This window comes from Embiotoca jacksoni, unplaced genomic scaffold (genome assembly GCF_022577435.1).
Source record: "Embiotoca jacksoni isolate LCO1_2020_lvr unplaced genomic scaffold, fEmbJac1.0.p SCAF_23, whole genome shotgun sequence".
In the NCBI taxonomy this organism is placed as follows: Eukaryota; Metazoa; Chordata; class Actinopteri; family Embiotocidae; genus Embiotoca; species Embiotoca jacksoni.
In genome coordinates, this window is record NW_027185374.1 from 3111528 (window position 1) to 3253630 (window position 142103).

Here is a 142103-nt window from a genome sequence, read left to right on the forward strand (position 1 = left end):
GTAATTCTTGAAACAGAAAAATACCAAACATTCTCTGGTTACCCTTTCTTTTTCTTATCATCCTATATGGTAATACATTATGTACTGGCCTGATGGTTGTACAAAACCAGCAATTGATGAGGGCTTTAGTAAATTGTGCTTATGAGCAAACTTGTTCTGTCGGATACTTCCAACCATCTCTCTTTATCTGAGTATTTTTTTTTAAATCAACTAACACTGTAAGCAAACCAAATTAGGACTTGGCGTGATCACTCTGCCTTTAAGACACCAGTTGTCCTGTCATTGGGCACATAGTTCCATGATACAGGGCAGGTATCAAACATCTTGAATAACTTACCACAGCTCATTTAACCCCAGAGTGACTCCGTGACGTTGAGATCAGGGCTCTGTGGAGGCCAGACCACGTGTTCCACCACTGCTGGCTCTTCTTGTCTGTGAAGATAATTCATTATGACACCGGATGTTTGTGGTCATTGACAGCCTGCACAATAAATTTGCAAATCAGTGATGTAGCATTCTATGTAGGCTTAATCTAGCTAGTTACAAGAAGGTCAAATGTATGGATTAAAAAAAAAAAAACAGAAAAAAAAGAAGTATTTCTGTTGTTCTACGGCAGGATACAGAAGCACTTTGAACTTTTGCCCTGTTGGGGAAATTTCTGTTAAAGCAGTTTCCGACTGTCTCTCTTTGAAGGCTGCTGGTCTATTTTTGCTTCATCTATCCCAAAGCCGGTAAATGTTTTCTCTGCCGATGTGTATTCCATTAAACTCCCTTTAAACAGACGCGCGTCCGCTCCACCGTTCCAGGTGTGATGCCTTCACACCTCCGCTGGCCTGCAGACGTCTGAAGTTGCTGCGCGGCTGCTACAGTGCCAGTCGGCGCTGATGGTTGCTCTATTCACACATTCATACAACATTAGCTTTGATCGCGGGAGGATTTAAATGCAACGAGCACTCGGGTCGCGTACTCAGTAAATCGCTGGAGGTAAAACGTGGAGGATCATGTCTTCAGTTCATGGGAATGTGCGCGTCGGGGAATTGAATCACTTCCAAATGTATCACGAAGGGCCCATGCAGATGAACGCCGCGGTGAATACAGGTTCGTGGTCGGAAGCCTCATCTCAAAACTAACCTTTTTTTTTTTTTTTTTTTTACGACTTGCCTGCAAAGCAACTGGTTCTCTGCGTAATTTACGCACCAGGTTAGTGGCATGTTTCTACTACAATATCCTCTCCGCCCTTTGTTTTCAGATTATGGCACTTCAGATGTTTCAAACTACTTCAACTCAACTAACTCTGGTCAGAGGGCGGACAAATGCGTAGCAATACTGACCCACAGGAGAAAGAGGACCAATTTCACGCAGCAGCAGATTGAGCTGCTGGAGAAAGTTTACTCGGACACTAAATATCCTGACATCTACCTACGAGAGAGAGTGGAGGCTCTAACGGGGCTACCGGAGTCCAGGATACAGGTAATGTCAGCTTCAAAGGACACGTTTTCACTGATTAGTTCGGAAGTGGTAAATGTTAAGAGGATGGACACAGTCACCTGAAAAACAAATAACCAGATTTATGGAGCAGAATGTGACCAAATTGACGTTCAGGTGTTCCCACGGTTTCCTTGCTTTATGAATTTCAGGTGTGGTTTCAGAACCGAAGGGCCAAGTCTCGTCGCCAAGTTGGCTCATCGGTGTCTATGAAGGTACCCAGCACGTCGGCAGCTGTTCCTTTTAGCCAACCCCAGGGCATGATGGGAGCCAAGAAAGGTAATTAATCATCCTGCTTACTTTGTGTCCACACTTTTCTCAGTGTTTCTTGCGTTTCAGAACTAACTGCTTCTTTGCTCTTTTTGCTTTTTTCTTCCAGTTTATGACAACAGCCACTGCAGTGCAGAGGTACATAGGATAGGAGGTTATGCACCACAGGGCAGTTTCCAGCCTACGATGCAGCAAAGCACAGAGGATGCCCACAGGACCAGCCATCCCACCAAACCCAGTGGATACGACCACACGTCCGTCTCTTGCATCTACGAAAAGGAAGGAGCCAGCGTGAAGCCTGAGCAGATGCAGCGACCCAAGCTGCGTGTTACCATCCCGAGCTGTAGCGTCCAGCTCTATGCCCAGGAGAACGAGCAGCATCCGAATATGGAGGCCAACATCGCTGGCAACGAGGCTGCAAAAAGTCTGATGGAGTATGACAATTTCCCGCCAAACAAAACCATTGGACCGGAGATGAAAGTTGCGATTCCTCCCATCCCGACTGAGAATAATTTCAACAGCTCATCGCCCAAGGATAATGGATGCCAAGTACAGTATCCACAAGTGAGGGCCGGACAGGACGGGTTCAGTCCCTTCTCCCTGATCCATACGGCGGAGGCACAGGACTTTACCGACTCCGACTCCGAGTGGGAGAAGGAGGCCATGGCCAACTTTGGTGGCTTTATGTGACGTGTTATAACAGCTAATGTTAAGCAGCTAAATGTATCATAAGAAGTGGGAAAATGTGTACTTACTGGAATAATAGTAATTAAACTGTTGTATGGAAAACAAAAAAATAAAAAAAAATGGTATGTGTGGACTGTCTTCATTAATAAAAAATGTAAAAAGACTTGACAAACACTGCTTTGCAATATTGTTTAATATAAAAAGACAGAACAATTTATATACAATTGCCCTGAGGCACTCTCATATACAACTTTACAAAACTGAAAAAGGAGATTCTCTAGGAAAGAACTGTTTTTTTTTCAGGGTTACGTCCGGGATGCAGGCTTAGTGTGGGGTTGCAGCAACAGCCATGCCAAATGTGGAAATGCTAAGATCTTAGGGAGTAAAAGGCATCAAAACCCCAGAGTTCTCCTTTATAAAAATACCAAAATCTCTTTTCAGTGCACACAAAATTACAAAAGCCATTTCTGAATACAGAGCAGAAATGTTGACAATAGTCCTAATAATCAGAGATATTGTACAATTATCTACAATAAACAATTTTATAAAACATTCTTTAGCTTCCCCTGTGCTTACCATCAGTGGAGCAACAGAACACAACACTAACAAGGGGAAAATAGCAAAATATTGTTCCAGAACCATACACACCTACTCAAAAATTTATAAATATGGACTATAAAAACTGTTAGAATCAATGTTTGGCACATGAAACCAATAAATAACAATTTGAGAGTTTGGAGATGGGGACTGTGGCGATAGCTAAAGACTCTTTCAGGCTTGTGTTCAGTTGGGTGCACAAACATTTTCATACAATAAAATGGGTGGGTAAAATATCTGACATCACTCCTTCCCCTCCTCCCCTCCCTCCCCCTCTTCAGATCAAACCTTCAGGAACTCGGAACAGTTTCATCGGGACATCCAAATACAGATTGTATGATGGCGAGCCACAACATCAACATGAGCCTTTTTTTTTTTCTTTCTTTCTTTCCCTTCTTTTTTTTTTTTTTTTTTTTTTGTCTTTTCACAGTTCAGGTGAAAGCACCATTTCCAAAGACAACATCGACGTACCACGCTTCTGTATGTGTGCATGCACCCGTGTGTGGTGGGGACGATGCAGGTGCTCAGACTGCATTGGTGTTGTTGGCAGCGAATGCATGCAGGTTGCCCAGCTGACTAAGGCCACTCTGGATGTGTGCCACATGGATCTCAACGTTATTCTGGAAGCAGCTGGAAAACCAGAGGAGAAAAATAACAAGTCATAATAAATAATGGACAATAAAAAGGAAATAATATTGCTCATTTAAAAAAAAAAAAAAAAAAAAATACACACAAAACTATGAAAAAGTCACTCTCTTGGTTCGGCTAGAGTAGAGCAGGACTGCAGAGGATCAGATGGAAACACTTCGGGGTCAATTACCTGAGGTTGGAGGGATCAATCGATGCCTTGATGTCATTAAGAGAGTCTGTTAGCGATTTAAACTCAAATGAATTTAAATCTCCACCATCTGCCAGACACTGAAACAAGCCAGGAGAACAAATAAATAACAGCTAATCAAATCATGAATGCATTATACACTGTAAAGTTGTGTGTAAATAAAAAGGTGCGTCGTAAACACTGACAATAACACACTATTGCTGCCAACCTCTTTAAACGTGTGCCTCACGTTGCACTGGGGATGGACCCGATTAGACGTGATTTTATAATTGCCATAAAAATAGAGAATTAATTCACCTACAAGAAGCCGACAGCAGCCGAGTGTTTCTATATCTTCTAACCTTGATCTGTAGGAGCAGAGCGGTGAGTCGGGAGATGAGGTGTGTGAGGCCGGGGTTCGTCACACTCTGCTGTCCGTCCTTCAGCGAGTTGCTCAGCTGCACCATCTGCTGGGCCTCTTCTTCGCAGCGCCGCCTCAGCTCTGTGGGATGGTCAGCAGGAACCATGCCCTGATCCGGAGCGAGCTGGACAGATGGACGTCAGTGATTTGACGACCTCGTACTTTTTTGTTGTTGTTGCTCGTGAGGCCATAAAATGTTGCAGGTATAAAGTGTGCACGTGTACTCGGCTGTACAATCAGGGACAACAATTACGAACGGGCCTGAAGTGCGTCTTTTGACTTACATCACAGCAGAACTGCTGAACTTCATGAAGCACCTTGTTCAGATCTTTATTGAGCTGCTCCAGCTCAAGCACCGTGGTAGCATATCTCTTCTGGAAGTCGAGGTCAATCGGCATCGAGTACGACTTCTGAACACAAACACGCAAACGAAGGGAAGTTAGGCTTTATGTTTGCAACCCGGAGGCTTTTCATGTGTTTTGAAGCACTGATGTGATGACTGTACCAGTTTCTCAGCCTCTGTGTTCATTTCTTTTAAGTGCTTGATGTGCTCTTTCTTGATCATGAGGATTTTGGACAGTCTTGTCTGGTAATGAAAGAAAAGAAGAAAAAAAAACAGGACAGAGAATTTGGTAGAGTGAAGTTTTATGATGTCACCTTCTACATTTTCATTTGACAGGAAGTACTTACTACTTGGACCAGGAATTTAACAGGAAATCCTCCCAGTGTATCTCCCTCAGCACCAGGCAGTTTGTTCCTCCATGGTGACTGGTTGATAAGAGGGTCATTGTCCTGGTATTTCCAACAAAGAGCAGTGGAATCAATTATCTTCATGTAGAAGAAGAGATATGCAACTTTTCTCATCACTTTTTGTTTTGTAGTTGTAGTATGATGCTCCCTATTGAAACACTGACAGTTTGTCATTTGATTAATTTCGTAACAGAAGCTCAAACCAATCCAGTTGTTTTTAGTTTTTTCTTAATGAGTATTTTTTTAGTCCTTATTAAGACAGCACAGTAAAGACAGACAGAATACATATACATGTAGAAAAGGGAGCACGGAAATGACATGCAGCAAAGGTCATGTCAGCTGTTCGATCTCTTCTTCGGGTATTATAGCCTGTGTGGTATGCACCCAAATTACTCATCCATCGGGCGGCCCCCCAATTCAGTTGTTAATACCAGAAGTTTATACTCCCCCTTAAAAGGCAAAATCCAGTTTGCTGTCATGTTTGAAAGACTTCTATTGTAGAAAAACTCTCTCTGTGATGATCCCAACCACAACGTTGTCTATACTTTTTCATACCTGCATTTATAATTTGCTTCATCTGTAAACTGTATAACATGTTGAACAAAACCATCTCTGCCAAAGCAGCTGTTTGAGTAAATAAACCAAAAAGCAGATTTGAACCAACACTGAGAATTATTTACAAGTGTCAGACCCCGGTTCGTAAGGCGGTAAATGTGATGCACGTCTGTCATTAGACGTGGGTTCACCATACCATGTGGACAGGAGTTGTAGTGGACGGGTAGGGCGCTCTGGGCGGAGTCATGAGGTTCTGCATGTAGCGTGTCGACCGATGCTTCTGAGCGAAGGCTGAAATGGGCATGGTCTCATTGGGTTCGTTGCTCTGGAAAACACAATTATAATCACATGTTAAAGAGTGTGATCTGAAATTCCTTTAGTACAGCAACTGTCAGGTTTTTTGGGTTTTTTTGTGTGCGTGAAGGAGGCAAAAACACACAGACAGTGAAACGTTTTCATTACATGCACACAGCAAGTAAACGTGAAGCTCACCAGGACTTCGTAATCAGGCACAGTGTGTGTTCCCAGGCCACTGCGGTCAAAGGTGACACGATAGGTGGCAGCACTGGTGTCCACTGCATCAATCTGCCCCGTGAAAAGCCCGTCATGCACGCCTCTGAGTCGAGCTGTCAAACAAAGACAAGATACTTCTTCACTTTTCCTCAAATTACTAGATAGAAAAAAAAACAAAAATTCTTCAGGCCTGGATCCGGTGTTATACAGCCATCTTGAAATTTGAGAATAAATTCTGACTTGCATTGAAGTCATCTCTTCAGTGGGACATCCCTACTTTCTCCTTTCAGGTTCTTTATCTGTTAGTCTTGCTAATGAATAACGTGCAGTCACAGTTTAGGTCTTTCAGTACAACTTTGTTAACTGCTGAGGACATTGTCCAGACAGTATTTGTTTCCAAGCGCTGCACTCGTTGCCTTCGGTTGCTTGTAGTTTTGTCATCAACCCAGAAATGAAAATTTGTCAAATGATTTAACTATTATGACAACAAACACCCGACAAGGAGCAATTAAAACAGTGTGTCATCTTACCGGTGACTTTGGTTCCTATGATGAGAGGCAGAGGGATTTCATCAGGAAGGTCTTTGCAGTTTGACACGTCAGACAGTTTTCTTTGCTGCAGCAGGCGCATTTTCTGCCGCTTCTGTCTCAGCGCTGTTCGCTCCTCAGAAAAGAATGCTGATGAACACCTGGAAGGAGCAACGGAGCACAGCACTGTAATACCAGCTCTTCCCCGTGTTCCTACACTTTAAGTCTCTAAGGAAACAATTATGAAAACCATTTCAAGTACTTAAAAAAAACAAAAAAAAACCAAGATGAATAAAAAGGGTGGGTAGCCCTAAAGTGTAAAGATCACAACGTACCGTCGAGGTTTCCCCATCAGCCTCCTGATTGTTCCCCACTCCACTCTTGTCAGCTTTCTGGTTTTCAGGTTGGGGAAAGACTCCTTGAGACACAGGCAGAACTCATTGTCACCCTCAAAAAGAGGTCTGGAAGAAAATAAAAGGGAAAATTGGTTTAGAGAGAACCGCATTTTTCATTTTAAATAACTCAATTGCAGCTCGTGAGAACGTTTATTAAGCTTCTGGAAGTCCAGGCACGTCAAACATCATCAAAGTGACCTTGAGTCACTGTAGTAATGGTCAAACTTGTACTATGTAAAAGTACAAACATGTTACTGGGGTTTAAAAAGCTTTGTTATAGACAGAAGTTAAAGTGAATGATGATGTATCAGCTTTGAGTCGAACTCTCGGCACTGACTGTACCAGATGTAATGATGAGCTCAGACCACGTATGTGCAAGTAGCTTTATGTTTTGTCTCTTTAATTTGGGTGAACCTATTGAAAATTATTTTCTGCTGAAGCTGAAAGTGGGACTTTACCTGTCAATGTTGGAATAGAACCATTCATAGATGCACCATTTGTGAGCTTTGGGTAGCTTCAGGAGGTTTCTTAATCTCAGCCCGATTTTCTGGGATGCCTTCTTATCTGGTGTCACCACATTAGAAAACTTCTGGAAAAGAAAACCATGAAAACAAACGTCATTCCACATACGGATACACGTGTTTGTGAACACAACAAATGCAAAATTATTCTTCCACTATGTAGGGCAGCTTGAAAAAAACTTTGGAGGTTTCGTCATGTTGGCGACGTTCACATTTAATTTGTGAGCACAGGACAGACAGCATTATGTCGTTCAGTTTTACTCCATAATTGAACAATTTAGCAGCCTCACTGCTAAAGTGAGTCACTGAGTGACTCGGATTTGAAGCGTTTCAGAGTTGTTTTTTCTTCTGCTCATGAAAATATAACATCTGTAACACTGGAAGACTCTGACCACAACCTTCTAGTAAATAAAGCAACATGTCAGCATCACAATATGGCTTTAGTTCGTTTGAGAGACAGAGAGGATTTTCCTTGCATAAGCTTGACATTATAACTAGTTCACGTCAGAAAAATCCGACAAAACAGTGCCAACATAATAATAAATGACCAAATTATTGTAGCAAGACATCCTCTTCAGCACGTAGAGCATCAGGTCACCCTGAAGTTACAAGAACTTGAAACCACAGATTTACAGATAAACCCTCAAAAGCTTTCACATCATAAAACTCATCCGAATAAAAAAAACATAAACTCCCCTTTCAAGCTTGGGTCTCTCTCTCTCTCTCTCTCTCTCTGTCTGTCTGTCTGTCAATCTCCCTCTCTCCCTCTCTCCCTCTCTGCTACATTATGTTCCAGCATCTATCAAATGTAATGCAGGTGGTAGACTCAGTGACAAGTTCATCTTCACTGTTGAACGCCTCCTTGAAAACACTCACACCCGTTACAGCTCACGATTTCTGGGGCCAAAACAAGCTCCATGAGGTGACGCTGTACTGTATGTCAAACATGACCTCTGCAAACCATCTTCAGAAGCAACGTGAGAGGAGGAAAACACCAATTATGATCTCTTTTCCTGATATAACACTTTCATGGTGTGTCGGCTTCACCTGTGGGGTTGTGGTGACCCGCTGGCTCCTCCGAGGTGATCTGGAAGAGAGACGCTGTTGAGGCGACTCATCTTCATCCCGAAACAAACGGCTCCTCTTTGAACTCCGTGTGGGCTGGAACAACAAATGTAGTTTCTAAATCGTAGCAATAATTCATACCAGGCCTCAGTAATAACAGGGGGCCATTATGGTATGGTCATAACAGAAAAAGAACAGATGAAACAATTATGATTAATGATTTGATTAGGACACCGGGGCCTTTCCTGTTATGGCACACCAAAATATCTACTGAGAAAAGGTCTATTTAATGGAGTGCAAAGACATTAGTGCAGAGGACAACAATTAAAACCACATTAGTTGCCTTCTGCATTCAGAACAAAATTTCTAATCAATACAATGCTGCAGATACACACCAGATTCAAGCAATGTAAATGAAGTATTCTAAGGACATAATCAGAAAAATATGCGCAAATAACATTTTTTACATTCGGGATAGTTTATGTCACGTTTAGATGAGCACCACAGACGCAGTGGAGAATGACATTACCCATTAGTATTTTCTGTGGAGATGAAAATATCAACTCAAGCACATCGCCACATGTTCCTCTGGAACATTTTGTACACTGCGTGCTTAAGTGGGACATGTGGAAGCACCGTAATCCCAAACTGTGCCACAAAAAGTTAATTTCAGTGAAAAAAATTCATACAAAAACACAGATTTGCACTCGACACAGTACAAAAACAAGGTGCTTGCGAAATGCACTTCCGTTAAAATCCATATTTCCACATCACACTGGTTTAAAACAACTTAATAAAGTCATAAATAAAACTATTTAGCTGAAAAGTAAAATTGAAAAGAAAGCTCTTATTAAACTGTGTTGATAAGGTAAGCACTGAGAAGTGACCGTACGGTCAACATCAATAACACGTCCATATTAGACAATAATCACAACCGAGTAAATGAACAGTGACCTTAAATTATTCACATCTATGAAGAATGAAGCAGTTTTAAATACTCTCTCCGTTATATTTATAAAAGGTTGTTGTTTTTTTCTCGTGTGCTTTGTGAACATTCGACAATTGCGCTTCTTAAACACATCATCGCCAACTTCTTATCGAACTCGTGCATTTAAGATTTAAAACGTGACGTTGCCCGACGTCTCTTACCGTGTCCATCGTGACAGAGGTATGCCGTCCCCTGGTGTTGTGGGCTCTCGGGAAGCTGTTTTTTTCATTCAGCGTGTTGGACAAACTGCCCTCTGTAAAACGACAACGTGCACAATAACGTAAACAAACACCAGACACCGAGACCCCAGTTCTTTTGAATTTGACCACCGAAGCCCCGGACAGGATATTTTCCTTTCCTTGAACGACCAATAAACACAAACGATTATTTCCACTGTGACTGCATTAGTCACAAATTCACAGTGAACCAACACACACACATCAGGATCATCCTGATCACAACAGTATTTCAGTACAAACCAGATCCACAGCTCACGTACCTTTCAGACTGACAAGTGCCTCTGCCGAGGAGCCTGAAGGGGGGACAAAAGGGACAAGTTGGGCTGCATCAAGAAAAGAGTATAAAACTACACACAACGCTGTTAAAAAAAAAAAGTCTATTCAGCGCCGTCACTCGGGTCAGAAAGGTAAACAGGCCCGTGTTGTTCAGCCTATCGGATCATCTCCGAGACGGTCCTTTAACAACAAGCCGGGTGGGTTCACCGGTTCGCCGGTTCACCGGGGGTTAGACGCGGCTAGGCTTGGGCCTTTTTTTTTTTTTTTTTTTTTTTACCCCCCCCTCCTCTCCCGGTAAACCGAGCTGTCAAAAAAAAGCACGGGTGTAACCTCAGCTGAACTGATCCGTGTCCTCCTCCTCCTCCTCCAAAAAACAACAAACAAACAAACAACAGCTAAACACAAGCTAACGTAAACAAAGCGTCACGACCCCGGACGTAACCGTACAACGTTAAACCGGGGCGCTAACGGACGTTTAAAAAAATAAAAAAATAATAAGTGGGGGGGGGGGAAGGAAAAAAAAAAAAAAGTGTCACGGAAAACTATACAAAACTACGTCCCCGCAAAACGGATAGCTAGCTGGGAGCTAGCGACGTTACACGCCGGGGCTTCTTTTTTTTTTTGTTGTTGTCGTTGCTAAGGTTAGCCGCCGTTAGCTCGCAGCTAAGCTAACGTGGTTTGTTTACCCGGTTGGGCTGAAGTTACTCGTCCAACTCCGTTAGCTTCAGGTTAGCTCCGCCGTGCTAACACCGGTGTGTCTCTTTCTCTCGAGCCGCAAATGGCTTCGCGAGTTCGGACCCGAAACTTACAAAAATACCCGCGACACATTTTGGACGGAGATACTAGTTCCATCTCCGGTTATTTCTTTTTTTTTTTAATCGCTTTTTGTTGTTGTCTGCGGGTTTTTTGTTTACGATGCCCTCCTCCTCCTCCTCCTCTCCCACACACACACAAAAAAACAACTCCTCGGATTCGTGTTGTTACTCACTCTCGTCTAACAGCTGGTCCATCTCCGCCATCTTGAATTAGCCGCGCCGCTTTTTCAAAGACCTTGTCAAAATGCATTCTGGGTCGGGACGCTCGTCTGGAGGGCGATTTGAGAAATAAAATAAATAATAATAATAATAATAAAAAAATTAAAAAAAAATCGTATAATTTAACAAAGGGAGGGCCGGAGAATCGCTTTGTGTAATTTACTCGTATACACAAATGCTATAAATTCAACTTTACTCTTTTAGGTAAAAACCCTTTCAAAATAAAAAAATAAATAAATAAAAAAAAACGTCCATTGTTTCAGAGGGCACTTATTTCACATATTTCATTTTTCTTCAGTTTTACTCATCGTTCAATATTTTCTTTTAGAAGCAGATTGTTTTACCTGCAATTATATACATCTTGCGGGTGAAATAATTTATCGTGAGCACTGAAGCATCAGTGTGTCAGCAGCGTATTACTGTTGTAGTACTTTATATCCAGTTTTAAAGGGACACCAGTTTAACCTGAGGGGGGAAAAAAAAAATAAAGATGATCCACAAAACTGTTTTCAGTTTTTGACTTTTTCTCAGATTTTTACTGGATAAGTAAAGTACAAGTACCTCAACATTGTACTAAGTGCTTGAGTAAATATACAGTGTGTAGTTACTTTCCACCATTGCTTAAAAGGTCCAACTTCAGATCAAAGGCTGATGTCTTCAGCAGAACTGTTGTAGCCCACCAGCTCCTGGATCTGCAGCTATCTCTGACCTTTGACCTTACCACCAATGCTAAAGAAAGAGAAAGCCTTCAAAGAAATAAATCAATCATTTACTCAGTATGAAAAACTTGTCATGCAGATTGACATTTAAAATAGATGTGCAGCACATGAGAATAAAATGACTGACAGATGTTTAGGGATGCCTTTTATTTATTTATTTTTTTTCGGGATATTTTATTTTGTTTGAGGTAAGCAAGAAAAAGACTAGGAAAAGTTGTAACGCATAGCATGGCAGTTGTCTTTTACAGAATACTTCGCATAAACAGTTACCACATTATTTTTTTTTCCAGCAAGAAGACTGCTTGAGACACAAACAACAAAACAAATATATACATGTCAAACCTTGTACAGTATCTTCATACCCAACATTCTACAAAATGTGCATCGATGTGCATCGTATCCGAGCAAAAATAGAAACACTGGTTAGTTTGTCTGCAGATTGGTTATTCACAACTTAAAAGTCCTTTAAACTTGCAGTACTACACCTCATTAACTACAGGTTTATTAAAGAATGACAGAAAAAGATCCTTTACATATTTAAGATCAACATTTGAGACAGAACTAAAATTCTCTGAACCTTTCTATGCCCTGTAATATGAAACGCTTCAACTACTGCACTGAGTTGTGACTTTCCAGTCTTATGAGCAAGTCAGAAGTAGGTAAGTAAGTAGACCTGATGCATTACTAAGGAAGACTACCTGCTAATAAACCTGATGAAAAATCAGTAAAGTGACTTGAGATTTCCAATGACCGTTGTAAAGCATGTTTTAGCATCACTCCTTTGCCAAACATGTTCTGTTGCAGAGACCGAAGGCCTGGAGGCAATAGTGGTCTTGTCTTTTCACACTGAAGAGGGTTTCGGACACGGCTCCTCTCACCACAGGGATGTCTGGTAGTTAAACTTGATCTTCAGCAGGTACTTCATGTTTATCTGCGCTACATCGTACACAATGTACCTGGAGGAGCAGTGGTTAAGGGAAACAAAAGGATAATATGAAAGAAGCGATCTGAGGTTAGAGATTATTATTTTGATAATATCAATGTTGTGTGTGTTGTGAAGAAATCTGGTCCTGACAATTTGAATTCACCACCACTGTACACCAAACCTTCAACTACTGGTCTTCTTTACCTCGTCATTAGCTACCAGTCTAAACTGGGTTGGTGGTTCAATCCCCAGCTCCTCCTGTCCATATGACTAAGTGTCCTTGGGCAAGACACTGAATCCCAAAATGCTATGACCGCTTACCATTGGGGTGTGAATAAATTCCTGCAGCTCACATGGTAACTCAGCCTCATTAGTGAGTGAATATGTGCGCGAATGGAAAAACAGTGTAAAAACGCTTTGAGACCGCTAAGGTGATAACGTGCTATACAAGTGCAGAACATTTACTGTTTATGTCAGGTATGAAACATCGGGCTGCCCTGGATATTTAATGATCACATGGTCAGAAAACAACCTTCCTATGACAGGATGAGTTTTCTGAATATTAGCACAGATGTCCACATCCCAGACACTGAACCCCAAGTTGGCCTCGATGGCAGGTGAACATGGCAGCTCTGACACCATTGGTGTATGAATGGTTGACGAATACGCCAACATTTGTAAAGCAAAACCTGAAAAGGTAAAAATGAGCTAGATAAGAGCAGTGCGTTTACCTTGTAATAGCAACATCAGGCCTAAATTCTGACTATATACCAGAACTTGGCAGGAAATTGCCAATGGCAGTAGTTAAATTATACTTAAATCATTCACTTTTTGACTGTACATATTTATAAACCACGACTAAATAATTAATGATATTGCCAACCAGTAAAAATGTGGGGCCATTAAGCAAAATTATCATCATATTCATAAAGAAGGAGATTAATATGAAAGGATACTCGTTGTACAGTAGACTTGTGTCATCAATGTTAGTGTGGGTTCCTTTTCCCAGAGGCACTTGCACGCCGTCTAAAGTGACAGCAGCGTTTGGATCGGGAGCAGTTCTGCCCAAACCTGGAAAGAAAAAAAGAAAACATTTTATTCAACCAAAATTTGAAGAAGAGCACGAACAAAACCTGCATACAAATCAGAAACACCTGAAATGCCAAATATCCTGCCATAACAATGACATACCTATTATATACATGTATGTTTTTTCATGAAAGTACTTTCTTTCATCTTTCATCATTCGCATTTATGTAGCAGAGCACAATCAAATATAAATCAAAACAAAAGACAGGGACACACAAGATATAGTACTGTTGGAATAGAAAACGTATCACTATCTAAAATATTCAACCCAAATTCAATTCTAATTTTCTCACCTTTAACACTGTGCTTGCCCTTCGGTACTTTTGTAATGTGGGAGGCTTTCTTCAGTTCATGCCTGCATTAAAGAAAAAAAAAAAAAAGAGTACCATGCATAATCTCATACAATCACAACAACATTTTCAAGTTTGACACTTTTCTTTCAAATTCAGATTGTCACTCACATGTTGCCCAGGGCAACCTCGGCCAGCAGTAAGAGGCCTACGGGGTCAGACTGCGAGGTGTGACAGTAGTTTGCACTCTTGGACACCATGTCGGCAAAGTACACACCTTTGCCGAACATGTAACCAGTCTGGAAGGAGAGAAGGAAAACATTTACGTAATCCAGGACTCGACAGGACAAAAGGTGGGTATTTATTGAAGAGGTGGTGTTCCTCTGTTATATAAAACAAATAGAGGTGAAGCTTTTAGTTCAATCAGCTTGAACTCAACCTGGTAAAGGACACTCACCACTGGGGCCTCTGGAGGGGCGATACGGAGACCCTGAGACAGAATACCAGCGTAGTTGGTGGTGCGGGAGCCGTGCCACAACAGCTGCCGATTGTGCAGCTCCTCAAAGGGACGGAACCGCTGGTGCTCTCCCTCTCTGACAATTTTAAAGATCTAAAAGACAGAAAACATATCAGCAGACACAGTGAGAGCACAATCAAAGCAGGACAACAAAGATAAGTTATTATGAATTAAGATTTCTGCAAACTCATCATTCGAAACGTAATTTAATGACGCAGTTGTCCCCCTGAAACTGTTTTCCCGAACAAAGACTTACCTCTTGCACTTCCAGTGTGTAGGTGTTGTGTGTAGCAGCGTGGGTGTTCTTAACGTATTGCGTGATGACCTCGGCCTCATTTGTCGTCTTGTCAACAACCTGTGAGATAACAAACTTATCAAATGCTCCTTTTTATACAATGACAAAACATTACTTGAAACGTTAGTTAAGGCGCTAAACTCTTTACCTCGATCTTGGTTTTGAGTTTCTCGTAGTTGATGTCGATGGGGTCACTTTCATTGTCCTGGGCTCCTCCTCTCAGCAAGCTGTACGCCACTTCAATGTCCAGCAGGTTGTCCAACATCTGAACTTTAGCCTGGGCAGTGACGAACGTGATGTATTTAACTAGTTAATAAGTTAATCAAAAAAAACGGCACAGCAGTGAGAAGATTTTTTTAATTTTTATTTTTTTAACCTGAATGTAGTCGAGGGTGTTGAGTAGTGGAGGTTTCTTCATGCCAAAGTCGTGAGGTATCAGGGTGTAGAAGCGGTTGGAGAGGTCCAGTATCCGCGCTTCAGGCACACGATCTGACACAGCCTGCAATAAAAACATGACAGATGCAGACAAAGCGTTGAATATTGAATGTTGAATATAGGGTAGAACGTAAGCCGGTCCAACCACCGGTACAGAAGAACCACCGGTTATCATGTCAGAATTTCATCGCGAGCCAAATGTGTTTGTTGAAATAAATACACCAGAGTCCTATGAAGAGGAATCTCAACAGACAGATGAACACAGAGACAACCCTCTGAGTGCTTGTTGATAACCGACCTGCTGTACATCAGTGAGGAGAGAGTAGGCACTCTGGATCTGCCTCTTACTCAGCTTGCCGAGAGGCATCTTCTGAAGGTCGATCTGAAGACAGACAGGGGAAATGAGCTTGTCAGTATAAAAATAATGTCCGCTTATTTTAACACTATTTCTCATTTGCAGAAAAAAGCTAATTATTGTGCTGTTAAAATAAAATGGTAGGACTCGCAATGTATTTTCTTTTCAAAACAAAAGATTTTCTACTGAAGCGGTGATGACACGTGGGCTTTCCCTTTAAATTGGTTAGTTTAATATACTTTGGGAAATTCATTTTGTGTCTGTGCAGTTGTCAGACAAATTCACCAACAGCAGAAGACTTTATAATCAAAAACAAGCAGTGCTCCACAGTATTATACATCATTTTCCAAAACGACATCAACCAACTACCAGGTACAGCAAAATGTGAGTGATACAACTGTCATATCACAACAATTTGTTGATGGAACCAATACTTGATAAACCCAACAAAACCTTCGCAGAGGGGTAAAAAAATAAATAATAATTCTGCCTCCTGATTCTTCATTGTAATTGAGTGACTTAAAATATGGTCTCCAGAATTTCAATTTCAAAAAAGTATCCCAATAATTATTTTATTACATTGTATGTATTTATGAAAGCTCACCAACAACAGTTCTGTACATCTCCAAAAGAAGTGACATGACCTGTTGCTATTTGTTCCTCTTTCAGAAAACCAATTTAAAAAAAAAAAAAAAAAAAAAAGATTCAAGGAAGCAGAGAAAAATTGCAAACTATGATAAACAGAAGAAACCAAACCCGGCCTGGAAATTTGTGTTCTTTGAACAATTAACCACAGTCTCACCTCAAACTCTACCATGGCCTTCTTCATGCTCTCCACATCAAAGATAATTTTGATTAGTTCCTGCACAGGTTTGGCCAGCTTGGACTTTGCGCCAGCGGTGGCTGTCAGCCTCTTCACTGCCTCCTCGTCCTGCCCCAAAACAGCAAAATTACAACTGAAATCAAAACCCAAAATGTACTGTGGGAGTTCTGCTTCCGAGTTTAGTGCAGGTTGGTGTGTACCTGTCCGTAGTCGATCTCCAGCGGGTAGAACTTATTGGGATATTTGGTGAAGTTGGACGAGCTCCAGTCGTTGCCCGTCTTCTCCTTGTACACAACCAGGAAATTATCCACGGCAGAGTTCTTGTCATGGCATTTGTCCAGCTTGTTGCCTCCGATGGTGGTACCAACTCTGCCCCATGACCGGAACACCCAGTACCTACAAGTAAATGACAGATGAGCAGTGGAGGACATACGCGAGTCAGACTGGGGACAGAGATAATATTTCAACAAACAGTACAACTGAGAGAGTTGGTATCAAAAAGAAGTGTGAATACCGTTTCTGTACGTCATCCTCCAGCAGCTGCAGTTTATAGTAGGAGTTAGTTCCTCTGACGATGTCCACGAGACCCAGGGTCGCGCTGTACATCTTCCCACTCTGCTCCAGGACGTGGGCACTGTTCTCCAGGCCTGTGAGTATCAAAGCCGATCACAGTCAGCAGGGGGAAACAATGACGGACATGACGTTCTCAGTTCACTGTACTCATGACTACCTGAGTCTGGATCCACAGCAGCTCCACCTTTGACTGTGAGTTTCATCTTCTTGGCTTTGCTACTACCTGTGACGGCAAAGATGCAATTTTTTTTATGATGTTGTACTCCATAAATACATAAACCTAGATCACCTTTCTAAAACCTGGTATTCAAATAGGTATTAATAAACGCCATCGCAACATTCGGTGCCTTCGTAACTGCTAACCACAGTGAGAAGTGGACCTCACCTTCCTCCTCCTTCACCCTCCCTGTGCTCTTAGCTGCCAGCGCTCCAGACTTGGAGGCCACAGACGGAGCCTGAGCTTCGACCTTCACCTCGGCACCCCAAGGTGAGATGGCGTGCAGGGAGACCAGTTCCTGGAGGGCTTTGCCTGAAGACTTGATGTCCGTGAGGAAATCCTCAGAGACCACACGCACGCCAGCCTCCCTCACTTCCTCCATCTTCTTGCTCATCTTCTCTACCTCCTCTGTGAAAACAAGGTGACAAAGATTGGGTTGGAAGTTGGAAATGTCACATTATATTCTCCAGTGTTGAGAGATTAAGTTCTTCAATGTAACCGTTACCGTCCCCTGCTTTAATTCCTGCTTAACTGAGTGGGTACTCACTCTTGGTGCTGATGCAGAAAGAGGCCTTATTGGCTGTGCTTGTAACTTTTCCACCCATCTCCTCTACAGCAGCCTTCAGGTCGTCTTTGTTCTTACTCAGCTTCCCCACAGCCAACAGCTTCATACCAGTGAGAGGTTTATCTATAAAACAAAATATACAGACATAAGACCAAGTTGTTTTTCAGTAACAACACTCAATGGAAACTTTTCGTTATTTATTGTTCACATTGCACTGACAACGTTGTGTTCATTAAAAAAATATTTCGCCATTAAGTATTTTAATTGTTCCAATATTCAGATGTGATTGTATATTTAATGCATTCGTTGAATCAACTCACAAGATCGGCATATAGGGAGGACATAAAATACACAGTGGACATAAATGTACTGTAATATTTGCAGGATATTAACCCACCTGAAGGTGCTCCCTCTGGCAGCAGTTCAGTCGGCGCGCTGGATGCACTCGCCAAAGGTTCGACTTTGGCTGTTGTCGGGGTTTGGGTGGGAGCCACTTTGGGGTAAACCCTGTCCTGTCGCTTGAACTTGAATTTTTTCAGGAAGGGGACTTCATGGAATTCCTGAAATGACAAGTCGTGAAAGTTAGTGCTGACCGGTAAATCCTATTGGCTTTGCGATATCAATACATGTAATGAAGACAGCCTGAAACACAATATACAAGAAACATCATTATGTACACCTGCCACGCCACGCTCAGCATGTGAACATTGGGACTTTTCAGATAAAATGAAAAGTCAAATAGAGCATCATAGTAATATTACATATATGTTATCGTACATTGCAGATTTTTTATCTTGCAGGCTTAATTCAAATTTAAAGCACAGTGTCAGCTGCAACTCAAAGCAGACAGTCGTTTTCATATAAATAGCCGAATCCTCCTTCCTGCTCATTGAAGATGACTTCCACGTAAAGAGTTTTCTAAAAGGAGCCTGGTGAAATGAGGTGACCCACCTTGGGGATGACCCAGTCTTTGCGTATCGGGGTTGCGGTTTTGAACACACACTTAGTCCAGGCTGAGATGTCCCCTGTACAGTAGTAAGCATCGCCCTTAAACACCAGCTGGCCCTTGCACTCCTTACAGGCCTCAAGGGCACCGAAGGCCATGCCGTCAGCCAGACTGTCGACGAGCTGTCAGTAAAACAACACGTCATTAAACAGAAAAACTGGAACACGCTGCATTGTTATCTTTGAGTTTCATAAAAAGACTCAATTCATGTGCAGCAATACAAATAATTTGCTTTCATATATTGTGAAATCATATTGCACACATTCATCTGAATTAGCAATAATACATTAAGACACACAATCCTCTTTTACAGCCCTAATATGAATATATACAGACGTGACCTCAGACAACCCGATTCTTCAAATCATACACAGAAAATATACCAGAAAACTCCAGCTTAACGTGTCTGGGTCTTAATCATTTAGATAACAGAGGATATTCAGATCAATAAATTATGAAATGAGCTTCTCTTGCATTGGACTCTCCGGACGGAACTTCCTGTCCATTTGCAATCAGCAGCTCCTTCATATCGTTGGTTGAACAATATTTCCTCAGCTTGTCCTTGAGCCCCCAAATCAGCTGACTTTGACTCTGCAGATACAACGCAAACCAACGTATTACCAAACGTAATATTATGTTTTTATTCCAAAATGTGAAACGAAACAGAATAAAAGTACCTTCAGCTGCTCTTCCAGCTTTTTCTTCTCATCCTCTTGTTCTTTCTTCTGTTTCTTCGATACTCCATCAACCTCATCGGGTTTACGTTTCCTGTAAGCGTAAAATACAAGTTCAGAAAAGGTCTCCTCCAAACTTCAGCTGTTTTTCTTTTAGTAATTCAGCAGGGGCAAAAAAAACCATCCAAATTAACTTCCTAAATGAGGCGCGAAGGGACACGGGACGACAGTTAAGATGAGCAGCAAACAAGCCGGAATCTGACACCTTTATTCATTAAGCAAAATCATCCGGGTCCCATCAGTTAATGGGCAGACACGAACACAAGCCGGTACATGTCTGCACAATCCCAGGTGTCAGTGACGGCGTCACACACTCTGCCCTGACAGGAAAAATGTATTGGTGCCCCCCCGTGAGACTGGACACTGGACACACACATGTGAGCTAATGACCATCCAGAGCACTCAGTCGCTCTCTGAGCCGTTTCTGTGCTAAAAAAAATAAATAAATACAAACAAGACAAACATCTCTCATCAGACAGCAGCTGATGGAAGGGAAGAAGGGGGAAGATATAAAACAGCCTCCTACAGGGTTGTCCAAACAAGAGTGATTTTCTGTGTTAGGACGACACCGGTTGACTTTCTTAGCTGATTGAATGAGAACACTTTTATTAATGGAAGTAGACTGGTGAGAAATGTACTGCTGGAATACGTTTCATCTTCAGACAGAGTAATTCAGCTCGACTTCTAACTGGAATCTGATTTCTCTCCTTAGGACAACGATGGCGAAGATGTCTCTACACCTCTACAGTTTCAACTCCTCCCGTCGGTTTTCCACTTCCCGACAACTTTTCCAGAACTTTTCAACACCTCTTTCCTCCAATGTCTTCTCCTCTTCACTTTCCCCGTCACCTCCACCTACCGACTTGGTGATTCCCCTCAACGTGGCGTACATGGCGGCCGAGCTCGTCATCGCCTTTCTCTCTACTGCTGGCAATTTACTGGTGTGCGCCGCTGTGGGCCTCAACCGCAAACTACGCACCGTCACCAACTACTTCCTGGTGTCGCTCGCGGCCGCCGACATCTGCGTGGGCGCGATCGCCATTCCCTGCGCCATCCTGACGGACATCGGCTTACCGCGTCACAATCTCTACCTGTGTCTGCTCATGCTCAGCGTCTTGATCATGTTCACCCAGAGCTCCATCTTCAGCCTGCTGGCAGTGGCTGTGGAGCGCTACGTTGCCATCTTCAAGCCCTTCCGTTACCAGGTCCTGATGACGCCTCGCAACGCCGCGCTGGTGATCCTCGCCACATGGCTGCTGGCCTTCCTCATCGGGCTTGTGCCTTTGATGGGCTGGCACAAGACGCCGCCCGATTCAGGCTACTGTTTCTTTGTCCTGGTGGTGGACATGGCCTACATGGTCTACTTCAACTTCTTTGCCTGCGTGCTCGCACCCCTGGTGATCATGTTCCTCATCTACGCCCGGATCTTTGTGGCGGTCAAGCGGCAGGTGCGCCGCATTGCGTCGGAGCAGAGCGGCAGAGGGGAGGGACGGACGAGGGCCGCAGCCAGCATGCGGAGGGAGATGAAGACGGCCACGTCTCTCTTTCTGGTTCTTTTCCTTTTCACCATCTGCTGGATCCCGCTTCACGCAATCAACTGCTTCATGCTGCTCTGTCCACACTGCCCTGTGCCACTGGAGCTGCTGCTCGCCGCCATCATCCTGTCGCATGCAAACTCTGCTGTCAACCCCTTCCTATATGCATATACCATGACAGCTTTCAGGGACACGTTCAAGGCCATTTTCTTGTGCAGCGGGACGGTGGGAGACAGAGAGGCTTCAAACGGGGCCAACGGTGGTGATGACCGACGTGAACATCCGACCAGACCACGCCTGTGATCCCTGAACAACATTCAAAAACCAACATTATCCCTTCTTCTTTGTCTCACCCTTCAGATTTGACGGTAGGAAGTCTCTTCTTCAGCTCGTCCTTGTCTTCGGCCCGCAGTGCGTTGAACCCCTTCAGCTGGGCGGCGCTGTATTCAGGCTTGAAGACCAGCTCCTCCCTGCGGCTCACGAAACACGCTGTGTGGTACCAGCGGTCGATCAGACCCAGCTGGGGCTTCTCAGGGTCCACAGTTTTCTTGGACACACGAATCTGGTCCTGAAGGAGAATCCAGAGGGTCACAGACGTTAAATATTTATCGCTAAATGTATAGTATTTTACACAGGTTACTCTTAAATATGAACAACAGTTTTTCTGTGTGACACTAAAAGTGGCTGCAAACCTTTTCTATTTTCTGCTCACAGCCTTTGCATGTGCTGCGGTTGGACTTGGCATATTCCACTGCAAAGTCATTCAGCGTCTTCTCGCCTTTAGCTCCACTCTTCTGGTCCCCTTTTCCTGCCAGAGAGGTGTGCAATTTTAAAAGTCGACTGATTGAACTTGATCCAGCAATAAAAAAATATGCTACATAAGTCTGGAAATGCAACCAAGATGATGTTGAACATTTTGTCTGACAAGTCAAAACCCTGTTTTCTAACCAACGGGGTGATATGAAAAACAACAACAACAAAAAAAAACTTCACCACCGAGAAGCTAAAACGAAGGAATGTTTAGCCATTTTGCTTGAAGAATGACTTACATGATAAGTTGACAGATATTTATCTTTAAGCTCAGTGACAGATTCAACTCTGTCTAAATAAGTCTAATAATAAGACCGTGATACAGCTGCACCTACAGTGAGATCACCAGGAAGCTTTTTTTTTTTTTTTTAATCATATATGACCGTGAGACATTATAGTGTGCAGAGATGTTTGTTTTCTATGATTCATGTTTGTTTTTCCACTGATAAAAGAAAGTCAATAACCCCTGTAAATGTAGACAAGACAAGTGAGCAGGAAATAATAATTCTCATATCATAAAGATATTCCCAATTATGGGAGAACTGACTTTATGATTGTCAACTGCTGCTGCAGTATACGTTTGGATGGTGATGTGCATCTCTACGTCTGTTTGCGGAATCAATATTTACCCAATCGCTAAATAAGAAGACACCATTGAGTTGACAGTGCCTCTAATTATGAATGTGAAATGTCATAAGTCATGTTTGCTTATAATAACTGAGGGTCAACAAGCTTGAGCTGACATTAAATTAATTCATTGGATATGAGAGAGCCTAACATGAGTCAAATCTGTGAGGTTGAGGCACTGACCTCCTGCAGCTCCACCGCTTTCAATGGCCTTTTTGACCTTCTCCTGGTCGTCCCAGCGCAGGTCGGAGTAGCCGGCAATGTCAGCGGTGGACTGAGCTGCAGCTCGCTGCCAGAAGCAGGAGAAGTGGTGCCAGTGGGGGACCTTCCCATCGAACATGGGCGACTGGAGGACAAACAACAAACAAAGCAGACTCAAAGTGAACAGTATGTTTGGAGTGATGCAGTGGTGACGCAAGAACCTTATCCGCTAATATATTTCTGCTGATATGACCAGCCAATAAAATAACACCTTAATTATAACGAAATGCAAGAGCATGAAAGTAAGTGCAACAATATGTCTGCTGTGTGGAGTTTTTATTTTTTTTATTTTAAATGTCTGTAGTGGACAACGAAGTTGCTCGTTGCAATGACCGCTCAGTGTTGTTCATGCAAAGAGAAGCCAGATCACAGTCCTTCAACACTAGAAATTGATCTTTTGCAATATCATGTTATTTGTAAAAAAAAAAAAAGTTCTGTCTGACAAAATAAAGTCCAACGTGTGACGGGTCCTTGCGTGACACAATAAATAACTAATGAAAAAAGAATGAAACATACTTCGAGATGTCAAATACAGGTTCTCAATACATATTAAAACATTTCCTTTTGTAACGGGGTCATTGATAAAATGCTTATAATCAATAAAGTGATTAAACTGTCCTTTACCCCCCCCCCCCCCCTGCTGACTCCAGCTCCGTCCATTAGAGGGAACAGTGATTGGAAATCTGGAGCTCCTCCACAGGCCATGAATAAGGAGTCTGACTGCGCAGACACATAAAACAGGTTCCTCACGGATGACTTCCAGCAGCAGCTTTTACGCACGGTTGTGATTTCGCCTCCTGAGGTCGATGATCAGCTGGAGCCTCCACGCAATAAATGCATTGAATAATTAATCGATACGAATCATTTTGGGGAGACTCAAAAGGCAGGATTGTAAGACTGGGGGGGTCAATCAGAGACGGGCTCGGCGGCTCTTTGTGAACAAGATTCAATGAGCAACGGTCAGCCATTGAAATGCTAACTAGGGCCTAACTTAGCGCAACAGAAACCACACTGTTCACGACATTTTCCGTGTTCTCCACTCGGGTGCTAAACATTTACTAAATCTGCTCATACGGCCACGTGATCCGGAGGAAGAAAACTCTGGCAGTAAGCCGGCGGACACAGCAGGTTTCCTCGGATGGACAGGCTCCAGACGTCGCTGCGTTATACCTGCACCATGATGGCCATCCTCAGCGAGTCTTTGGCGATGTTTTCTTTGCATTTCTTGCACGAGGCGCGGCCGCTCTTGGCGTATTCCGCCTTGTACAGCTTGTCCTCCTGAGAATCTGCCATAGTTCTTTTGATGTTAAAGCCAAACGAAATGAGCAGCTGACAGCGAGGAGAACTTTTTGCGGATGAGAAGGAGCCACAACAATCAGCGCACGCACAGGCTGAGAAGCGAAGCCCCGCGTGCGTCCGCGGCACCAAAGAGAAGACGACGCGGTGAAGAGGTCTCACTCGGTTGCTGTTTTCCAGACACCAACACGACAGGAAAAGCATCAGCAGTTTCACAAATTAGGAAATGCCATTCAAGATTTGAGGTAAATCTGTGCTAATGTCTTTGTTTACAGTCGTCAATACTGTCAGCAAACGGTAACGTTTAATCTATGTTGTCAATTATTCCATGGGGTTTGAGCAGCAGATGTGGGTCAACTGCTTGGTATTATATCTTTGTTGACAGAGGTTCCCAGATGTGGACTGATTTGCTTCCACAGTAGCTGACTTAGACCTGACTTCACTTGAACTGTAGAAACTTTCAACACTTAAATTTGAACCTTAAAGATTCAAAAACAATGAAGATGAGACAGCAGCAGGCGAGTTCTCCATTATGTTAAACAGTAACACAGCCTTGAACACAGATTTTTGGTAAATCAGAGACCATTAGATGCCAGATTTGTTGATTTCTGTGGTGATAATATTATTCTTCTGAATCTGCCCCAGGAAAAAAAAAAAAAAAGGTACAGGTTAATGCCCAGGTACACAAACTGAACTACCGAGTGAGCTATCTTTCATCATAGAGGATCTCTGAGCAGGACCAGAATACATCCACAGATTACCCGCGCGAGCATCAGCCAGAACTAATGGAGTCAAGAGAAATCGTCGAGTTTATCAAAGGAAGGAAAATAATTTGATCCTAAATCAATATTGGAACAAAAACTCACGATTTTCTCAATTATTCTCACTGATGCGTGTAGTTTGTTCTCATAACCAAAGAAGGTTGTGTTCTGTTTAATTCACAACAATGAACATCACATCATCAATCATAGGCACAATTAAAATTAAATAAAACCACAGCTTTATGGTCATTACTGTTTTTTATTGGCAGAAATGAACTGTTAATGTGAAAATTATTAAAAAAAACAAACAGTAATACAGTAATATGCCTAGGAAAAGAACACCAAACTTTTAGAAAACACAGCCTAATCTAAAAAGGCCCAAACCTGCATTTGTTTCATCATATAAATCTTGCGTTTATTACATATTGATGTAAATTGTAGACTTTAAGCAATTTTCTTTACATTTTGATCATATATTAACAATTATATATGTTAACTTGATATTTTTTTGGAAAGGTAAATGTACACAATAATCACAAAAAGTCCCACAGAGGAACTTGTCATCCTTAAAGTTAAGACAAAGAAACACATGCCAGATTTGCAAGATTATCATATGATGGAGTCAGTTTGCATCAGACCTGCAATATAAAAGCAACCTTCTTTGTCCTTTGGTTTAAGTAAGAATGACGTGGTAGGTGTTTTTGGCATTAAAGTTGATTCAGCAGCTATGTTGGAAATAGACCTGTGGTCAAAAAAAAATTGGGTAAAAGTCAGGCAAATCTGAATCATGTTCAGATGTTTTAAAAAAACAAAAACAAAACATAAATCCAGAGTGACATTGACAGTGACACAAAAGCAAATACCACCTCAGTTGGAGCTGTACATAGGTGAAAAGCATTTACAATATGAAACCAAGCAGCAGCCAGTTCATAAATAATGGGACTTCTGTTTTGTGTATTATGTATACAGAATGAAACACAGTGAATAAAGTCATTTTAACACACATTTAGAAATGAATGAATAATAGTTGCCAAGTACAAATAATGCTTCTTCTCTCGATATGAAATGTATTCTGAAAATGTGTAAAAATTATGTATGACAGTAAAAAAAACACATTTGTCAGAACTTTATAGGCCATTGGTATAGAGGTGGAGCTGGTTGCTTTGAGGTATTCTGGGTTTTTGGCTTTGAGGTGTGACATCTGTTTCATCCCAGCAAGAAAAAAAAAAAGACATGTTGGCTTTTGTTTTGTACAAAATGAACTTAAAAGCTGAAATCAGTGCTCACGGTGTGTAGATATGGCATTAAAAACAGAGCACAGTGCTCTCAAGATGCTTATTAAAGTTTAAAGAGGCCAGTAGGACACTTCACCCTTGTCTAAGTAAAGTTCAGAACACGCCACTCTATCGTGCATACAATAATTGAAGCTCAGTTCTAGAACCCAAGAAATCTGACCAAGGATGATGTCCCCTGCAAGCTGTCCAAAAGATTTAATTTTTTTTTTTGAGACGACAAGGAAGATGAAGAGGACACAGTCATGGACGTAACCAGAACAAAGGCTTTTCTAGGATTGGCTCATACTTCAGTTATACCAGCGTCTCTTAGCTAATTTAATTATGGCAAAGAATGAAACATCAAAAGTAAACCAGTAGGAACAATATGGCTGGACTGTGTCCCCCTCTACGTGCAGTCATCTCACCCTAACAATGCGCTTAACACTGCTGTTTGCAGGGATTCAGACTGAACCCCCCATTGGTCTCTCTTATCTTCTCCTTGTGTCTGGCCTGGACGAGACCAAACACCAATCCTGCCAGCGTCATGCGTCCACTCGGCCGCCCGCCCAGGCGGCCATCTGCTTCAAGACTGGCCCCCTTTCTGCGCTTGTTGCTGATGAAATAGGTGCGGATTTTCCCCTGGAGCTCACTTACCTACAACAAGAGTGGTATTGTTAAGATCTTTTAACACAACAGTTACAGTGGATTCAAATCGACACAATATTTCAGGCTGTAATGTCTACTTCCTGAACAAAACTGTTTTTATTTCCTTTTTATTAGTGTAGACATTTGAAGCAGCTAAATGAAACTCGGCCATCACCATCAGTTGATTACACTTTATAGAGAATTGTGGAATCATTAGTATAGGCTATCACTCTTTAACCCTCACCGGCTACAGGACGTACAGAATCAGTTTCCACTCACCCCCTTGACAAATATTTCTCCCCGTAGCTCCAGGACGAAGCCCCACTCTGTCAGGATCGTGTGGGTGGCCTCTGTTACCTGGATACGTCCACTTACACCTGTGGTGTCCATGCGGCTGGCCAGGTTCACTGTTAATCCCCAGATATCGTACTGTGGTTTGGTGGCACCGATAACCCCTGCGACCACTGGCCCGTGGGCAATGCCTGTATGAGTCCAACCCCGGGAAATGATTTCAGTTATTTAGGAGTCGGGCCGAGACACTAGAAATCCTTAGATAATTCTTATACAATGCATTGCTGATGTATGTGTGTGTGTGTGTGTGTGTGTGTGTGTGTGTGTTTGTATGCGTGCAAGTAGGTCAACCACTTGGCCACTTACCCACACGCAGCTCAAAGTTTTGGGCAGTGTGCCTGTTCATCTCTTTCAAAGTCTCTTGCATTGCCAACGCAAACAAAACCAGCTCACTTAGGTGATTCCATTCATCCACTGATGCCTGAGGGAGACAAAGATAGATGGAGAGTTTGTTACAGAGAGAGGGCATCAATGCAAGTGCCAGTGAAAGAAGCAAATGTTGTTGAAAAAAAATAATGCGGACCACGCACAAGATCTCCCACCTCTTTGTCTGGAGCTAAACCTGATGCCGCCATGTAGCAGCTCCCAATCGTCTTGATCTTCTCCACAAAGTGAAAGTACGATTCTTCCAGCAGCTAGTGAGATGATAAAGAGATCAAATTAGACATTAAGCATCAACAATCGATCAGCAGCCGTCCCTTTTGTCAGCAGTAAGCCAACTCCACCATGTTTCTTTTTAAAAAAAAAAAAAAAAAATTTTTTTATCAGATAAAGAAATACTTGAACAGGGAGGATACCACGTAAATATACTACAGATATAAGTCAATTTTCAGTCCCCTACTCACCTCATCAAAGCCAGCAATGATCTCATTCAGCAGTCTAAGGCAGTCCACTCCTTCATGTTTGATCTCTTTCTGCTCAAAGTACTCGTTGAACCCGGCGATAGAGGCAAACATAACACCCACTTCATCATAGGACTGGGAGTAAAGCTCCTAAAGCGAGAATTGTGTCACACACATTAATCATGACAGGGGGGTTCTTAAAAACTTTTTTTGTTTGACCCAAATATGGACTGATTTATAAAGTTATGATAAAGTAGGAGGTCAACTGACATTCTCAAATGTAGGTAATATGACACTTTAACCTACATTTCACCTATTGTCCTTAGAGTAGAACATGATGTTGATTTTGGGTCTTATTTTATGTTATTTAATTATATACTGTATTTTTTTTTTTTTACTTTTTCATTCTTAATTTTTTTTAAGGAAAATTAAAAAATAAAAATTATTTTATGTATTTCAAGTCCAATCAGTATTATTAAACGCATTAAAGGCTCTACTCTCTGAGACAAAATTCAGCACAGGAAGTGCTGTGGACTTGATTGTGTGAGTCATAGGTGGTGAGGTCAAAGGTTTTAACGTGTTTTTGGTACCTCATCATTCTTGCTCCTGTCCAGGAAATGTCGTGCCACATGCATCGGCAGGATGTTGTGTAACAAACACTCATTATGTTCCCGTAACTCCCTCATGTCCTCCACCTCCTGCTGGGCCTGCAGACGCCACAGGAAGTCCAGTCTGGCAGTGGCCTCCCACTGGAAAGTAAAGGATACAGCATCACCTGCCTGTGACACACTACTTTACCTGTCCGCTCAGCAGTCAAGAGTTTTGGTCTTGTACTGCAGGTCAGGAAAAATATAGCCAAGAAGACTAAAACTAATATTCAAACTTCAATTTATGATACTTCAAGCAAACTGTACTAAAAACAGGGACAACCTCAGAGTTTATCAGTACCTGCCGACCATTGTAGAAGACAGCAACAATAAACATGGACATGAGCAGGATGGAAATTCCTTTTCTCCTGAGATACTGAGACCTGTAAGGAAGTAAATTAAGAAAGCTGATGTATAGAGATTATGTATAGGTGCAGGATTAGTACAGTAACCACTGCTGTGGTAAGAATATTTAAAGATATAAAGAAAATCTCATATTTATGACAATTATCTATACTTTAACAAACCTTACCACTAACACAATCATAAGAACAGCAGCCACTTAATTAATAAGATTTGAATGTTAACGAATGAAGTCATTAACAAACTATAAAGTATTGAAACTACAGCGTTCCTACAGTTTGCATCCTGCACACCACACACTGACCTGTGCAGCATATCATGGCATGTGAGCGTGAGGAAGGCCAGGTGGATGAGGTAGGAGTAGACAGACACTGCCAGCAGCAGCACCGCCAGCTTCAGCAGAGAGTTCAGACGCAGAAACACGGCACAGGTCACCATGGCGATCACGCCACTCAACACAAAGATCTGAAGGGACAAACAGGTACAGTCGAGGTTAAGAGAAATTAAAGAGGAATATGTTTTAATGACATCACTTTATCAGAGTTGAGATAACTTTTAGTACAGAAGATGTGACATATTTGTTTAATACGAGACTGATATTTAGATGGACCAACAAGAAATCTCTTTAAAATTTAAACTACTCATGTCCTCACATCAGGGTAAGTGCAGACGGAGAGCGAACCAGAGCCTGTGTTGGTCTTATTCATGATGTCAGCCTCTCCTGTATTTGTGAGTGTGCACCACACCTGCAAGCAGCACACATAAAAAAATCACATGTAAATCTTGACAGTTAATAAAAGACTGAAATAGGACATATCACAATGAAATGGATGCACCTTTCCTCTTAAGACATATCAAAGATTTTAGTTGTTTTTTTGTGTATTATGTTCCATATTTATTATTTCTGGATTAAAGTGGCAGCTCTCCTGATATAGATTAGGTTTCTCTACTCTGAGTTACATATTTAGACCATCTTTAGAATCCAATATAAATGCAAACAAAGCAAAGACTATCATTTTTAGTAAGTTAAATACATCTTTAAGCACCCACAACTAAGAGGCCTGTGACTCATGGCTAAAAATAAACCTGCAACACCTTTTTTGGTTTTTAATCTTTTGGCACTTGGTGGCAGCAGAAACAAGTTGAGGGTAAAACATTGACTTACCATCACATTTCCAATTGATATGGCAACATTATATGTAATTTGTGTGTTCATTTCTGAAACGTTTTTGGTGTTTGTAGTCTTGTTTTCTATTAAACAGGCTTGGCAGCGCAGTTTGCCATCTGAGGTGCAAGTATAAACAGGGAAGTGAAACACTCTTCTATATATATTTCCAGTGAGGATAATACAAATAACTGCTAATTTGTAAGGGTTATGTACATGTGGAAAGTTGAACTGGTGCAACAGTGCATATGTACAAAAATAAAAGTTGTGTAAAGAAGAAGATTTAACTTTTTCTGTTAATGAATCTCCCCCTGTGTCTCACCATGTCAGTAGAGGCCAACCCAAAGTTGATGACAATAGCTGTGAGGGTGAGGAGGTTGCGGGCACTGTTGTTTTCATGGATCCAGCAGCAGAAGTGCTGCAGTGCTGCAGGAGTCCACTTGAACTCCTCAGCGAGGGCAATCAGTAGCAGCAGCATGTAGGCAAGCAGAAAGATGGAAAACTGGAGGACGGCTGGGAACAGTCTGCAGGTGAGGAAGAAGGATGTGATGAAAATGTTAATCTCACATGGAAGTGCGGAAAAATAAAAATTGGTGATTTAAGGTGATGTAGCGTGAATAAAATGGGCCTTAAAAAAAACAGTGCCTGTAACCTTATGATAGCAGCATGCAGTGCATTCTTGATACCACCTCCAGATGGCACTGAGGTTTAAGAATAATTTGATACAACAGATAGTTGCAGTATAATCAAAGACCTTGTTTTTAGAGTTAAACCAATTTCCTGTCAGAAATTGGTCAATGACCAGGTTTGAATTTCAATAAAAAGACATGAATCAGCCAAAATAAATGAAATAATGCTGAGATTCATGGACAACTGGTTTCTCCCTACCTCGGTGCAGGGATGAGGATCTGGGCAGCCATGAGAAAGAGGAGCATGATGAAGGAGCAGACCAGGTTGGTGTTGAACATTTCATCTCTCATCTGGGAGAACTGGACCAATCAAAAGAGATGTGACTTGCACTTGTCCAACAATAGCTTTGGAAATGTTCCATTTGTTTTTCCAAAATTACTTTCAATTTTTCTGACCAACATCTATACCTGCGTACCATGTACTCGATGTGTGTGTCCTTGAACACCAGGGTCAGCGGAGTGATGTGCTCCTTGTGCATACGCTCACTGCTTCGAACCGCAATAGCATGTTTAATGCGTTTGTTAATCTCTTTGTGGGTGGACTGCCATATGTTGGGCATTGAGCCATTTGTAAATGAGGCCAGGATCTGCAAAGAACGAATATGAATGATGGATCAGGTCAATCCAGATGGACTTATACTTTAACTCATTTGATAACTGACCTCAAATATGACTTGTGCTGTATGTTTTAGAACTGAAATCCTTCACTACTTAACATAAACGCAACACCATTTTGTATCCCTGCACTTACACTATTCATGTCCATGCTGATCCCAAAAGGCATCCCCGGGATACACGTTCGAATAGTTTTCTGGACTTTGGGGGGCTCGCTATGGTCAACTTTGTTCCTGTCCTCCTGATGGCAGATGAGGAAGGTTTCGATGTTGTGTTTTTGTAAAAACTCATTCCTGTCACGGCCATGACCATCCTCTGTCTTGTAGGTGCCCTCTAGACAATCCAGAGTCGCCCTTGAGATGTGGATTCGTCTGGTTTAGGGAAATAAAAAACATTGATGTATAAAGAAAAGGCTATTTGGTTTACTGATCCAAAGGCAAACTTCCCCTAATGAAGGTCTAAGGATCAAAACATTATTGTAGTGAGCACAAGTGATGGAACCTGCATGTTAATCTTTGTTTTCTGTCCAAGTCAGGAGTTTTTGATCCTGTACACCTGTCTCGGTTATGGTAATGCAAGAATTTTGTTGAAATTCTGAAAACACATCGAGGCACAGTTTTGTGTCACATCAAGTCCTACTCTGCTATTTGCTGGTGCTCACAGAGATCACACTCACCCTGGTATGCCCCCAGCTTCCAGCATGTTGGCGATGCCCACATCCCACGACCAGACATCAAACTGCCATTTCTGCAAGCCCAGCACCCCACAGAGGACAGAGCCAGAGTGGATCCCAATCCTCATGTCAATGTCAAAGTTCAGCTGCTTCCGTACGTACCTGGTGTTGGCGGGCGATAAAGTAACCACGTTAGACATATATTAGCTCCCATCTTACATAATTGTATTGATGTCTAGTGGTATATGTAATATGTAATAGTTCTGGTAAGAATTAAGCCACCCAAAGTCTTATCAGTGTCTTGATTCCTGAGCACAAACAGAAATACAAAAATTCTACTTTTGTCTGTTCAGCAGAGTTTGTGTTTTTAAATATGATTTGCTTAAGTGTTTAAGTTTTATATCGTTCTCTTGCTGACGTTGCTTTAAATGCTAAGTCAAGGCTGACCGTATGGTGTTGATCATAGCCAGGCCCATCTCAACGCAGTAGCGGGCATGACCACGCTGTGGCTCCGGGACCCCTGACACACAATAGTAACAGTCTCCCAGTATCTTTATCCGCAAGCAGTGGTGCTCCTGCGATGAAACAAGACACCAGTGAAAATAGTGTGGCATAAGAATGGAAGTGTCCAAAATATATAATCTGTTATATATTATCAATAAATATATATAAAATAAATACTATAAAGTGTGCAGGTTCTCACCTCTGCCAGTCGGTCAAAGCGTCCAAAGAGCTCATTGAGGGTCCGAACCAGATCCTGAGCTGACATGTTCATAGACAACAGAGTGAAGCCCTTGATGTCTGCAAAAAGGATGCTACAGAGGGTAGAGAAAGAGATGTAAAAGAAAACATTTTTATTTGATGTTCCGGTAAACACAGAAAGGAATCTGCCATTTGAAAAAGATGACATGGTCATCCTCCAATACAACCGTCCTACAAATGTGTTATATTTTCTATTTTAAAAAATGTGAGGGGTGGCTGGTGATTCAGTGGCCTGGAGCCAAACAGGCTACAAATATTATCCTTGGCACACATGTCTGTGTGTGTGTGTACCTGACATCTTTGTACTGGTGGATATAGATCTTGTGAAACTCCTGAGGGTTGAGTTCATCTTCCAAACAGCTCATGTCACCAATCATCTCCAAGGCAACAAAGCGAGGCAGGATCGACAGCACCAGGCGCTCCTGTGAGGTAACACAATAATGTGACAGTCAAGAAATCATCGAGTGGTACTCATTGATCTCTGTAGCATCCTGTGTCCAGGATGATGCTAATTTACATTAAGAGTCTAGGAAACAATTTATATATTTAAGATTATTAGAATGAGTTATTACCACTTAAAAGGTCAAAGACAAATAATAGCAATTTTTGGTTTCTCTTTCTTTGTGCGTGTTTTTTTTTTTTAAACAGGCTGATAGTCAGTGATTATGGTCACATTAGGTCACCATAAATTCCTCCAGCTCTACACTAAAGGGTAATAGCAGCCTTCATTGTACCTGTCTTTGGTTCTCTTGCTCTAGTTTGAGGCGTCCCTCAATGCAGCGTCGCGTCTCCAGGAAAACCTGTCGCTGGGCATAGTCTGTCAGGTAGTGGATGAACAAGCCAGCTGTGTTCATACCCAGGTACAGCAGGCCTTTGGCAAACACCTGCATCCAAAGAGTTTACGCAATACATTATTAACTCTAATTCAACCAGGAAAACCCAGAAAACTTGGGTAGGAAAAGAGATCTTGGAAAATGAAATCAGGTGAGGTTCAAAACCAGAGGGTCAGAGGGAAATTTCATATGTATGGTATTAAAAGGCCTTTAGCTACTGTAATATCTGGACTTAGCAGGCAGAGGATAGGGAGATAAAGAGGTACATTTTAGTTCAAGCTAAGATTATTTGTACAGCCAAAGCCAAATCCTCAAGAACCTTATCTTCATCAGCATAATGAATAGGGTCATTCAAACTGCTGAGAGTTTGAAATATTTAAGAGTTTGATAAATAGGAAATGCAAAGAAAGAGAAAGGCCAAAAGTGAGCATAGACTTGATGGGTATTTATAGTTAGGGACTTATAAAGCCTTCTAAAGTAGCATGCATTTAAGGCTTGCCAGATGATTTTCTCACCTTTTGCAAGAGCACAGCATCACCGTAGTAGTGCACTATCTCCACCAGAAGGTGCAGTATTGAGGTGAGGGAACCGGCGCACATGGCCCACAGCAGAGGTAACGGCAACAGTGTGTATGTTGCGAACAGTGTGAACAAAACGTACCACGATGGATCATTTTCCAGACCATAAACCAGTCCAATCAGCACCTGTGTGGTCTGAGACAACCAGCTGGCAAGGCCAGCGTAGTGAAGCCACTGTGGGGACATTGAGTCTTTGCAGGTTAACACTACCATACAGAGAGCTATAGCTAGCGCCATGAAAAGGCCTGTCAGGAAGCCGCGCACAGTATCTGTGACAGGCTCTGGGGCCAGTGCCAGGTACAGAACCAGCACATGTAGCTTGGCCACCGCATCGATCACATTGGTTATGGCCAGAGAGTTGCGTCTTTGGTGAGAGGAGTGTTGCTGGTAGAGTTTTTCCAGGTCACGGGACTTGAAGGTGTGTCTTAGCATCGGTATGTAGACACCATGTACAGTGCGACCCCGGTGCACAAAGAAATCGGCGTCGCTGACGTAGTCGTGACAAGAACCTCTGACACTGCTCTGTGTGCTGGTGGAGCCATGGGGCGTGGAGGGCTGGACTCTGAAGGTGGAGGAGCGTCGTTTTGCGACCCCACGAGAGGCCTTGGTGCGGATTTGACCATTGATCTCCTCTATGTAGGTGTCTGTCGCAAAGATTTTGCGTGCTGGTTTCAAACCCACCTGTAAATACAAGGCAGAAAATCAGATGTGTACATCTGACACAACTGTTCTGTCCCCATTTTGTCTGCTAAATGGCATGATAGTTTTTTAACAAGTGACCAGTAGGTTATAAGGGTCCAGTAAGGGCTTCATAGTTGGAAGAAACTACTTTTTCTCAATTGGAAAGAATGTGTTTTTAACTCTGTGGTACACAGTTCTTAATAATCATCACTGAAATGTACTAATATATCCAGAGGCCGAACCACAGAGACACATCAAGCATAAATTTCAGTTTAGTCCAGTTATCTTTCAGGGCATACGAGGTCTGTTCCGGTACACACTGTCCTGATAATATTGTAGGAGAATATGAACAAAACAATAGCAGACAAAACAGTTGAAAATCACCTAGACACAAAAAAATCCAATACTGAAGACTAGATCAATCAGTCACCTGGGCGTTAAGTTCCTGCTGGATAATGATGTGTTTGACTGCGTTCTGCCACAACTTCTTTTTCCGCCGCAGCCCGGGGGACAGGGTGGTGGTAAGACAGGCTGGCTCACGCAGCTCCATCGGGGAGACCTGCGTCGTCTCAGCAAAGGTCACCATGGTAATGACCTTAGCTGACCTTAGCTGTTAGTGTCAGATCAGGGGACGGTAACAGCCTGAAACATGAAGGGGACGTGAGAGGAGAGGAAAAGGTGGCAGTCAGTACAGGACATGCTTAAGTGATAGATATTTAAAAAACAGTTAAGTTTCCGTTTAAATCCCTGTCTGTCAAGACTCGTATAACAAAAGTAATGAAGACTTTGCAGAAATTTGGCCAATAAAGCAGATTCTGATACGCCAAGTTGTAGCCATGAGAGTAGACAATGCTATAAAGAAGGATATTGCTGCAAAGAAACAACAAATTGGAAAAGGTGGATGCCTCTCACACATCTTCAACTCGACAGCACAGAAGACCTGTGCAATCACCACAGTTTCAAGGTGGACACCCAAGGTTAGTGTGACCAATTCAGTATCCGACCAAAGTGAAATATGGTCACAATCTCCTCCTGTTGCCGAGATATGACAAGAGAGGTGTTATTGCAGAACACTATGATATCACAGTGAAGTTGACCATTTGGATACAAAATGTCATAACTCTTTTGTTGTTTTCATATTAGAAAAATAGTAATAATTACCATATGAATTATTGAGTTATGGCCACAAACGTGTTAGCTGTGGTTATAATAGCCTTGACCATTGACCCTCATCCTTGAGTCCAAGTGAACATTTGTGAAAAATGTAAAGATATTTCCTCAAGACGTTCCTGATATCATGTTCACGAGAATGGGATGGACTGCCGGCCCATCCAGGTGGCAAAAAAAATCATCACTAACAGATCACCAATAGGTTTTAGATCCAATTCAGCCATTTTATATGCTAAAAACTTGTCTCCAAAAAGAGCCAAGTAAGATCAACACATCAAAATGGAAAAATTCATTAGTTTCAGCTTAACTGTGAATATTTTATAAAAAGCAACATGTTTTAAGATGTCACCAAAGGTTTGGGTGATGATGGATGGTATTGGTGATGGGCATGTTTAGCTATTGGCTGACATTCTATAGATCTAAGACCTAGACCTAATGAATAACTGACTATCAGAAAAGTAACTGGTGATCAGTCACATCTTAAGATTAACATCAACATCAAAGATTAATGTATTAGCTAAACATGGGTCATCCTAGGTATTAAGCCGACTACAACTTTACTTCGACCTTTAGTACACTTTTAGCCGTCAGGTTCACTGACCACACCACAGCATTAATGGATTTTTAGCAGTGATATAATTTATGCATAATGAAAAGTGCCCAATATCTGTGGCACAACATTTTGAGTGAAAAAGGTAATTTTAACAGAAAATTGCTTTTTGATCATTGCTTCCTTTCTGTTCAACACTGCTCAGAAGTCTCAATCTATCAGCCTCATTTACAGGCACAGCATCGTCACTGTCTCAATACTATAGCCACTTTTGTATCTACTGATTTTGAATCTTGAATCTCAGAGACCTCTGTTATTTTGTTGATGTGAACACTTCATGTGATAGATTCAATAGTCATTGCAACTTAGTATAAGATATACAAACTGGGCAACACTGGACATTTATCCAAAGAAATGTGGCTATCTTTTTAAAAATTTGTATTTAGATCCTTCTGAGATCCTGATTCATGCAGACAGAACTGGTGATGCTGCACATAGAAAGAAATTTCCCCTCGGGGATTAATAAAGTGTATAAAATCACAAAAAAAAAAAAAAAAAAAAAAAAATCAAATCAAATATTCAGCATGCAGGAAAGAGACTCTTGGTTGACTCCATGTGTTGACAGTGGGTGCCAGAAGGCAGCTATCCAACAAATTATGTGGTGGCCATATTTAGACCTGAGCTCGTTAATGCCCTGAGTTAAACTTCTCCAGGTCCTTCTGGCTCCAAATGCTGCTGTCCCACCCATTTACAGTCCACTATCACCAGTCTTATCGATATCACATATCCACACAGCACAGACTCTTGACTATGATAAAATACTTAATATTTAATCTGTTATTACAGCAGCTAAAATTATTCACTGTGAGTCAATGCTATACAATGATGGCATCTTTATTGATTTTTTTAATTACACAGCAAACATTAGAGTTTCACCGAAAGGCTCTCCGTCATCCCTCTGTGCCTGCATACTGCCAGTTTTAACTCTCAGGAATAAACAATATGCCATTTTTGAATTTAGGCTCTTCATATAATACACTTTACACCTTTTCTGAGCAAAATGTTTTTGTCGTGTACCGTTACAAAACTGACCTGTATTGTTTCACATATTGTGCATCCACTCTTCATATCCATCCCATCCCATAGGACATCCGCAGCCAGCTCATCATAATCCACTTTTGCTGATTCCATCGCACAGCAATCGTATACGGATCTGAAAATTATGACATAACTCATGAAAGGAAAGAATAAACTTGAAGTAGTCGCCACTGTGATGCAGCATCCAACACCAACGTTTAAAGCAAGCTGTACCTCCTCTGAAGATGTGCGGAGTTGTTCGGGCAGGATAGTAGGTCACCCCACCCGGACTTTTTTGAAATGAAGGCAATGACTGCCACAAAGCAGAGCTGCAGGAGTGAAGAGTGCAAAGAAGATTAATTAGTCAGCAGCCACTCACACTGGCCTGTAAAGCTGAGGTTACTGGCACCAAGAGAAGGCCAAGATAACGTCCACCATAATTTTCAAAGCGGTGTAAACACTTCAACCAAATAGTATTAGGATAAATGCTTATTCACATTTCTCTTTTATACTATCAACATTTCGTTTTTTATTTTCTCCCATTCTGACGTAATCTTCAAAATAACAATACAGAGGCGTTGTTGCTTCATTGCCTTGGTGCTCCTGGTTACTTCAATATGCGCCTGTGCAGTTAGAGACACAGGGGAGACAGGTTCCTTTCAGGCTGTGCACAGTTAAAAACACATTGCCTAAAGAGCACACCAAACCAGGCTGAGTTGCTGAAAGAGCAGAAGCTGAATCATCTCCCACCTGGTAACAAGACCCTGAGGTGATTCAACAGCAAACAGGCATTGAAACTGCTTTTACTGAGCATTTAAATTCATGCGTCTCTGCGTAGGTGTGACAGGCCATTAAATATCAACATTTTGAAGAAACTGAGTTATTGAGGAAATAAATAGGCATTTTTGTATGTTTTATTGTTTCATATGCTTCTGTGTGAGCTTCAGGATAACATTACACGAGTGGTAAGTTACAGTAATTTGTTAAAGATCGCCAAAGTTATTCATTTAGATCAAAAGAATAGGCTCATTGGTTTTCAATCCAAAATCATCAAACATACACTCAACAAAAATATAAACACAACACTTTTGTTTTTGCTCCAAAAACAGTTGAAGTAAAATACCTATGACTTCTTTTATGCACACAACATGTTTATTTCTATCAATTTGTTTTTTACAAGTTTGTTATAATTCATGTTATTGCGCTCTTTACCTGTGCAAAGATCAACCATCTCCCTGACAGGTGTGGTACTTCAAGATGTGAAAAGAAAAGGCCACTATTTGAGCAAAAGCAAAAGTGTTGCATGCTGTTCGCTGTAGTTTTACATAAATTCTACATGCCCAAGACTATTCTAACTTTTCTAAGACTGCCTCTCGGCTGGGCCTTCATGTGGTCCAATGGGGCAATTAATCCCCATTTAAAATACATGTTAAACCTCAGTCTTGAAAACATGAAACGTGTTTGAGATTTTCCGACACGGCTTTTGGTCTTAATTTACTGACATTACTTCTTTCATCAACTCAGAATAAAACACTTAATGCAATATTCTCACTTTGAAATTCTTAGCGAATCTTCTCATCTTTTTCTTCCCTGTGAAGAGATTTCTCAAGGCTAGACTCTTAAAATGACTGACTGATTAATAGATTAACACATTTAATACAGGGATATACATTTCTATCTGTATCCAATGCACAAATGTCCTGATAATTTGGGTATTGTTGGATATTGTTGTCTTGTACTTTATCACCAATAGATGTCACACAGTTTACAGTCAGTGGTGCATCCTAATGTAGTTGTCACAAGTTTAATTCTTTAATAGGTTGAAATTTCAGATTAACCCGCTAGAGTCAAGAATTTACCTGTTGACAGTATTATTGTATTGTTTCAAACAGGACTGGATCCCAACATTAAGACAAATTGTACGATACAATTATTAACTGTGCATATTAACTACATTGAAGAAACAAGAAAGGATGTCTTGAGGGGGGAATGAGAGACCAAATCAAATAAATGAAAACATCATCAAGAGCAGCATGTTTTCTTGCTGGTCGGGTGGCTCCAGCAGATCTGTAGTCCCTATGGTTTTAAACTGGTTAAAGTGTTTTAGACTTGCTTAGCTAATTGTGTCCAGGCTGACCTAATGAGTTCTCATCTGTCCTACCATGACGACATGGCTCAGACCTTTCTTGCTGATTACTGTACATGTAAAAATAGCCGCCAGGGTCAAAGCAATTAGTTCTACTCTGACTGCTGCCACATCAGTGCCTGACACTTGGGAAACATGGCAATGGAACAAAGCACTTTTGTAAGTGTTAAATGAAATGTCCCTCCTACTACAAACAATGAGAGAGAGAGGGATCAACCCAGTGAATACAGTAACGTAGCCTATTAATTATATGCCTGTGATTGTCTGTCTGCTTTACACATTCAACCTGTAATTTTGCTTAGTGGCTGTGATTGGAGTGCCAGTGTACTTGTGTCCACCTGAGGGAGGAGTTAGTCCACTGTGGGGCAATCTAATCAGTATTAAGGCTAACTGCTTTGGCTGTCCACTAATCAGCTGATTCCCATATGCAGTGAAGCCGAACCAGCAACAGAACTGACCCCCCCCCCCCCCCCCCCCCCCCCCAGGCCTACGTGATTGCAAACATCTCATTTATACTGGAGACAGGGATTTATTTGTATCTGTGGGTGTGTGTATCACTAATGAGCTGCGGTAGCATGACTGGGAGGCGAAAGACAGTAAACAGCAGTTTGACAGTGCTAGCTTTTGTTGGCTGTCGGACAAAGCCCTTTTAAGTAAAGATGTGTCAGGTTGGCACGGGTCAAAGCAAAACAAAGATGCATACTAAAGTAGAGACATCCGTAATGACACTCCACCATTTACCCAACACTCAAAACAGTTGGATTTTGCAGCTTGTCTAACCACAATAATATTACAGACGATCTGGCTTAAGGGCAGCCAGACCTTTGAGCCTGAAGGCCTTGACCACAGTCTACCCTGTCCCCTTGCACAACAATACATATACTATATATACATGAAATCTCCTAAACCACTTTGTTTTTAGCTTTAGCCTAAGCATATCTTAGTGGTAGGTCTATTATCCCATTGAAATGGGCGACACCAATGGGGTCTGAGCACATAAAGACGTCCCAGCAGAACGAGGCACAGAAGGTCAAAAATACTGCCACATAAAGGAATCTGGCGGCTTAGTGTAGTTACAGGACCCTGTGAAGTAAATGCTTGTCCCCTGACAAACGGCAGTAAATGTCATGTGGTTTAGGTTGTGTTAAACTTACAATTAAACAAATTTCAGGAAAGATAATAATCTATTGAACTTTATGGCTTAAAAAGTAGTTTCCTTCTGACTCACTGCTTCCACCAACTGGGAGAAGAGGACAACCGCAGGATGTCCCATCATCATCTATAGAGCAACGGACGTTTCTAGATTACACTTAACTCTGTTATAACCTAATGATGATAATTATTTTTGTTGTTGTTTCACTAACCAATAATTTACATTAATTTGCGCATCACTGAACAAATCAGATGTGGGCGGCACTTCATAAATCTCTGTTATTCTTCTTCATAAATTAGGATTGTATAAATGAAAAGGAAATCGCAAACTCATAGCAAGTAAGTTACCTGAATAATAGGAAACCAGGTCCTCCCGACATTACTTCTTTCATCAACGCAGAATAAAACACTTCATGCAATCTCCTCACTTTTAAATTCTTAGTAAATCTTCTCATCTTCTTCTTCACTGTGAAGAGATTTCTCAAGGCTAGACTCTTAAAACGACTGACTGATTAATAGATTAAAAAAAAAGTAATATAGGGATATCAATTTGTATAGTGGAAGTCCTTGCATGTAGTGTCTGACCAGGTGGTAATGACATCTAGGTTAGGTAGTTACTTTATTAATCCCCAAGGGGAAATTTTTTTCTCTACAGCAGCATACAGGAAGCAATAGATAATAATAGAATAATAGAAAGCAATAAAATAGCAGTAAAAATATAAAATATAAATTGCACAGTATATACAGTACAGTATGTTATTGTTGTGTGATGGATTTTGCCAGAGGTGAGTTATTGTACAGTATCTAACCATTGCTTTGGCAACAGCATAACTATCCACTATAAAAAAAACAAAACTGAAGGCCATTTTATGACACATACATTTATTATTAGTGTCCTCATGCCTGTTATAACCACGGTTGCCTCTTTATCAGCAGCACTCACTACAATTCAGCTCAATGAACCACTCCTTTTTTTTTTTAATTATTATTTTTTTTTACAATGCTGTAATATTTATTCGTTCAAACATCCGTATCTGTGATATTGAGTTGATCTTTCCATTACTCATCTCAGAAACGTGACCGCAGGTTCAGCGGTGAGCTGTCAACATCATCAACAGCTGGTAACGACAACAGAAGTAACGCAGGCTTCACTACATCAGTAGTTGTCCAATGCCACACACGTTTTCTTGGAGGATTTTTTTTAATTTAATTTAATTTCGATCACTTCATGGTAAGAAATGAGCGCTGACTCGGACCCACGTTGCGCCGGTGAAGGAAAGCCTCGGAGGGGAAGTCAAACGGGGAGCTACCGTACACGTTAGCATGCGTAACTTATTAGCGCAGACGAACGTGTAATAAATACACTGGCGTCGATATATATATATATATATATATATTTTTTTAATAATAAGTTAAGATTTGCAACCGTGAATTCACAACTAATCCGCAGGAGACGTCACAAGGAAAACTATCGAAACACTTGGTGTGGTGAAAACGTGTGTGATAGCTTAGCGTTGCTAACGTTTGTTTAATTTACCGGACGAGTGTGATCATTTAAAACATTTCTCTCTCTAACGGTAGATTTCACCGTTTCCCGGCGACTCGTCGGTGAAGTGATGGCGCTTGATATGCCGGTGTTTTGAAAAGAAGCTTGTTGAGATATCAGCCTCGGCTTAATTTGGGAACCACTAACTTTCAGCAGGCCGAAGACCATCCGGGGGCTTGCCTGATTTTCGAAGCGCCGGTGGAGACTCCGTTCGCGGCTGAAGAGCCACCCATCTCCCCCCCCTCCCTCCCTCCCTCCGTCTCTTTGACCCTGGAAGAAGCAACGCCTCCTTGTGACTGACATCCAACATGACAGGTGAGTACCGTATTTCACACCTGCCCCCCCCCCCCCCCCCCCCCACCATCATCACCTGCCCAGAGGAATGATTTCATGTCCTGACAGAAGAAGAAGAAGAAAAAAGAAGTTACAGCTGAGGAAGTTTCCTCAAGTTATATTACGACTCCATGAAAGCTTTGTATTCGTGATCCAGGTGTACGAGTGTCATGCATCCGGTCCTGCAGCCCAGTGAGTGTATGTGTGAACTTGCACAGAAATCCCTCAGTGGACACTTTTGTCTGACATCCACATTCCTTGAACTTCAAGCCCACTGACTGAATAGCTGTCCCATAGTGCCCCTCTCTCCCTCTCTTTCTCTCTCTTGCCCGGAGAGAGAGACTTTCGGGTGGATAGTGAGGTCCATTGTGTCAGTGAGATGTTTATTAATGAGAGAGGGACACACAGAGAGCAGAGCTGCTATTGAAGGGACTAATCGCTAATCTCTTGGTTAATGCGGACAGCCTGCCTATGTACTAACATAAATTGCGAAGAAGCCCAAACACACAACACGGGGGACATATGAGTTTGGTGTTCAGCAGGGACTCTGGTGAATTTGTGAGTTTTTTTTTTCTGTTTTAAAACTTCATGCAGAAGTTTGCTCTGTTGAGGCTTGACTGGGGGAAAAGTGCATGTGTGTAGTTTTTTTTGCAGCCAAACAGCATTTGTGTCAGTCGGTAGGCTTAGTTTTTTTGGAAGTTTTTTTCGACAACAAATAGTTATCGATTTTTTTTTATTTTTTTTTTTAGTCTGCTGGTTGTAGTGTTACATGCATGTTTTTGGCTTTGGTTAGGAAGGTTTCTGTGTCTATGAACGGAGTAGTGTGTGTCTGAGTGTGTGCGTGGTCGTTGCCTGCCATGCCGTTGCCTGCGCCTGATGTCCCAGCCTCTCAGAGGCTGGCACTGGACTGCCGTACCCTTCTGGACCATCGCGTTGGCAAGGGTAAGTGGCAGCACCGCCTAATCTGTTTTCTCCCTGGCTCTTCTGTCTTTCTAAGTCACATGAACAGAGAATTCTTTGATTGAAAAGTTGCTCTCTTTCATATGGCTCGATCACGCCTGATAAAAAGTAAGTCAGGCTGCAAATGGAAACAACTATCTGAGGTTTGAGTTGCTATTTTTTTTAATTTTTTTTTCTTCCAGTTGATTTAGTTAATTTCATAGGATATTTCATGGGATAAGTTGCGCGCTTGTGTAGGCCGACGCTGGAAGGACCACTGGCTGTGACTGGTACTTTGCACAAGTTGCTGTTGAACAGTCTCGCATAATTAGAGGGAAATCAGATTTATTTTCAGTTTGGGTCATTTATTTGCTTTCAGCTTTAATTTTGACTGACTCATAAAATTTTGCATTGATGAAATGCTGTGTTGTATTTTGTTAAAGACGTGTCTGTTGGCTCATCAGAAAGCGACGCACGTACTCTACAGGGAGTATCAGTCTGAAATATTGGCATGCACGAACAGGAAAACAAAGCTTGACTGTACTTGTTGGTTTATGCTTTTAGAAAACTGATACCGTACGAGTCACCAAAAACAAATTCACAGTAAGCGTAAAGATACATTTCTCCTCAAGAACTTTAATAAGGTATCTCAGCTAAACTGGATCCAAGCTGTAATTAAATGCAGTGTTTTTCTGGACAAGGATGCAGCCAGAAAACGCTTTTGTTTATATTAGTTGTCCAACTGAGATCAATTCACCACCACCTTCAATTCATTGAACCGTCCCTGATATCGCCCACTCTCTCTTCCTTGGCAGCTGAGCACTTTTGGTAATTGCAAAGCGAAGGTTTATGATGGGTCTTACACCCCTGAGCTGGTACTATCTTAGATGTTACCAATACAGATTGTTTTATGTCTTTTGAAGTGCTGTTAGTCAGTTTCGAAAATTCATACAAAGCCCTAAAATCTACGGTTGGAATATTGGAAAAAAAAAAAAGACTGAGTGGAAATAAATTATATTTTGTGGCACTCAGTCAGGCTTTCACAAGGACACTGCAGCATTACGAGGTTTTTTGATTCCACTGCAAATTTGTGCATTAGAGCCAATTACATGACAGCCACAGTTATTGCTTTGTGGTGATACAGATAAAAGCACGGTTTGATTTGAAAGTTCTGCCTGTGTGGTGCAGACATGAAGCTCTGCCATTCAGGAGATGTGAGCCTGCTGCTGAGCGGTGCCTTATTTAGCACCATGGTTTTAGAAAATGAAATCTGAAAGCGAGCGAGTGAACTCTGACTCCTTCAAAAGCAGAGTCCTTGGATTTATTTTGCAGTAGTAGAGTTTTAATAATAATAAAAAAAAATGCATATACTGTATCAGCACACATGGTTATATGAGCTCATTTTCTAATATGTACCTGCATTAAAAAAAAAAGAGAAGTGGCTTAATAAAATGAATGGCTGGTATATTTGACGTATATAGCAGGCAAACATTAGAGTCAAAGTTATTTCTGGGGATACATGATAACATCAGCATTTCATTGGTATTGGCCGATAAATTAAATTAAATATGGCCATTAACATAAAATTAACATTTATGCTGATGTGACAGGCCATACAAAATACAATTATATTCTGTCTAAATGCCCGGTGCTTGACTAAATGCTAGACATTATGCCTCCAGTATGAGGGTGTGCTTGCAGCACAACGTCATCATGTCTCAGGTGTGAAAGAGGATGCAACAATATGTGCTGCAGATGTTTTTTTTCAGTGTCTAAAACGGATAGCAAGGTTACTGTTTGCAATGATTGTCTCATGGAAATCATCATCCAAGCCTGTTTGAATAGGATGAAAGAAAATGTTGCATGAAAATAAACATGTCATGCTTTACATAACCTAAGTTAGAGTAGTTTTCTTCTTTTTCCCAGTGACTCTGACTGTGCATTTTTAAAAGCGTTATGTCTGCGTCTGCCATCACAATAAGAGGAGGCTTAATAATATGTTAATTCTACTACTGGAGGTACTTTATGTTCTCTGAAATTAGGCAGAGAAATATATGTGCATATATCAGCACTAGCAATCATCCAAAAGAGTTGGAAAATATAGTGTCATAGGGTATCAGCAAAAAACACAATATCGTGCATCCGTATTTATGTCCAACCTTTGAAAATGAAGAAAGAATTAACGACAGACATTTTGACTGTAAGCTAGAAAATGGAAGAAAATCCAGCAGAAACTGCTGAAGGAAAAACTGAAACTAAGTAAAGCGGGACGGATGATAAGATTAATGATGGAGAGGAGGGAAAGAGTGATGCTGGCAGGGGGTGGAGTGAGGGAGAGGAGGAGGTTGCGTGAGTGGGAGGTCTTCTCCCTCTCTGTCCCTGTGGTTCACATTTCTCCCTCATTCTCTGTTTTTTTGGTTTTTTTTTTTTCCCCCCTCGTGCAACTGAGAGATTGATTAGAAGCTGGGTGGGCGCGTTTGTATGTGCGCCTGCATGTGAAATCTGCACCACCCCCTTGAGAAGGAGCGCTGTTGCAGAGGACCGGGAAAATCCAAGGTCATCACGGCACGCTTCCCTCTGACGTCGCGCTTCAGCCCCCTTTTGTGCGCAAGTGTGTAAATGCCTGTGCGCGTCTGCATGGCAGGGAGTGTGTGTAATTCATAGCATCGAGGCAGGCTCTGCACCAATCACGGTGCACATTCATATGGCTTTTTAGCTCCACGCACACGTGCAGACGTTTATCCCAGAGTGAGCGGTGTGTGTGTGTGTGTGTGTGTGTGTGTGTGTGTGTGTGTGTGTGTGTGCGCGTGCGCGTTTGTGTGCATTCTCAGTGCCTCCAGGCACGGCAGTGTGTCTGTATGAGGAACTGAAGCCGCATTAGGGAAACATAAGCGTCTGTAGTGAGAGGCTCCCACATCACGATCGATGTACGGTAAGAATAACAACAATCTTTCCATTGTGTGCTGCTGGCGTGTTCTCGGCCGTGTGAGCATGTCCGTAATGTCAGGCATCCTGCTCTCTGCCAGTTTTCCTGCATTCTGCAAACACGTTTCCTCCTTAGCTTTCTTGCGATAGACTGCAGCTGTCACTTGAGTGTTAAACACGTTATGGGAACTTGGACTTTTATGAGGATAGTCTTCATTACATTACAGTATTACATTACAGGGAGAACCCGGCGTGGAGATGTTTATTTTCGGTAATGGACACTTATTGCTCTAACTCTTTTTATTCGTATTGTTTCCTTCTGTTATTTTAGGTGGTGACTGTGTTCCATGCAAATGGGAAATACATTTTGCCTAGCTCTGGCTAACTTCAGTTAACTGTGGGATAGACTGAGATGTTGTCAAGTTCGTTGTATAGATGTTACATTTTCTTGTCATTCTTGAATGATTTCCATAAACTGTCCATATTTAGGTCGTGTCTAACAAATGTAATGGTTTCCATGCGACAGGAGAAGTATCGTATGTGGTGTTAAATATTCAAATTTGAGAAAAGTGTGTCACATGACAAAATGCCCTTGGTTAAATGTTATGAATTTTGCTGTAGCTCTGTTGTCACGGGCATGTTGATATACAGTTCATTGATTTGTGCTAATTAAAAATGCAGCCTGCTTTGCTTTGAGTTTGCAGACTATTGATGGGAAACGACTTTAGTTTGTAGGCTGATGAGTTGTCAACAGAGACGGTGCATACTGGAGAGACCGGCTCAGTTTGGCTTTCCTGTGCAGTAAATGTGACGAAGTGCAGCTCTGTTCTTGAGTCGCTCACAGCTTCCGTGCCTGCTTGACAGTGATTCATAGTGTGTCGGATTGGCCTTGTGTCATGAGGATTTGTTGGCAGCTGGGCCTGGACATCAGTGTGTTGGTCGCATTATACCAGCCATGTTTGCTGCCACCCGCACTGGATCCAATGTGGGCTTTGAATCTGACTCTGTGTATGCGGATCGTTGGGCTGAAAGAAGATGTGCATGCAGCACATATGCCGCTGCGAAGTGTGTGCACAGGGATACATGTGTGTCAAGATATCTTTTTAATAGGCAGGGCTCGTTGTGACGGAAAAAAGGTGGTTTTATATATATATATAAAACCACCTTTTTTGCTGCTGTTCTCTGCTTCCCTTAGTGACAAAAAAAATAAATGACATTTCTTACTCAATGTCACGCTTTACCCAATGCTATCCCAATAGCGTCTTCTCCATGATACTCACTCTTCCCCTCGTCTGCTGTGCAGCTTTCTCAAACTCCCTGATCGACAGCTTATGTGCACATTGGCTGACTGTTGAATCATTAATAATTATTTGCTTACACCCTCCTCGCCTCTTCTCTCGTTCTCTCAGTTTGTAGATTCTGCTGTGTGCATAATTTCACCGTGAGCATCTACTGTTTAAAGATGTTTGCTGATGTAAAAATAGAAGGACTTTGCTTCCCCTCCTCCTCCCCCGTCTCCCTTCTCCTCCCCCTCTTATGTAATGACACCCCTGAAGGCCAACATGCTTTGTAACCAGTGTGAGAAGTGCCTTGTATGTATCCTGGACAGGTGAATGTATTTACAGCGTGGTGTGATGACTACACCATTTGCCTCTGGATGTTTGTGTCTGTGTTGTGAGTTTTAGCTGTAAAACCACTGCTTTGCATGACCCCAGGTGAAGGTGAGGTCTAAACGTGTACTGACAGTCCCTTCTCTTTCTCGCAGAGAAACACACACACACACACACACACACACACACAGTCATAATGAGTTTAATATGATCTTTGCCGGGTGTTAGGACTATATCTACTCTCTCTTGTCCGCCATGTGACTTTGGGCACAACAGAGCAGCTTTGGGACAGCAGGTGCGGAGTTGAACCTGCAAGATGGTCCTGAATTCCTATTAGTTTCAGTCAGACTCATTTTGTAGTGAGGTTGATCTTTTTGATTTGTGGTGGGCTATTGTCCACAGCGGATATATATGCAACCCACGGTACAGTCGTCCCATGAACACTTGACGGTGTTTGTGTATGTGGGTGGAGGATTTTTTTTTCTTTCATTATCAGGCACAAACACGTCTTCCATAGCTATGTATTTTTTGTTTGCCTTTATTCTTCTCACTTCTAGCGTGCAGTTTCCCCCCCCCCTCTTACCCTAATGTGGAAATGTTAAGCTGACATCCTGGGGGAAATGGAGAGTGTAATCTGTTAATGTACCAGCCCATTATTACGAAGATAAAAATAGATTTGTGATTGGCTGGCTCCTTGCTGTGGTGAGTTTAGGGGTGGAGACCCCTCACATGTGTACACGGAAGCATATCCTGCACAAATGTGTCACTTAGCATCCAATCAGTGAAACAAGTATGAGCATGAACACATGAGTATGACCACAGGCCACAGTTCTTCAGAAGACCTGAAAGAGAGGTCTTGTTGTACCAACCATTAACCAGTGGTTCATTTCCCCTGTTTTCTTGCTACTCAAAGTGTGTGTGACCATACTTGTGCAGGTTTGTGAGTTTGTATGTGACGTGTTGTCAGCTCGCCATGCAGAGTGGGTGGATGTCGTGAGACCCCCTGCTATGTGTGCTTTTCACCTCATCCACCCACCTTGTTGCGCTCTCTTCGTTTTTTTTTTTTTTTTTTTTTTTTTCTTCCTCATACCAACATATCATTAGAAGAAACACGACAGGAGTCTCCATAATTTCTTCTCACACACTGAACTCTGAAACTACACAGCATTCCCTGTGCCAGTAAACCCGATAGAGTAATTTCCAGCAGAGACATGGTGTCGCAGCACATTTTGAAGTTGCAGGCACGCTGGAAGCAGAATATGTGAGTACTTTAAGTGGGGGCGGTTATACTCCCATGTTACAGTGACCTGTAGGTGTAATGTGCCACCTCGAGCTACATTCAGGACTGCTTTCATATGGTTGCGTGAGTTATAGAAATTACTTTTCTGCTGAGTATTGAATTGGCTTTCGTTACAAAAACCAGTCGGATGTATGGTGCAATTCACCTTGCAGCTAGCGTAAAATACACAATGGCTGATCATGGTTTGTTTATACAGAACATTACCTGTGAAAATAACTTACTCTTAACCCAAAGCAGTGGAAAATGCCGATGTTTGTAGTGCACCACAGGAGTTTGAAATAACATGTAAATTACTACATCCACTGAGCTGTTAAAAGCAGTTTGTGGAACAGTAATAGTGCTGAAGGTTTTTTTTCCTCTAATTAAACTTTCCCTCAATTATCCCTCTCCTCTTTCCAAAAATCTCTCTCCTCTACAGCTGACAGCGAGGACAGGACAGATTTGTACTGGACACAAGATGCAATAAGTAGCGCTAATCTGTGACTCATTCGGTGCATCTCAATCCACCTCCCCCATCACACTTCCATCTCTCTGTCTTTTTCTCTGTTCGTGTGTCTCTGTCACTCTTCCCTTGTCCTCCACCCTTTCCTCTCTCGTACACTGGGGACCCGCTGCATTTTCATTAATTCATTGGCGACTCTGACACTGTGGCCCGGGGCCCAATACAGCAAGGATGAGAGAGGAAGGGAGGGAGAGGGAGGGAGAGGAAGGTTGGGGCCGGTGCAGGAGGAAGGGAGGGAGGGGTGCAGAGGCCTCATTAGTGTTTGAAGTGATGGCGGACAGAGGAGGAGCGCTATGAATAGATACGCAGCTCTCCCAGATAAGCATTAAGACAAGTGCTGCTGCGAAGTTCAACTGAACTTTTAGAGTGGTGGCAGAGGCTTTGAAATAGTGGGACCTTTCGGTAGTTAAAATGGTAAAGATTCTTTTTACACCGAAGGCTTTTCAAGGACATCCTGCCGGCGCCTGCTGCCCTCCTTCCAGGTGTAGGTCACTGATAACACACCACACAGGGGTACTGAACACTCCGATTTTTATATTGTAATATTGAATATATTGAAATGTAAATCAACAATATTTCCCCCAAAAGCTTTGCTGTATTTCGTGGTCAGTATGGGATCGGCTAGTCTATGTGCATTAGTGAGTGAGTCACCTGTGTGAAATCTGCACAGTTAATCATTTTTATGTTGAGTATATTTTTCTTTTTGAAGGGTACCAGTTGACAGCTGGTTTGGGCCATCTTGTCTCTGCAGGAGCCCGAGTGTCTCAGTGCGTGCTGCGTTAACCGTAAGGCTTGTCGCTGGCTGTGTAGGTTCAAAGGTTCTTGCATATTTCTAGTGGTGCATTAAAAAGGTAGACGGGTATTGTCTTGGTCTTGGACCAAGGAAGAATCTAGCCTATTTTGGATACACCGTTAGATGTGGTGGCATGTGGGCAGTTCGTAACTTGTTAATGTGTGGTCAGTGAGCTCTCAACAGGGTTTTAGTGCCACGTCAGTGAAAAGGGCTTCAATCTCCGCAACAGCAACTAAAATAATGAATAATGAAACATTTTTCTTTCCATTGGGAGACTAAAAGGAAGGAAAACGACGTCGGGAGGAAGGAAGGAAGAAAAACTGTTTCTTTGCAGATTGTTTAGCTTTTGTTTAACAGCCACTAAGTTTCTGCTGTCTCTATTTGAAGTGTTAAACTTTCATACCATTCATGACTTGGCCACACTGCTGTCAATGTAATGACCTACTTTTTTCATTTGCTTTTGGGACTCCACAAACTCACATTGTGCATGTTTTGATGAGGCAAAAATATCATATTTGTTGTGCAGATCTGCACGAAGGGTTAAAGGATTCATTTAGGGTTTTTGGAGGTTATCCCTTTTTTGTTGTTTCTTTATTCTCCCTGGGTCTTCTTATGACTCACCACTGCTGAATTCCCTCAACCAATCAGAACTCGGCTCTCTCTGACTGCCTGGCTTGCTTTCTCCTCAATGCAAAGTCAGATAAATCTCTGTTCATACTGTGTGTTGCTCTCTTCTTTTCAAGGCTGTCTTGGTTGAGAGGAAGAGAGACGGGGTGTGTCTGTCTGTCTGTCTGTCTGTACGTAATTGTCTTGTGACCACATTCTTTCCGTATCTTGCTTTCCTCAAATCTCTTTGCACAGAATTACCTTAGCCTAGCATGCGATTGTGTGGGAAATAAAGCCTGGTGTTGCAGGACAGTGCAGGGACAGACTGTGATAGTGCCAACTAAGCTCCAAGATTAAGCTGTCTTCATGTTTTTAATCTCAGAATCTAAAGTTTGAATGATTGAGTCATGCCGGCAGCACTGACATTGGTGTGTATTTGACTTTGCCGTTTTGTGGATGCTTACTAGTTTGTTTTGTTTAAGTACAATCCGAGCTGTCGATGGAGCTCTGACAATCTGTCTAGTCTTTCCATATTCAGTGTGTGTAGGGAAGCAGGGGTTTCTGAGGAAGCTGCTGTGAAGTTCCCTTCTTCTGTATATTAGTATTCTTTACTGGCTACGTAGCGATTTTAACCCATCCTACAATTTGTATTGTCTGTAACCTAACCTTTTGAGACAATGGACTCATTTTAAATCTGCGTCATTACTTTGCCACTGCTTTATTTCATTTGCAAGCACAGACACAGTGCGGACAAAAAGTGCGACCACAGAAAAGTGATGAACAAAGAAGACACGAGAGTGGATTTTATTGCATTTCTGTCAGTCATACTGTATAAGTCTAATTGGCTGTCTCTCCTTCCTCCAGGGGTTTGTGGTTGTTGCGGGGCCCTCCGGCCTCGGTACAAGAGACTGGTAGACAACATCTTCCCAGAAGATCCAGAGGTGAGACGCTCAAGTGACACTTTGTGCTTCTTTAGTCATGCCTTGTCAGACTGTCTTTCATGTAGAGAGTCGACTGCACGATTACACGTAGAACTTGCTAATGCACTTGCTAAACTCTGGGTATCATGTGTTATCTTAGAAATTGGGGTTTTATCATATTTAGCTGGTAGCCTATCATCAATAGGCCCTTGGCAGATTCATATTACACATCTATGATAACTTCTTAGATTTAGAAAGAGTGAGGTACAGGTGGTAAAAAGGACTTCGTACTTAACTGTCTTCTTTATATCTGCTCAGACCTCATCTTTTTTTTTCTTTTTCTTTTGACCATTTTCACAATTAACTGAGATCTGGTGCAGAGGACTCGCAAAGAGAATTAGCTTGGGTGGAAACGAAAGGGCAGATTTGTTGCAGAGGGAACTTTTAATTTGTGTCTCTGTGCTACTGCAGTAACCCACTTTACTTTTTCAGATCTGTGGCCAAAACTGCAATACAGGGACGTGCTAATACACACTTTATATTCCTGCTTGTGTGTGTGTGTGTGTGTGTGTGTGTGTGTGTGTGTGTGAGTGTGAGTGTGCATGTGCATGTGCACCTGGACATTGTGCTCCCATAAAAGGTTTCTAAGTTTGTCTGTAACTAATGGTGCCCGAACAGCTCGGAACAATGAAGCTGTCTGATAACGTTGAGTCAAAAGGTGTGTGCGTACGCTTTTGCTATGTTTCAGTGTTTCTCTCGGATAGTTTGTGGATGGGTGGTTAAATATGGGCTGTATTATCTGCATGTCTCCTTTATACACATAGAACAGTACAGTACAGTCTATTAGTAGTTTAAATGACTTGTTTGGAGCAGCAATATTCTGGTTGTGTGATCGATTATGGATTCCAGCCACTGGGTGATTTAGAGAAGGGGAGCTTTCCCTCTTTGCTGATCTCCAAAATAACCATCTGAGTAAGGGAGTAGGCCTTTTTTCCACAACAGACATTTTTTGACTCCTCGCAGGGAAAGGTAACAGCCCAACTAATGACACTAATCAGGCTCCTGTTACATTATTTATATACACTGTATATATTACACAGAGTTGATTACAAATATTCCATATATCAGAAAGACATGCCAGTTAGCAACACAGACCTGGAACTAGAACATTTGAAGTTAAAGCAGTAATTGTTAATGGTATTCATTGCACCTTGTGCTTTTTCTGCTATGACATGTCATGATATCTGCTGTGTAAAACTAATTGATGCTATGGACTCGTAGCCATGAATGCCACAGTAAAACATTATGCAGGTGGTTATCAAACCATCCTTCATGTATGGTCTTTTTCATTACATTATGACATGTCACAGTTGAAGAAACACGGGTATATCTACTTCAAAAAGTGATCGCTCCAGTTATTGTGCATGCCGGGTCAATGACACTCTGTCATGTGTTGCTGGGGCACTTAAATATAATTGATTTATCATCCACGTTATTAGTAACACTTTTTTTTTTTTTTACAAATCCCAAATGTCTGTTTAAAATCCAAATGTCTGCTCTGAAAATGCCCTTTGGTCAGAAAACATACTTATTCCTAGCTAATTGCTAAGAGTGAGCAGTTTGCCTTTTCTATCTTTAAGTCGTTTTGCTGTGCTGTTTTTTTTCAGGTAAAATAATGAATGATAATCTAGTCATGCATCATATTTTTTAAGTCTATTTAGAGTCCTTTTGCCTTTCATAGCTCCTGTATGTACATAGCACTTGGGAGTGTATAGCATTGCAGTCTTATCTGATAACTAACCATGTGTAATATACAGTGTGTATAATACAGTGTTTGTTACCTTTCTTTTTGTCTTTTTGGGAGTGCGACAGCCCGTTTCGGTTCTTGTCTGAATGTAAATGGGGACTGTAGATGTTTTTAGCTCTCTCGTCCCTCTGACCAAACCGAAGAGCAGTGAAGTAGGTCAAGGGGGAAAGTAGGAGGGGAGACTTGGTGATCTAGATATCCTCCTCCATTTTGGGGTTTGAGGTTGAGAAGTGGTGCAAACTTTAGTGCACATACTCTCGCATGAAAGCTGGATTAATTTATTACCTGTCTACCCCTTTGTCAGTAACATTGTCAGCCCATCAGTGGACATACTAACCACATCTCCTCTCACCTGAGAGTGACAACATTTGTATTTTGTGTAAACTGCTCCTTTAACATATTAAAACAAACAGGTGAATGAAACCCAAAGTTTTCCTATATTCTCTCTCCTCATCTTGTCCTCCCTCCCTCCCTCCCTCCTAGGATGGGCTAGTCAAGGCCAACATGGAGAAGCTGACATTCTACGCCTTGTCAGCTCCAGAGAAGCTGGACCGTATCGGAGCCTACCTGTCCGAGAGACTGTCAAGGGATGTGGCTCGACATAGATACGGGTGAGCTTCAGCTGTTGCCATTCAAAATAGTCTGTTAAAAAAAACCATTTCAGTTGTCTCCGCCCCATACAAATACTGTCTGCATATTTTGTGTCTTTATGCTCAGCCCCGCAATAACTTAACTGACTTTAATTCGGCACAGTTAAAGCTTAAAGATGAATAGATAAAGATGAAGTCCAGCTGAAATATGTTCAATATGTAAGTCTCCAGAGTGTGTCTGGCAGTGTTTATCGTATGTTGATCTCTTCCAGACATTAATTCTGTTTTCCTACAGTGTTAACAGTGTCCCTCTCTTTCTATTATTTGCTGCTCAGGTATGTGTGCATAGCCATGGAAGCCCTGGACCAGCTGCTGATGGCTTGTCACTGCCAGAGCATCAACCTGTTTGTGGAGAGCTTTTTAAAGATGGTGCGCAAGCTGCTGGAGTCAGACAAGCCCAGCCTGCAGATCCTCGGAACCAACTCGGTGAGTTTTCAGGATTATATTACTCGTTTGAAGAGTCGCCAACTTGTTTTATATTTTTGCAGCGATGAAACAACTAAACCAGAAAAGCCTGCATGCACATAGACTTTATCTGGTAGCTCCTTTCCTTCTATAATGAGCATTTTCTTTTTTTTTTAATAAGTGCAGTGAGAAATATCTATCTTAAACAAAATTACACTCTTGTAATAAGTGACTGCAATGATCAAGTAGTGCGAGGTTGTTGGAAGTTAGTTGTTGCGTCCAGGGAGAGAGAAAATGCACCTTTGCTTCCCTTGATGTCTGCAGTACATTGTTTTCTGAAGGATGTATAGTTGCAGTGTATATGCAGACAGTTTTTTTTTTAATGTAAAAATAAGTTATTAAGCAAAAAAACTTGCTCCGCTATCTATTATTTTGGTCAGAAGAGTCATTGAGGAAATAAGACTTGTTTTATGATATGAATCTAAGATAACCCCACACACGCACACACACACACACACACACACACACACACACACACACACACACACACACACACACACACACACACACACACACACACACACACACCTCCCCACTCATGTGGGTCGCTAATGTATCTTAGTTTCTGAGCTTTTCTGCTGCATCAAATTCTACCCATTTGACTGGATTTAGAGGAATTATCCAATCAAAAGTTGACAGGGCGCATTTACTTCCCAGATGCGATGGCACAGAGTCAGGAATTTTAACCTTGGGAGGGGTACGGTGTTAGTATTTCAGGAGGATCAAAGCATAAGAGCGGTGGGCAGAGAGGGTGATGAGTATCATGAGTATGAGTGAGTGGGAAGCAGCTATCGGCCGGTCAGCCGGGTCAGCAGAGGACACATAAAGGAAATCAGATTAGCCGCTGACTACACGGGCAAAAGCTCTGCAGTCATCTATACAGACTGACGAGACATGCCGTCTTCTCACTCACAAGCTTCCTGCTGTGAGTGAATCTGTATTAAAGGCATTTTGCCATATGTGCATATTTAAATCTTTGCATTCAGAGGGCTTGTGTTTTGCTGCAATTATTCAGTGCATACATACATTGAGGCCTGAACTTTAACTGCCGAATGGCTGCTTGTAAACGATGGATCCACCGTAACACAACATGCCGCGCGTCTAATCAAACAAGTGCAGTCCAAACATTTCTTCTTCTGCCTTTACGTGATATATTTATTTGTTACAGCACAAAGATCTTCAATAGATTATTCAAGAGTCATTTACAGCAGTTTCTTCTTATCTCCGTATCGTTTACTCGGGCATGATGCACCAAAACTGTTTGTCTCTTCCATTTATGACAGAGTTTGCCACCTGATTCTTCAGTTCTTACTACAGTATATCCTGTACGGCACGAAAGTGACACCCTGTGCCCAAACTGTGAACTACATTACTTAAGCCTCTACTACAGAAAATACTCACATTTACTTTCAAGGCAGACAAAAGAGAGGTGAAGGGTAAGGATTTGAGAGGTTATCGCAACTGGACTCACACCTGGCCAGGTTCTCTTACACTCTGTTTCACTGACCTGAAACCTTTCACTTCCTCTCAGCCCCTGAGTTGTTGTTTCCGTCAACCTGCTGTTACTTTTATGGATTGCTCTGTGATGGAGAAGACCAGCGGCGGGGGTTTGTTCCTCCTGCTGTAGCCCGTGATTAGATCAAAAACCTTTATAGTCTCTCTCTATTATCGGTGGTTTTAGACACTATTCTTAAAGCTTTCAATCTGATCTACAGTCTATTTCAGCAGACACAGAGTTGATACATTAATACCTGGAGGCTGCCCAATATTACTGGCAGTAAATGTTGGGCTGCTTCCAGGTATCAGCTGCGGCAGTAAATTGCTGCTGAAGCTGAGCAGCTTTACAGAAGCATTTACAGACACACTTCATTTGATTTGCTCAAGGATACTTAATTTAATTTTAAAACCTCTCCAAAGACTCATTTTATAAACGGGGGGTAGGGGGAGAAATCACCACAGACTTCTTTAGATGTTTATTTTCTACATAAACTCTGCTCCTTTGTGTTACTGCACTTATCGAGCCTGTATTTTTGAATGGGAGTTTACGTAGCTGCTATAATTACCATTTACTTCACTGACTGCTCGTGATATAATTCTTGCTTCGGGTAGTATAATGATCCAACTTCATTTCAAAGAAATCCAGTTTATAATTTATTAATAGGGGAGTGATGTGAAGCTGAATGTCAGCCTGTTTATATGGTGACATTTTGCGGCCCAGCGGGAGAGAACCCCCCACTGCCCTGTATTTTCCACTCCTAATGAGATGTTATGGAGCTCCAGTTTGACTTAAATTTAGGAGCTATTTAAAGCTACTTCACAGAAGTGTGTTCAATCAAATCAAAATAAACCCTTAATAATCTTGGGCTTTTGAGGAGTTGACTTATTACTGTGTGTCTCTCGAGCTGTAGAGGTTCTGGTTGACATAAACGTATTTTTTTCTCTCTTTTTCCCTCGTCAGTTTGTGAAGTTTGCCAACATAGAAGAAGATACGCCGTCGTACCACCGCAGTTATGACTTTTTTGTGTCACGCTTCAGTGAGATGTGCCATTCAAGCTATGAGGACCCAGACATCCGCACCAAGTAAGTGGACAGATGCTTGATTACACCGGAGACAGAATTAGTAAGTGACTGCTGTTTTTAGATTCCTTAAGAAGTGTTTTTTTTTTAGACTTCAACTATAACTGGACATCTTTTTTGAATATACTCTTACAAATCCATGAAAAAAGAGCTTCTCACCTTAAGTCACCATTTTTAATTACTAAAAATAGACAAAGTGACATCTTTTGACAAGTCAAATATAGCCATGAAAAGATAACAACCAAGGGATACCAGCAAAAAGCTATATACAAATAGAATGTGCTAATTATAGTCATATATTTATAGTCTGAGCTTTTAGTCATATGATTTCTTATGTCTGTTTGTGTGGTTGTTGCCTCCAGGATCCGCATGGCAGGTATCAAGGGTCTGCAGGGTGTGGTGAGGAAGACTGTGAACGATGAGCTGCAGGCCAATATCTGGGACCCTCAGCACATGGACAAGATCGTCCCCTCTCTGCTGTTCAACCTGCAGAGTAGAGAGCACACAGAAAGGTCAGTGCACAAGAGGAAAATATTATTCTCTTCCATTTTCTGTTTGCAAAGAGGCCTACCATTGTCTATTAGGTATTTAAAAGAACAGACGTGTTGCTTTTGATTGTCAGTGTGACATGAGTCGTGTAACAAATAAAAATGGCAACCTGATATTTTGCAGCACACTCTTTTCAAGGGAATCTCTGATCTGAACCTCTTTCTGTAGCTCTTAGTGAGACCTCTTGACTTTTCAAGTATTAGTTCGGTTCACTCTTCTTGGAAAAAACTGCTGGGTGCCTCTTCTCAGCTCTGAGTTTCAACTCTCTCCATAGATGTTCAATTGGATTAAGATCAGGACTCATAGCAGGCCACTTTATTATGTTCTGTTCTCATCCATTCTTCGAGGCTTATATTGTTAAGGGTTGGATCACTTTTCTGTTGGAGGAGCCAAGACCTGTAACTGATTTCATTGTACGCTGCACTGCTTTATAGCACACTGTGTCAGATGCAGAAACCCCTTGTGTCACAGAGGGATCAGTTCTTCTCTTTGAGATCTTTTCCGTGGACATAGAGCTGATGTGCATTAACAGACAGCTGTTCAAAAAGCATTGTGAATTGTCAACAATGCATTTTAGCTAACTCCTGTCAGGAGTTAACTCAAACACTTTCACACTCTGGATAGCTGACTGAACAAAATGTCAAAACTATTTGACAAAAATGCAGGTTTTTGTAGCCATAACACAGATGTATTTGTGTTATTCTATTTCTGCTATGACATGTGATGTGTCTAAACAAAAAAACTCACACAGTGCCATCTAACATGTGGGGAGAAAGTTGATGACCCAAAACTGCTCGGTGTTGACCTGCCGCGCCTCGGTCACTCGTTATTTTGTAGCCGACTGGCGCAGTTTGTGTCACTTTGGGCCATATTTGTCCTGGCAGTCTAGTCAGTCGTCACGCATGTCATTCATCATCATCATCCTCACTGAGTGAAGCTGCTGACAGCTCTGTTCCCCTTATGGGCATCTGTTAACCCACCAGCAGCATCCAAGAACAAAGAAACCAGGAGTTAAAGACAAAAACGGAATGAGAAAAGCATGAAAGGGGGAAGCGTGGACAGAAACGGTGCGATGGATGGAGAGTAAAATCTCCGAGCTACAGGATGCCAGCATGTGAGTGAGTCTGCAGAGTGTAGAGCCTCCTTCTCTTGGCAGTATTCCACATGCTGAGATTCACTTTGACGTCAACGCCGAGATCTGAAGGTTACGGGAGCAAAAGGGGAAGGGCAGCGAGAGGATCACTGGGAGATCGGAAGGGGAATAGATAATAGAAATTAGAGTGATAGGAATGGGAAGGTTATCGAAAGAGAGTCAGAGACAAACTGACACAATCCAACAGGGAGTCACATTTCCCGCTCTGCTTCCCTCTGCTCTGTGTGTTATGAATCCTGCCCCTGCTGTGCATCCCCATTTCCTCCTCACAGCGAGTCTAGCTTGTCATTACACAGCAGTCAGTACAGAGTCTAATTACCTCACTCAATGTGTGTGTTCTTACTCTAATAATACCCATGCTCCAATTTATTTAAAGATCAACTTAAGTCAACCTTGTGACAGATGGGACGAACTTCTGTAGAAAGTTTATATCTGGAGAGAACAGAAGTTTTTTCTGGTCTCACTTTTGTGTGCTATACTTCAAGAACAATAACTGACATGATTGTTTTTAATGACATGAAGTTGTCACCAAAGGCTTTTTGTTCCCCAAGACATTGCCTCAGAAAAACTTAAATGATTTAGCATTTTTATGAGCTGTGTCTCTTTATACTCGGCATTGATTGGTCTGTCTGGGCGCGTGTCTGACGTCGGCGTGTTGTCACTTTGGACTTTTCCATTTGAATGAAGTTAAATCAATAAATGGATTCATTTTGTTGCCTTTATACTATTAACATTATTATTATTATTATTATTATTATTATTATTATTATTATTATTATTATGGTATTACTACGAGAACCTACTTTTCTAAAAAAAAAAAAAAAATAAGTTGAAAATCTTGGCATTTTTATGCTTTTTTTTGTAAAGTTGACTATTAAATACTTTGTTTCCTCTTCTCCCCGCAGCTCACTTATACTTCTTTTCCAGTTCTTTTTCTTCTGTTTTTTAATGAGGGACCAAAGCCTGCCTTAACTTCCTGTAATTTTGTCTGAATCGTCGCAAAAGTGTTTCCACACTGCAAACGAACCAAACAGTCGATCAGTTTGATCCCAACTGAGACCATCTCTTTTGGTCGGTCAAAATCTTGTTCCAGTGGTCTAAGAGGCTGTTCCCATTTGGCTACTTCAATTCAGACACGTGTGACCTGGCCGTGATCGGACCACAAGTGGCCAGCAAAAGTACCGGTGGATGCATTGAGCTCTGATCCGTTCAGTCCACCTCCGAATGTGGCGTGAACAGATCAGAGCTCGATGCTTCCTGTGTGTGTTTCCGCCTGTACTTTTGCTGGCCACTTATGGTCAGATCACGGCCAGGTCACATGTCCTGATTGAAGTGGCCAAATGGGAACAGCCTCTAAGGAACCTTTCACTTCTATTATGGTTCAGACCAAACTGAAAAATGTGCAGGTTAAAATAGAAATATCCTTTTCAGCTAGAAAACTAAACAAAAAATGTCAACAACAGGATGTTCGAACCAAACTTTTCCAAAGCAAATACCACATCAAAAATGTTTTTAAACATTTGACCCCAGTGTTGGCAATTCAGTGTATTTTTTTTTTCTTGATTTTTGGCTGTTTTTGGATTTGAGGTGCCATTAAGAGGCAGGATTTCACATTTCCTCCACAGCAACAGCAGCAGGAGATGAGATGAAAGAGTCAGGCTGTTAATAAATAATGTCATCATTGGTGGGCTACCCGGGGCTAGTCATGACCAAGATAGAGTTGTGGCAGATGTTTTTAACTATGCATGAGAACAAAAAAAAGGCCGGACGCTATGTGGGTGCGCTGCCAACACACACTTGGACACGTATGCTAATTTAAACACGCTAATTTAATCCACCCTCCCCATAGTCATAACAGATGTGCAATCTATAAAATGCACACATCCACAGGACGGCTAATACTGTCACTTAATGTTTACTGCAGACAAACCGCAGAGGCTGAAGTCACTTCAGGGGCAGCGGAGACTGCAGTCACACAGCGATGCAGGGAGTGTTTTTGTGAGCTATAGTGTTTGTTATTCAGTCAAGTTGATTTCAAACCTTTGCCTCCTCTCTCCGATTCCTCTCTCGCCATCTGCACCCTCCCAATTTGCCTCCCTCTCCCTCGCCCTCGCCCCCTCCCTCGCCCTCCTCCCTCCTCCTCCTCCCTCTCCTTCTTTCTTGCTTCCCCACCTGCATCTCTCCCCACCAGCCGCTCTCCGTCTCCGCTGCAGGCATCGGAGAAGGAGAAGGAAAGCCCGGTGGATCTGACGGAGCGCTGCTTCAGGGAGCTGCTGGGACGAGCTGCCTATGGCAACATCAAGAACGCCGTCACGCCCGTGCTGATGTGAGACACCTCTGCAAACTCTTTTATTTATGAGACCTGCCCTCTGTCTGTGATGTGTTCCTGTGCGCTGCTGTTGTTGTTGTTGTTGTTGTTGGGTTGTTGGTTTTTTTTTAAATATTGACCAAACCTGAAGGAAAGCTGCCTCTTAGGGCTCTGCTGCAGCATTTCTAGCTTCACACTGATTGGCCCACAAGGGGCGTGACAAGGTCAACACAAGGTTATGTTGTTGTTCTTGACTAGCATGCATGATTCGAAGATGGAGCATTTAAGTTGTATTGTACCGCTTTATGCTGCGTTCTGCCTTGATCGCGTTGAAGTTACAGTTCTTTTCTGGCAAGACGTTGCTGATTTCCTGCTTTTCCGCAACATTTTCATGCGTTTGATGTTATTTCTGTTTTGTTTTGGTTTAGCTCTGTTAAGCATTTTTCTTTTGGTCTTCTGCCTCCGCATCTTTTTTTTTTTTCCTTCTCTCCCTCCTTATTTAAGTTAATCCAGCGCTGCTGTTCCTCCAAGAATATTGTATTTAATCTGTTTTCCCTCTACTGCATGTGCCTGTGTCTTCCTTAGCTCTCTTAGCTGTTCACTCTGTTTTAAGTCCATCTGTCTTTTATCCCTCTTGGCATGATTCCCCTGCATCTCAGCTACAGTCAGTGATTGTTCCTGCTTTATTTCGGAGTCAAGTTGGTGGTTTGATGGCGTGATAGAAGTGGCACCTTAAATGTTCATTTTTCAGGTGAAACGTAATGAGTTAATCGATGTGCTGAGTGATACACTAGCGACCAGTCATGATATTTCAGGGGCTTTCAGGTACAACTAAACTTGGTCACCTATACTGTGTATTGACAGCCACATTTTAAAGTTAACATAAAGTAACAATGCCAGAAAAATAAGACATTAAAATTAGGTTTTCTCAAACACATTTTATATAAACGATTGGGTTGTTGGACTTTGATAATTTCAGACTTTTGAGTCTGTAAAGTCTTTATTGATTTATTTCCACTGCTACTCCCTACTTACCATTTCCCTGTGCGGTTATATATCAAACGTATATTTCTTTTGAACACTCTTGATCCATCCATTTTCTCTCAATTTTGCCTTCAATTCGTTGCAGTACTTATGTCCTGTGTGAGAGCAGCTCTTGGCCGTCTATCACTGTCTCCGTTTCATGCTTTAGTCGTTTATCTCCCTCGATCGCTGCGCCTCTGTCTGTATTTACATAAGGAGTGCAGGACTTTGCAGGAAGAACATCTGTTCAGTAGTAATGACCTTAATCACGCCTGAGGGATCCTAATCATTTGCATTGATTAGGTTTTTTTGGGCTATTTTATTGCACTTTTTGCATTTTGCATCAACATCAGATTGAGATAAATGTGTTCACTTATTTTACTGCTCTCCATCACTCATGCTGCTGTATAATTACATCCTCCCTGTCCTTGCTGTCTCTCTCTCTCTCTCTCTCTCTGTCTGTCTGTCTGTGGTCCCTCAGGCACTTAGATAACCACTCTCTATGGGAGGGAAAGACCTTTGCGGTGCGTTGCTTCAAAATCATCATGTACTCCATCCAGGTGAGTGATAAAGCACAATTATATCTTGCACAACCTTTCCTTCACCCCTTTTCTCTCTCTATCACCGCTGCTGACCTCATCTCCAGGTCCGAATGGACTCCTGTGATTTGCACAGCACCATGTTTTTTTTTTTTATCTTTGCAAGTGGTTATTACACGCTTTAGGGATGTAAAGTAGGAACATGCTCCAATATTCATGGAGTTTGCACTGATTTATACCCACAATTAGTTCAGAAAATGAAAGTTGCTTACACAATCCATTTAGGCATCATACATTTTCCTCGCAGCTATGGCTCATTTTGGACCTGAATGAAAAATGCAAAGTCAGTGAAGTGCTTTATCTTCTGTCGACAGTTTCTAGTTTGCTTCCTGTAACTTTACAGTTTTCTACCACTTTTCTCCCTTCTCTCTTTTTCCTCTTTTTTATTGTTCTTGTTTCATTCAGTCGTTCTTTCTTTGCTTCCCCCCCCAGTCCCAGCACTCTCACCTGGTAATTCAGCAACTTCTCGGTCACCTGGATGCTAACAGCAAGAACTCGGCCACAGTGCGTGCTGGGATCGTAGAAGTCTTGCTGGAGGCAGCCGCCATTGCAGCCAGCGGTTCTGTAGGTCAGTTACATGCACACACACACATTCAGACAAGAGATATGTGCACGTTCAGACATGACACATCAGATGATTTTCATTTGGGATGAAATGATCTCTTCATAAGCAACACGGTGTCTGCAGGTCCCACGGTGCTGGAGGTGTTCAACACCCTGCTGCGGCAGCTGCGTCTGAGTGTGGACTACGAGCTGACCGGCTCATATGACGGCAGCACCAACATCGGCACCAAGATCATCAAAGCTCACGAGGAGAGGCAGCTGCAGGAGGCCGTCATCAGGACTATCGGTGAGTCTGTGGACAGAGTGTCTTTGTTTTGGTTTGAGAGTGAGAGTGGGGGGAGTGTGTAGGGTGCTCTGCTCTTGGTGCTTTTGTTTACCATGTCTGCGTGTATGTGTAAGCTTTCTTGTGACAAGTAAATCTTTTCCAATCCCACGCATGTCCCCCTCCCTCCATTGCTCCAAACCCTCCTTTTATCTGTCTGACCCACGTCTCTCTCCATTTCGGTTTCTCTCACTTTCAGGTTCATTTGCCAACACTCTGCCAACCTACCAGAGGTCAGAGGTCATGCTCTTTATCATGGGCAAGATCCCTGTTCCTGGAGTTCACCTGGCTCTGCCCGCCACTGGCTCTGGGTACGTTAGTCCACCAGCATTTAGTCACAGCATTCTTCCAGGATACGCACAAACACACACACACACACACACACACACACACATACACACACACATGCACGCCCACCAGCTGGTGTCACAGTGCTTTGTAAACAAATGCATTTAGATCCGAGTGTTGGTGATTTTAAGGATACATTTCTGTCTTTCATCTCCAGGCCTGAGGGCACCAGGATGATTCAGATTATGTTACTCAAGTCTTTGGTTCAGGTAAGTTTTCCATCTCCTAATATATTATTTTTTAATTCAGAAAGCTTTACACTAAGGGCAGGGCATGCAAACAGTCAGACGAGAGTGGCAGCGTTCATCGGTGCCTCGCCTAAACAGCGGGGTTAAGATAATATTGTGAATTATAATATTTAAACTGCGGACAAAATGTTTTCTCAGGCTCATCAGTCACAGGGACACTTAACCTTTCAAAAGCCGCATTGGGTCCCACTTTATTGCAGCATGTAGACCTTAAGTAAATACTTTTGTCCCAACCAGGTCTCCTTTGGCTGTACTCTTGTAGTCTACATGTCACTGCTTCACATTCCTGTCCACTGAGGAATGTTTTTTCTTCTAGTGAGGGTTTATAACCAAACACATATATGTGCTTAGGAAAATCTCCTATCCAGTCGACGGCTAACAAATGTTAGCCTTACGGCACACTACACTCCTAAACAAGAAAGTAGCCTTGTTTGCCAACATGTAATGTGTGTACATTTGAAAGTAGCTGCTCAGTCAGTAATACATGACTGTTGTTTGTCTGTACTTATCTGATGACCTCAAACACATTAGGGAGGGAAGAAATCCCACTAGTTAATTTTCGACAAGGCACATCTGTTGAGTTAAACCTATTCCAGATGAAGAAGTCAGTCGAGGATCATTCACGAATTTTCCAACAACATGAACTTAAATCTGTGTCGAGTCCAAATTGTACAACTTTGTTACAGTGATGCTTCTTTTATTTTAGAAACAATCTTCGGTTCAGTGCAGACAGCGATGTTGTGCTGGAGCCCGTTTCCCCACAGGCCCACAGATAAACACAAACCCAACAACAGCAAAGTTTAATTAAGGCCAGAGTTTGCTAACATGCCCTGCTGTTTGTCAGCTTAACCAGGAGCAGCCACGATCAGCATTGGCGAAAAGTGGAAAGTCACAAGACAAGAACTCACTTTGCGCAATCTAATTTTAACTGGCAAATGCAAGAAAAAAATGTTTTTTTTTATTGCATGCTAGACTGGTTTTTAATTGCCAATCTCTCAGGTGACGGCAGGTTTCCAGACCACCAACATGCTGACCGCACTGCCCAGCTCTTTCTTGGAACCGCTGCTGTCCTTCTCTCTAACCGAGGATCCAGAGCTTCGACTGCTCGTGCTCCAAATCCTTCTCAGTCTCATTGACAGGCACGACAACACGCCCAAGTTCTCCAACATAAGGTGTGTGTTTGTGTATGCAGGAGCATGGTTTGACTTCCCAGCCTGTGCTTCAGCTGCAGTTCACAGTTTGTGTCTCTTTTGGCCTTCTTGTGCAGCATCATCTCGGACATCTCTGTGCTGAAGCTCAAAGTTGACAAGTGCTCCAGACAGGACAATTTGTTCATGAAAAAGGTGCACCTTCGTCTCAACATCTGTTGTTGTCATTATCTCTCCGCTTTTCCTGTGTCGAAATGTTGTCGTACTTTTGCGCATAACTAAAGTTCATATTTTAAATCTGGAGTCGTCTTTGTGACCGTCTGTCTCTCGCCTTTGTCGTCCTTCCCTCACAGCACGGCCAGCAGCTGTACCGACACATCTACTTGGGCTGTAAGGAGCAGAGCAGCGGTCGGCTGCACTATGAGACGCTCTTCGCTCTGTTAGGTCTTCTCAGCGTGGAGCTGGCAAACGAAGAGGTGGTGGTGGACCTCATTCGCCTGGCTCTTGCCTTGCAGGTTTGACTACACATGCATGCTGTCGTGTACCAGTTTATTATTTAGTTTGGAAAGACAGTCTACCTCCCTTCTTATTCTGTGATGATAAATATCTTTAATAGTAGCATGTAAACTATTTTACAAGACGGCCTCGAAGGAAGTAAATGAAACAGTTTCCTGTATTAAAAATGAATAAAAGCAACTAAATGATCATAAAATAAAGAAGTGTGAATCCCTCAGACCTCCTCAGACGGACTGTTTCTTAGTTCGAGGGTCGCTGCTGATGTCTCTCTGTGTCTTGTGCAGGACCTGGCTCTGTCCACCGATGAGGCGATGCCTGTTTACAACCGCTGTGCTGTTCATGCCCTTGCCGCTGCCTACCTCAACCTCATCTGCCAGCTCACCACCGTCCCAGCCTTCTGCCAGCACATACACGAGGTGTGTGTCCGGGCCTCTTTGTGTGACTGTATTTGTGTGTGTGAGTGCTATTAACAATGTGCTTTTTCTTCCTGTGCCCTTCAGGTAATTGAGGTGAGACAGAAAAAAAACCCTTTCCTTTTGCCTGAGGACATCTTTATTGATACTCCTAAGTACGTACCAGCTGCATTCAACAGCTTTCTCTCCTAAACCATACAAGTGTTAAATTTGATGTTTAAATGCACAATACAAGTGGTAATTGATTTCAATCTACTACAAAAAAAAAAGCACTCAGGGTTCCCTCTTTATTCCCAGGTTGCCTTCTTCATTGGAGAAGGTGGAAGGGGATGTTCTGTTCCTTCAGTCAAAGATCACCGAGGTGCTCGGAGGAAGTGGTTATAACACAGAGAGACTGGCTACGCCTTACATCCCACAGTTTACTGGTAAGGAGCCCATAACTAGTCCGGGGGCCAAAGCTTGAGTGGAAATGCTGACCTGAGTTACTCTCCTGGAACCTTCTATATGAATGGACGCGTTTCCACCCAAAGTACCTGAAAATACTTTTCCAGGAACTGCTTTTCCGTGGCGGTCTTAAAGCCCACAAAGAGTTGTCAAGTTAGTCCACTGATGTCTGTTCGTCTTCTTCTGAGTTGTAATGGCGTTCGTCTCGTCTTTGTGGATTACTGTTTCTAATTCCCGCTGGATTTCAACCTCATAGTAAATGATCCATAAGGCACAACACTTTCTTTTGTAGATTCATTTTTTTCCAAACACAATCGATTAAAAACAAACTGCTTTGCAGCTGCAGATTTTTTATAATGGCAGTTGACGAAAAAAAAATGCTTCAAGTAGTCAACCAATCAGACATGTTCTGCACTGCAAGCCCCGCCCACCTACGGTACTTATCTCCAAGCAGGGACTTTTTGGGAGTTAAATTAATCTAGTTGGAACTTGATTTGGACCCCAGTCCCTGTGTAAAGTTCCTGTTATCAAATTGCTGCAAAGTTATTAAACTGTCAAAGTCTTGCGTTTCCTCCACTTTTACATATTCAATAAATGCATAAAAAAAAAAAATATCCACCCTCTGCTTCCAGATGAGGACCGTCTGTCCAAGAGAAAGAGCATCGGGGAGACCATCTCACTTCAGGTGGAGGTCGAGTCCAGGAACAGTCCAGAAAAAGAGGAGGTAAAGGATTTACAACAGTCTCACAGTCAAGAACTCATAAATGCTTCCTTTTAGGAAATCTTCAGCCGAGAGCTTCTCAGCTCACACTTCACAATATTTTTGTCTTGTTCTGTTCTGCAGAGGACGCCGGCAGAGGAGATCACATTTGAAACCCTGAAAAATGCCATCGGTATGTTTGCTCTTTTATCAACTTTCATAGATTACAATTATTTATGAACTTGCACACTGCATTTGTTGTATAAACCGTTCTACGTCAGGAAAAAAAAAGCAATGAAATGAACCTAACATGTCAGTTTGGGTAACTTTTTTTTTTACATTTCTGACCCAAATGAACTTTGGAAATAAGCTGCCAAAGCATGATTATAGGAAAACAAACAAAATTCAGAGGTGTGAGTTGTTGTTGTTGTTGTTTTTTTCACAGCTGTATGAGGAATTTCTCGAGTACTAACGTCAAGTTTCCTCTTTCAACATTCGATATAATGCACATAGCACATTTATACTGTTTGTGTGTCCCTCTAGTGGACAGTGTGGGTATGGAGGAGCAGGAGAGGGAGCGGAGGAGACAAGTGGTGGAGAAGTTCCAGAAGGCCCCCTTTGAGGAGATAGCTGCCCACTGCGGTGCCAGGGTACAATAAAAACAGCTTCTTTTTTTGTGTGTGTGTCTACGTTCAGTTTATTGTTCCGGTCTTGGATGAATTGTTATTAATGAGTTTTGTCCTGTCTAGGCCACACTACTGCAGAGCAAACTAAATCAGATCTTTGAGATCACAATCAGGTAAGTGAGAAAGCTTAAACATGTTTAAAGTGTCTAAGCAGCTTTTCTAAAGGTCGATTCTGACATTGATGGCAGTGATCCTGGCTAACCAGGTAACGATCCTGACGATGGCGTTGACTCACGGCGATAACGACTGCTGTGTTTTGTTCCTCTTCCTGTTCAGACCGCCTCCCAGCCCCTCCGGAACCATTTCGTCAGGTTACGGCCAGAGCCAGAGTCGATCTGTGCCGATTTACGAGATGAAGTTTCCCGACCTTTGTGTGTACTGAACCACAAAGTCGACAGCGATGTTACGAAACTGTGTTTAACCTTTTGAGGACAGGAAAGGGATTTGGAGAGGGACAGCCGAAACTCACTGTAAAGTCATCTTGACCGTGGAATCAAACAACCGCCGCGCATGTGGAACAAACTCAGCCGCAACTAAAGAACAAGCCACTTCTTCATGAACTTAGCTGAGATTCTCTTTTACCCTTCGATAGCAACCAAAACTAACTGGCTAATAATCAATTAAAGCACTAGTAAAACAGACTGGCATCTTTCACTTCTCCTCGGATGTCTGTAGAAACTCCACTGGTTGGATTTTCACGTTAGAACTTGCCAAGAATGTGAGGAAGAGATTTGTGACAGTCTGAAAGTTATTTTGTCGTCTTTAGAGTGAATCGAAGCCGTTGCATGCCCCGTAACTGGACATGTTTCATGACACCGAATTGTCATTCTTCTTTTGACTTGTTTGTCCATACAGGGTGCCATAACAACCTTTAATCACAAAATTAGATCGACGAATTGCGCTTATTTCTCTTGGCATTTCATTTTTTTATTGACTCGATGGCCAGGAAGAGTGTTTGAGGCATTTTAATTTACTTGACAGTGTATTGTTTGTGTATGTTTGATCAATAGATACAAGTTATTCCTACCCATCTCCCATGTTACGCAGCTCTTGAGCATGTCTTCAGTGTTTAATGCTTCGCTGTAGTTTTGTTTTGCCTTCTTTGTATTGGCCAGAAGTGCTTTTTCTTCCACATCATTTAAAATATGTGTCTCTTTTGTTTGTAGTTGTGGTTTATCTAAAACATAACTGCTAGTTAAAACATACCTAAAAACACACAAAGTTGTGACCACACTAAACTTCTCGAGTGTTTACTGCAGTGCTTACCAGTTCCAACACTAGACAAATTATTAATTTATATTTTTCTCCTTCCCATATAAATGTGTATATACAGAGAAATATATAAATCTTTAAGCCGATGTACAGAGTAGGGATGTTTTTGTGTGTGTATATATATATATTGTATATTCTAATTTTAGACTGCCGCTGCACTGGTTGTGTCCATAGATAAGGGAGTATCCAGATACGTGTCGTTAAGTAACCAGCAACACATGAAATCAAAATGTCTGAACAGCCCACACTATAAATTTGCATCATCTTGAGGGCAGCGGATCACACTGATGAAGTACTTATGAACCCATCTTAATTAAACTGTTCCAAGAAAAACAGGTTTTCAAATGATTTTCAACTTCATTTCGCGTTTGAAAACAGGTTTCAGCCCCGTCGCCCTGACTTGTGTCGTTCCCATCGTGTCCTCGGTCCCATCGTGTCCTCGGTCCTGCACTCTGCCATGCTGCCTCCAGAGCAGCGCATCTTTCTCCGCAACACCCGAAGAAGTCTAAAAGCCATTTTGTGTGCGCGTACACACGCAAGTGTAAAAACAAAAGTATAATGGCAATAATTTGGCACGAGCCTGGCTGACACGGTCCGACTGAAGGTTGCAGATGATTTTGTGCCGTCTTAAATTGTTGTGGTGCTGTGATTGGTTCGGTTTTGTGACTCTTTTTTTTTTTTTAAGAAGCCACCCACCCCTTCCTCCACTGCGCTTCTGTGAATGAACCGCATCGGACGTCTCGACGTGTTGCAGCCATCTCGTTTAACGTGGACGGTGGCGTCTGGTTTGTCCCCTGGTTGTCATGTGTGCTGCAGTCCAGTGTTTGGTTTTCTCATTTTTTTTTTTAAATTTTTTTTTACACTGTAGTGTCCTCCGTATGAATATTCCTGTATCAGATAGTCCTGTTCATGTTTACTCTTTTTATCAGTGCGTGAGTGAGCGTGTCCGTCCATGTGTCCTTATCATCATCATCACCCAAGAACCAAACTCTTGAGACGCAGTTTACAGTTCAGTCCAGTGACTCTTCCCCCCCACCGTGTTAATGAAGAACAAGCTATTTCAGAGCAATGTGCAGCTGTCTAAACCTTCCAGTGACAACTTGTAGAATTGTCTTTTCAACATCTTGAACTTGGCAGTGAAGACCTGTAAAGTCTGTCCGTCTTGCGTGTCGTCATCGCATTGTGTAAAAGTAATATTAACTGACGGTAATCCAAACTTCCTTTTTGTCATTACATGTTTGGTTAATAGATCTGTTTACAATGTAGTGGTGTGGGTCAAATCTATTCATTCTGTGAACTTTGCACTTTATTAAAAAAAAAAAAAAACGGGATTACCTAGTGACAAAGGCAGCTTTTACATGGAGGAAATGCCTTACGCGTGTCATACCTGACTTTGCATGCTAGTGATGTTGCTGTGTTGTACAATAAATTTATCTGTAACTATGAACCGTCTGACCGCTTCCTGATTTTATTTTGTGATCAATGACGGTGAAATCCAGATGAAGAAGCACTTCTCCCGAGATCAGAAAAAAACCAAAAAAACCTGTTAACTTGAAGAGATTTGACCGAACGCAAATGTTAAATTTGTACATTATAATAAACGCTGTTAAACGCTGCAGCTGACGAAACCCTCAGCGTTTAGTTTCTATTAGACTACTTGCATCGGTGTTTATACTGTGCGTCTGCCACTGACACGCAGGTCGTCTGAGTGGGTGGTCCATCTGCTAACACCTTTTCTGCTCGCATCTTTTCTCCCACAGTATTATATGGTAATAAAAACTGCACGCTGGATAACTCATTGCCACTGAAACTCCATTTTAGATGTCAAATAGTTACAACGTATTAGAAAGAGAAAACTAATTTGATCTTGCTGTCCGATAATATGTTTACTAAATAATAATAAATATCTATTTAAAAAAATTGATAATTTAGATAACCTTTATATAAAATATATTTTAAAAATAAAGGCGACAGCAGTCCGTCAAAACACTTTGTGCCAGACTGAACTTTCTCTGGATGTTTCCTTAAACTTTTTTTTTTTATGAACATTTATGTTCCACATAGGATAAATTGTGAAAACTTTGATCCCACACTTTCTATGTTGGTTCAAAAATGTAATTTGTTGCACATAGTAAATATTATAGACGCTAACAAACAAACATACACAATGCTTGTAAATGTTACATGCATCATGATGCGAACATGCTGCTACCTTGGCTGTATTGATTCTTGTTTGTATTCTACCAATTGCTGGAACTCAAATTATTGTGCTTTCTACAGGACGCCTTGCCTGGGGCTAAAGGAGTTGTCCTTTCATACTGCCACAATCAAAAAAAATAATCCCAAATTTAGATTTTTGCATTCCTCTCCTCGTACATTTAGTTTTAGTCTAAGGAAGAGAGTTGGTCATCCACTGTAGATTGTAAACTTGTAATTTTTGTGATTTTTAGGGCAACATACATTTAAAAAAAAAGTTATTTTTCAAGCAAAAAAATATAAATACTTTGCCTCCAATTTTCTATAGCTACCTCATTTGTTTTGTGTAAAAAGATGTTAAACATCGTATTCATTAAACATATTTTGGAACAATTCTCAAAGCTTTTAGCCACATCATAGCCTTCATCGGGTGGCTGTTGTCAAGTATTAATGCACATAATTTAAAAGGAAATTATTCACAACATTTTCAGTATAGATTGCCACAAACAGAATCTTTATTATATTTACAAAAAGAATACCACTGTAAATAAACTGTCTCAATAAATACTTCTTTTTACACCCACCTCTTAGTCTGCAATTTCATTCACTGTTTATTTTCTTTTACAGAACAGTTGGATCAATAATAGTGTTTTGCACAAGAAAAAAAATAAACTCTTAGAAAGCTTTCCAGTCAAGGCCAAGAAGGTCAAGGCAGTCAGTGGGTACATATCGTGTTTTATTCAACGCAACACTGCCTTGTTTTGGTTTTAATGAGAGAAAATATTTGGCCCGGAAAAGACATTCAACAACATGCTAAAGATAGCAACAAGTTTCTGTAATCTAAATTGAAGACATAAGGGTATTAACATGCAATGGCTATTCCACTCTTTCAGCTCTTCTCCTCCCCCGCTCCCTTTTCCATTCATCCCATTATTCTCTGCAAATCCTTGACGATAATGTTCCTGAAGAACTTGGCCAGCGGCCCCTGAGGTTTCTCCACCCACAGCTTCATAAAGCTGCTGTTACGTTTGGATGCAGGTGGGCTGCCCCATCTGAAGTGACTCATCCGATAGGTCCCACTTTTTCTCTCCTGCAGGCCCAGTGGGACTTGTGACTTGGAGCTGACCCTGGCCCTCGGCAATCCCTGATTTTGATTGCGTCTTCCATTAGCACCCCCCTTTGCCTCATCTTCATCACTGCTCAGCTGCCTGCGAGCCTGAAGGCGAAAACTGCCCTCAGAAGAGCCCCCTCCCTCCAAAGAAGAGGCAAACACTTTCACAGGTCGGCGTTTCCGGCCGGAGGGCTTACCCCAGCGGAAGTGCTCCATTGAGTAGGAGCGTCTCTCGTTGCTGTGGGCCCTCAGCTTCGGCTCTCGCATCTTGTCTCCTGAGGGTTTCCCCCAGCGGAAGTGCTCCATGGAGTAGGAGCGTCGCAAGGCGCCGTGGGCTTTCAGATCTGACTCTAATATTTTGTCTTTAGAAGCCAGTGTTGTCAGGATGATGCTGAGCAAGAGGTCATCGTCATCTTTAACCTCCGGGGCCAATGAACCGAGCTCTGGGAGTTCAGTCTCGATCACAGACATGCAGAAGTGAACACAGTCCTGTGTGGACGAAATCAGAGCAGCGGCATTTTAAAAAACCTGCCTGTGAGGTATTTAAAGCAAAGACTTAGAAAATAAAATAATGAGCCACTGACTGTAATTTATCACTTTGATGATAATTTTTTTCTAGACGATGCTTCCATCAGATTAAACTGAATAACAGAGTCTAATCATCATTATACTATTGGCACTTAAATTTACATGTCTCATTTACAAATCAAGTTAAAAGTTCCATGAATAATAAAATGAAACATGAACAATGAACTTTGGCACAGAGAATGAAAGCTTGTTGGTTCTCATCCTAAAACATAACCTGTAAATCACAAAACTTTATGTTGTCATTGTTTCACAGTAACAAGGCCCGCCTGTTACCACATTAAAAATAGATCAGAAGTGTATTTCATAGACTCACCTCAAATCTATGTTTGAACTCTGGACGTGAACAAGAAAATCTAAATTTTTGGTAGTTTGGTCGACTGCAAAGAGCTTTTTCTCTCAAACCTCTCTTAAAAAAAGCTCTCAGAAAGCTGATACTTCAGTGCCAACACTCACAAAGAAAGGTAAATACCTCACTTCATCACTTCTAGGACTACATCTGTCAGTTATTTCCATTAATAATAAATGAATTATATTTGTATGTAACTGATCATCCGTTACCCTTACAGTGTTGTGTTCATAACCCATATATACTCACTATACTATCACAAATAGACAAAGAAATGAAGCTAATTCTCACTTTAAAAAAAAGTGGAATCAGTTTGGTATTTTGCTTAAAAAATATGGTAAAAACTGACAGAATATAGTACTTTTAATTTTCTGTGAATTGATTAATTGACTAATATTTTTGGATTAAACTGCAACTCATTTTATACCTTGCTAAAAATGGTTTGGGACCAAAACATAGCACTCATTCTATGCACTGACTGTTTGTTGTTTTCTTCATCTTGTGTTAAATTCTATTTAACAAAACCAATAACAAAAACTGCTGATACCTCCTCTCAAATATCATTCCTAATGTGGAAAAGCTGCTTTTTCTGCACACAGCTAAATGATCATGAGATCACAACCATTTGGCGCTGCTTTTCATTAAACTTGAAGCTATATGTACAGATCTACACAATACATGTCATTCTTATCTTAAGGTCAGTTAGATTGTTGTCACGTATCTGCAGAAATTACAATTTTCAGAGCTCTTGTCGGACTTTTCGTCCTCATTGGTTTAAAAGTTGAGATTCAAAAGGTTCAGAAGATAATGATTGAAAGCTCTTGGACAAGTTTTAATAGACCTGGTCTTGTTAACAAAATTGATATCTCCAGGATCAAGGAACTTTGAAGCACAGAATGACTTTTTGTGCCATTTTATTTTCTTACCTTTGTCCCTATTCTCTTTAGTCTGTTGATTTTTTTTTTTTTTATCCAAATCTTAGTTAGAGCACTTTGTGTTATGGATCAAATGTATTATAGAAAATAAAGTAGATGAAGGAGGAGACAGTTTGACCTACCAGTATCCTCTTTTTGTTGCTCAGGTTGTTGCAGATGGAGCTGTCCCAGCATGCTGACCCAAACCCGGGGACACACACGTATGCCATCACCGCCACCAACAACCAACGTAGACACACCATCTTCAGCCTGGTGCAGGAGACAGAAAAGCAACAGCAGAAAAAAGTCTCTTCAGAACACAGGAAAGGCTTTAATAACACAGCAGTCCCAACGGACTCAAAGATTCACTTGATCATCCTTAAATAGGAGGACGTGTTTTGTGAAGAAGAAATACAGTAGGTGTCTCTTGATCATTGCACTTGCGTAACACTTTTCCTCCCTTCCTTATGTAACTTGATTTATTGCAACACAATCTTTCAGATAATGAGAGATCGAGGGGCTGTAGCTGCCCGGGGTCATGATTGAATAATAACTGTGAGCTGAAATATCATTGCACATATTCTAAAAGATAGTCTTTTATATCTTCAGCACATTTATCCGACTTTAGAGTGGTTGAAAATAACTGTGCTGGAAAATGTGAGAGTGGTTACGGGAAGCCTCTTGTGTGAGGGTTCTCAATGGAGGCACTTGTAACACTTTTAACATGTCTCATTGAAAATTATTGTCAGAGGAGGTGGAGTTCAAAAAGGAGGAGGGTTTATGAGTCATTCTTTTGTTTATGGGACAGCATAGTAGCGTTTTGTCTTTTTCATGCTTTTATTTAATATTTTCCTGGGGAGATTTAGGTGGAATATAATATAAAGAAAATAGACTAAATGGTGCATTTAAGGGAGGCACAGAAAAGGCAACAGTAACATCTCTTTACTGGCTTTTTTATTATACGTTTCAGAGTTAATCTGAGGCAAGTAAAACTCTAATGAAGTTCTGAGAAATAATTAAAGGTGGAGCTTTAAACATAGTAAGTATTGAACCTGATCTTTATATATTTTTCACAGCAGATTTATATGAATAATTACCAAATTGTTGTTTTCACTATTAATGCTGGCATTGCTTTCACTTGCACAAGGCAATCCCTGGGAATGAGGCGTACGTGTAATCCTGTGTAATTAAAGTGTATTAATATTAACCACATTGCCGAAAGTTACAGAGATTTATTGAGCTACTGACAACCAAAACAAACCAAATAGGTCCCACTGCTGCTTTTTGACACTAAAAGTGTTCAACTGGAGAAACAAGCTGATTTTTGTTGTGAAACAGCCGCAAGAAATGCTCTTTACTTGTCACACTGCATTTCTGTTTAATGTTGACGGCGAAAATATAGTCTGCATTTACAAAACCAGTCATTTTCTGCATTTTCATTTTTCATTATTACCACCGCCAAGGAGGTTATTTATTCTGTGACGTCTGTTGCTTGTCTGTCAGCAGGATTATTGAAAGGCTACTTGTTCGAAATTGGCAGCGTGGGCCAAGGAATAACCCATTAAATTATAGAGCGTTTCCATCATAGGGTGGAATTAGTTGTCACTTTTATCAAAATTGCCTGACAGGATATATGGTCTACTAAATCAACCTGGCTTTGCTGGACTATTGCCCACGGCTCAAATCTTTTACATGATTATCATGAAACCCTGTTCTCATTAAGGTTCACTCAGCTAATCAGGGACCAGTGGGGGTGGCTCAGTGTTTAGTGTTTATTTCTACATGTAGTTCCAACATTGGTGGCTTTTGTAGAATTTTGGCACACAATAGACATCGTATGGGGATTGATGATTAGTTATAGGCTGCTGCAATAGTTTCAAAATCAACTCAAGGTCTATTCCCAGTATGATGCTATGGCTGGAAAAATGGAAGGACCCACATATTCACACAATGAATTTGGGTCTGGAAATAGCTACTAAATGCCATACATCTTGAAATCCATACGTGACCAAACACAGGCCATTCTACAAATGCGATGACTCCATATCATAACCCACATTTACAGGTACCACAGGTAGAGTGGACTATATATGCTCCAAACAACATCCATTTGCTTGGCTGTAAACAGACAAAACAGCCGCTCTTCTGTTGTATCTCTGACAAAGTAGCAACTGTTAAAAGGAATATTTGCTATTATTAAACCTCAGTCACCACGGTGATCATTCAAATTAAATAGTAATGAAAATCTTAAGAAGTGTGACTTAAACCTTTAAAGGGAAATTCCAAAACAAGCCAACTTGTTAGACTACAGGGGGCATCCAAAATGCCAGTAAATGTTAATTTGGTTGCTCTTAAGAAGAGAGTAGCTGGAATGCTCAGTGAACACAATGCTTCGTATCACATTGTCCAGAGCTGCTGACTCCACTCGTGAGATACGATTTGGGCAATGGAAAAAGTACTGACCCAAAACATTAACATCTGAAATTGGAGCAGATTGAGGGAGGGTGGTGGTGAAGTTTTTTCTATGTCAATGCTTGCTAGGCTTGCAAATGTCACTTTTTTTCCTCTGTTTAGTGTATAAATGGAACAGAAATACAATACAGATATTGTAACATGGTGCATTCATGAGGTCCCACACAGTTCAGAAACAATATATTCATTCTTAACCGTTTAGGAAGACGCACAAGCTAATTATTTCAGAACATGACAGCTTTCATTGACCCGCTTTATGATGCATGTCATTGTGTTTATAATCATTTCTTCTCCCTTCACATCACTTGTCATGAGAGTTCTTTTCTAGAAGCTCGGCAACAGAGAAATCAAATGAAGCTTTGACCCCAACCAATGGATCTTCACCGGTATCAGGTCCAATTTGACGCACTTCTGGTCATCTGATTCCACTGATTTCACAGATATACACATTTTAATGCTCCTTTAGAAAACACTGCTGCACTTCTTCTTTTTTTTTTTTTTTTTTTACTTTTCCATTTCAGTTCCATAAATGTTTACCAGAGTTCATTTTCTTTTCTTTCTCAGGAAACTGCCTCTTGTTGTTTCTGCCTCCCTCTTCCATTATTGGAAGAAGCAATTCCTTGGTGGGCCATCGTCTTTGTAACTCTGGCAGAGACTCGTCTCCTCTCTACCTACAGTATGACTCACTCAGCTGAGCTCTGGTCTCCACAGATACACTCTTGATAAAAAAAACAAGCCAGAGAGCTGCAACTATAGATTGAAACCTTATATATCAATGAATATATGATGCTATTAAAAGGTTAGAATTGTGTTTGTATTGCATTAATGGAACGGAATTTCAATTTGGCTTTAGACAACAATGCATACTTTACTAATCAGATGCAACTGAACATACTGCAAATGTCAAAAATTCCTCAATCCATCAGTGAGTGAGTTTGGTTGATCAATGCATCAGTGCTCAATCATTCAGAAAAACAAGAAGCAACAAATAACCAGGCATCAGTTTTATCCATGAAAAACAAACAAGTTCAGAGAAATCATAATTTTTTCTTTTACCTTTTTTATATGCTTTTTCTCTCCTTTTGTTTTTTCCCCCTCCTTTTTGTCCACGGCTCTTCCAGACTGGCGACTCTCAAATGTGGTCCCTCTCCTGCTTTCTCTCTGCTCGGTAATGAAATGCTGTGTAGGAGAGGGGTCTGCTGTTGTGTCCTAAGAAGAGGAAAGCTCTTTTTATAGATAAAGTAAAGAGCACCGAGTCTCAAGGCCTCTGGGTGTGATTGAGGTAAGGGGTCTCCAGTTCCTCTCTGGATGGGGAGGAGTGTGCATTCATATGGTTTTGTGTATGGAACCGCCCACACAAACTTTAATCAATAGCAGAGCTCATTTTGTCATGAAAGAATAAAACGTTAGTGAACTTGTTAACTTGCTGCCGTCTTTGAAATCCCTCTCCGGTTGTATGCAGTTTTAAAGAACGTTAAATGGGTGATTATTTGTATGTTTTGGTGCTCTTAAATGTCTTGAGTGTGTGGTGACATTATCATATAATAATAAAAGCAACTGCTGATTAGTGGACTCATGTTAGTCCCTTCTCTAAATCCCTCAAAGGTCAGTCCTATTCACTGACATCTTAACATCCTTTCAAAAAGTATGAACAGCAACAGTGAAGTGTGCAAATCAATTCAACTGATCCAATCGTTTTTCTGCTCTTCTCGTTTTACAAGTTGTGCGTGCATCCCTGTGTGGAAACTTCATTATGAAGACCTGACTCACTAGTTAGACGTCATGACTACACTGCAAGTGGAGGACATATAGACAAACACAAAAATACACACACACACACACACACACACACACACACACACACACACACACACACACACACACACACACACACACACACACACACACACACACATGCACACAAAAGAAAAATTGACTGCTGAAAAGAAAATCATTTTCCTTTCACCTGTTCAATGTCATCACACATTCAGCTTCCTTTTTGCTCCAGGCATGTATATTGTTGCAATAATATTCAAGGACGAGATACAAAGAATTAAAGTAGTGTGGCCGGAGAATGTGCAAGAGACACTGTTTAAACAGTTTCAGACTATATTTGTTTGTACCTGTTTTAATCTTGAAAACATTATTTTCTAATGTCCTCTAGATGTGCTCATTCATCCTGTCCTCACTGTGCCCTTAAAGGGGACAAAGCAACTAAATGTTGAGAAAGGCTTGTCAGTAAATGTTATGTATTTACCAATACACTGTTCAAATGGCAGGTGCCACCTCTAATTGCAAGGAAGTAATCATTAACTAAAATGTATTAATAAATATTTTGTAAATTATTTTGTCTGCTGTTGCAGCACTGAGCTAAATTTCCAGCTGATGTACAGCTGTAAATATGCGACTATATGTATATACATGTGAGTATTTATACAAAAGCATTAATGTATATATGATCACATTTTCATTGTGTTTTGCATTAATCTCTGTGTTTTTTATGACAGAAATAAGCATCTGCAGGATGTGGAAACAAACCTCTCAAACTAATTTGGAAAACAAAGACGATCTCTCACTCCAAATTATGTTCAAGATAATGTGTAAACACATTTTATGATTACAAATGATCAAATTTGCTTAACAACTAGGGTGAAAAGTTGAATCTCTTCGAGATGTATGGAAACAATTTAGCATTTCGTCTGCCCTCCCTTTTGCTTTATTGACATCAGAACCTAAGCGGCATGAAGTTCACAGGTTAATGTCGAACTTGATAACTGCGATGTCAGGGCATCATGTGATGTTCAGGAATGTTCAGATTTCTTTGCTCATAAATGTTTAGTGGGGTTGAGGTCAGTCCATAACAGATCTTTGTATTTTCTTTGGTCGACTTGATTTTGCAAAGCTCTGGGGAGTGTTTAGATTTATTATCCTGCTGCAGTGTGAACCCTTCTCCAGAAAGATGTACAGTAAACAGAGGGTGGAGAGTGTCTTTGAATGGATGGAGCACTACTTCTTGATCAGGGTGAAGTTGATTCACTGCAGGATTCTGACTGAAGAGTAGAAACTGGAATCTTCCCAGCACAATGTTTTCCAGTGGGTTTGATCCACTGTTGGCTTATTATCTCTCCCGCTGGTGCTAGAAGGGCAATAATACCTTTCAGTTACTGCTACAAATTTCTAACTCGGACTCATCAAGGTAAATAACTTTTTTCCATCCTCCACAGTCAAATTCCTGCGAGCCTTGATTTCCCTCCTGAGAAGTAGTTTAGATACCGTTTCTTGTCCTCTGAGACCTTCACTAGACGACCTTATTTTGGCAGGACTTCTGCTGATTGGAGTCTTGCGTTCTTTATTTAGCAAATTCTGTACCTGAGATGGTGTTTTTTCTATTTCTCAGTGCATAAAGCTGGATGTATTGATATCCTGATGGTGTGATCACCTTTGGGCATCCTGATCGTGCTTTGGAAACAACTGATCTAATTGTAGAGTACCTTGCACTGCCCCCTGAGAAACCCTCAATCTAGCCCCTCTTTACTCAGGATAACAATCTGACCTCTGATACTTTAACTTAGTTGTGTTTTCCACTATCACAATGGTATTTAGTGGGCAGTGTTCTGGAAACCTGAGACAGACATGTTTGTAAAGACTAAAAAATGTCTGCAATTTGATTTACTCGAAAAATCCTCTGATGAGTTGATGAAATCCGCATGAGAGTCATATGAACGCTGCTTCGAAGGAAGGATACAGCTCCAAAAAAATCTGACCTTTTGTAGAGTTAACATGGTTAGTTTTCTTAAATTTGATTGCCAACAGAATATTAAAGATATTTCTTTCATTTTGCCTGTCATAATGTTGTTTCTAAATCTTCAAAGTTTCTGATTGTTTGCAGGTTGACATGAAACTGATCATAAACTCATCTTACTTAACCGGGCTGCGTAAAAGCTCCCATTACACAATGCTGAATGGAATGAGCCTGGTCCTCTGCCATTCCTATAAAAACAAAACGACTGCCTTTGCTACAGATAACCAATTGAGCCCCTCGCTGTTTGATTTCTTACCCCAGCATGAAGGATATCTAGATTCTCCAAGTTTCCGCAATAAAAAGCACAGAAAAGAAATGCATGATGAAAAAATCAGCAGAAAGAAAGAAAGAAACACCAGCTTCAATTGGTGAAAGATTACTATCTATTGAGTTTTACTTACAAACTTAACTGAATTTTGATGTCTTTATCATGGCTTGAAGAATATCTTTTGTTACATCACGACCAGCAGGCGTCATAGTCAGCAGGAAGGAAACGAAGGCGGCACTTGGCACATTTCTTCAGGGCTTAGATAATCATAAAATATGAAACATAACTGATCGTACTATTCTGGGATGTGATAGTAGCTTAAAAGTAAAATAAGATTTATGCCCTGGAAGTGGACAGTCTGAAGTGGGAGTAATTCTCTCTTCTGACGAGGCAACAAGTGCCAGATGTAACCCACAGAATCTCCATCTGGTCTTCCTCTGCAGGTGGCGTCTGTTCTGGACAGCCTTTGCTTGTGAATTTGACTCATATACAAGATGTGAATGCTAAAATTAATAAAGGGCTCGCTTGCTAAGCCACCTCTTTGATGGACAAATAAAGGTTCAAACAAATAGAGATGATGCATTCCAACAGCACTTAGGAGTGTAATAAATCTCCCTGTTGTGTTGATTATTTCCACTGCTCAATAACACTGCAACCCCCAGACAAGGCTGTGTAGAGTCTGAATCACCATCTAATAATAACTCTATCTAACAAACTGCCATTTATACAAGTATCATCATCTCATCAATCTGCAGAGGTTTTAAAAACTAGCAAATATTTTCCCACCGTGGTGCATAATGCATCGTTTTCAGATTTCACCTTTGAAAATGCAGGTGGAGAAGACATAGCCTACGACTGGTTTCCTGCATCAAATTGCACATGACCCAGCACTTGTGTTATATTAACATGAAATACATGATACATTAAATGATGGTACAGGTAGTGGTGCCGGCAGCATTATATATCATAGTATGGACAAAAACCCTCCACCTGCGTAGTTCACTCTGGCAAACATGCACCACGTCGCCAAGGAAGTCACAGTCTATCTTATGTGGACTATATTAATTTGACCGTATTGAAATGTTCCAAAACATGCAAGTTTTATTAAAAAAAAAATTCATATAACTTCTACCAATCACTAACATCTGTTTAAATTGTTTGCTTTATTCTCAAAACAAATGAAGAAGGCATGCTGGGAAATGCCATACTTCTTTTATCACTGGAAACACTTTGGACTTAATTTTCCACTTCCCCTTTCAACAGTTGTTCCTTCGGGTCTTGGCGCTACCCGATCTTCTCATACTCTTTTTTTTCCCTGCCTTCACGCTTCACTGCAAGGCTGTGGCTGTAAGTATTAAGTTCATGGATTATCTGTGCATTCATGCAATTAAGTCCATTCGTCTGCCCCATGCTCGTGAACATTTCACAAACAGCATTGGGGAATTTCTTTAAATTTGGCACAAACGTTCACTTGCACTCAAGTAAGAACTGAAAACATGTTACTGGTCAAAGGTCACTGTGATTTCACAAAACACATTTACAGCCATAACTCAAGAATGAACACAATTTACTGAACTGTATAAATCTACACCCAAATGATCACAACCCTGAGTCCTTACTTGATGCAATAATAATCTTTATTAATTATTTTAATATTTTGTTACCCTCATCAAATGTGCAAACCCATAGTTTAATGGGAATAGTTGTTGTTTCAATGCTCTCCTACATATGGATGTTGTAAATGGCATTCATATTTTTACACAGGTCAAAATTATCTTTGGGAAACCAAACAATGAGAATAGAAAGTCAACAAAAAAGCCGTGCTCAACACTGTACATCTAAGTCATTTTGCCCAATCATAAGGATAATAGTTCAATATTGTGGGGCATCATTTAATATTAACGCAATGTAGTAGGTTCACCAGCAATTTGATCAAGGGAATGTCGACATGAGAACGTCTTAGCCCCTCAGATGTCACTCCCAAGAAATTCCTCCCAGATGCAAATGTTGAAGTAAGTCCCTCACGTTTGACCGAGCCTGATATGAGCAGTGCTTTGGTACGAAGACCCTCACAGCACCGACAAGCCACAAACAAGTGAGAATAACACACGTACCCTGACTAAATGAATTGCACTCTGCTAGCTAGAACAAGATGACAGACTAAAATGACAAGTGATTCGAATTTCTATTGGCAGAAATGGAGTATAATGTCCATCATTTATTTTATTAGTGTATAATCAACAGAAACTAAGCGTTTTTTTGTTTTTGTAACCTTCAAATGAACCCTTTGTGACGACGTAGGGAGCAGGTCCTCTTCCCTGTTGCCCTGCCATGTTTCAACGCTAGCTTCTCAACTTATACATCATCAGAAATGTAAATAAAAAAAATCTCGAAGCATTAGAAACTAAAAGAAAAAATTAGGACTACCCAGACTCACCAGCAGAGCAGCCTTTTCTACCCTGATGTGCAGTGATTTATAGTGGAGGAGAATTCTCACCATCGCTCGCACCAGGATCTCCACATGGTTTCTTCAAAAACACACAACAAAAGAGCAGCAACAAGACAAACACTATTTAATGAACTATGTCAGAGCAATTTTACAACCATCTCATTTTACAAAAACACACCAAGGAACATGCACTTGGTTGTTTTTTTTTGTGTTCTCATTATTGCTTCACATAATTTAATTCAGGCTCATCACGCACAATATCTCAGCATGTGCTTTTAATGGAGAGAAACAGAGAGAAAGTTTTATCACTGCTAAGATCATTCCTATAAAGTCCTGGGCCGTAGTGACTGTTTCAAATCAGGTGGGCTGATGGCCATGCTATGTGAAATTAAATAATGAGGGCAACGGATAAAGTCTTAAACACAGTTACAGTATATACAGATGTGTGGATGTGTATTAATGTGGTCATGCTCACACAGATTTTTATGCATGAATAAGTACATATATCTCCTTTGTCTCTCCTGATGCATTAATGGAATTTGGTTTGAGTGTATAAAGACCATATATTTATTTATTTATGATGCCTCTGCATTGCCTACAGCAGTAGCCAGAGGCATTATGTATGTCTGTCTGTCCATCTGTCCAGTCATCCCATTCTCTTGAACACAATATCTCAAGAACGCTTTGAGGGATTCTTTTCAAATTTGGAACAAACTTTCAGTTGGACTCAAGGGTTGATTTTGGTGGTCAAAGGTCACCGTGACCTCATGTTCATTTTAAACGCCGTGATTAACTTGGGGTTGCGAAAACAAGTGGGCGATGCTGAAGGGAGGACATCGAAAGAGGACGTGCTGAAAGCTCCACAACAACTGAGTGCACGGCCCTTGAGTTAAGCTGATTTCATTAACTGTTACTCATTTTTCAAAAGCCTGTCAAACAACATGATGGGAGAGGTTAACAGTAATTGCTGGGCTGCTGCTTTGTAACTGGATCACACAGGAGTTCCAAATAGATAATAGTCTAACGTTTCCTCGTGTCTCTTCCTCCCTCCAGGATTACCACGAGGTTCTCTCCAGTCATTTGAGAAATCTTCTTCTACTGTTGACTGCCCGCCAGCCAATAACTCAGATATAGATCAACGTCCACCATTATTGTACATGTTCCAGTGGTTTGAATGCATCATAAGGGGAGTAAGGGAATGAACAGACTCTACCTCTACTCTATAGCGTCTGCTAACACAGATTTTGCGTACATTTCCAAAACAGTCCACGAGGCTGTTGATGGACGACTCTTTCGTAGATAATTTGCATCCTTTATGTTCATTTTCAAATAATAATGCAATTTATCCTTGTAGTAGCCAAGATCATCCTTCCTCGTATTGTTTCCAACAAACTGGGTTGTGTTCATTGTGTCCACAACACGGCTTCATACATATTTCTCTGATACCCAATCAGTTATTCACAAAGAGCAAATCTTTTGATAGCTCCATTGACTTCGTAGGCATGCTGACATTTAAAAATAAATCGCTATCATGGGACTTTTTTTTTAATTTTTAAGCATTATGCTAAATTCAATGTTTGCTAAACTTTCTTGAAATCAAATGGGTTTTGGCATTCGCTTTTGAACGTCTGTGGATGTTAAGAAACCGTACTAATTGCCCAGCGACAGTGATGACAAAAAGCTGAAACTCTTGAAGCATGAACAAATCATAAACTGAAGTTTTTGTTGGAAACAAGACCTCAAGAGTTCAAATTCTTGATAGAATTAGTTTGGAGTAATTTGCAGTGCTTGATTTATTTAAAATAAGAATCATAAAAATGTCACGCCACTTTTTTTTCACTCTCTAGTCTATAGTCCCTGTGATGTTGTCTGCTTCTTTCCAAGCATCTCGATTAGTTATGCCACCTGAGCTTGAAATGAATGGACTGACTGCACCTGTAAACTTTTAAAACCAATTATAGACTTTATGTGGAATGTAATGCAGCTTTTCTCAATGTCAGGAGCAATCCAGTAAAACCCAGGTCACGTTATGCAACTGTATGTCATTAGTAGAAAATATTTCCGGGAGGAATGTCCCATCTGCCAAAAAGGAGTTACTTTGATTTCTTTCATGTGTGGTAGGATGAAGAACAGATTCAAGCAAAAGGAAGCGGCCTTGTTTACATGCTGCAAAATGTCAGATTACAAAAACAAACAAAAAATTCTCCAACCTCTGTGTCGATGTTATTAAAGGTATCCCGTTTGAAGAGTTTCAGTGGATAGGACACAGGCTTTGAATCCAAAACAAACTGAGAGATATGAGCCTCCACCAGTATCCATTTACTTTGGCCATGGCCTTAGCTTGTAGACAGAATATGCTTAGTGTCACATTTCAGGATTTTCAAAGTCTTGCTGGTTATTACCAAAACCCACGACAAGTTCAACAGAGTTTAACAAAACACCTCCAAGGTTCTGTGCCCCAGGGTGGACTTATTCATACCATTAAATCCCATTGTATAAGCTTCAGAGAAAAAACTACTCTGGCTTTGAGCCAGACATGAGCCTGCCTTGAGCAAACTGACGGACACACCATTTCATCACACAGGCAAACACTTTGCAGCCAAAAATTAATTGTGTAGATTTGTGCGTCAGTATAACACATATATGTGGTGTCTCAGAGTCCCAAACCTATTGAGACTTTTTTTTTTACATTTAAGTAAACACTTTAATTACTCATGATCAACTTGACGTGATGATTTGACTCATGTCTTTTGTCACATCTCCAACATGTTAAAACTAAGTTTAGCTGATTCTTCCAACACTTGTTTTTTATGTTCCTCTTTTTTTCTGTGTGAATTTTTTGTCCAGACCTTAAATAGTGACTAACATGTTGCTTTCTTTATGACATTTTATGCTTTAAATTAACGGAGGACATAAAATAAGACTCAGGGAGCTTTTGATGCAACTTCAAAGGTGTTCACAGGCATTTTTTTCTCTGATATACATTCCACAAAAGTATAAATGCAACGCTTTTGTTTTCTCTCCCATTTTTCATGAATTCAAGTAAAAGATCGACGACTCCTTTTATGCACACAAAAGATTTATTTCTCTTAAATTGAGTTAAAATCCACATTGGTGAGCACTTCACCTTTGCCAAGATCATCCATTCACCTGACAGGTGTGGTACTTTCCAAATGTTGATCAAACAATACAATTATTGCAGAGGCGTGCTTTGGACTGCTCGCAAGAAATTGCTACTCTTCAATGTGTAGTTTAATCTTGCTGGAAACAATTTTAGATATTTAAATTAACGATTTCACACGTGGAAGCATGCACACCTGTCCTTTTGACCGACCACTTGAGATCGGATCATGCAGGATGCCTGTTATTGACAGGTGTGAACAGGCTCGGTCATTGTGGCTGTGGTTGTAACTGTGTTCAGGCATTTACAAACGTTAAATACAACATAAATTCCTAATTGACGTTGCATTACGGCTCCAGTGAGTAAAGATGTCTTATTGTGTTAATTGTCTGTTGCCTCAACTGTTCTCCTCTTGTTTCTGTTTGTTCCTGGTACACGGTTTCATATCTCTGACCCAGCACAACACAAACAAGCAACGAAGACAGTCTACCGTGATGTTTACCGAACAAAAATGGTACCCAAACATCACCACGGTCTAAAAATATCACAAGTTAGAATAACTTGTGCTTTATTTTTTATTATTCTGGGTCTGAACACCACTTTAATGGCAGTGAAGGAGAACACAAAATGTAAAAGGACTGAAGGTCTCATAAGAGCAGTAGCATTATTTTAAACTCCCACAGCATCTCCCACAGGAGATCTCAGGAAGCACAGGTGCAAGGTCATTTTGCCCAAATTTCCTAAAATAGAAGATAAAGATGTTTTTTTTCTCTTGAATCTTAAGCTGCATTGTTGTTTTCAAAGGCATGTTAGAAACTCTTACACCGACAGTTTTACTCTGTGATATGCTTTCTTAATACCAGGTCTTACATTGTGTTAGGAATGTCTGGAAATGTTCAAATTCTTCTCTTACGTGGCTGACCCACCTACACTATTATAAAAGTTTTGTTCCCACAATAAAATAGCAAATAGCATTGTAATGTGCTCCATAATGGTCCTCTTTTACTTGCGAGTCCACAAGCAAAATGTGTGATACTGAAGAGGTGTATTAATCACAGCATCCCCATGATTAGTTATAATTGTTGTTATTAAATGCTTGAAAGAGGTCACATTTGTATTGTCACTGAAGCAGCAGAGTGATGAAGTCCCTGCAGGATTCATCAAAGCTCGCTGTGGTGGAGCACTGGTGGGTGATGATTGGTCGGTGACTAAAATTGATGCGTCACTGGAAACCTCTTGCTGGACCCCTGGTAACAGCTTGCATTGTCGCCTCTCTTTATGGCGGTGTTTCCTGTGTTTTTAATTAATTTTTTTCTTTGACACTGCACAGCCAAATCTACAACCTCATCAGGGCTTATAGCCTTTATGTTTTTGGAGGACCTAGGTGCTGTTGTATTGATGGGGACTGGGGTGCATTTTCACCTAATTTTAGAACAGTATAGTAATAGCGCTATAGTGGCTGTGAAAAAACACTTGGGTGCTGCATTTATAAGTGTTATAATGGTAAATGGTAAACTATCTGGCATAAATTGCCAGATCTATGCAATGTTCGGATCGCACAATATTAAATTACACAAAAACTGATCTCAGGCTGGAGTCTAAAGGCAATCGAATGTTTGGAGCTGAAACTATTTGCGTGCAGAGTACATATATCAAAGCAAATTAGTAGCACATTTTAGATGAATGGCAGTTTCAGGACTTCCAAATGATGCAGTGTTGCAGGAATGTTTTCAGCTGGAAGTATTTTGTTCTCAGAATGTTCTTCTTTTAAGATAACGTTCTTGGAAAACATTCTAACTCATTCTAAAAACATTTTCAGAATATTTCCACACAACATTTGGGGAATGTTTTTCAAGCACTTTATCCTACTCTGAAATAATAACATTCTGGGAGCATTACAAAGAAAACTCGCGACAGGAAGCATTTGAAGAATTGGAGCATTTTCTTTTGTAATGAAAAACATGTTTTAAGATTGTTAACACAAAATATTTTTAGAATGTTTTTTGAGAATGGTATCCTAACATTGCGCAATATTCTTAGAACATTCTAGCTGGGCTATTACTTGCTTACGTATATTGTACACAATCATATAAATGATAAAACATATTGAAATTAGTTTAGTGTCAACAGTGTTCTATTATACATCTGCTTTAGGTGCCTCAGTGATTGTGATGGTGCTCAGTGAAGTGCTGGTTGCTTGCTGCTGGTGTGAACTGCATGAGCCACAAGAGGCTGCAATTTGGCCACAAATAAGACAGCCTTGTCTTTCTCCTGCTGAGTTCACTTGCTCCTCATTTTCACTAAGTACTGTGTCCTCTATACATAAGTCATCGTAAAGTAAAAATAAATAAATAGAAATGTAAATAAATAATTACCAAAAAAAAAAAGATTATGTATAACTGTTATTTAGAGGTGCAACCTTTGAGAATCTACTGCTGTTAACGGACCTTTTACTCTTATACTTTGTCTCACACTCATGCCAAACAGAGAAGCTCAGTTTAATAAACCTACCAGGAAGCCTGATCAATTTAATTCTGTGCTTTCTGTTTTCCTCTCCTGTGGTGCAATTAGATGTTCTCGTGGTATCCTTGTAGGATGCAGAGGTTGATCATCCTCTGTGATATTGCTTTGTTTGTTTGCTTTGAAAAGGTATAATGAGAACACTGTAGACCTTGCTCACCAGGGCTTAGAACTGCATGACAGCAAGTGGGTGACTGAATGAGATAAAACTTCACAAAATTGCCAATAGTTGTATGGCCCATCTTTTACATATTTATTAGTCTAATTGTTAAAAAAAAAATATTGGGTCAAACTAATATCTCAAAAACAGTCTGTATTTGATATAGCCTAATAATGTCCACATTTCCACATATAACCATAACAATGTAGGTTATGCAAATAAATCGCCCCACCGAGGCTGTAACTCATCCCCAGCCAAAAGGCAAAAAGAAGGAACGTAAATATGTAAGGGGACTCCTTTGTTCGACGTTTAATCACCTCCGTGGCCCCTGGAAAACCATTAAACGAGGAGGACTTCTCCCAGGAGCCCGGCATTCCTCAGATTCCTCCGGTCTGATGTCAGAGCAAAGGGGACGGCTCTCCGGAGGCATCGGGACCCGTTGCTGCGTTCAGGGTCCCCGCCAGGGTTGCGACTGATGAGGTTTGCTGGCGTGGGAGGGGAATAGACTATGTGGCAAGTCTTTTTTTCAATGGCTAATCTTTTGACCATCAAAATGCGAGGCCCTCTTTGTGTTCATGCGTTAAAATAGAGACAATAATGCACCCAAATGTTGCCCATCCAGCTTCCCATTTGTTCCCTGCCATTTATTGGCCTCCAATGGTTCACCAAGTTCTATTTGTTTAAGGCCTACCTCAGCGCCATGTCCACATGCAACCTCTGTTATGCGGTGGTGGGAAACCCTTTACTTAAGTTACAGTCATAAAAACACAATGTAAAAAAACTCACTTACAAATAGAAAGTCCTTCATTCAACAGCGCAAAAGTGTCAACAGCAGGGGTAAAGATTGTCCTCTTTCACAGTGTTGTATTGCAATATGTAGGCTAATATAAAATTGTAGTTTATAATTAATTATGCATTATGTGCAAACAGCATTTTAATGTTGTTTAAAATTGTGCAAAAAAAAAATCACATACAACGAGGTAATATAATCTCCAAAAATACACTTTTTTTTAATGAACTACGTGAACCTACAAACTTTAACGGCTATTATATTGTAATTACAGCTCTCAAATAGATGTAGGCCTAGTGGGAAAAGTACAGCAGCCTATACCTTTATAATGTGGTAAAATTGGAAGTATTAGTGAAGTACAAGTAGCCTACCTAATTTGCACCTCATTGAGGAGGCTACATGTAGCTACTACTTTTCACAACTGTAGACCACTTCAATGAATGCTTATTTTTTTTCAGTTGTTTTAGGCTCATTTTAATCATTCACAGAGGTAAAATGAAATATGGTTGTGATTCACAAAGAAAAAAAAAAAAAATCAAAGATTAAAAAAAACAAAACACCTGGCCTAAATTACTGTTGCAGCATTTCATCTGCTTAATAATCCTTTTATCATCTAAAAAAAAAAAAACCTTCATTCTGAAAGTAATCAATTGCCTTGGATATTTTGTGAAGGTCACCACATTTTTCTTTACACCTCCATACTAGGACGTTCAACGTAAACCTCATTATTCCAATATTTCCGGCAGCCTTTGAACACAGCATGTGCTCCTCTCCCCGCCTGTCCTGAACGCCTCCATTGGACTGGAGAGACCACTACTATAAACATACAGAGTCCCAGCGAGAGAAGACCACGTCGTTGTTATCCAAGTTGGACAACTTTTTACGCTTTTTGTGTTTTGCAAAACACAAACATAAAACTTCGACGTGAAGCAGTTTCGGGACTTTGTTTGCGACTGGCTCTGCGACTTTTCTTTTTTTTTCTTTTTTTTTTTTTTTTTGTTCTAAAGGCTGCGCTCACATTATATGATAAACGGCTGTCGAGATTTTTGCGGTCCGTGCGGGATTTTAAAGTTAGTTAAATGACTATGTGAGGATTATTAATCTGCTGCGAGTTTCAACGACGTCGAGCAAAGAAGAGTTTCTTCATCTGGGAGCAGAGCTCGGCATGTAGCGAAGGACCAGTGGTAAGTTGTGTTGCAGAGGGGGGGGGGGAAAGAAAGAAAGAAAGAGGAAAAAAAAATAAAAAAATCTCCAGTTGAGTTTTGTTCTGCTCTTTGATAAGTTTCCAACAGGTCTGTAAGTGGAGGGCGAAACTCGTTTAAAGTCTGTAGCAGCAGGGCTGAAATGTAGGCCAAATGGCTTGGCCACGTAGGGTGAGGAGGAGATCCCAAATATTTTCATGCCAGGCCCCCACCCCACCCCACCCCACCCCACCCGCTCTCCTCCAGCAGATAAACAGACATCAAATCGCAGACAGAGCTCTACATCCTTCTCTGCATTTGACGAGTCTGTTGACTTAATAGAAAGGTACAGAACTAACAAATGAAAGGGTTACACATCCAATCATCAGGGCAGATTTCATGAGCCTATATCAGAGCCAGTTGGGCAGAGGGCATGTGCCAGGTGGAGCCTACAACACCTGGATCCTCCTCTGGCTTCACATCTGGAGATGATAATTTCATCCCTGTTGCATGGAGTCATTCACATGGATGAAATGAGTTAAAATGGATCTTTTGTGTGTCCCTCCTCTCCAACACGGTGATGATGACGTTATCACGTCACGGAGCTGTTGTCCTCCTCACACCCTGGCTGCACACTCTGCATACCTGCTTGTGGAGAAGATGTGTTTGGACTTGCACCCTGGACTACAACTATTACTGTTTTTAAAAAAAAGAAAAAAAAAAGTGGGGAGAGTTCTGTAAAGGCAAATATAGCATAGCTGCAGGAGGCGTAGGCCGTACACACACACACACACACACACACACACACGCACACGCACATTTACGCAAACACACATCTGGCTGCCTTTATAAGCTCAAAGGCATGCTGTGTAAATTATATGGTGCCAGAGCAAGTGGCTTGGGAGTACACAGCAGTTTAAAACACTGGTGGAGAATTTAGAAGGACCAAAAAAAAAAAGTCAAGAGTAGTGTGGCTTTCATCTACGCTTCTCATCATCGCCTCGCGATCAGGTCTGTTTCAGACACAAAAGGTGGTCAAATGTCTAATGTTTGTGTCAGTGTCATGTTTCTCAGTCCGTATCCTGTCGTTAATGAAAGGAAAAGTTGCTGAAATGCGAACTTGTCGTCCCCGAGGCGTGTTTTGTTGAAGGTCAGCAGCATGGTAAGATCATAATCTGTGTTTACTGCATAATGTGAGCCTGCATGTAAAAGGAAAAGTGGCTATTGTTTGTGTTGCCAGTGGTCATTTGATTCTAGAGGCCATTTGATTACTATGTGGCGCAAACACACCTGTAATTTTGGTCAAGGGCTCATGCAGTAGCACAGGAAGAGAGGGAGAAAAATAGGCACCAGCAGTCATTGTTTTTATTGTTGCAGCAGTTTAAAGTCCAAGAAATGCAGAGAATTCCTGCAGAGTCGGCTTGTGGTTGGAAAATGGAAAAGATGAAGGACGCCGTGACCTCCTTTTTCTTGATTGAAAGCTGATTAACGATCAAGATGTTGTGATGTAGTCTAAATAATGACTGAAGCTAACCCCTATTTTCATTGTAAATGAATCTGCTGATTATTTCTTTGGTTATTGTCGATAAGATGTCCAAATACTTTGAAGTTCCATCATATTATTTTCACTTTTTTTTTTATCAAAAGTCCCATGTTAACATGATGACTTAACAATTATTGAGAAAAAAAAAAAGAAACCAGTGACAAATTCTCACGCTGGAATGTCAAAATATTGTCTATCTGCTGACAAACTGATTAATTGTTTCAGCACTTGTCTGGATAAACAACAAATATTTCACTAGAGGAATAAAATTACAGATTTATTTTATTTTATATCGTCCTAAATTCTTTTCTTTTAACTTTGAATATGGCTTCCATTTTAGGAGACAGTCTGCCCTCCAATTTTTTGTTGTCATTGTTATGATATTAGTTTCAGCCGCATCATCCAGTCAGCTGAAAATGTAATTACAATTATTATTATTCGGGTTATATTTGGTGCAGAGCGCTGCAGCCAGACTGGTTCACATAAGCGTGAGCACATTTCACGTATTTTGGAATCACTGCATTGGCTACGTGTCCAATATAGGATTGATTTTAAAGTTTTATTGTTTGTGTAGAAGTGTTTTAAAGGAGCAGGAGCCACTTTCTGTCCGACCTGTAACTCTTGTAGCTCAATCAGGTCTTTTGACCGGCAGCTATCGTTTGTTCTGAGATCTAAACTGCCCTATGAACAGGTGTAGCCGTGATGTGAACAACTCGCACTGAATACGGTTTCCCGTCAGTGGCGTTATGACAGTTCAGTTTTCCTGCTATCGTTTTGATTCGCATAAAAGACAATCCCGCTAAGTTCCACTCACTGGAGTGAACACATTCAAATTCGGGAAAAAGAAAACACTTGAGACGAGATGCGTCGGCGCTTTCATGACATGATTTATTCAGGCGAGCAGCTGTTCATTTCAACAGCCACGTGATAACGTAGAGTGATAACATGCTCGCTCACTTCAGGTGTGACTGTACAGACTTTCTCGTGTATTCAGTCTTGCAGAGATGCTTTTGTCAGATGATTTGTGAGTGCTGTGCTCACCTGGAAGACGGCAACAAAGCGAGGAGCGTGCTGCGACCTGCCCAACTCGTACACACTCCACCAGGTGTTTTGTGCGAGCTGTCAATCACTGCTGCCCCCAGCTCCCCCCCACCCCCCATCAAACACACACACAGCAGATCAGACCCCATCTCCCCTCTGATCAGCCCAGAAAGAAGGAACATTTGACTCCTCCTCCCGTGATGTGGCCCACACATGGGCCTGACACTTCACAGAGGGCACATACTGTAGTTTTTAGGGTATTTTATGAGGATGTTTGTACGTGAGCATCAAGCAGAGACATTTTCCATTTGATCTCAACTTTAGAACGGGTGACTTTTCCCTCGCTCGCGGCCATTGTGGGTATAAGATCCAGCCGGATGTAAACAGTAGCAAAGTGTTGCTGCTTTCATGGTCCTGTAAAATGCTGGTGTTTGCGCCTGAGGCCTTGGCCGTGAGAAAATACTGAGTGGCTTTTCGGTGATTGTGCGTGTGTGTGTGTGTGTTTGTAGTATTTGTGTGGATGGTTGTGTGAGTGTGATGTGGTTCCCAGGACTGGGTGGTGGTTGGAGGGGGGGGGGGGGGTTGGATGGAAAATGTGAAGAGCAGTGTGGTTTGGCTGCAGCAGGCTCAGCGGCTGACGATTGATGGTCCCATGTTTCTGTTGTTCAAGTGGAGAGTCGCTGCTATCAGTTTCACCATCCATGTTTGCTCACTTCTTCCCTCCATCCTACACTCAACCCCCCCCCCCCCCCCCCCCATCCCGCTGCCCCCACTCTCCCTGCTGCTCCCCGCTCCTGACCAACTGTACCAACATGATAAGAGCCGGAGAATTACCAGTGTCACATCGCCTCTTCCCGTCCTGCTCCATTCTCCCCATCCTCGCTTATCTAAAGCCTTTATTTTCTCATTCAGGTGCTGGGAATCACCATTGTTTTGCTTGCATTTAGAGGACAACCAATGCACCCCTGTCTCTCTCTCTCTGTGCCTCTCAATCATATCTCTAAAGTCTCTGCCTTCGTGACATCAACACCCCGGTTTCACTGCTGCGAGATGAGTCGACAGAGCTGCGTCACTGCTGGTTTGGAAACTCAGTATCTGGCCAGTGTATAGTCTCCCCCCCTTTGATCCTCCTCTTCTACATGTTCGAGTGACAGTGTTTAGATGGCTGTGCCGGCCTCAAACGCCGGGCATTCCCAATCTGCTACTGTCAACTTCAATACAGTCAAACTGCCTCTGAGCGCACACACAGAGATTCTATTGTTTTTCTGTAGTTTGTTTGGTTTTATGACATTTTTCTGATTCGGCAGAATCTGTATATACGATGTTGGGCATCCACTATGAATAATGTGGGTTTGGAAAATCTTATGCAGCATGCATGCAAGTGGACATTTTTTCCCTTTGTTAATACTCCAAAATTAATAGTCTGCTTAGAAAATGTATTATGTCTTCTAGTTCATTGTAGATTTGGTTGAAATAGTTTTTTTTTTTTTTAAATCTGTTGTGAAAGTTGTCTTTATACACTCTCATGTCTCCTACTCTTAAGGGACAAAACTCTGTTCCAACTCCAATAGAAGTTGAAAAACTGGCTTTTTCAAGTGAGCCTTTTTACCTGCCGTCTGAAAATTTCAAATGTATACGATTTGCTATCCTGAAAAAATACGGACAGTTACATCTTACTGCTTGGGATTGTATGAAGAATTTACAATACACACGAGTAGGTACAAATCTTTGAATCAGGATTCTAGGTCAAATTCCTTGAGGTATTTTCAGAGAGACCTTTTAAAAAAAATGTCATTAATTTCCTGTCAATCAATTAATAGATTATTGTACTAATCCTGTTTGTGTCACGATTTTCCCTCCGTGTTGAACAGATACCGATGGAGGTGGAGACCGACTGAGTGCTTGTGATTGTGTAAATCTTACAGACGAGACTACTTCACTGTCTGGATGTCACCTCTGTGCGAACACTACTGTGTGTGTGTTTGTCACCGTCCCCGTGTTCTCATGTAGTAGAGAGAATGTGCTGTGTGTGTGTGTGTGTGTGTGTGTGTGTGTGTGTGTGTGTGTGTGTGTGTGTGTGTGTGTGTGTCTTTCTTTGTCTCAGTGATGGAGCTGGAGGGGTAAAAAAAAGAGAGCTGGAAAGTGAGAAAGCAGATGCGCTTGTTAGAAGCACGCTGTCTGGTCGCCTGGCTCCACCATCTGTTTGCAGCTGCTAATGTGTGTGTGTGTGTGTGTGTGTGTGTGTGTGTGTGTGTGTGTGTGTGTGTGTGTGTGTGTGTGTGTGTGTGTGTGTGTGTATGCGCGCGTGTGTGTGTGTGTGTGTGTTAGTGTGTTGTTTGCGGGAGGAGGAGGAATGTGTCTGTGCCTGTTTGCAGCAAAAAGTATATGTACAGTACATGTTGTGGAGTGTATACTTATGATCATTCCTTCTTTATAAATTCATGAAAGTACACACTCACGCACACACACACACACACACACACACACACACACACACACACACACACACACACACACACACACACACACACCTGCACACAGTCCTCTGGATCAGACAGAAAACACACATGGCCACAGGGTCAGATAACACAGAGGGTCCCATTCCCGCAGTCCCTTAGATATGTCAGGAGAATAATTGCCAGATAGTGTGTGTAAAGTGTGTGTACCTCTGTCTTTTTTCAAACGGCATAAAAAAAAAAGTTTGTATTTTACCATCCAGTGAGCTGTGCAGCGAGGAAGTTTCAGTCAGGCTGAGTATGGTGTGTCTGTGCAGTGAGAGGATCACCTCTGATCCAGGGTCAGCTCCGAGCTGCTGCAGATAGACTTCGGCTGAATGTGTCCTGGAATGTGTGTGTGGACTTCTGAGCTGTGTTTCCCCAAAACATCTCCCTACTAAACTTAATGGTATAAGCCAGTGAGGCACAAGAGGATCAAAGTCTTAAGAAGATTTGGGGAATATCAGACCAAATCTGGCTGTAATAGTATTTTCAAATTCTTTAGTTTTGGCGCTGTTTGGACTAACAGATGACTGACTTGGTTAACAGGCAGGACAATACAGCAAGTGACAAAGCTCACAGATAAAAAAAAAACAACAACAACAACAACTTCAAGCCAAGTTTGGAGTCTCTGGTGTGGCTGCTGAGGAGCTGAAAACACTTCAACAATTTGTCAAATGAGCCTCTTTAAGTTTTTGTTTAATCAAACTTCTAGAGCATGAAAGATACTGGAGTTTTGAGGTAGATGCTGATACTGATACTAACAATAAAAAAAAAATAATCCGTCACTGATATACTAACTGATCACTTATGACAAAGACATGTAATGGAGGCAGAATAATTTACAGTTAAATTATAAACTTTATTGTCCGAAATGACATCAGTGCACTGAAACTGAATTTTGCTGCGAATGTAATAATTATGGGGTGACCAATATTAGCTAGTGAAATGGCCAACAGATACACTAAAACAAACATATTGGACTCTGCAATATATAATTATGATATTTTCTGACGTTTTTCATCATTTTCTGACATTCTTATCTATTGCTTGAAAAAAAAAAATAATCGGCAGATTAATCAATAATCAAATAATATTAATAATAATGTTATTTGTTTCCATTGTCAGTACATGCATCCTGAGAGCATAACTACTAAATACCGCCTGATTTGCCCTCTTGACTACTTGATCCAGGCCTGGTTTAGGTTCACAGATCAAACTGTAAAAGGAGTCGACCGGAGGAAGCGTAGTACGAGCTGTGAAGCACTTAACCCGCTTGTTTTGCTACAGCGCTCATGTGTAACAGTAAGGTGTGTGTGTGTGTGTGTGTGTGTGTGTGTGTGTGTGTGTGTGTGTGTGTGTGTGTGTGTGTGTGTGTGTGTGTGTGTGTGTTGGTTGAGGGGGTGGGGGGGGGGGGGATTGGTATTTCAGACAAGCACCAGAGATCAGATTGATTGAGTTACGCACGCTACACTTGCTTCCTCAGCTCTCGGCGGCCTGTGTCTAATGCTCTTAGCAGTAGGTGACAAAGTGCTGTTTTGTTCCCACTATTGTGTGGCTGTGAATGGAGCACAGTGACGGAGGGGCTGCCGTGAACCGCAGTGGAGAGGGAGCACACTCATCAGCGGCTCTGGTCCTCAGCAGATGCATTAGAATAGTTACGTTTACTGCTTAACTTTTAGATCACGTATGTTCAAGCGTCAAGTGCTCGCTTCCTCTGAATTTTTAAGTGACGTGTATTTGAACATTTTAGGTGATTTTCCTTTTTTGTTTTTGTTTGGTGTGCAGACGAGCAGCTACTTCCATCATCTGGTTGTTTTCACCGTGTCATGCAGCCTGGCCAGCCGTGGTGTTTGTCACGGCATGTTTGGTCTGGTTTAATAGAGTTATGCTGCTGATGTCTCAGGTGGCCCCTGTAAGCAGAATCCACACCTGAGTGAGCAGAGAGGTGGCTGGCAGCAAAACATCACACCCTGAGGGGGAAACTTGTGTCAACATTGTTTTTTTTTTTAGCTCATTTTATATCCATCTTTTGTCAGCTGTTAACACGGAGCATTAACTGGCTGTTTGCTGAACCCCACCTGCTTCAGTTACCGTTGTACACCTGTCAAGTCTTTCGCCTCCAGATCGGCACACGACCCAGTTTACAATGATGAGACATCCCACTCAAAAGTCCTGTTTTCAGACTAAAGGCGGGATCTGAGCAGGCTCTGGGTTCAGGCTTGATAAGTAGATTGGCATCATACAGATAAATGGTTTAGGGTCAAAGAACAGAAAAACAGAATACCTCAAAAATGTCGATTTTTACCAATAGTGCACTTCAATTATTGTGAGCGTTATGTCTTCTGTCAGAAACCGATTCAGCTGGCAGACAGGAAAAGGGCTGCAAAGTTACTTTTGTGCAATAATGCCCCATCAGTGTACGTTCATTAAAACAAATTGTTTTTGTCACTCTCTCGTTCAATACTGGATCAATTTCAAAAATTATTGTACCCCCTTTAGTCACTTAGACCCATAATGGAGAAGTAGGTTCCAGTTTGAAAAATACAAAAGTTTACTTTTAATCTGATGTCAGATTAAAGGGATACATCACTGTTACATCACTTCATAGTACATCAGTTATTAATGTTGTGTTCAGTTAGAAGTGTGTGTGTGAGCGCCGACCTCTTCTAATTTGCTCTTTGCTATTTCTGTAAGATTTTTTTTTTTATCATGACTGATGTAAAACAAATGTGTAAAATTGAAAGAAACTCGTGTGGTAATGCGGTTTAAGCACACACAGAAAACAGATCTTTTCAGCTTTTTGTTTCCAGTTTTTGTCCCTTGCTCTATCTGTTCAGGGTGACTAAAGAAAAAACACAACAAATGATGGGAATGGTTTCATACATATTTAGACAAAGCTCACTTCTCTGAAAAAGAAAAACAATCCTCTTCCCTCAGTTTTCCCTCTCGTTTTTCTCTATGCCACAAAATTACAACGTCCAAATTCATAAACGTGTATGCTGTTTTTGCGCGCTGGAAATAAACACGATGGTTAGGAGAGAATGTTGCTGCAGCACTGAAGTCATGAAGGAGTGGGTTTGCTCCCAAACTATTGTCTGTCTGTCTGTCTGGCTTTACTCAACCACACACTCCCAAACCATGCCACTGATTACTAGTTTAGAGTTGCACCAACTGCTGTCTGCTACTCTGGCTAACCTCTGAAGAACCTGCTGTGTGTTTGTGTGTTTGTGAGTGTGTGTGTGTGTGTGTGTGTGTGTGTGTGTGTGTGTGTGTGTGTGTGATCCCATGTATGTGCTTGCGGTGTGCCCTGTTCATGCATGTCTATGTTTGTACGCTTCACAGTGAAAGTATGCGTCTTTATTTGTGTCTTTGTGTTTATCTGCGTCTGTTTGCTTATCGACGGTGATACTGTGTGCTTGGAAACATTTCTTCGTGTCAGAGTGTCTGTGGTTCAGGTCAGGTGATGACGAGGGGGGGGTCACGGTGGCCTAGTATCCCAAAGAAATGTTGATTTACTCCCCCCATTGTAATTCACTTGCTGTGGCTTCTTCACTCTGTGTGTGTGTGTGTGTGTGTGTGTGTGTGTGTGTGTGTGTGTGTGTGTGTTGGCGTTGGCATTGGAGTTGGTGTGAACGCCCAATGAAAAACACATGAATAGGATGATGCCACATTACAGTGCCTCAGATGGATTCAGGAGTAAGGAATGTGCTCCGGCTCCCGAAGGGGCACGGCTGTTACAAAACACAAGCGTGAAGCAAGTGTGATTCAGATAGTAGCAAACAACACAGCTGTGTAGCTTCTTGCCCTCTTCCATTCAAGAGGCCTCCCCAGTGTCTTTTTCTCCCGCTCACTCACTCAGCCTCGACAGGCGCACAGGCACACGCACACGTGGAAAGTGTGCGTGTTCCTTGTGGTGCATACTTGTGTCAGGTGTGCTCTGTTTTTCCAGTCAGGGTAGAGAGGAATCTGGGACGGGGTCCAAGCTGACTATCAGCAGCACATTGCCAAAACCCGGGACAAGAAGCAACACATCTTTACTCCTCCTCCCTCTTGTGCTCCTCCTCCACCTTTTTTTTTTGTTTTTTTGTTTTTTTTGTTTCCCCTTCTCCTCTCCATTATCACTGGAGCATTGTTGTGGCATATTTTTGTCTTTCTATCACACTAATATGTACAGTTTTATCTTCTCGTTTGGTTTTAGCCATCAAGTTTTTGTGCTGGGTACTGCCTTTGTGTTTAGGAGACATTTTCCTGCTTAGGAAGTGTGGGGATTTTTTTTTTGCAGTGTAGTTCCTGCCTAACAAGGCTAGAAGGTGGCCACCACCCTTAAAGTGACACTTTGCTTGAGTTACTTATCACCATTGACATGATTTGAAATCCTCCTGCGATTTGTGGCTTTAAAGCCCAAATTTTTGAGGTTTGCCTATTAATGGTAGGTATAGTGTGCTACAGATGTGAATATACTGTTTACCTGTGTGTGTGTGTGTGTGTGTGTGTGTGTGTGTGTGTGCTGCGCCCTACTTCAAAGGTCTTTCCTCATTACAAACATGAAAGCTAAGTACTGATGACTAACCCAGGGATGTGTTCAAAGTGTTTCCCAAAGACCCATCTCAACCTTAAAACCACAGTGTGTGTGTGTGTGTGTGTGTGTGTGTGTGTGTGTGTGTTTTCTCTCCTCATGATGTTGCACTTATGTTTCAGTAGTTTCTTGTCGACAATGTGAATTCAAATTTTCTGTTTTGTGTGATAGTAACTGACAAAAAGTGTGTCTGCGGAAGCACATGTGCCACCACCGCCACCACATCTGTGTGATCTTACACACTGTAGGCTGCAATGTCTGGCACTGTGCTGCTGTCACAGGGAGAGAGAGCGAGAGAGACAGGGGAGATAAAAAGGAAAGGAAAGGCCTCCCACACAGGCAGATATGAGACTTAGAAGCTCCATTAGTTCCTCAAAGCCAGCTGCCGGGTTCAGATGGATGTCTGTGCTCGGCTGTTTGATGTCCATTCATCCATAGCCTCACATCTCTGCCTCTGTCTCCCAGCTTTGCCCGACGCTGGGCCTCATGGGGCTGGAGAGAGCGCAGCTGCCCCAACTATAGGATAAAGCTCGTCTGCTGCCGTCCCATTCCTGCCTCTGCTAAGGCCAGAGCTCCACTGCTGCTGCTGTTATCACTGGTAATTCTGCCAGCTCAGTCGTTTTTTTTTTTTGTTTCTGCCTCTTTATAGGAGGCACGCAAGATGATAATATGGGGAAGTATGGTGTGGGAGGCTGTAATAGGAAGAATGTTTACTGATTAGAGCACCATGTAGTTTGGGCAGCCTTGTGGGCTCAAATGGGAAAGAAAAGTTTGAAAAGATTCGGCCAAAGTCATTTTTCAAGAGAGTTCCATGTTATTGACTTCTCTTCCTCTTCCTCTTTTTATCTTTCTCTGCAGCACCTGTTCTTACTCCTCCTCCTCCTCCTCCTCTCCGGACAACTTTGGGAATGGGCCAGCGCCTTGCCAGGGTGCATCTCTCCACCCGGTGGTGTGGCTGGCGTCGTGCGAGAGTGAGGAGGGCAGCAGCCAGGTCATAGAGCCTGCCCACTCGCACCGCTCGCTCGCTCTCCAAGTGACGTTTGACCTTTGACTCAGCCGTGACCCCGCCTCGACCTCTGGCCAGCCATGCCCTTCCGGCTGAAGCTGCGGCGCACCCGGCGCTACAATGTCCTGAGCAAGAACTACTTTGTGACACGGATCCGCCTGCTGGACAGCAACGTGATTGAGTGCACTCTGTCGGTGGAGAGCACGGGACAGGAATGTCTGGAGGCGGTGGCCCAAAGGCTGGAGCTGCGGGAGGTCAGTCTTATTATGTGACACTGCTAGTATTTGAAAACATGCCAAGTGACAAGATATTCTGAAATATCTGTCAGGAGCTTTTTTTTTTCCTTCACCAAAGTTAAACACAATATTTTTTTTTTCTTAATTTCTGGGGGGACACAATGAATCGTTGTAATTTGGGGTCGTGCAAGTGTCATAATTCATCAGCTGCAGTTTCAGGGTGTAATTACTGGTCTGACAGACTAGCAGACATTTGTTTTTTACTCTCTCTTTGCTTATGTGATTTGCCACGTGTCCCCCTCTCACACCCAGTGTGTGTCTCCCTGCCCTCTGCTGTCTCTCTCCTGCAGGGTCTTTGTATGTCTCTAATGAAGCTTGGCTACCTCTGTCCTCTTTTCACTGCAGAAGAAAGAGATACAGCTCTTCCCCTTGTCCCCTTTGGCCCCTCCTGTCCATTCTCTGTGTGGGCTTCCTCTCTCCTCCTCCTCTTCTGTTCCCCATCTTTCTCAATGTTTTCCTCTCCTGTGTTTTTGACCTTCCATCAAGTTTTAAGCACTAAGCGCCTCTGTACTCCCACAGTCTCCTACTTAGGAGCAGAACATCCGTATTTTCTCTCTTCTCTCCTCTTCATTTTGTTCTTTTCTCTTCTTGTTACTTCATACACAAACTGGATGCATTGCATGGTCTTTGTTTGATGTTTGATGAATACAGTATGCTTGTTCAAGTGTGTGTCTGCTCCTGCTGACAATGCCAGAGAGAGAGAGAGAGAGGCCGTGTAGTGCATACTCACAAAGTGTTGTGGTATTTGCCAGGTGTCAGTGATGTTATAAATATGGTTGTGACACCACAGCTTCAGCTGCTGTCTGCCTGTCTATCTCATGACTCTGTGTGTGTGTGTGTGTGTGTGTGTGTGTGTGTGTGTGTGTGTGTGTGTGTGTGTCTCCATTAGAAAATGTTGTTTTCATCTTTGCTGCTGCATCTGAGGCCCTGAGTGAGTCTGTGTGTGTTTGCATGTGAGGAAGGAGTGTGTTTGTGTGTGTGTGTGTGTGTGTGTGTGTGTGTGTGTGTGTGTGTGTGTGTGTGTGTGTGTGTGTGTGTGTGTCTCCATTAGAAAATGTTGTTTTCATCTTTGCTGCTGCATCTGAGGCCCTGAGTGAGTCTGTGTGTGTTTGCATGTGAGGAAGGAGTGTGTTTGTGTGTGTGTGTGTGTGTGTGTGTGTGTGTGTGTGTGTGTGTGTGCGTGTGCGCTGTTGCAGCTGCAGCTTTATGCCTTTTATTATATCACTCAGACAAAACAGATGTGCTTCCCTCTTTGTAATACCAGTGACACACGCATCACAAACTCACAAAAATCCAATACAATTTTTCTTTAAATTGCATGTTTGGATGAATGTTATGTAAAACTGTAAAAACTTGTTTAGATCAGAGTTGTAATTAATTCCTTTTTGACATTCAATCTTTTTCTAAAAAGTTTACAAACAGATCTGTTGTTATTCTTTCTAAATGTTTTTTTTTTTGTGCTCTTTGCTCTGTGAGTTATGTTACACTTTTAGATTAAATTCAATTTAATTTAGTTGAATGTTATTTATGAATCACCAAATCCCAATAAAAGTCATCTCAGGTCACTGAACAGAGGACATTCCTTACAACATTATCGATTGATTGTGGATCTCTTAATAGAATAACAAGCCACAGACTTGTTTTCATTTTGATTTAGTGAGATGGGTCATCTTATCTGCTTTGATATTTATGCTTAATAGAGTTATACTGCTGACGTCAAAGGTTTGATCAGATTTTAAGAAGAACTATGTGCCTGTTGCATTTCAGATGCTTCATAATCTCCTCTGTGATTTGCTCAGTTGTCCCCAATGTATTTCCCCATTTCTCTCCTCAGCCCATTTTAACCTTTATATTCCCTTCAAACACTTGTGCCTCCACTATCAACCTGCCAGTTTCTCCTTCTTCCTTCTATTTATGCAAGTCATTTTATTTACTTGACAGACACAACTCATCTTTGTTTCCAATTTGTCTCTTCTTCTTTCTTCTCCTTCCTCTCCATCCATTGTCCTTATGCACCACACTGACCTTCCCTCCCTCTCTCCTCTGCCTCTAGACCCATTACTTTGGGCTGTGGTTCCAGGGGAAGACCCAGGCCCCGACCCAGCGCTGGGTGGAACTTGAGAAACCCCTCAAAAAGCAGCTCGACAAGTTCGGCAACGAGCCGCTGCTCTTCTTTGGAGTCATGTTCTATGTTCCCAATGTTTCCAGACTGGAGCAAGAAGCCACCAGGTGATTAGTCTTTGAAATGCTGTGAGACACATAATTAAAGTGCTGCGTGCTTACGCTATACGCAAAATTCCAACAGTGACAAACCATCATGTGTAAGAATGCTTTCCAAGTTTCTTTGGTTTAAAGTCTCATCTGGCCTTATATTGCAAACATGAGCTTATTTTTCCATGTGGCTCACTTGTACAAACAGTCAATGTCATAAGTGCTTCTCTAAAAGCTCTTCTTTTCTACAAAGAAACAAGGATCATGCGATCATGTGAGAATCCATCTGGTCAGGCTTCATGTCTGAATCAGTATCCTATAAGGACCTTAGATTCAGGTGCGGTTTTTGGTGATGGCATCGAGAAGTAACTGTTTGCTCAAAAACAACAGTGATCTGATTGGTGAAAATCGGCCTTTGATTGAAGCATAGTCCAAACCTGCCAAGTTTTATTTTTGAAATGCTCGCTGTTTTCTACGAATTTTCCAAGGACGACTTCTCCGATGGTTCTGTGCAAAAAAACGCGTTAGGTCCGGTGAATGCAGTGAGTTTCTAAAAGTAGCTGCACTCTGTCTCAGACATGCTTAAAATTGACCAAGCACAAATAAAAGTGTAAAAACAGAATTGCCACGGGGGAGGGGGGGGGGGGTGTTATCTATAGTTACCTTTAGTCCAAGCCAGGTAAGTGCTTTCCTTCTGTTTACACTCTTAATGCTAAGCTAACATCCCCTTGCTCCAGCTTTACAGTTACACAGATATGAGAGGGACACTGAGGGGCATCTAACTCGCAAAAGGAAAGTGAATAAGCGTATTCCTGAACCATCATAGTGTTCCTTTGTTTGATGAATCTCTTGATCTGTGTTTACAATTTGTCACAGACAGACATTGACATCATCAACAACAGCCACTCTTTCGTCATACCACCCTGTGTGTGTGTGAGTGAGTGAGTGTGTGTGTGAGTGTGAGTGTGTGAGCAAGAGTGTGAATGAATGAGCACATTAGGTATCTGTGAAGAGTGCAGGCAGTGTGTAGTGGACAGTCTGCCGTCTCATTCCTTCTCACACACACACACACACACACACACACACACACACACACACACACACACACACACACAAAATCAGACTCACAATTTTGCCTCACACTGAGCTGGTGAATTTGTGGCTTCTGCCTCACTGGATGTGGGAAAGGTCGATCGCAGGTCACAGCTCGATGTTTTGACACAAGAGGTACTTTTAAGGTGTGTGTGTGTGTGTGTGTGTGTGTGTAAGAGTGAGAGAGGGAGATAGAGTGAGATAGAGGGAGATGAGTGCAGTGTAGAGAGTGTGTGTCTGCAGGTTTGTTATACAGGAGCCAGGATCATGGGCTCTGCTAAAGGGATGGTATTCCAGGAATCCCCTGCGGGCTTTTATGGTGTGTGTGTGTGTGTTTGTATGGGGGTTATGAGGTTGAGGGGGTTATGATGGGGGCTTAGGGGCAATTTAGGAAACAATGGGCGTCTCTTTTTCTCAAGCCCCCTCTCTCTCTTTTTTTTTTTTTTTTTTTTTTTTAACCCTGTACATGGTGTCACCCTTACTCTTTTTTATGGGGAGCAGATCACCACCATAGTTAGTAGCACACTTTTACTCTCCGCCTCTTTCACTTTCTCAGTGTCCCTTCGTCCCCCTTCTCTTTTCTCCCCTGTCTTTCTCCTCTTCTGTTAGGCAAGAATGTTGGCACAGCCGTGCAGCGTAGGAGGTGGACCACACATTCCTCCCAGCAGAAGTGCTGGGGGTAAAAGGGGTGGGGGATGTCTGGTTTACAAAACATATGCAGGCACACACACTCATACACACTCACACACCTCCCACCTCCCACACTCCCCCAAAAATCCTCTCAGAAGCCAGCTGCAGCCCTGTCAGAGGAGCTGCTTACAATACACCACATTGTAAGAGCATATAAGCTCCCGAGGCTAACTTTTCTCAAAGCCTCGTCCCCTTTTTCCAAGTTGAAAACAATCTCCCCAACTTTTTGGAAGAAGAAACATTTTTATTTCCCGTTGGTTCTAATCAGAGGTTTTAGTAAATCCAAACACCTTATCTATTTAATGCTGCCGGCAGTTTTCTTTTGAGAAGTGCATCAGTCAGTATGGTAATGAACACAGTTATGAAAGATAGCCCAGTCGATAATTTATTGATTTGGATCAGATCCAGCGGAGTGGGTAGTTTATTTATTTATTTTTTTCTACACACCTGGTCTGATGGGGGAAGGGCAGGATTCACAGAAAGGCTGACAGACATAATGAAGACACAAGTGGGGACAGAGAAAAGTACAAGTTTGGCAGCAAGCCTTGGCTTTGGTTTTGCACCTTGCTCTTTATGTGGTTTGAGTTTGCCGCCTGCACGTGCTTTTGCTGTAACTCATACATATTCATCAATTCACATAGAAAAGACCATTTATGCAAAAAAAAATAAGTTAAATAACTAGTGTTACCTTAAAATGTATGCCGTTGAATTTGTTACAACTTTAGGTCATTGTTTTCAAATGCATGTTATTCCTCATTCTGAACAATAAATGTATGTTATTTATATCAAACATACTTCATTTTTTCTGTTTATTTTAACAGCAATTATATAACAGCGTTTCATAGCAGAAAATCCCAACACCATACTCACTAATAATAAGTTATATCATCGTTGGAAGTATTTAATTATAACTTTGATGCCAGAAACCTGAAAAGCAGAGCGTTGACTTTATCTCCTCTGAGTGAGTTTACTGAGAAGGTAATGCGAAGTTGTATGATGTGGTCGCTGCGTCTTTGAAGTTGACTGTTTGACTGACTGATATGTAACCTGATACTGCATCTCCCTCTCTTCTCTTCCTGTCATCCATTCATCTGTTTCTCCTTCCCTCGCTTCATCCCTCCATGCAGCTGTGAAAATTAACCAGAACGGGGGCGGCTGAGTGCTTTGTTGCACGTACTGTAGGTGCATAGTCATTTTATTTAACTGCAAAAACACCTTAATTAGAGTTTTCACCACGTTTACACTTCATCCAGCTGCATTCTAATACACATCAAAGACAATTTTATTTTTCACTTTTTCTCATATTGTTCGGTCGTTTCCATTTCAACAGTCTGTAAGATGCAAACAAACTCTTTCTGCTTGAAGTGACACATTTATCAAGTGGTGTGTCTTTCCTTTATAAAAACATCTTTTAACATTCTTTACGGTCTTTAAACTACCCTCAAAATAATGGCAGAACTTTGTAGTAGTGCTAAAACAATTAGTCGACTTGTTAATCCTATTTCATTTTTTTTTGTCCAACCTGTGTAATACTCACTGGTAGCCCCTTAAATGTGTAGATTTGCTACTTTTCAGTGATTTATATCACTAAATTAAATATCTTGGTATTTGTCTAAGAAGAGCAATTTGAAGTTGTCACCATTTGGCTATCAAGAGTTTTGATCAGGATTTTTCACTATTTTCCAGACCTCAACATCAATCTTAATCAATAGTGAAACGAATGATTAGTTGCAGAGCCTGAGGGGTTCTTACCTGATTGGCTCTAATCAATGATGACGTATCCTTCCGCGATTGGTCACGCCCGTCATGTGATCACGTGACCTTTTTCTGGAAGAAACCAAACGACATGAGCCTTTAATGCCAGTGGATAATTAATCATGGACAGCGAATTACGGGCGTCGCTGTTCTTGTTATTTATTCTGGCAGCTGTTCTGCAGTTAAATCCTCAAATTTTTCCATGCGCAGGAGGCAAACTATTATGCGAGCAATTTTTTTATTTTTATTTTCTCAGTGTAACATGATGCGCCGGTGTTGCACTGTACTTTATGACCCATCGGATTCTCTGACCTGCCCTAAAATTGTTCCTCAGACCACGTCTGGGCCTAAACCTAAACAACTCTGCAGGTAACAGAAACTCATGGGTCACCAAATACTGTTCATCACGGGTTTATCACTGCATACCCAGCGTGCCTGAAAGGTCATGTGATGTGCGTTTTTTGCAGCATTTAGACTATCGCCGATTCTTGTTTTCGTTTTAAAACGCCATTTTAAAAGGAAAACTTAGTAGTTGGGACAGATCTCGCAGTGTGTGCAACTGAAACCGTCTGTTCCCTGTGTGTCGCTGATACAATAGGAGGGAAAACTGGCTCTGAGTGAGAAAGAGAGGAACCTAAACGGGGAGCTGTTGACCGTAGCAAGGCCAGCTGGCCTCAGCGGCCCCCAAGGCGAACAACACCAACAGCCTTGAAATCCTAGCTTTGTTCAGATAGTTATCAAGAACACGCACACACACGCACACGCACACACACACGCGCGCGCACACACACACACACACACACACACACACACACACACACACACACACACACACACACACACACACACACACACACACACACACACACACGCATACAGCTGTACTGTGTTGTGCCCCTTGCTGATTCAACACATTTCAAAGTGAAATCCTCCTGCCTCCCACACAAACCGTCTGGACCCATCCCGGGGTTGAGGGGGTGGTTGGGGTCATACCACCGCAGAGGTGGCGGGGGTGGAGGAGGGGTCGAGGCATATGTACACACATACTCACATTCATGCATGCATGAACATATGCTCACAGCCTTGTTGTCCTGGCCCAATGGACATCTGGCAGCATGTCTTGAGTGGGGCTTGGACATGCGTGGGCATATAAAGGGCTCTTTGTGCCTGTGAGGCTGCCTGGACTGCCAGCAGAGCACTCTGCCATGGTGCAAGTCACAAGAAACTAGTGAGGAAAGCTCTACCTCACCTCCGTGGATGTATATTCACCTGCCGTTACAGCGTCGTGATGTCATTCTGACATAGATGTGTGCAACTATAAGGGCTTCTTTGTGCGGGCATGCATGCCAGGAAACCATACTCGGAAACTATTATAAGAAGTTCATTTCTGATGAATGTGACTGCATATTTTCCATTTCTTGTTCTGTATAAACTTAATACACCGATTACAAACTTTAGTCCTTAACAGCTTTCAATTGTTATACTATATTAAGAATGATATTTATTTAGATGAGATGTGCATCCACTTAATCTTCTAAATTAGTTTACAGACCATCTTAAAATAGCATAATTCGGGTTATTAGCAGCGAGGGACCACAACATGTTTACACCCCGTGTTAATTCATTCTTTTTTTCTTTTTTGTGTTACTACTAGCCTTGCTCCACCCAATTATTGCTCACAGCCTCAGTCATCACTTTAATTATAGACTAGTAACCATGTTTGCATTCATGTTAGGGATGGGCATTTCAAGCAAAAAATACAATTTGATAATCGCTGAACTTTTTGACTATTATTCGACTATTAACGAAACCTCTTTTTAAATAACAATTGGATGAAAATGATAGAATTGAGTGTTGTAATTTCCAGTTTTATTCCACAGTGAGATTATGGTCTCACTATTATAATGACTAAACCAAGACACAATGATACAGAAGTGTACTTGTTTCTCTTATCGTAACAGTACTGTGAAATTATGGAGCTGCAGCCGGTTTATAGATTTAGTTCACAGCAACGCTTCCTTTGACATTTAAGGATTTTTGTTGACAACAGCATTACCAATGAAGATGTACCTGAGGCTACTGATCATGAGCAATTCATGAATCAGATTATTTAAAAGCAGAACTGAAGCATGGCAATTACATTCACAGCTGTCAAAATATGTCCCAGAGGAGTTCCAAGCTATTTCAAGAGGAGTTAGGACTGATGAGGGTAAACTCATAAAGTTGCTTTAACTGCCTCAATCCTGCTCCTGTAAACACACAAACAAATAATTTTTCAACTTTGGAAACTGGGGGAAAAAAAACATAGAGAGACTTGACACAACTTCCAAAAGCTGATAGAGGCTGCAAAACTCTTCATCACCTAAACTAAAAAGCTTCCTCAAAGAGGCAGGAGATGTCTCATCTGTCCATTTAAAAGTTACGGCAGGATGTGGCCAAAATAAGAAATATATCGGTTTTTACACTGAGAAATATTCATGAATGGAAAATGAGGATATTTCTTTGTCAGACAACGATGGAATTTACCTTGCATCACAGCAGCTACATTTGCATTGACAAAAACACAAGAATACACACGTTTATCATTATAATCACAAAACAAGTCCCATCGAGTAGATTTGATCTTGTTGTAAATGTCATATTCAACCGAAGGGCTGAGTAGTGCACAAAAAGAGTGCTTCTGTCTAATCTTATTCAAATGTGATACATCTCCAATTTGATGGTAATAATTAGCGTTCACCGTTCAGGATGTGATTAGAGATGAAAAGAAGATTTTCCCTACATATTTTTTCTTTTTAATGAATGTACAATTTTATAAATAACACCCTGAAAAGCTTACAAGCTATATGATTTTAATATTTGATCTGCCTGACACGATTGCGAGTTTGCTACCAAGACAGGCCTTTGAGGTTTAATAAAAGGAGACAAGAACATGAAAACATATCTTTAACACAAAGTTGGGGTTACTGTTTCAGGCTTTCGTTTCTCTCAACCTGCAGAAGGACAGTATGCTGCTTGTGTGCAGAGGTCAGAAATAGAGGTTTGTTTTATGGGTCAAAAGCGAAAAATGTTGGGAACCGCTGTTCTAAAAGTTGTATTTGTGGTTGTTTTGTGTAACATGGACTCTCCCATGAGGAGCGCTCTGAGACTTTTACTGCTTCTTACTGTCCCGCTTTCACTTGTTCAGTGTTATTTCAACAGTTTACCGTCCGCCTCACCGCTGCTGGCCTCGCATATGTATAAACACCATCATGTCGTTACCATTGAACCTCAGAATGAGAACCAACCACTGTCAACCTCAACATTTCCCCAGACCCCATACGGAGATTGCTGGGAAAACATGGCAGAGTTTGTAAAAACAAAGTCCACAATCATTTGAAGGGTTTTTGTGTCCCGCGAGGCTCCTCCCCTTCAGACCGCATCAGGCCCCGCCCCCTCGCTGCAGCCTCCGTGGTTGGGGTTGGCTAATTAGAGGGTTGCCACGGGAACGAAATGGCAGTTTAGCCAACGGGTTGTAATGACAGGGTGAAGGGAGGAGGGCGGGGTCAGATTATAGACCCGGGAGTATGCCGGGAGTAGCTCAAAAAAGAAAAGGAGCAGGGAGAAGTGGGGGGAGAGAATGTGGAAGAGAATATGAAACGTGAAAGATGTGAGGAGGTAATGGAGACTCCGGGGGTAAATACAAAGTAGAGGGAGCGAGTTTTACAAATGACATGAAAGCAGAAGGAAGGAAAAAAGAAATGCTTCGAGTGTGTTGTTTGAGAGGAGGAATGAGTGAATGACTAAGCATGTAACCAAGCGGTTTGCACATAGCTGTTTGGTCAGAAAAGGTGTCTCGCAACTCGCATCGGAAAGACTCGGCCTGTGGTCGCCATGGCAGCAAACAGGAAACGGTGTGCGATTTTTTTTTTTTTTTTTTTTTTTATGCAGCCGAGCCCGGTCACCCTGACAAGTTCCCTCTGTCCTCCTGTGTGGCCGCTCCATTCTCCCAAAGACAAACATCCAGCTGGACCACGGCTAAAAGTGGACAAAAGGAGCTCAGAAACTTTAGGAGCTTGGTGTATTTCAGCCTCTCGGTTTTGGGACTTTTACCACATTTTGTGAAGGCTGCAAAGTGGGCTCAACAATCCGAGCAGTGTCATCATATCAACTTACCGAACCACCGCTGCCCAAAACCACAGTGAAATGAGTCCCAGTTTGCCTCACATTCGCACAGCAATCATAATGCACCTCTTTTGTCCAGCTCGTGTCAATGCGAGTCAGTCCTTGTTGCACCAAATGAAACGTGCTTTCTGTTCGCTGAAAATGAACAGACCTTATAAAATCATATTGTTTGGCCCCTGCTGGTGTACGTTTGGCGTTCCACTCGAGCTTAAAATGAGTCACCGGTATTTCAAATAGAGGTGATTCACTCATTCCTCACTTCTGCAACAGGCTTCGCTGACATTGTTTTAACCAGCCGGCGCTGTTGCCAGCGCTGTCGTCTTGACGCACGACTTCGCGTTACACAGAACAGAAGCCGAAGTCTCTCTGTGGTGTCTCAGATGTTTGCAATTTTTCAGTTGCTAATGTGCGACTTATTTGTTTTGGATAAATGTGTCAAATGGAAACCAATCATGTTTTCCAACTTACACGAGTGGTGCTCAGAAACAGCGTCACTTATCGGAAACTTAAGATTAACCACCAAGCAAATTTTGGTCAGTTTATAAAAGCTAATAAGACTTTCTGAACAGTTTAGCCGGCAGAAAGAACACATTGAAAATGCTGTCCGACATGTAAGAACAAGAGTCTATAGCCGTGCTTGCAGCTCGGTAATGCTTAAATGCCGGCGTGCTAACATGCTCATTTTTCAGCAGGTATAATTTACCATGTTCACAATCGCAGTTAAGAATTTTTGCGTTACCGTTTGCCAAATAAAAAATACAAAACACTGCTGATGTTGATGGGAATTACCTGTTAGTCTTGCAGGTGTTTACTCAATGCACTGGACACATTACACCTAAAAGATTGGATCCACAGACTGTGTGTAAAAAAATAGTGTCCAGGTCTGAAAGGTGAAGCCACTGTGGTAGTGGCTGCAAAAAAAACCCTCTGGCTCCAACAGGCTCTCACTTAAAAAGCATCAAATTCCCCTCATGAAATACGAAGTCAATCCATTTTTCAACAAGTGGTAATGGTGTCATTTGTTAAATCAATCCTTCTGATCAGTGTTACGCTGTTCTTCTAAAAAAAAAAAATACTTTCATAATTAATTAGATTCAAAGAGAGGCATCTTTCGGGGTAACTCTAGTTTGACTGACAGGCCTGGGGTGCAGTAATGTTTCCGGAATAAGTGTCCTCAGGTTCTTAGTTGGATCCATCCCTCGCTCCGTCCCAGCTTGTCTAAATATGGTCACTTGTGGCTCCAAAAAAACAAGGTGGGCGATACCCAAAATGCTCGACTTAAAACATCGGTTCACAAACCGCTGGGTTGGTTGCCACCTGATGTGATCAGATTGACACTCTTTGTTTATTTTTGGCAGGACCACAAAGGGGGCGTGTGTGTGTGTGTGTGGGGGGGGGGGGTTTGGGGGTCAGCTTTATAAATGCAAATCTGTCACTGAGTGATAAAGTTACACCATTGGTTGGTTGAACGGAGTGACTTCCTGCTTTTGTTTCAAATTTAAATCCCTCGTGTCAAATAAAAATCCCTCTTGTGTTTTAATACGCAATCCAACCATGCACCAGGTTTTGAACTATCTCTGTTATCTGTTTTTCTTATTTCTTACCCCCCCCCCCCCCCCCTTCCTTTTTTTTTTTTTTTTTTCTTTGTAGGTATCAGTACTACCTGCAGGTGAAGAAGGAGGTGTTGGATGGACGTCTACAATGCTCTGTAGAGCAGGGGATCAGGCTAGCTGGCCTAGCGGTACAAGGTAAGACACAACATGAACAAACATCACACGTGAACCATCGACCAGAGAGAGACAGACGGGACAAGAGGGAAAGAGTGAGCGCAAACTCACACTTTCTCAGGTCGTCTTAACTTCACTACCTTATATGGCTGCATACCACAGGGAGAACCCAGTCCACTTGAGTTCCTATGGTATCAGTCCTAACACATGCACATACACACAGCCTCGCTCCATCTTCTCAGTCCTGTTCCTGGGTGCTGTCTGTGTCCCAGGGGGAATGTAAACAGACAAGTGAGCTTATCACCAGCTCCAAGGTTAGCATTAGCAGCATCAGGAAGACGCTTATCTACCGGGAGGCAGGGATCCTCCGCCAGACCTCCTTTTGTCCGACAAACAGCAGAACAGTACTTACGCACTTATTACAAGCCCTTCCCGAATGACTGCATGTTTTGGAGATTGTGTGCAGGTGAGGGCCCTCGTTGCTGTATTTTATCTGGTATTTAACAGTAAAGTGCGCAAATTCCTGCGAAGGCACACCGATTTGAAATAGAAATAAATCATCTATTAACGAGTTATTCAAAGAATCGGTTTAGACAATTAGCCAAAGTAATTTTTTATCACTTAGCATGGCAACTATGCTTAGAAACATGATATTCTACTCCAAAAACTTTGAAAATAATTCTTTAGTTAAACTACATTTAATAAAAAAGTGTAGTTTCATCTACTTAGTAATTTTAGTTGTTAGCTTTGATGTCAAAATATGTTACTTGTGTTTATCATTTACTTGTGGAATACAGGGGGATTTTATAGCATTATGGAGAAAAGAAGATTCCCATCCTTGTATTATTTGGAAATGCTGTAACCCTCCTGAGCTATTCTCTTCTTGTGTGAGCATCTGTGGCTCTCAAATTACCTTGGAAATGAATACAAGTTTTATCTTTCTGAATTATATGAACTATTTAGCTAAAACCTTTTAGACAAAGGTCAACATAAACATATTTTTAAATATGAAATGCATTGTCTGTTTATAATGTGAACATATTTCATTACCCCTCAGTTTTCAGCTGCCGAGATGTGACCTGAAGTTACATCCATTCACATTAAAAAAAAAAAAATTAAAAAAGGGCTGCATTGTATTAAAAATGTTCATGTGTTTGTGATTTTTAGCTGACTTTGGAGACTTCACTCAGTTCCCGTCTCAGGACTTCCTCAGGGAGTACGTGCTCTTCCCAGTGGTAAGTCCTCAAATCTTTGCTGTTCAAATATGAGTTGTGTGTCTCCATGTATGTTCTGCCTGCAGGCACACATTCTTGTGTCACCTGTGCACCTCCTCCCTCTGAAAACCTGACTGACAGGCAGAAAACAGAAAGAATTAGGAGAAATCTGAAGCGGAGTACGGCTTCAGATTAAAATCTGATAATATTTTAGAATATACGTAATGAAACTCCAGCTACATGATGTGCATTGCTTTACCGCTGACTGCAGTTTATTTGCTGCATAATGTTTTGTTCACTACTTTTTTTCATCTTCCAGAACTGGCCTAATGGAGATGAGGTGCTGGAAGAGTGGACCCAGAAGGTTGCGGAGGAGCACAAGAGTCACTGGTACTGTCACCTACCTTCTTAAACTGTTTATACATGTTTGCACGATTATAGAAAATGACTCGGAGACAATGAGATTTCTCGTACCTGGTACCATGTCTGCCTGTCCTTTCCAGTCGAATGCAGGCCGCTGAAGCAGAACTGCTCTACATCAAGGAGGTGGAAAAACTGGACGGCTTTGGCCAGGAGAGCTTTGCTGCTAAGGTAGACACATTATGTCACCCTTTGCCCCCTCACAGCTCTACAGAGCAATTTCTTTGTTTGTGTGGAGACTTTAATGGTTACGCTTTCTTTGTTACACAGGACAACTACACAAACGACATTTTTATTGGTGTGTCCTTTGTTGGAGTGTTTGTCAAACACAGAAATGGCAGATCCATCATGCACCACAAGTAAGCCTCTCCTTGTGTTTATCTTTTTTTGTATTAATCTGTGATCATGAGCTAATGGGACTAATACAAATTAATAATCATGCAGGAAGCTGTTCTGAACGTTGGGTAGGAAAATTTCAGCTCTTATGTGCATTTGCGTGTGTTTCCGTGTGTGCGACAGGTGGAAGGACATCGGCACCATAGCTCACAACAAGTCAGCCATTACAGTGGAGATAACAAGCAGAGAGGACACCATCATATTTCACATGGTGAGTGTTGTGTCTGCAGGTGGTGTTGGCACATCCACAAAAAGCCGTCACACAAGGTTTATAGTGGGAAGTTAAAAAAAAAAGTATCTACAGATTTCAGATTTAATTTTCTATCAATAAAACTGCTGTGTTACTTTAAAATATCAATGTTTTTGTCTCTGCGTTTGTATCTGCAGGAGGATATGGAAATGGCCAAGTACATCGCTCGTCTTTTCACGGCCAGACACAAATTCTACAAACAGAACAAGATCTGTGCCGAGTGAGTCGCGAGGCCGGCTGAAGGCCACTTGAACACGAATACATCCAGCGTTGTTTGTCATTTCATTTATTATATTGATTTCACCAACCTTCTGAAGTCTAAAATGTAATACCAAAACAAATCATATAATGTTCATCTTGAATGGGTGATTCCGAGTCCGAGGCACTTGTTCGCGTGTGAATCATCGTCCAGCCTGTTGGAATCATCTTCTAATGCGTCTGTTTCTCTGCAGACCCACTCACTCACCCGCACCAATCAGGAGGAGACCAACCTGGACCCATCGCCTGTCTCTGGTACAGTTGAAAGCATTTGTTTGCTTTGAAGTGGTTTGACGCAGTGACTTATCATTGCAAGGAGGCAGAGGGAGAATTTGGGAGGGAACACAGAAAAAGCCATGGTTACACATCCGATCCCGCTCAGGGCAGCTCCTAATTGTGCCGCGGAGCCTCTGGGTTTTTAAACGTGCGTTGGTGGTGTGGTGGGTGTTTTTGGAAAGTTAGCAAGGGTGTTGCTCGGCCTGATTTCCGGTGCGACAATGAAGGCAGTGATTTCTGCGTCTCCCTCCGAGCTGGCCAGACAATGGCTAGGCTAAATGTGGCACAATGGATGTTCAGTCAGTCCACTGGAGTGCTCAGATGACTGTCTGGAGACAAATCCACGCCCCAGCGCACATCCGAGTCGATCACAGTCACCTATTTTGTAGATGCGTTAAGACCAAAGGAAAGTGAAATAATGGCTTTACGTTGTAAAGAAAATGACACATTAGGTAAGCTTCAAATGTCACATTTCAATTGTGTTGCATTAAATGTGTTTTTTCATTCAGCCGCGGCCGCAGTCCTGTAACTTCCAGTCAGTGCATTCGCAGTATGGAGAACATTATCAGGACACACAGAGCTCTCAAGGTACGTGAAGCACAAACACACACAGGCAGATTTGGAGTGCATTTCACCCCCTCCATCTCACTGCTTGAACCACAGTGTGGGTAAAGATTTTATTTTTTTTACTTCCTGACAATAATAACTCAAACATTTTAGCTCGGCTAATTACGTCTTTCCCAATAGGCGTGTGACTCACAGGCCATTTTGTATTTTAACAATCTCCCAGCCAATTAGAGCCCGACGTTTTGGTGTGCAGAGCGGTGACCTCACTGGCGCTTCACTCTTTCATTGACTCGTTCACACACTCAGCCTGCCTTATAATCCGGAGAGCTTCACTCGTGTCGGCTTGACAATAAAACGGAGCTGAGTGGAAAAAACATTCTGGGTGTGCTTCGCTGCGTGGGTGTGAGATCACTCTGTAGTGTGACCTCAGGCATCAAACTCCAACTTTATGTACAGTATGTCTGCCTTGTGTGGGCTTGAGATAGATTCACACGATGGATACACAATAGAAGGCAATACGATTATCAGCATTTTTTTAACATGTGGTTGGTGCTGCTGTGAAACCAGAAACCAATCATGATTATTCACAAAGAGTGTTCATTTCTTATGGATTTATAACAGCTAAGAAACTTGTCCCACAGCACTGGAAAACATTAGAACCTCCTTCAGTCTAACTTTGGTTAGAAGAGGGGAACATTTGACCGCTCCTCCTTTTTCTTAATTTAATTTACGCCCTTTTCTTTTGATTTTGTGTTTGTTTTGTCAGCTTGAACACTCTTCAAAGATTTATTGTGGGTATAACATCTTTAATATGTGCAATACTGAACCATTTACGTGTATCAGCTGTGTGACCACTGACAGAGCTTAAATGAAAATATAAGAAAATAATCCAGATCTGAAAAAAAATCATCTTCCCTCACAACTTAACTTTTTTGTGTCATTATATGAATTTAGTGTTCTTTTGTAATTTTTCATCCTTCCCTGGCTTCCGTAGACAGCATCTTCCATGACGACCCTTACTACAAGTCAGAGACCAGTCTGGATCGCTGCCCGGTGGACTTTACCTTCCGTAACGGTACCGTGCCCAATGGAAGCATGTACAGCAGCCCCAGCCTGAGCTCCCTTAATCGCTCCCAGACTTTCGTCCCGCCCTCGCCCATGTCCTCCAACCTCAGCATCCCTGGCAGCGAGCTTATGCGCCCGGACTACATCCCCAGCCACCGCCACAGCGCCATCATCGCTCCATCCTACCGGCCCACGCCTGAGTATGATGCTGTCATGCGGCAGAAGCGACGCATCCTCCCCACTCACCATGACCTTCACAGCCAATCACTGCGCAGTCTGAACATTAGCAATGCCTGCGCTTACCGCCAGCCGGAGGCTCTGGTGTACAGTCAGCCAGAGATGAGGGAAAGGAGCCCTTATCATGGCCTGGGCCCCAGCCCTGGGTCTTACACGCCACAGGTAGAGGTGGAGGCTCTGTCTTAAAAAAACAACAGCTTCTTTGTTCAATATATCTCCCATTGATTTTTTTTTTTTTGTGACTGTCTATCTTGCAGATCAGCTACAGTAAGCCAGTGTCCCATGGCCCCCATCAGGGAGGACCAGCCAGCAGCCAGGGCCCCTGTCATTCACCCTGCGTTAATGGAGGTGGAGGCGGCGGTGGAGGTGTCGGAAGCTCCATCTCTCATACTGTCAGCACCCCGGAGCTGGCGAACACCAAACAACAGGGGACCAACATGGGAAGCTATGCAGCTACTGCTAACATGTTGAGGAACCACATGTCGCGCCCTCCTCCACCTTACCCCTCCAGCTCCTTCCGCCCAGCCACCAGCACGCCGGACCTTGCCAGCCACCGTCACCGCTGCATCGGGGGCAGCAGTCCAGAGCTGGTTACCCGCATGGTGCAGCTGTCAGTCAAGACCTTCCAGCCGGACAGCTCGGCCGTCGTGCACCAGTCCCTGCAGGAGGTTAGTGAACCGTTAACTGCAGCTGCTAAGCACCGCTCCACCCTGGGCAAGAGGCACAGCATGGAGGTGATCAGCAGCATGAGAGGAGGAGGAGGAGGAGGAGGGATGGAGGGACTTGTGATGAAGGGCATGAATGCCCCCCTTCATCGGAGGAACACTCTCAGAGAACATGTGATGCCACCGCAGCCTCAAACTATTCCTCAGCCTCAAACCTCTCAGTCACAACCTCAGCCCCAACCCCAGCCTCTACCTCCACCTCAGCAGGCAAAGGAGTTGCCCCTGCAGATGCCCGCCCAGAATGCACACGAGACTTCTGTAGCACCACCCGCAGCCGTGACCTACCAGCATCAAAAGACTCTTTCTAATGCTACTATGCTTATACACAGTAGTGAGAGTGAAGAAGAGGAGGAGGAGGAAGAGGAGAGGCCTGAATTGGACGTTCAAATCCCTGGTCTCAACGAGGACATCAGCATCAGCGCTCAGCTCCAGGCTGCTCTGGCTAAACTGCCCAACAAACCCCCTCCAGAGTACCCCGGTCCTCCCAGACCTCCTAGCAACGCTCAAATGCGCACCCACAATCACAACCACACCCACAACCACAATCAAGGACCACACGGCAACCAAGGACCAATGGACCCAAACCAGGCCCAGGGCAGCACCCTCAAAACTGGGCAGAACCAGGGTGCTGGCGGGCCTGGAGCTGGTGGTGGTGCGGGTGGTGGTGGGACACTAACCCGAGGGGATCAGAGCGGGGTGAACGGAGCGGTTTTGGGTCCATCCATTTCAGAACCGGATCTGACCAGTGTGAAGGAGAGGGTGAGGAAGGAGCCGGTCAAAGAGAGGCCGGTCTCAGAGATGTTCTCCTTAGAGGACAGCATCGTGGAGAGGGAAATTGCTCAGAGGGTAAGTCACTTATTCAACCACAAACGTCTAGACACCCCTTCACTCATATTTTCATTTATGCCAGGACCAAAACATTTTTTGATAATACATGCTATTGGTAAACACACGGTGCAATTTGAACATGTCAGGAAGAGAAATTCTGTTGTTATCAGTAATATTACACTTAACAATTGATTGGATGTTGTCTGAAAAATATGAAATTGATCAAATCCAATAAATGAATCATTCCCTACAAGTTTTAGAAAGTAGCATTAGTCAACAAAGTAACAGGATTGATAATTTCATATTCAATATTTGTGTTGTAGCTTTAAACAAGATACAAAACATGATCAAATCTTGAGTTATGACTGGTAAGTATTTAGCAGAAATATCTAAGCACGCCATCATCCTGTCCAGGACAAATGATGCAGTTTTAAGTGTTATCGTCTGTTGTTTGCCAGCCAGTTTCATAGCTCCTGATTAGCAGTAATCTGGGGTTCAGCACCTAAGAGGGTAGCACTAGGCTCTGAATTCCCTTAGGCAGCTGAAAGCTCTACAAATCCCCCCGATTATTCGTTGGGTCGGGTGTTCTTGTGTCGGTCGGCTTTCTGTTAAGGCACAAACATTTGACACAGCACCAGAGTCCAGGTATAAATTCAATCATGTTATCGCCTCGCAGTGACAAGCCTCTCTGTTCATGGCTGACCTGTTGTGGATGTGTGTGTTTGTTTGTGTGACTTAAGTCACAAATGTTGTCGTGTTACTTCTGTCCAAAGCTCCAAAAGCTGATAACCCTTATTTATGCCAGCTGGTTTATCTCGTACATGTAGGGTACCCTTTTTCACCCCCAAGCTGTTGTTTTGACTGCCCCACAGGGGATGAAAGAGGTGGAAAGGGGAAGGGCGGAGCTGTCCAGGAGGTTTAATAGCATCAGAGATTAGGAGAGGTAATCCTTGGAGGAAGGAGGGACTGTGCAATGTGGGTCAGTGTTTGGGAGCGAGAAAAAGAGTCAGGATGACGGAGTGAGTGTGCGTTCGGGAGAGAAAAGGAGGCTGAAGAGGTAGGTGTGGATAAAGGAAGAGATGAAGGAATTAAAAAAATGTGTGAAGAAGGACAAAACAAGGATGAAAGGAAACACTGAAGACAATGAGACAGATAAGAAGTCTTTTGTTTATAGGCTTTGTACACTGGGCTTGTTATTTCACACGTTGACAGAATAAAAGAGGATCGATACGGCCAGATTTGCCCGACAAACAGGACGCAAACACACAAACGCACGCATGCACGTGCCCGTCAAATTCCCCCCACCCACCTCTGCTCCTGCACATGTACGCGCACGCTGCACTCAGGCCATGGCAGGGTCAGTCAGTCTCGCCATGCTGCCGGTACCTGTAACCGTGATGCCGGGATCTTCCTCTCTGTTGAAGACGCTGGAGAGACAGAAGATGTCCGTGGACTCCATGAAGAGACCGCTGATGATGGCCGCCCTCAACGGCCTCTACGTGGCCCGGATGCCTGTCCCCGAGAGTCCGGCGGAGAACAGCGCCAAGGCAGCTACAGACGAAAGGGTAAGGTGCTCGCCGTCTTTAGAGTAAGCACGACTAGGCTTGATTTTTTTTTTTTAATGATTTTAACTGTGTTGCATTGTATTATAAGATCTATCTGTTTGATAACTTCAGGAAATATTCCCTTATGGTTGAAATATTTTCAGCCTCTGTTTTGTTGGTACCGTAATAGACCTTACTTTACCCCCAAACATCTGGGATGCATTATAATGTGAACATTTTAGGTGTATTCTTGTAAACTCCTGCAAATGTATAGTACTGAAGATAGAAAACAAGCTTTTAACACTTCTTTCTTTTTCTTTTTGGTAAAGAAAGAAAAACGATTAAAAACAGACAATGTATGTATTTACTTCTTCTGTACTGTATTTGAGATTTGTGCAAGTCGAGTATTAATGTGTGTGTGTGTGTGTGTGTGTGTGTGTGTATGTATGTATATATATATATATATATAACATTGTCTGAAATGTACATACTTATTTTCATGAATAGCCATACAGTTGGGATATGTTTCTCAAGGTATGTTGTCTGTTCTATGTTATGTTATATGACAAATGAGAATAAACATATTGAGGACAAAAAGAACAAAAACAAGAAAACAGACAAATTTCAGGAAATGAAAATGTAATCATACTTTACTTATACATTTATCCTTCTATCATGGATTTATAATCTTTTTATTCAGGCAGCAGAGTTGAAAAACAAAGCTTGCAAGCCCAAACTGTTGAAGTTCATGTTTCTCGCCTATTTTTGAACAAAATCGTGTGATGGTTGTCACAATAAACCTCTCAAACACTCTCACGTTAATTAATTGAATTCCACTCCTCAGATCATATCTGTTTGCTCCCTTTTGAGCGAGGAGGTGTGAAACCCAGCCTTTGTCCCGACTGTTGCTAAGCTAACGGGGGCAAGCCCCTAAGTGGGCTGTGGAACGTGTGGCATGGTGGTGCTTATCGCCTCCGGGCCTGCTGGTATGTTAAGAATGTGACCCAGGAGAGAGCAGAGCCACAGAGAAAGAGGGGCCCTCCCAAACATGACCGGCCTAATAAACAGTACCCCCACCAGGATGGATACCAGCACCTCTGCACATTCGACCCGTTTACAGTTGTGCTGATGCACTTTAAATACTTTGAGTTCTTCTATATCGAAGTCAGTATTCAGCTGTGAGTGACATCGAGTTCAGAAATGTGGACGTATAATATAATGAGATAGCCGGATTGTTCTGGTCTGAATGGTCTCTTGGCTATGGTGGAATGTAAACGGATAAAAGCCTTGAGGGGGCTGAATCCTCTGAATGAAGTGTTGCTTGGTATTCAGTGACTAACCCCACCTCCTCTTTGCTTTCTTTCTTTTTCTCTCTCCAGTGTAAGACCTTGGAGTTGAAGCTGGAAGAAGAGCGGGTCTTCACTGAGTACGAGCAGGTGCCCAAAAAGAGGTCCGACTGCGTCCTCACGACAGCAACTCTGCCCGAAAACTCGGAGCGCAACCGTTTCCGTGACGTCGTTCCCTACGAAGAGAATCGGGTTGAGCTTGTGCCCAACAAGGAGAACAACACGGGCTACATTAATGCCTCACACATCAAGGTGCGCTCCACGTGTCCCGCTAAAATGTTAAAAAGTGTAAAAGTACAGCACAGTGCCCGACACCACGTGACTTTTATTCAACTGATTTAAGGCCTTCTCTGTTGTTGTTTTTTCATATTTTTTTGCATACTGTGTATTTATTGACCCACGTACATTTTGGAGATAGATGGGATGTACATACCCTCATACTGTAGCTCTAAAATGTCAATATACAAAGAGTACTTTTTGGGGTTTTGTTTTATTTTTTGACAATTCCATGAGTTTTTAAATGGTTTATTTAATCTAAAAAGCTAAACCCGTAAATCAGCACTTGATTCTTTGGTGCATCTTAAACAAAATTCATTTTACGTCACACAACATGTTTCTGGTGGCTCGTTTACTGAGAAAAACCTCCTGAATTTCAGAACTCATCACCTGTCGCTTTTCAATGGAAACTTAACGTAGAAGAAAAATAATATTTAAAAAGGAAAAAAAGTCAAATTTATTGATAAAATATCATGAAAGTTAAGTCGATCTGTGTGGCTCTTAAACAGTCTCAACGTGTTTTCGCGACAAACCACCTAAACTAAAACAAAGAGCATAGACTTGATGCGTTCGGTTTTTCTTCCCGTCTTTGTTGTGGTCATTTCCAAGCGGGGAATGGCTCGGAGGAAAGGATGAAAGGCAGCTATTGAGTGCTGTTTGGGCTTTTAAGCTCTCCGAGCTCGTGGAATTCCCGAAGAATGTTGTCCAAACTCCAAAACCCTCTTAAGCAACCTGAGTTGCTCTCACTGGCCCTCTATTCATGCTGAGCTGCAAACAGTGTGTGCGCGCACAAGCTTGTGTGTATGCATGAGTCTGCGTTTCGTGTGTACGCAAGTGTGAACACCAAAGCAGCACTGAATCACTGCCTATCACGGTGTAACCCTCTTACTTCCCTGTCATTTAAGGTAGCTGCCGCAGAACAAAAGGCCTTGTTTATTCCCCATCCATCTCTTAATACAGTGTTTACAGTCACGAGGTGGCCTGAGGAATCAGCTGAGACATGCTCATTATGTAATGCTGCTGAAGTTTTTGTGGTTGGAGCGTGTTGAGGGTGGAAAACGTTTCAGAGCTGTGTGTGGCTTTATGATTATTAATGAGGGGAAACGGAAGAAAGCCAGAGAAGAGTTGACGGCGTTAGAAATGACGAAAACGAGGCCCCACTGTGGGCAAAAATAAAAGGTGTTTATACTGCCCTCCAGTGGTGGATGCGATTATTGTCAATGTCTTTACGAGAGCTGAATTTGTGATGTAACCATGCAATATAATTTGCCATATAAATTCATGCAAATTTTTAGCTTTTGTTAAATTTTAATTAGATTTTTGGTCAGCAGATTTCTTTGTCTACACACATGAAGGCACTGTGGTCACGATAATCTCCACTAATGGATTCTGTGTGTGTGTGTGTGTGTGTGTGTGTGTGTGTGTGTGTGTGTGTGTGTGTGTGTGTGTGTGTGTGTGTTTCCCAGGTCATGATCAGAGGGGAGGAATGGCACTACATTGCCACCCAGGGTCCGTTAGCCAACACCTGTGCCGACTTCTGGCAGATGGTCTGGGAGCAGGGGGTCAACGTCATCGCCATGGTTACTGCTGAAGAGGTACACACACACACACACACACACACACACACACACACAGGGTACACGCATATCTATGTCGATATTTTTCAGTGGCTGACAGCTCTGTGTGAGAAACCGAATGACAGTGAGAGTGTGTGTGTCCCCGTGTCTTTGTGTTTATGTGTCGAATCTGATCGTTTACATCTATTTTAGATCTATTTCGCTTCCTGTATTTTTCTTCCTTCACTTCACCCATGAATCATTTCTCCTCCCGCACTTGTCCCCCATCCATCCATCCATCCATCCATCCATCCATCCATCCCATCCATCCATCCCATCCAGGAGGGTGGCAGGTCCAAGAGTCACCGCTACTGGCCCAAACTGGGCTCCAAACACAACTCGGCCACTCACGGCAAGTTCAAGGTGACCACCAAATTCCGCACCGACTCGGGCTGCTACGCCACCACGGGGTTAAAGGTCAAACACCTGCTGTCTGGTCAGGAAAGGACGGTCTGGCACCTGCAGTACACTGACTGGCCTGAGCAGGGCTGCCCTGAATATGTACTGGGATTTCTCTGTGAGTGGGATTGTGTTATCATTATTAAAAAAAAAAAGCAGAAAGTGTTGAAACAATGAATGTACCTTCACTAGTTAAAGTGTGAGTAAAGGAATAGTTCAACATTTTGTGAAATCGGCTTATTCAGTTTCTTGCAGATAGTTAGCCAAAAGGATTGACACCTATCTTGTCTGTATGCTAAATATAATTAAAGAGCCAGCAGACAATTATCTTAACCGAGTATAAAGTCTGGGTTTATATGCTTTCAAAGAAGCCCTACGCTAGAAACGTATTATTATACACCAAGCAACAAAAGACTATATTGAACAAATTCTTTCTTCAGCTTGCTGGACACACACCTCATTTTTGTCTCCTTCTTTCCTGCAGCATACCTAGAGGAGATCCAGTCTGTGAGGAGACACACTAACTCCATGCTGGACACCTCAAAGAGCCTCAATCCGCCCGTCGTGGTGCACTGCAGTGCCGGCGTGGGTCGCACCGGAGTGGTCATCCTGACTGAGCTCATGATCAGCTGCCTGGAGCACAATGAGGTGAGTGGACAGTTACCTTACAAGGCTGCAGTCAAGGCTGCAGCTTCAGCAGTGTAAATGGGTGGTAAATACATTTCAATCAAGCTGTTGGACATTTTTAGAATCACCAGGTTTTGACAGTCGCAGGTCATACAAATTTACAAGTAGGTCTTTTATTTGGTAAATCGAGATATTTCTCTTTGTGAAGCCAGTCGATCACTTGTGCACGACTTTTGCGAAACAATATTTGCACTTTCTGCTTCTAGTGTGCAAGCCAGAGAAATCCACAGACGATCTCTTTTTTTTAATTTTTTTTTTTTTTTATCTGAACTCTTTGTAGCAAGGAAACGCAAATACAGGAAGTTAATGGACGTTTGATGTAACCCTAGATAGAGGGAGGGTGTCTCTTTCCAGCCCGCATTCGTGCACATGCATGTGCAGCGCAGTAACACCTCAGCAAAGTATGTTTTACAGCCATGGTTCTCAATTAGTCTCGACTCGGGATTCATATTTTTCCTTCGTCATTAAATTGCGACCCACATTGGTTAAAATTTGCATCTTTCACTCAAATTTATTTCACAAAAGAAAGTGCAGTAATATACAAGGGCCTTCACGAGCTGTTAAAAACATGAAATAAAAAGAGCAACAAAAGTGCAACTCGGGCAAAAAAATCCAATGAATTAAAAAGGCAGACTCACCTTGAACTATAGGCACAAGTGTTTTTCAAACAAGTTTAAACTGTAGATGCTCATCAGGTTTCAACAATCTAAGTAAACTGTATGACACCGCAGAAGCTCCGTAGACATTAAAATAAGACGTTGACAGCTTATATTTTTTTCACATATGCATCCACCACCCTCTCAAAACTGTCCCACAACCCACTTGTTGACAACCAGTTTTCCAGTGTACACCCCTAAAGGACTGACTCTCACTTCTCTTTCTTTTTTTCTTTTTACATTTATTTATTGTTTAACCTTCCTTCCTCTGTTTCTTCCCTCCCCTTCAGCCAGTGGAGGTTCCCACCATGTTATCAGAGCTGAGGCAGCAGAGGATGCTGATGGTGCAGACCATCTCTCAGTATAACTTTGTCTACCAGGTCCTCATCCAGTTCCTCAAGAACTCTCGCCTCATTTGAGCTGGGTACCCCTGACCTTTGAACTTACAAGATGCGGCATTATGGCACCAGATGATGACGACGGTACTTACAAAGTGATCATCAGAGTAGACTGATAGCTGGTGGGAAGCAGATCCACAGATTCATGTTGAGTTTGTGTTTCTGTGAACTCTAGTGGATTTTCAAACACTCACCTCAAGGGAGGAAAAGATCTGCGTAGGTCTGTATAGAATTCGACAACCATTTCTCCTAATCACTGTATTGACATTTAGTTTGGTATTTCCCTTTAATCTTGGGCCTGGTCTTTCTGTGCGGAGCATGCATATCAGTGCATGTCCTCCGTACAGGTCAGGTAAGTACGCAGCTTGTCTTGCCTGCAGGTGTAAATGTGTTGGTTTGTCTACATGCCCTGTATGTTCTTCAGATTTCTTAAGAAACGTCTTGAGAAATTAAATCTCAGTTTCAGTTCAGAGAGATTGCCTCCCTGCTACATTTCCCTTTTTTTTTTTTTTATTGTTAGAAATGGCATTATGCTGCATGAACAGTAGGTGGCAGCAGTATTATTACTATACTCTATAACTCTGAAAGAGTTTGCCAAACAAAAGTATTCTTAAAATCACTGTTCTAAAATGTTCCTTTATTTTTAACAGAGTATTGATTAATACAGCAAGTATTTACTTCAACATTGTAACAAATGTTTTTATTTATTTCTATAAAGACTGTGGTCACCTTTGCCATCAGCAAGCATGTTGATCTTTTGAACTTGTCTTAATTTTCACTATTTTTAAAAAAAATTTCTCCCATGCCTCAGTTTAGACATTTCTATTAAGCTCCCTGTTTTACATGCAAACACAAAATACACTTCAGCAATGACTTTTTATTTGGCTCAGAGCTGCTTGGGATCAGATGTGTCTTCTCCATAGACTGTGTATAAAAGGGTCTCATCATGTTTCATTCCCCAAAACATTTCAAAAAGCTGAAAGGGGTTGTCCAAATTTCAGAGAAGTTTTGGTAATAAGGTAATTTCACTGTTTTAATGTGTGGCCAAAAGAAAACTGTGTCCATATCCAGTAAATACTGTATTGTTGTGCCTTATTGAAATATGTAATGAGGAGAAGCTGCCTGGCTGATATTCTTAAGCTCTTTATTTATGAAGAGTTTTCAGTGAATTTGATTACTTTTTTTTGTACCTCCAAAGATGAAATCTTTAAAAATCAGTATTTAATGTCTGGAACAACTTTTAACATTTCAGATCTTTTACCTAACTCTCAGGTAAGGATCTGGCAGGAGGAAATACAGATGCCTTGGTATTTTTGAAGGATAAAAGTGACACAACACTTTACCAGAAAAACAAAAGGCCGCCATTTTTAATAATCTATTCCAAACCCAACAGATGAACGTGTTGCCATGTTCCTGTGTAGAAAATTACATTGTGAAGAATTTCCTTCTACATATTACATCAGATAGAGTTTTCTGAATCCTAATGCAAAGCCAGCCGTGTCCAACATAACTGTAAATAATGGGCATGTGAAAAAAAGATTTCTACCAGTGTTGTACATAGTTTCTTTTCTCGACTTGGTACCCTTAAAATACCGCAACATAATAAACTATGCATGCATTTTTATATTTCAATGTATATATTCTCAGATAAGTATAAGCTTTATGCTCTCTCGACATATACGTGTTTTGTTGCACTTCTGTTTTCTTTGACAGTATTTTCTCGAGGCATTCCACTGTTTGTTTATATTTAATTTTTCCCCTCAAAGTTTTCTTTTTTGGCAAAATTCCCAAATACGTTTCAAAGTAATGTGTACATACGTTTTGTATATGCATTTTCAGTGCATCAAGTCTTTTGTTTTCTCGCCCCACACATGTATGAAGCTGTTGTACTTGCTTATTATGCAATAAAGCCTTATTTTCTTTAAGACTTTGGCCACATCGTTTTATTTGTGAGCTTTGGAACCCTTTACTTAGCTGGAAATATTGTGTTTGAGAGGGCGTCACTCAAAAGAGAAACGCTGTTTAATGCGGAGCGGTAACATAAGGTGTTCATACAAACGGCACTCTGCCCCTCCATTGTGACAGGACACAGTCTGCAGCTTTAACAGGCCCCTTGTGGTGAGGCAGCTGTCCTGATTGGCTGACAGGGATTGTGTTGCTGTTGACCCCCCACAAACAAATGTAAACAACTCGACTCTGATGGATTAGAGGGTTCCCCTGACTTGTCAATCACAAGCCAAAACAAAATTATTCATTCGTAAAATAATTTTGATTATTAGCATGATTTAAAAAGAAAAAAAAAGTTCACGCATCTGCAAATTAAATGCTCGCTTACTTACAAAAGTATCCTGCTCTCAAAAAACAGGTTCTTGCATATAAAACACTTTTGTAAAAAGATAAACCTCCAAAAAAAAAGAAGTTATTTGCATAAAACTGCGTTAAAAACTCAAATGCTTTCCATCTTGACTTTAGGACCAAAAAGAAAAGTAAGTGTGTACAGTTCTGTAAAGCTCCTAATCAAAGGAGTGTATGCAGTCCACAGGGATTAGTTGTCTTTTTTTCTCCGTTCTCTTCATTTTCGCACCATCTCTTTGTGCAACTCTGCGAGGTAGAAGTGATCCTTCCCGTGAGCCACCTCCATTATAGCGATTGCCTGTGTACACACAAACAAATATCATTTTAAAACACTTTACAGCAAGCTCTTATGTACATTATTTTGAGGTCTGGATACTGAACCTTAGTAATTTCAACTAAAATGTGTAGCGTTTCCTCTTCCTTGTTTAGACATTTTAATGTTTAAATTTCCAATTCTGCCAAAGTTCTTGTATTTATATTACATTTAAAAATTTAGCAGATTGCTTTGTGTCAAAATTAAGCATCCGTAGCTGATGAATTTGAGTTGCAGTCCGATATAAAACCTCCGCAGGTCATGTTACCTTCTTGAGAGCGCTGATGCCCGCTGAGTGCCTCTCCAGTCCCATGTACAGTCGGCCCAACTTCAGGTACATGGAGGACACATTCAAGGAGTAGGGTGGATACAGCTGGCTGCATTGCACATACATCATATATATTTGTTTTACTCAAATCATTGAAAAAGTAATTTCATAATGACATCTTAGCATAGCATTTTAATGCACTGGTATTACCAGAAAACCCAAGCTACTTATTTTGGATTGTATGGTCTTACTGCACTGAAATCCCGATGCACATAGAAGGTGAAACCCGTTTTTCAAACATTGTACAGCCGGTAAGATATCTTAGGTTCACTTCATACGTTTTCAAAATTATTAAATGTATACTTATGTGTGCTACTTAAAAAGACAGGATCGCAGTATTATATAACTTTAAAGACAACCCCAATGGTTTGTGACAGTCAACTCAGTCATCCATGAAATTGAGGAACTTAAAAAAGACTAATTTTACCAACTCAAATCAGCAGAGACTAATAAACCCTGATTTTGAGTCCCTAGTATGGGTCAAACTCCCAAAACACTGAATTGATCCTACAATGCCCATAATGCCTTGCAAAAGCTGCTGCTTCCGAGTTTTGAGTCATAAAACCTAAATGGCATGCTGGTGCTGTTTCATTCTGGTGTGATTTATCAAACAATCCAAATGTACTGATAGAATTTGAATAGTTTATTTAAGCAAAGATTTACTTAAATGATAAATTTACACCGTCTCGGAATAAAGTCAATAGAATTACATGAAAATTTTACTCATCTGGAATGCTGAAATCCATGATATCTGATTAGTGCGTCACACAGTTAGAAACTGTAGCAGAATGGGTTTTTTTTTTTTAATGTTTCTTAGTACCTGTAAGGTTTGAGGATCTTCTCGCCATATCTGATGGCTCCATCTGCATCTTGCATGTAGAGACAAACCCCCATGGCCTGGTACATCATGTGGAGCATGTACACATTGGAGTTGTCAAAGACTGCGCCCATTTTCTCCAGGCTGTGTTCACACATCTCCAGCAGCTCACCAGGGGGTAACACCGAGTCAAGGCTGCATCAACAGAAGCTGACGTTTGACAGAGCAGTCAGAAAGGCTTCTGATCATTTAACCAGATGCTTTGGATGTCTGGGAGGAATAAAGTTAGCTTTGCTATCTCAGAATCCTAACTTTTCTTCAGCCAATGTGAAAATGTGCACTTATCATATCGTATAAATACTGAGGAGTAATGAAGAGGAGGAAAGTCAAGTTTAACTGTTGCGCTCTGATGGGCTCATAAAGAAGCTTAATGACTACGGAATATATATAAATATCGTGAGGATTTTTCTAGTTTATAATTCGGCGGTTTTTGATCGTCTTGTTCTTTAAACAAGATTAGTTCAAAACCTGGTATATGGCTGAACTGCATATAAAACACAAAAGGGCTTATAATTTGAAATGAGAGTGAATATGAACTGTACAACACTAAAATAATAATCATTGACACCAAAGGATATTTTTTGTGTGTTTGAAGGCCCGAAACTCTCGGATAGTTTTCCTGGCGTAGCGCACCATGTTGTTGATGACGTCTTGCTCGATGGGGTCACTCCGTTTGCGTACTTTTAACTTTGCCTTGTCCTACAGGTGAAGACAGGACGGGGAGAAATTAGTGAAGTGCAGTTTCTGGATTAGATAGAATTGCATTTGTATATAACTTTTGGGATAAAGCGTGTTTCAGGAACACAAGTGCACCCTTTAAAAAAAAAAGAAAATGCATTCCATTTTATTTAGCCTTTATTCACTCACTTCACTCTTTATTGGTTCTTACTTTGGACTTCTGTTTACATTCCTGGCAGTCACAGGTGAAGTAATAGGACTCTCTCAGCCTGTTATTGCGGTCATCTGTTGGATAGAGGAGGTCGATGTAGCTGATGAGCACCTACAAGGAGAAACAACACGCATACAAATTGAAAATAAAGCCCGTTCAGCGTCCTTGACATTTTTCCTGTTGTTTGCCACCAGATAGCTTCTAAAATGAAGGCTGAAGGTCCGTCTGAAAATAACCCAGCTTAAATCAGATGTTGCATCCTCGCTTCAAACAACACACACACACACACACACACACACACACACACACACACACACACACACACACTTTCTTTTCAAAATCTACGGATATTCAAAGGAATGATTCAACATTTTGGGAAATGTAGTTGTATGCTCTCTTGCTAGAGATATTTATCCTGATTAAACAAACCAGATGTAACGTGTTCATTACTTTTAGAGGTGTTGGTTGGTGGATTTCGTTACTTTTGGCACGCTAGCGGTTTCCTCTTGTTTCCAGTCTTTATGCTAAGCTCATTGTCTTCTGCTTGTAACTATTATTTAAAGGAAAATGTTCAGAGAGCTCCGGCCTTAAAACTCATTTTGTGTAATGATAATGGATCTTCTTTCACTGGTATAATTTCAGGCTGATCACATCAACAAATGAATCGCACGGACCTAATAGCACCAGCATGTTTCACGCTCTCTGCCCTAATGTATGAAGTATGACTGCTTCCTGCACACTCACTTAAAATAAATACAAAAAGAACAAGACCCAACACCCTTTAAAGACAGCTGTCTCTTTTCCTCACTTCATCTCCAGGTTTCATGTCCCGTACCGCCCGAATCTCTGCCGATGTCCCGGTAAATGTGACTATGACGCTGGGAAGACAGCTGTGGTTTATTAGTGCAACACTGTGGGGAGAGACATCAAGAGAAAGAAACGAGTTTAGAATAAAAAATAACACTCTCTACTTTCCCTTTCTTACAATGGGTAAGGTGGGAGTATTGAGATTTATTATTCCTCACAGCAATGACATAATGACTTCGCAGCCACGCTTGCATAAAGGTCTTGAGTGTCCCTGAAATATGTTTGTGACCTTGTTAATACCCATGTGGCAGCCTGAAAATACCTCAACAAAGAGCTGAGAGAGCAAATTCACCTTCACCTGGCCAATTTCACAACTAAACAGCCTCAGCCACAGCAGGGAGCCGATTTTACCACCAAATGACCAACTGGACAAGAAACGTTGTCTCGTTGGAAGTGACTCTGGCCTTTTTTGTTACATTTTGCTCTGAGGACTGAAACAAGAACTCATACTGCTAATTGTAGCAGAGTAAAGTGGTTTGTTGGAGCAGTTTGCCGTGTAATTAGGGTTCATTGTTTGTTGTCTTCTGTGATGTGTGTTTGTCACATTGTCCTTCTCTTTAAGATTGATGACTGGAATCCCGGTGAAATCACCATTGTCCTCAAATAAAATGAACTAACAGATATCCAAAGACGCTAAGAGAAAAAAAAAAAAAAACACCGAGACGAAGAGTAAGGAGTGCATCGAGTAATGTACTGTACGTGTACATGTGTTGATGAAACAGTACTGCGCTCATCAAATGTGCTCTTTTATACGTGCATGTGAGTTTTCCTTCTTACTCTGGATAGATGGCTGTACCCATGTGGGAAAGTTCATCATCCTCTATTGTGAAACCATTACAGGCAACCTGTTGAATAAAGCACACGGGAGGGTCAGAAGAGTTACCGACTTGAGACGGTGAAAAGCAGTGCGTGTGCGTGTGTGTGTGTGTGTGTGTGTGTGTGTGCGTGTGCGTGTGCGTGTGTGTGTGCGTGTGTGTGTGTGTGTGTGTGTGTGTGTGTGTGTGTGCGTGTGCGTGTGTGTGTGTGTGTGCGTGTGTGTGTGTGTGTGTGTGTTTAGTACCTGGGAGAAGAGTGTGAGCAGGTCTTTGTGCTCAGGCACCTCCAAATGCTTGGAGCAAAAGCGATGCAGTCCAGCAATGTCTGCCTCAGTCATCTCTCTTCTCTCGTTATCTTCATCCTCCAGGTCTGTATCGATAAGAGTGATGGACATTTGGATTTAAAATGTTCAAACGTGTCTTTGTCCTCAAACTCGTATTAACCGGGATATCACGAACGCTCGTTTTCAGCAGTGTGCTGTTGCTGTGGACACTTTAAATGATAGTTGTCTTTAATATAAAACCAGGTGTCGCCAGGCTCAAGGTTAAGAGTTGAGATAGTGGCCGAACATACGAACCTAATGTGGCTGTCTTGTCTTTAGCCAAATGAAATTGTAGTTTGGGTGCAGTCATTGGTAGGGTCAGCTATGTAAATATATATCAGAAAGCCTTTCCAGATAGTCTAGACTCTAGAGAGAAAGATGTGGCAGGCAGTTGACTTCCTAATGTCTTACTGTTGTTTGAAGCTACCTCAAGCATAAACCAGTAATATTTCAAAGTACTATTTCCCTCCCCTTCTCTTTATACCGCAGGTGTCTGAATGTTCCAACTACGTGGAGCTGCTGTTATAGAATTAACCTGATTTATGTCTCGCTTTTAAGATCCACTGCCAATCTGAGCAACATCCAATCCAACTGGCAGACAGCAGATCAAGTTCAGCTACTCTGATATTGATTGCTGCTTTAGAAAAGCTGTCCTCCGTTTATACAGTTAATCTCTTCGAGCTGTAAATCGATAGGATTAAACAGCCCATCTTCCTTCATCATTCCAACTATGCCAAGACACGAACACGTGCCAGCATTTCATTCACTGTTCTGCCAGACTGTTTGTGTGTTTTATCACTGACCTGTCACACCACAGTCAATTTATTCTGGCACCTCAGACACTTAGCATTTTAAAACATTTCATAAAATGTTTTTACGATTTATTTTTTTTCCAACTTGATCGGCCAGTAGTTGGGTTGGAGATTTAGGCGTGTTATACTTGCAGTAGCAAATGTAGGCTCGAGCTGCGAATTCTGATAAACGCACAGCTTAATGACCAGATTTAAAAAAATAATAATTGTCAAAACGTTTAGACTGCAGTGCCAACTTCTGCAGATGCCACAAAAGGTTTTATACAACTTTGTTTTCTCACACGTGGAGTATTGCTCCCAAAGACCTGTAAAAAACAACAACAACAAGTAACATGTAAATTTGGTGGAGTTCTCCTTTATTATTCGCAAAATTGCCGAGACTTTTTTTATGCCACATACAATTTATGTTGTATATATGTGTACATGCTATATTTTTACATTTGTCAGGAAATTTAAATGAATGTATGTTTTTATAATTTTGACCTTTGAGTTTTCTTAATAAGATGAAGTTGAGCTAATAGCCTTTGACTTGACAGACACCCATGGAGGCAGCACTGTGTGGCAAAGTGTCCAAAGTGCTCCTGCTCACCATTCAAGTAGTTACGCATGTTAGGTTGTGTGAACACCATCTGACCCACATCTATAGGATATATATAGATGTGGCTGTGGGTGCTTCGGTCTGATCTCTACGCGACGTCTCCGGGGTATGTGGCGACATGTACGACCGAAGCACAGAGTCACAGTGCGTAAAATAAAAAAAAAGAATCGCTTTTATAGCGGTGTGATGAAGGAGAAATCACTCACGTGACTGCAGCTCTCCTATGAGCAAGACCTTTTCAGAAACACATCTTTCTTTCTGTGCTTTCTGCAGAAAACAGGCATGATTATTAGAAATGACCTTGACGATCCACAGCACGTGCCAGACAACACTCCAGAAAGACAGTGTTATATCAACTGTCCAACCTTCTTGGCGAGGATCCGGGCCACCAGGCGGGACATATCTGACGGGCACCAGTGTTCTCCAAATGCAATCATTGCTGAACACTCCAGCTTGTGCATGGGCCAGTCCCCCTTCTACACACAAACATACATGAATATTAGAAGAGCATACGAAAGAGGGATCCCTTAGTTTAAAGCCAACTGAAATGTGAGCATCTTCAGCAGAGCCAGATATTGACAGTTTATGTCCCACACCACATCAGAAGGCTGAACAGTTGGCGACTCAGCGACACTACCAGCTGTAGCGTGACGCAGCACGGTGGAGTATCCACACTGTGTTCATCTAATGTCAGCCATTTACTCCGATAGGCAAACTGGCTTTAATTACTAGCTTAGTCCCAGCGTTCCCACCTTACAAACAACACTGTATACGCACTTTACTATAATGCAACATTACATTCAGACATGTTATACTCTTATGAAACCGCACAGTCAGCAAATTGTAGTCTCAAGTTCAGCTGAGCTGCATGTTTTCAGACTGGAAGGAAACTGTAGCACACAGAACTCTCAAAGTGACATGAAATCCCACTCGACAAGAACCTGCAGCTATCAGGCAAACAAATTGAGCCACGCACCATCCATAATCTACTCTTCTATGCATTATTTTCCATTTGACTCAATCTGGGTTTACTTATAATGACACCCAATTAAAATCCCTCTAAAGTGGCACCATGGAATCAAACTGTATTGTATCAGCTGGTCGTTTACTAGGTCTTAGCTACACCATGCGCTGCATGCTGAGTGACAGGAAGCAGGCAATTGGTTTTTAGAGTTATACTCTGATGAACTGACGTGATATTTGACAATCAATGAATGAAAGTTTTGACCAAATGTCATGTCAATGTTGAGATACTTAACTCATATAACAGCATGCAGGAAGCAGCTACTAAAAGGGAAATATAATGTAATACAGTAGTTTTGAACTTAAGAGTTTCAGTTTATGTAGGATTAATCTTCTTATCTTGTGTCATTACCCTTTAAAAGTTCAGAGGGATCATGACTTTACAGGAGTCACTGGGTCCCTGTGTTTCCTACCTGGCACTTCGCATTGCAGTAGAAGGCTTTCTTGCACTTCCCACATCTTGCCAGGCCTTCTTTCCTAAACATGACAAGGAGAAAAAAGGTTTTATTAGACTCTGAATGGCATGCAGAGCATCATACAAAAAGTTACTGAAAGACCCCCATATATTATCGTACAATTTATTTTCATAGACAAACGTTGCACATTACAACGATTTCAAATTACCTGCCACATATCACCCTGAACAGCCTTCAGTTTTGTGAATGTATCTGCATGTGAGCATCTCGTTGTGTATCAGCATCTACAGCAGTCGTGTCGAGTGTGCGTATGGACATTTAAAACGTCCTGCTCCATAACGCCGAGACGAGAAACAGCAGTTGCTCGTGGCCTGCCGTAACTGATAGCAATGAAGAGCTTTAAAACATTCTGCGGTATTAATAGAGCCGACCTTATGACGCGGCAGCTGTCTTTCTAACACACTGAATCAGTAAAGCTGTCCAAAAGTCGACCAATGTCAATTCTGAGACACTTTCAGTCTCTACTTACACCAAGTCCAAATAAGTGTTGTACTGTGTTGTAAAGCGTAGTTGTAACCCTGACTTTTACCTCCACGATGAATTTAAAATGTTGAAGCATGGACTGTGTAAAGCTGGACATTTCACCAAAGACTGTGGACAACGTTATTTTAGGATGCAACTTTAATCTGTTTCGGTGTTATGTTAAAGCAAGCTTTGATATGAGTTTATAATGGCTTCCGCTAAATTACATGAGAAAAATTCAGTGACAGGTGGGACCTGAAATATGCCAGCGCTACGTGACTCCTTGAATGAATCAAAACAACAAAAAAAGGCTTGTTAGATTGCAAACTTTATGATGAAACTATTAGCGCGTGTGAAGTGACCTGAGAAGAACAAATGCAGCTATATTCAAAGTTAAGTTTTCTGTAGAATCACGACAGAGACCAGTAAACTAAGGATTGCAATTAAATGCCTTCTTATTAAAGAATTCAAATAGAATATGTAATCACGGTGCCATTCACTGTGTCGGAGAGGGTGTGCAGACATGTGAAAGAAGGTGTAGGAACCATCATTCAGAAAGATGAGCCACAGGTAAAACCAGAATAGCTTTTATGGAGTGACATGTTTTATGACAAAGAGCCTTATGTGGCTAAATTATGCAAAAATGATGACGTAGTTTGGTAAACAAAGTCCGATTTAAAGTGAAAAGGGAAGTAGAGGAAGACATGAGTACAGTTGTCGCAGCATGAGGGGCTAAAATATATATATATATATAGCCGCAGTTTTACCTGGTGAAGCAGAACTCGCAGTAGCAGCCTCTCTCTTTTACTGACAGCACGTAGGAGTACGCCTGGCTGGAAAACAGCAGCTCTCCAACTTTGAAGGGTCTGGTAACGCGGAGACCGCGTCCCTTTCCCGGACTGTCAAACCGCTCAAGTCCCTCTATGCTGCCCGTCATGGTGCCTCCTCCTCCGGGCTGTTTTCTTTCAGAGTGGCCCTGGGAGAGAAGTGGGATGTGCCCCCCCCCCCCCCCCCCCCCCCCCCCCACACACACACACACACACCACCACCACCAGCACCACCAGCTCCAAATACCGGGGCGTCACCTCCCAATAATAGTTCACAGTGGCACAGTGACAGTATCATACAACGAAAAATAACAAAACAAGCAGAAAGCACACAATAACACCTAAAAATCGATTTAAATAACCATATAGATTGATATATCAAGGGATTTAAATGTAAGGTTGTTGTGAAATTTAAAAGGGAAAATTCACTCATTTAACATTTCAACCCAGTCATATTATCCCAAATTAAATATTACAGAAAAAAAAAAAAAAATTTAATAGGTGACGAGAAACTTTCTTTCTCCTTTTTTGGTTTCTCCGAGTACCCTTACCGTAATGTATTACGTAATGTATTAAAACACACATGGTTGACGGTTTACTGAGGGCGAGTTAATAAGACTTAATAAGCCAACATTCACGGAGAGCCAATCCCTGAAAGGGTAAACCCTGGTTCACAGAGGGCGAGACCTCCTAAGGGTAAGCCACTCCTGTTTGTAGTAGTCATACTAATACAATATAAAACTCAAATCTATAACCCACCCTTAATAACCCACACGGTATTCCCGCATATCACTGGTTGCAGCTTTCATTATATATTGCTATATCTGCTGTGATATAGTTACAGATCTGAAAAATCTTTTGAGAAATCGCTCATAGAGAAAACGAGACTTAAATGTATATCTGTGGTCATGCAATGTATTACGATACCGCATAAAAAGTGTTGTTTCTATGTTCCTAATGAGGATTTTTTTTTTTTTTTTTTTTTTTTTTTATAGATTAGATTAGATTAGATTTTATTAATCCCATAGTGGGGAAATTCGGTCGTCACAGCAGCAAAGAAAACCAAAACGTGCACACAATATGAAAAATATTTACAATACTTATAAGATATAAGAAATAAGATAGATAAAAAAAAAATGATTTCAGAATAAATATGCACAAAGCAGACTATCACATTAATTTTCAGCATTATTTTGCTAAAACGCCATAAAACCGTTTCCCATTCATTCTCTATGGTAGTGCTAAACCACTAACGGATGTAATATACTTTTGGCCACCAGTGTGCTCTGCGTTGTCGTTTTTTTGGGAGCTGTGACATCACACGCCACCATACTTGGTTCATTGTCTGCCCGGGAACAGGATTAAAACACCGGCCGGCAAGATCTCCACATTTATGACCCGGTAAATCGTGTTTGTTGAATTATCAAATTAAAAAGGAAAAAAAAATAAAAAAATTCATCCATTTACTTGACACTGTTTTTCTTTTACGTAAACACTATAAATGTCTCCTTGGTTATTGATTCTATTGTGTGAAAAAAGTCGTTAAAGTACGTAATGTTAATTGATTTACAGTTGCCGGTGTAACCCACATGAAATACAGGGCTACTAAAAAACCCCATATGTCATTCAGAGGTGTAGTTGTATCATTTAAAAGGTAAAAGGTGACGTGAACAGGTGAGCACTTCCTGTTTCCTGTTAGACTCACCTGTCGACAAACCGCGAACGCACAATTCTCGGTCTGAAACGCCGCATCGGACCACAATCTCAACTTTTAGATCGATACGCACACGAGGACAAGGACTACACTTTACTTTTGGATGACCTACTCCTTAAAATACAGGAGCACTGGCTGAGGATTTCAACCTGCAGGACAGTATTGTTTTTGCAGTGTGAGTGGGAGGTGTCTGGAGGTGTCCGGCGGAGAAATCCACACCCTCCAGACACGGACCAAAACATAAAGCACATGGCAGACGACACCAAACACGGGGAACGACAGAACACATGAGGAAAGGAGATGGAGGAGAACAAAGAGGAAAACCACGGGGGGTCACGCAGGGATCCTGACATACATGACATGAGACAAATGTTTTTAATTCATTGTAAAAAAAGGGTGACTAATTATTGTATTTAACACTCACTTTTGTCTTTGCAACAGTGGTGGATGAGGATGGAGAGGATAGCACGATGATGAGCATCTCCCCCTCTAAAGCTACAAGTGGAGAGCTGCAAGTACAGTACAGTCTACTTACCGAAGGTCAGACTGGTGATGGCAAAGTCTGTTTTGTATATGTGGTACACCGGTGGATCCTCCATCCATTTCTTTTTTTTAAATTTTTTTTTTTGAAGAGGTTTCCTGCAGAAGGACTGTAAAATCCCAAGATGCCCTTTGAGGAATTCGCTCAGACAGTATTATTCCAGAGGGAGATGGATAGCACGAAGAAACGGGTGGATGACAAAAAGAGGAAAAGGCCAGACTCCCCAAAAGCAGAGCGTTTTGCGTAGACTTTGCCACATGGTCTTAAAACAGGGACCAAATAGCCCACATATTCACACTGAACATCACTCAGCATGAAGTTGACCTGAATGGAGACTTGGTTTGAGGTTATGTAACATTTTTCTTTTAGGATAATGAAGATAATTTAAAACACTTTGCCAGTAACTTTGCAAATGTGTACACATTTTGTAGTTATTCCCTTGTCAGTCAAGCATTTTACTCTGCTGAATATTGTATTGCAGAAACTAATTTTACAGTGATGACTGGCCGACCAATCAGACGGCAGGCTAGAATAGACCGATGGGAAAGCAGGATAGACACATCTGAACTGTAGTTGTAATAATCATAATCAAAATAAATGTTATTCTGAGGCATCGTTCAGGGTACTCTGTTGTCTTACAGAGAAAACAAACAAACATGGAAAAATACAGTAATAAAAGCAAGCAAGTACAAATATCCATTTTTTTTTTTTTAACAAGAACTGCAGCTAACAGTAGGACAAAATACAAATTATATG

General features: G+C 41.7%; 9 protein-coding genes across 10 annotated transcripts; 4 read left to right on the top strand and 5 right to left on the bottom strand.

The window, feature by feature from the left end:
- Positions 1–1052: 1052 nt before the first annotated feature.
- On the top strand, positions 1053–2445 carry mixl1 (Mix paired-like homeobox). Its single transcript, XM_069158763.1, has 4 exons — positions 1053–1098; positions 1250–1470; positions 1638–1764; positions 1865–2445. Exons 1-4 carry the CDS (start codon positions 1053–1055, stop codon positions 2443–2445), a joined length of 975 nt encoding a protein of 324 aa, XP_069014864.1.
- A 172-nt stretch (positions 2446–2617) lies between these two features.
- On the bottom strand, positions 2618–11162 carry lin9 (lin-9 DREAM MuvB core complex component). 2 transcript variants are annotated; one of them, XM_069158259.1, is made up of 15 exons: positions 11095–11162; positions 10091–10123; positions 9753–9844; positions 8586–8699; positions 7476–7606; positions 6958–7083; positions 6626–6783; positions 6075–6208; positions 5779–5907; positions 4968–5069; positions 4783–4863; positions 4562–4687; positions 4219–4401; positions 3860–3957; positions 2618–3669 (listed from the first exon to the last, which is right to left on the bottom strand). In XM_069158259.1, the coding sequence occupies exons 1-15, from the start codon at positions 11123–11125 to the stop codon at positions 3564–3566; spliced, it is 1644 nt and encodes a 547-aa protein (XP_069014360.1). In that variant the 5' UTR covers positions 11126–11162; the 3' UTR covers positions 2618–3563. The 2 variants fall into 2 exon arrangements, with proteins under 2 accessions (XP_069014360.1, XP_069014361.1); XM_069158260.1 differs by lacking the exon at positions 11095–11162 and adding an exon at positions 10793–11080.
- Positions 11163–11991: 829 nt separating this feature from the next.
- Positions 11992–24315, bottom strand: parp1 (poly (ADP-ribose) polymerase 1). Its single transcript, XM_069158263.1, has 23 exons — positions 24087–24315; positions 22839–23001; positions 21911–22026; positions 21572–21786; positions 19627–19717; positions 19424–19540; positions 18895–19071; positions 18341–18503; positions 17926–18066; positions 17547–17786; positions 17319–17384; positions 17103–17235; positions 16789–16984; positions 16568–16696; positions 15709–15792; positions 15352–15474; positions 15124–15252; positions 14937–15035; positions 14621–14773; positions 14335–14462; positions 14167–14228; positions 13741–13855; positions 11992–12815 (listed from the first exon to the last, which is right to left on the bottom strand). Exons 1-23 carry the CDS (start codon positions 24207–24209, stop codon positions 12734–12736), a joined length of 3045 nt encoding a protein of 1014 aa, XP_069014364.1. The 5' UTR covers positions 24210–24315; the 3' UTR covers positions 11992–12733.
- adorb1a (adenosine receptor B1a) lies at positions 20547–21521 on the top strand. The gene has a single exon (XM_069158700.1). It carries the CDS (start codon positions 20574–20576, stop codon positions 21519–21521), a length of 948 nt encoding a protein of 315 aa, XP_069014801.1. The 5' UTR covers positions 20547–20573.
- A 918-nt stretch (positions 24316–25233) lies between the features above and the next one.
- On the bottom strand, positions 25234–38202 carry LOC138203423 (adenylate cyclase type 8). The gene is made up of 22 exons (XM_069158262.1): positions 38123–38202; positions 37904–38024; positions 35522–35733; positions 34348–35091; positions 33734–33883; positions 33291–33421; positions 32941–33052; positions 32685–32812; positions 32241–32399; positions 31701–31935; positions 31366–31536; positions 31149–31249; positions 30583–30784; positions 29749–29841; positions 29400–29560; positions 29034–29115; positions 28676–28834; positions 28089–28235; positions 27786–27878; positions 27550–27664; positions 27172–27374; positions 25234–26901 (listed from the first exon to the last, which is right to left on the bottom strand). Exons 3-22 carry the CDS (start codon positions 35675–35677, stop codon positions 26686–26688), a joined length of 3558 nt encoding a protein of 1185 aa, XP_069014363.1. The 5' UTR covers positions 35678–35733; positions 37904–38024; positions 38123–38202; the 3' UTR covers positions 25234–26685.
- Positions 38203–43490: 5288 nt separating this feature from the next.
- Positions 43491–71899, top strand: LOC138203425 (protein EFR3 homolog B). The gene is made up of 23 exons (XM_069158264.1): positions 43491–44007; positions 52605–52681; positions 54951–55078; positions 55393–55543; positions 58041–58162; positions 58522–58671; positions 62053–62187; positions 63674–63752; positions 64224–64359; positions 64480–64641; positions 64877–64988; positions 65183–65234; positions 66273–66445; positions 66541–66616; positions 66775–66936; positions 67222–67353; positions 67438–67505; positions 67648–67775; positions 68427–68518; positions 68639–68687; positions 69038–69144; positions 69244–69293; positions 69457–71899. The coding sequence occupies exons 1-23, from the start codon at positions 43923–43925 to the stop codon at positions 69560–69562; spliced, it is 2532 nt and encodes an 843-aa protein (XP_069014365.1). The 5' UTR covers positions 43491–43922; the 3' UTR covers positions 69563–71899.
- Positions 71900–73141: 1242 nt separating this feature from the next.
- On the bottom strand, positions 73142–79304 carry LOC138203704 (pro-opiomelanocortin-like). Its single transcript, XM_069158719.1, has 3 exons — positions 79136–79304; positions 75751–75877; positions 73142–74248 (listed from the first exon to the last, which is right to left on the bottom strand). The coding sequence occupies exons 2-3, from the start codon at positions 75868–75870 to the stop codon at positions 73571–73573; spliced, it is 798 nt and encodes a 265-aa protein (XP_069014820.1). The 5' UTR covers positions 75871–75877; positions 79136–79304; the 3' UTR covers positions 73142–73570.
- A 12722-nt stretch (positions 79305–92026) lies between these two features.
- LOC138203426 (tyrosine-protein phosphatase non-receptor type 14-like) lies at positions 92027–130052 on the top strand. The gene is made up of 20 exons (XM_069158265.1): positions 92027–92373; positions 102887–103288; positions 105384–105559; positions 114893–114990; positions 116137–116204; positions 116503–116573; positions 116687–116774; positions 116874–116962; positions 117123–117210; positions 117387–117469; positions 117702–117762; positions 118293–118371; positions 119345–119814; positions 119910–121223; positions 122630–122770; positions 124129–124347; positions 125838–125966; positions 126270–126504; positions 126871–127034; positions 128020–130052. Exons 2-20 carry the CDS (start codon positions 103115–103117, stop codon positions 128146–128148), a joined length of 3876 nt encoding a protein of 1291 aa, XP_069014366.1. The 5' UTR covers positions 92027–92373; positions 102887–103114; the 3' UTR covers positions 128149–130052.
- Positions 128750–139264, bottom strand: LOC138203427 (N-lysine methyltransferase SMYD2-like). Its single transcript, XM_069158266.1, has 12 exons — positions 139033–139264; positions 137741–137804; positions 136670–136780; positions 136511–136571; positions 134817–134941; positions 134534–134601; positions 133698–133800; positions 132890–133000; positions 132579–132699; positions 131944–132118; positions 131064–131172; positions 128750–130780 (listed from the first exon to the last, which is right to left on the bottom strand). The coding sequence occupies exons 1-12, from the start codon at positions 139200–139202 to the stop codon at positions 130700–130702; spliced, it is 1299 nt and encodes a 432-aa protein (XP_069014367.1). The 5' UTR covers positions 139203–139264; the 3' UTR covers positions 128750–130699.
- Positions 139265–142103: the final 2839 nt, after the last annotated feature.

Excerpts from the sequence above, each read along its gene's own strand:
- mixl1 (XM_069158763.1), top strand. The coding sequence starts at position 1,053 with ATGTATCACGAAGGGCCCATGCAGATGAACGCCGCGGTGAATACAG. Across the intron at positions 1,099-1,249 it reads GAACGCCGCGGTGAATACAG|ATTATGGCACTTCAGATGTT; the intron begins GTTCGTGGTCGG and ends CTTTGTTTTCAG. Across the intron at positions 1,471-1,637 it reads TACCGGAGTCCAGGATACAG|GTGTGGTTTCAGAACCGAAG; the intron begins GTAATGTCAGCT and ends TATGAATTTCAG.
- lin9 (XM_069158259.1), bottom strand. The coding sequence starts at position 11,125 with ATGGCGGAGATGGACCAGCTGTTAGACGAGA. Across the intron at positions 8,700-9,752 it reads CCTCTGTCACGATGGACACG|CCCACACGGAGTTCAAAGAG; the intron begins GTAAGAGACGTC and ends TTGTTGTTCCAG. Across the intron at positions 5,908-6,074 it reads TGCCTGATTACGAAGTCCTG|AGCAACGAACCCAATGAGAC; the intron begins GTGAGCTTCACG and ends TGTGTTTTCCAG.
- adorb1a (XM_069158700.1), top strand. The coding sequence starts at position 20,574 with ATGGCGGCCGAGCTCGTCATCGCCTTTCTCTCTACTGCTGGCAATTTA.
- parp1 (XM_069158263.1), bottom strand. The coding sequence starts at position 24,209 with ATGGCAGATTCTCAGGAGGACAAGCTGTACAAGGCGGAATACGCCAAG. Across the intron at positions 19,541-19,626 it reads AGCTGGAAGAGCAGCTGAAG|AGTCAAAGTCAGCTGATTTG; the intron begins GTACTTTTATTC and ends TTGTATCTGCAG. Across the intron at positions 16,985-17,102 it reads GAGGATGACGTACAGAAACG|GTACTGGGTGTTCCGGTCAT; the intron begins GTATTCACACTT and ends ATTTACTTGTAG.
- LOC138203423 (XM_069158262.1), bottom strand. The coding sequence starts at position 35,677 with ATGGTGACCTTTGCTGAGACGACGCAGGTCTCCCCGATGGAGCTGCGT. Across the intron at positions 33,422-33,733 it reads AGCAAGAGAACCAAAGACAG|GAGCGCCTGGTGCTGTCGAT; the intron begins GTACAATGAAGG and ends GTTACCTCACAG. Across the intron at positions 30,785-31,148 it reads ATCCTCATCCCTGCACCGAG|ACTGTTCCCAGCCGTCCTCC; the intron begins GTAGGGAGAAAC and ends CCTCACCTGCAG.
- LOC138203425 (XM_069158264.1), top strand. The coding sequence starts at position 43,923 with ATGCCGTTGCCTGCGCCTGATGTCCCAGCCTCTCAGAGGCTGGCACTG. Across the intron at positions 44,008-52,604 it reads GGACCATCGCGTTGGCAAGG|GGGTTTGTGGTTGTTGCGGG; the intron begins GTAAGTGGCAGC and ends TCCTTCCTCCAG. Across the intron at positions 66,937-67,221 it reads GCCTGGCTCTTGCCTTGCAG|GACCTGGCTCTGTCCACCGA; the intron begins GTTTGACTACAC and ends TGTCTTGTGCAG.
- LOC138203704 (XM_069158719.1), bottom strand. The coding sequence starts at position 75,870 with ATGGTGTGTCTACGTTGGTTGTTGGTGGCGGTGATGGCATACGTGTGT. Across the intron at positions 74,249-75,750 it reads GCAACAAAAAGAGGATACTG|GACTGTGTTCACTTCTGCAT; the intron begins GTAGGTCAAACT and ends TCGTCCACACAG.
- LOC138203426 (XM_069158265.1), top strand. The coding sequence starts at position 103,115 with ATGCCCTTCCGGCTGAAGCTGCGGCGCACCCGGCGCTACAATGTCCTG. Across the intron at positions 116,775-116,873 it reads AGGAGAGCTTTGCTGCTAAG|GACAACTACACAAACGACAT; the intron begins GTAGACACATTA and ends TTTGTTACACAG. Across the intron at positions 126,505-126,870 it reads ATATGTACTGGGATTTCTCT|CATACCTAGAGGAGATCCAG; the intron begins GTGAGTGGGATT and ends TCTTTCCTGCAG.
- LOC138203427 (XM_069158266.1), bottom strand. The coding sequence starts at position 139,202 with ATGACGGGCAGCATAGAGGGACTTGAGCGGTTTGACAGTCCGGGAAAG. Across the intron at positions 136,781-137,740 it reads ACTGCAATGCGAAGTGCCAG|AAGGGGGACTGGCCCATGCA; the intron begins GTAGGAAACACA and ends GTTTGTGTGTAG. Across the intron at positions 130,781-131,063 it reads GCATCAGCGCTCTCAAGAAG|GCAATCGCTATAATGGAGGT; the intron begins GTAACATGACCT and ends GTGTGTACACAG.